The following is a 144,179-nucleotide window of genomic DNA, read 5'->3' on the forward strand; positions in this document are numbered from 1 at the left end:
GTTAGAGAAAATTATTCCCAACAAAGGAGACCGAATTTTTGCAAGGACGCAATAATAATGCGATTCATGAGATTATGATGTTAATAACAAAAGTGTTTTTGTTATTGTTATATCACTTTACTAAGCGCTGCCAGTGCTCAGAGTAGTCACCGAATTGTATCGTCTAACTCATCTAACAGTAGACCCAGGAATCGTGCTATTTCGTTGGGTTGGGTCTAGAGGGAGATAGGTGTTAGTTGAGTGGGTTTGAGAGGATTTGTGAAGTGGTTAGTATCACAAGCCGGACATATATTGAGTATGCCGGAGTCTATTCTGGATAAGTAGGAGAATAACAAAAGTGTGTTTAGATGCTTTCCATTTCAATTCAACCGGGCTATTCGAGTCATGTTCTTCGAGACACGTATTTTTTTGTTCGTCCGAAAAATTTTTTTCAAGAGTTATCGGCAATTTTGTTTTTCGGCTCAAACTCGATTTTTTTTAATTATATAAGAAACATTTTTTTTTAAATGCCCATAACTTAGTCAAAAATGAACCGAGTTTAATAATTTTGGGTTCAAAATGATCGTCATTACTTACACGAGCGATTCCATGTAGAAACAGTTGCAAAAAATTAGTTGAAAATTTTTTAGCCCGGTTGAATTGAAATGGAAAGCATCTTTATGCTTTATTTAAAATTTTTTCGTTTGCTACGTTTTGCACGTGACGTAAAAACAATCGTCGTGGCATTCAGAGACATCATAAAATTGTACGGATAGATCCATTTGTAGGACAATACGTTGAGTGATTTGTGGAACTATTTTTTTTTATCATAGGTTTTGTTTTATCATAGGTAAGACTCCCACTGCGAACATTATTGTTGGTTTGAAATAATCCGAAGAAAATTTTAAGAAAACTTTAAGCGTCTACTCACAAATTCGCGGAGATATTTAATCGAGAATTATTTAAAAGAAGAATGCACTAGAATGATTAATTTTTATAAAAAATGAAATGTTAGTGCTGCTTTTATGAAAAAAAAAATTAAAATTATAAAATATTATGAAAAAACTTTTCATATCATAATATGAAATAATCATAAATGATCTATTGTAGCATAAAAATTTCATCTACAAAAAAAAAAAACAAAAAACCACCCTAATATACATATTTATGTATGTGTGCATTCACTAATGTATATAAGTACTTGAACTGATACATGCAACTGTAATGCTGATTGTTGGGTGGGCATTGACACTGTTTCACTATACAATAATAATCACCCAGAAGCTGTCCCAAAATGGTGGCAAAGGTTGAGCACATTCTATCGAATTCATGTACTACATAAGTACTTAAAAGTATATCCATATATATGGATAGACTTACGTTTGCATGTGGGTGGGTCTCTTCGGGAAACGAGCAAAGCGAAAGCAGAGACAATTTCCGAATTGAAATAAAGTAAAACACAGACAGACATAAACAGCGACTCTATGCGCACATACACACATACACTGACTAATAAGAATTGGTACTGTATAGGAATGGTAGTGACATTTGTCCGATCATTTAAGGGTCACAATGACCCCAACGTAAGTATTTTCAATAGTAATGCGCTATTAGTTTACATATAAAAATCCGAAAGTGATATTAAGGGTGGATTAATAGAATAGTGACAGGAACAAGACACCAATTTTAGGTAGTCTCCAAAGAATTTAAGAAAAGGTGGACTATAATATATTAAAAAAGGATTAAATTAATTAATAATTAAAGGATAAATTATTCGAAAAGATTGAATTTGCTATATATTTTAAATGATCCGATTTCCCAGTTCTGAGCTAATGCTGGTGGAATGCACTATATTTTATATAGGCGATTTAGGCTAGGTAATATATTTCCATGATCGCTTTTAAGAACCTAAGTTTATATGTAATGTTTGTGTGGTTGACTGCTTAATTTTTTACTCTTGGCATAAATTTATTTACAAAAGTAAACAGAGACGACAAACACTACGATTGAATATTGATGGCGTATATTTCGCGGAGACTCAATCATTTAAGAAGAAGGGACTGCACTTGATCTGTGCCATTAGAATTGACCTTAGTGTGCTTCTGTCTTGACATAATGAAATTGATTCCGTGAAAATCCCCTCCAAAACATTTTCTTCAACATCGATTTTAACTATAAATAAGCGACGTGGCGCATATCTATGTATTTCCTTGCCGAAAGTTGTGTGAATGTTTATATGTACATATGTATGTAATCAAAAAAGTCATAATAAGGAACATAAAAGAGGGCAACAGTGCCCTATAGGAACGAAAACATCGCATAGCATGGCGTCGACGCTATAGGGAGCGAGCGAGTGAATACGCGCACCACCACCCAGTCACATTGCCATCTCATTCAGAATACAATCAAAATTGGCAAGAAAGAAATTAAAATAAATAAAACAAAAAGACAAGCAAGAGCGAGAACAATTGCACAGTGCACCAATACATATGTAGGCAGATCTACAAACGAATAAACGTAATGCCAAAGTCGGGCTGTATCGAATGGGAGGCGGTTGGGTGGCAAAAGGCGAAAGCCGACAACGATTGACAAGAGCACACCGTCTACACATACGAATGTACTTGCCAACAAAAAACGTATTATTGTTGGGGTTGTGAATGTAAATGTAATGAATAGTGAATACGAGCTGGGATTTTAATGCACAAATGTTTGAGTATCAGTATATTGTTGTTGTCAGCATAACAAAAGCTCTCCAAAAATATTCATACAAAAATAGGTACCCCAACATAATGCCAATGTAAGATGTTGTTGGTTGTGCCGAAGAGCGAGAGAGTGACTACCTATCGAAGGCTCCGCTTACTGAGCGCCACTCAAGTAACGGTGGCGCACAACAATGCATGAAGGCATTGCTTTTGCTATCACTTGCACCCGCCATTGCCATCTCGTTCGCACAAGTAATCGGAAAAGAAAAACTCAGTTTGTCATTTGCTTTTTTAATTTAAATATTAAAATGTTTTCCCAATAAATGTGAGCGACGGCGGCGGCGCCAACTGTCTGTTACTGTGCTTGCTCTGCGTGAGTGGGTGTGTGTGTGAGCATGTGTTGGAGTGAAAGTAGGGATTCTATGTGTAAGGATATGGAAGCTTGTGAACACTAAAATAGGGACACGAATTTTCTTAGTTCAATTTAATTAATATAATACGAGTATAATAAATAAATAGAACTTATTCGTATGAAAAAGAAAATTCTAAAGTTTGCTTTGAAATTCATAAACAATAATAATTAAATATATCAGAGTAGTATTTATGGAAAAAATTGGAAATTTTTGCATTTCGTTAACAACAGTGTTAATTTTTTTTTCATCTAATCTCGAACTGAGCATACATTACGTACATACTTTATTTTTTGATCTCAATCAATCATCGATTTGTTCATTTTTTTCATCAAATCTATCATAAAATATGTATATTTTCAGTAAAAATTTAATCCCAAGCAAGTTAGTTAATGATACCTAATTTAAATAAGTTATAGATATATTTTTGCATAGGGTTGCCACACATTTTTTAATATTAAAAAGTATAAATTAATCTAATTATAAAAATATAGAGTAAACTAATATAAACAGGGTTACCACATATATTTTCAGTAGGAGATAAGTAAAAATAAATGTCAAAAACTTTAGTTAATGATACCTAATCTAAATAAATTTCTTAATTTTCTGAATTCAATTAAATGTAGATTTCAAAATTTTCACAAAAATTCGAGTCAATATTTGTATGTATTTAAGTGCATGTCGAATGGCGAACTGAGGAAAGTATTTGGGATTATGGTGCCATTATCCTGAGTCTGGTTTGGTTTTATGATAATTATCATTGCAATACTTGCATACTTGCGGTAAACTTTGTGCAATGAAGGGAATTTGTTTTGAGCTAAGCTTTGTTGTTAATTGAAATTCATATTGTCTCAACTGTTGCCTGAAATACCACGAACACATTCTGTTCAGATCAACGGTTACTTCGTGTATACTGGCTAAAGATATTAAACACGTTTTTAAATTTAATAAAGAATTGTAGAAACGGTAGCAATGGTTCTGTTTGAGGTTTGCAGTTCGATCTCGTGGTCCTTAGGCCCACGTAAGCAATGGTTGGTCCGTTACTGCACACGCTACTTTATTACGCTACTGGAGCGTTTGCTTCCTGTGTATTTAGCGCTATAAGGAATTGATATTCTTTTTATCTTTAATTTCCCACAGCTCCATTTGAAACTCTTAGTTTTATAGCGCATGATTATCTTCTGCCTTTTATAAGGATGTGCTGATCTTTTATGTTAAATTTCAACTTTAAAGTTCCCTAATATAGTATAAATATACATAAGAATATACTAAGTCTTTCCTATTTTATTTCTTTCATGCTGAACTGGGGTTAAAAAGGGGCTGTATATAGTTTTTAAAGACTTTATCGTATACGTAAACGGCAGGCGTTGGTAACCCTACACTCATAGACAAAAATAAAGTACCTTCAAAGGCAACTCATTGTTACTATTGACGGAAAATTCGTAATAAACTTCATAATGATAAAAACCGCTATGCACCAATTAGTGCCAGATCTCGTACGTTGCTCCACAATATAGTTTATTGACTTCAAATTGATAGCTAGGCGCTGAGCGTCGAGATCCATACTCGGTGGAAAAATGTGTCTTTGGCGAAAATATTCGTCATTTCCAAATAACGCCTATCCCCCTTTCAAAACAATTAAATGCAGGTTTGTGTCTTCAGAATTTTTATATAAAAACTTTAAAGATTGTTTAAGGTTTAGATTTTTCTTTGCCCAATTTCGTTCAATCCAGCTGCACTGTAGCCGATGGTAATTACCACAAGTATGAGTATGGACTCCGCTCTTTGCACAGTATTCACTCTGGTAGTGAGACAGAGATTTTGAGCAGTTATTGTTGCGTTTAATGTATGAGAAATCTGATCGATCTGATTGTGTTTAGGCACTTCACCTTGGATTAAACTGTCTTCAACAGAACTGTTTTTTATAATACTTAAACGGGGGGTGCCATGAAAAAACTCTAAATAAATCCAATCTGCCGTTCGGAGGCGGCATGAAACTGTAGGTCGCTCCATTTGTGGAAAAATCTCAAGACACACATCACAAATTGAAGAAGGAGCTCGGCAAAACACCCAACAAAGGATGTAAACGCGAATTTTTAATATTATTATTAAATATGCACATAAACCTTTTTTTCTTTCCCATTCCTTCTCTACATCATTCTTATTTCCTGACAAATTATACGATCAGCCCCGTATCCCAACAATTCTGTGAATTTCCACACAATTGTCATTTCAGCCTGCAAATGTTTTCTGCAACTGGCAGCGTACGCGCTCGCACCCCAACCTCCCACAGGACAAAAACAAGAAAACAAATCGCAAACAAAAATATAAAAATAATACTAACATTCGTAAAGCAGAGAAGTAAATAAAAGCGCATGTTTATTGGCGCAGCCCACCTGCTCGCTACTTTAGCAAAAAAGAAGAAAAAAACACCGCAGGGCTTGTCGTTGCTGAGTATTGAGAGAGAGAGAGCAGAATGAGTGAAGCTCTATATGTGGTGCGCGTAAACAGCGAGTGTAAGTGAGAGCACAAGTGATGTCCCAAACTCAGCGCCAGGTGCGAATGCGATGCCAGCTACTCAGGCATACGGAACAATCCACCCATGCGAGTACAGTGAATGCGTGTGCTTGTGAGCGGTGGAAACGGAATGATATGCGAAATTATTGCCTGAAAAAATAACCCAAAGGAATTGCAAACCAATAGGAAGAGTAAGAGCAGCTGAGAGAAAAAAATAAAGAAATAAAACAAATAACAATCATATTCGAAACGGCAAATTGGAGAACAAATAGTGAGTGTATATGGTGAGCGTGTAGTGGTGAATGGTGTAGATGGCCGCAGGAGCGCTTGTAGTGGTACGCAAACCCACTTTCATTCAAATACCCACATATATTTGCGCATATTATCCACATATGTTTCATATTCATTTCGTTTCAAATGGCTTTTATTATTTGAATGCTTATTTTATTTTCAGTGAAATTTTGTCTGCAGGCGATTTGTGTTTATTTCTTTTTTTTTTTGTTGGTCCCCCTTCAACATCTTCAACATTTAAGTGTTTGACGCATTTTTTGTCTTCCTTCCACACTTGGCATACGACGACTTTCAGAAGAGAAAACGAAGATTATGCAGCGCATACTAAGTGATATGTAGAAATCATTCGTTTTCGAAGTGAATTGATGAAAGGGGAGTCAGTAGGGGTATTGGGCATAAGTTGCTGTCACTGCCTCTGCCAATGTCGCTGCTTTCGCTATTACTGCCGTTGCTGCCATTGCCTTCTCTGCTTTCCTTCGACCAGTGGCAGTTGTATTTATCATTGCCTCACAAACGTTTTTCGTTGGTCCATTCGTTGATTTGTTATGTCTTTTTTTTTACTATCAGGTATTTATTTGGTGTAGTAAACACCTCTGTCCCTTTTATTGTTAGTTTTCTTTCGTTTATTTAAATGTGTTCGTATACATAACTATGTAAGTGCATGCAGATGCAAGTACAATTATCTAGGCGAGTATGTAGTACAGTTATAGGCAATAAAATATTATATTATTTTATCTATTGGTATGATTCAATATTGCATGAAATTCATATCATTCTAATTTTAAAGAGGATGTTTTTTATATTTGCAGTTTTCTGGTATGATAGAATTGTATTCTTGAATTTGCAGTAGATTAAGATGTTTACAGCTCCATACAGCTACTTCGTGGCATCGTCAAATTCATTATTAAATTAAATATGGAATAGTCCACATACTGTGAAAAAATGCCTAGCTTAACATAAAGTTCACTTGGCGCGCTAACATTAGTGAACGTTTGTGGAATGGAATGAAAAATCGTATATCAATAGTTTCAAGTGCCAAACGTTATGTTCGACGGCTCCCATGTTCGAAATTCAAATCAGAGTAAAATTACGCAATGCCCACTTGTCAAAGTCTTTGCTATGTCTAGCAGTGTACGTAAATCTATAGCTCCACCACATTAATATCTGCCTCCCGAAAGGAATTCTGTGCAGTCTGCTCCGAATATTCGGTAGTCATCAGTAACCACCGCAGAATTAACAGGTATTGGATGTGTGATAATTGCACTATCGAACATAGACATTCCACTGCTAGAAGACCTAATTTCCAGCATTAAGAGTGTCTATCTGCATGCGCTGGAATTCACTCTAGAAATTTCTGTGCCCCAATTTCAAGAGCGTGTTTTTCCAAAGTATCGCATTTGTTTTTTTTTATTTTGAATTGACTACTTCAGCTTAAAATGACCACTTATTTTTTCCTACTTTTTCGTAATGCACGCTGCGTTGTTGAAATATTACCTCTTAATTAAGACTTGGCGGTCCCTACTGGTGGTGGTAGTAGAAAAAAGGACTTCTCTGCATTGAGGGGATTAGGAAAGGATAAGAATTGCAAAAAATATGGGGAAAAAGAAAGCAACTGACGTGCTTTGCGAAAGTCACCCAAAATAATTCAGGTGGTTATAGTATAAATCAAGACGAAAAGGTTAAGGAAGCGTGCCAAATGCATCTTCCATATATGCCGCTAAAAATGTTTTCTATAGGGATGAGAATTTACTATGAAGCCATACGGTCATCAACCACAGTGTTCTTCTCTCAATTGTTTCATGTTTGCCTGAAACTCATATTAACTAAATATATAATTGATTGCGAAAATATTTATTGGAATTTAAATTAAGTAATTTTATTATCTTCTTTAAAATTTATTTAGCTTCTTCTCGCATGTATATTAAGCACAAAACAAGAAGGCAATGTTGCTCGGCTTTTTCTGCACTGAAAGGAAGGTTCTATTTTTGGAATAACCTTTCGAATTCACAAATGCTATATTATTATTAAAGTATTTTGAATCATGCAATGTTTCGGCATAAGTTACGTAATTCTTATAATTTGTTCCCGACTGTATGTAAAGAATTTTTAATGTGCATACATCTTTAATTTCATGTCATTATATAATAAGACTTTATATAGCCAGCTTTTGACACTTTATAAACTACATTTTTCAGCTGCTGTTTGCAATATTATTGGCATTTAACATTTTATAATACGAGAGGACACACACACATGTGCACATATAACACACATACCACAAGTATAACTGCAAACATCTTTATAATCTTCTTTTCCAATATCTCCTCTGCTAGCTGTTTCATTTTTCATTTCATATATTGGTTTGCTTTTCTCGTTTGCCTTCAAGTCTTTTTTGGGGTTGAAATTTCACACAAATCCACACAATCCACATATTCTCCCCATTAATTTCGCCTGAAGTATTGTCATTATAATTGTATTGTTGTGTTGTATAAATACAATTCGTTGCTTGTGGTATTTTTTGTTGTCGTTCCGATTCCATTTCAATTGCTGTTGAACTGTTTATTTGTTGTATCATTTGCTATCTCGCACGCACACACATAGCACTCCTATTTTTTGTCACCATTCACATACACATACGGGCGCGACATTCGATTCAAACGCATACGCCCATCTGCCATGCTAACTTTCATTTCCATTCCCATTCTCATAGCAGTCTCGCATTCTCATTCGTATACTCGCATTCGTATTCGTAATTCACACATTCGTATTGAACACATTCACAGTCGTAAAGAGGATAGGGCGATACGAATCGGTCGCAACGCAATCGTAGTGTCACAACAACATCAAATGTATAAAACAAACACAACAAGTAAACAAGCAGCAGCCAACTTTTTTGTACCTGCAGCAAGTCTGCTCACCTCTCCCCAACTATACACACATAACATAATTTCCATTCCATCCGCTCTTCTGCCTGCCATGCGCTCACCTCCGCTGCTACTCAACACTTAACACTTAACTCCTCGTCCCAACCATTTTTCAACATATGTATCAATGTATATACTTCTTTTATCCCACATCAATCCCCTCTAACCACTTTAATACTTCGTTGATATTGTACCATTACAGAATGCAGAACAGCCACAACTCCAAATACATACGAATGCAAACACACAATTACAGCTACAGCTACAGCCACAGCTACACTCCGTCCATATCAAAAAATTATGCAGTTGCAGATACAATTGGGGAAATGTGTGTTGTGTTGTTGTGTTGCGCCGCTCATGCTCGCGCAACGGCAGCCAGCACACATTTCAAATCGGTTTCATTACGAATTTGTCATTCGTAAGCGAAGGTAATGCAATAAAAATTTTGCTGTGCGCGCTACTCTACAACTCGTTCTGTTCGCCGTCGCGTCGCGTTGCCGTTGCCATTGCCATTGCTGCTCGTTCGTTGTTTGTTCGTTCGTTGGCTCATAGTGCAGGCAATTTGGTTATTCGGTTCACGTTATGAATAATCACTGATAGAGATGGTTATACGGAGCAGTATTGAAGTGAGTGTGTGTGTGTGTTTATGTACCTACATGGAATTAGTACAGTGTGTTGTGTTGCATTTGCCGTCGCCAATAGGCGGCATTCGTCAAGTGAGCGGTGTCAGCAACAGCAACTGACAAATAATAATCGGTTGGTGTTAGTGCGGATTTTTGTTAAATCAATTTGCGTCAAATTAATTACAAATGCGTTTGGGTCTTTTGAAAACTTGAAATGGTGAAAACACTTGGAATTGTTACAATTCAAATCTATTCAAATGAAAAGTTAAATGTAAGAAAAATTTGCGAGAAATATGGCGTGATTTTAAAAGCGAAATAAAGATTTAATTTCTAAATAATCTATAAGTGGTCATGATATCTGTATGTACGTACGTACATATAAATAAGAAATTGATTTAAAAAAAAGTTTATCTGCGAACTGAGAGAAGGAAATCTTGAAATTCAAACTATAGCTTTCGTATTTATAAAAAACCAAGAAATCACTGAAAACTGCAAGATATCTATGAAATGTTTTCTAAAATGGCATCATACAATTTTTTCTAACATGCCAGTGCTAGCTAAGTATTTTGTTGATTATAAAACTCGCCCATGGAAGAAGCAATGTAGCTTTGCTACGTCTAAAAATTATATTCTCTTTATTTTATTTGAAATGGAATTATTTGTTCGTAGAAAACGGCACGAAAATACAGATTAAATATTATTTTGGTAATTTTTTCCAACCTGCGATCTTATTTCGTTGCAAATACGAGTATTGTTCATTGCCCTAATTGTCGGTAAAGACAGGTGGCTTAACATTTTCCGAGAGAAATTAATTCAAAGGCGAGATATCCACCACAAGCCATGCAAGGATCTCATAATTCTTGATCCATGATAATTTTTTAAGCTTTTCTGAAATAAATGGCAAAAAAACGCTAGCAAACAGAGAAGCTCTGAAATTAAAAGTGGTCGATATTCTGATTATAAGATTGGACACTATTTAAAAACCTGTTACACATACACAAATTTCGCAAAATATTGCCACTAACAAAATGCTAAAAACAAGCCTTCATGAATTTGAAATACCCCAAACGGGTTTCTGCTGCTTGAGTCGTAGGATCTTAGTCGTTTTTTCGCGTTATTAACGTTTTGCACTTCAAATTTGCACAAAACTTAATAGCCAAAATAATAACTACAGGAATGTATTGCAAAAAAAACTCATTTGTCCAATGCAGTTTCACCTTTTTGAACTACATTCTGATGACAGTAGAGCGCATACATGGTTAGCAGGTGGTTAGACTAAATTTCGCTAACTTTTCAACATATTCGTAAACGTAAAAAAATGATTTACAAAATTATTAAAATAAAGTATTAATTTATGAAAACAACTGCTCGTGCGCGTGTATTTATGATAACAAAATTAAAAATCTTCAAATATCGAATATCACTGTTAAGTCAACAAACAATCCATCCATCTTACTCACACAGCAAGCAGGGACAAATGAAAGTCTACAGAAGTGAAATAGCAAAAAAAAAAAACACGACAACAATAGCACCATTAGACAACCAATGCTGGCTGGCTACCTACCTTTTGTGGCTCCCTTAAATGTCGCCGCCAAACGCATACATCTCACGAGCTCCACAAAAGTACCCTAAAGATTGCACCCCCTTTGTACTGAAATTCGCGGCAACCTACATAAATACTACTCCAATTCCAAATGTAATTCCAACTACAAAAACAACCCTGAATTCACTACAAAACATTTTCATTACTCACATCCCCAACCCCAAGTTTGAAATTAAAAAAAAGGAAAAGAAATCAACTGCAACCGCAATTGCTTCCCCTCTTCAAACAAACAATTCGATTCAACTTCCAATACGTTTCGATCTAGCAGCGAAATCGAATCGACCCGAATTGAATGGATTCGGCAGTCGCGCAGCAATCACATTTCTCCCATTTCCGACGCAACTAGCTGAATGTCATTCGCCGCAGTCGCTGCTGCTGCTGCTGCCAGCGATGCTGTCACCACTATCATTGCTGCCGACGTTGGGTCCCAGCGTCATGCTCGTAGACGTCGCTGTCGAAGTTGCTTTTTGCAGTTGTCGTATTTCCCTCTGTGAATTTATTTGTTTTTTTTTTTCGTTTCTGTTCCTTCTGCAATTGCGAATGTATACACATGTAATGTAATTTTTGTTTGTCCCTGCTCTGTATATTTGTATGTATGCATATTTGTTTGGATGTATTTATGTGTGGATATATCCGTGCATTTCCTCCTCAATGCCATTCCATTACTGTTGTTGCTGCGTTGATGCGACTGACTGTGACTGCTTGCTGATTGTGTATTTGGGCGGCGCGCCACGCGTCTATTTACTATGTGAGTATTATATTCGTATTCGGAATCGCAATCGTATTCGTATTCACTGTGTGTTTTTGTGACTGTCTGCAATCATTTGTCCTCTCATACGCGCAGTGACACGTTAACGGTGCGGTAGTTAAATGCGCTAGTTGGCTAATTTTTTCGTAAAGAACGCGCGTTCTGGTCGTTTTGGTAGATATTCCGGAATTGAAAATCAAGAATTCTTTGTGCTTATTAGAATTGCGATTTGGAACAGTTTATGGGATTTGTATGGTTTGTGAAATTAAATAGTTGTTTGTTTTTTAGTTTCCGTGCAAAAAGAATTATGCGTGAAAAGTGAAAAACTTTGATGTGTGCAAAAATAATGATTGAATAAAATTTAATATCTAACAAAGAAATTGCATAAAAAAATATAAATTAAGAGCTGCTATTTATAAAAAAATGCCCCGGAATTACTATAAATTAAAAAATAAAAATAAAATAATATAAAGAACTGCTATTGATAAGTTTTGTAGGCACAAAAATTTACAAATAAACAATAATTTAATAAAAAAAATAAATTTTCCAAGAAAAAATACGAAATTAATATAATAAATTTTTTAAATGCGCTATTTTTCAAGCAACCACTGTCTGAAGTGTTTCAAAATGAGTAATTAAAAACAATATTATTTTAAAATGTTTTATTCAAAAATAAATAAAAATTAGTAAAAATTTCGTTGCTTCAAAAATGGTAAAAGTGCAGTTTTTTAAGTATGCAACTACTTGGGGCACCTAATTTTGTGAAACACTTTTGCATGTGAAATATTAAAATTCAGAGTCCATTAATTTTTCCAAAATTGGCCATTTAGAAAATTATCTATGTATTGGAAATGGGATAAAGAGATAGTTCTAGGGACTGCTGGTGCTTTGAGTATTTCATCCACGTCTGTTTTAGTATTAGTTTATACAAATTTTTGCTCAAATGGTTCAAAACTGTTTTATGGTCGATCTTTAACTCCTGGACGATGCTACGACTACTAAAATGCCGGTCAAATTCGAATGTTTCTGTGATTTTAACGACATTTTCTCAAAAATGCCTGAACGGGATTGACGAAACCAAAATTTCACCATTCACAATTTCCGCGGCCTGGCTTGCATTTTCGTCTTTATCAAAGAAAATCTGTAAAATGTTCCGAGTTTTCTCTTTGTTGACTGCCATTGTTAACACCCTGTAACGCACAACTGAATGGAAGAAACAAAAAACAGCAAATGTTTTTTTAGTGTGAAATGTCACCTGACAACCAGCACAAACTTTAAATTATTTGATCGCTACTTTACGAGATATCGATCACTTTAGCCACCTACCTAGAAATTAATGGACTTATTTTTCGCCAAGCTAATATTTTATGCTTAATAAAATTTAAACAAATTTTGAGAATTTCTTTAGTGCTCAAAAATCAAATTGGTTTGTTTGCTAATGTCGAAGGTGCAAAGTCAATTTCTCCATTTCGTGTTTTAAAAGCATGAACAAAAAATAAAAGTATTCTGAAAAAGTATGATAGTTATTCAGTTCTGTAAATAGTCTCTAATAGACTTGGAGTGTAAAAAAAAGTGCCAGGAAACCGGATTTATTTAAAGAAGTTGTTTTGAAAAATATGCTGGTTGAAGCTCTGGTAGCACGCATACTTGTTCCCTTCGCCTTATTCGACGATTTTTGTTGCTATAACAAGCATTGAGGTAACAGATGTGAAATAGGATTATCTAAACAAGATATTCTATATTCGAGGTAGCTTTTCCGCAAGCACGCAACACTCGTTACAAATTAGAAGTAGGTATTTATCCAAAGGTCGCTCTATTTCGGGGGAAAATGTCAGAGGCATGCGCCAAGCACTATATTGGAATTCACAAGGTGTTCACAAAGTTTGACCGTCCAAAAATATCGTGGTGGAGAACGGTCCAGAAGGAAGTTGAAATGTCAGGAAAAACTTGGAACGAAATCAAACTTCTTGCAAAAGAAGAGAGACGGAGATGTTTTGCTGAGGCGCTATGCTCCAGTGGGAGAAGCAGGAACTGATGATGCCCCACACTTAGCGCGGCTTAAATGTGTATGCGTCCCTCTACAAGCAGCATAATTTTTTTTTAGTTCCTCAGACCATATTAGAGCACTAAAGTAATATCAAAATTCGACTAGCATTTTGGACTAATATTTTGTTTTTTTTGAGATTACTTACATAATTCAAATTTGAGATTACTTACATAATTCCTCTTGGAATATTTGCGTCGCACGTCAATTATACTTGCCAATTGTGCTGCTATATACCAACACATAAGCAATGGAGTGCGTAAAGGGCAAAATAAAGATTTTCATCACTTCAAATAATTTTTTTTTATTTAGTAAAAAAGTGACTCAAAAACCAAACAAAAACTGTCTAGTAGTAGCTTGAATACTTTGCTAGTATGCAGAAAAATTATTTCCATAAAAACCGAAACGAATGAGCAGGTTTTGTTAGACAATAAAAAGTAGGGTCTACGGATCTAAAGTGTGTTGGGGCGTAGAAATAATAGCGCTTGTTCGGGAACACCTTCAATAATTCCGGTACGGAGAACCGCAATGCTTTGGTAACACATTTACACAAGTTTTCGTTTGGCCCGAGCTCATCGAGGCTCGTGCTTCGTTTCTTGGTCATACCCTTTGATGGCATCGTCGAAGGCAATTAATGGGTTAATCGACTTCGGCGAGAGTTTGATGAGCTGCTATATCAGCAAGTTATAGGCAGTTTATGTAGTTAGCGGTCCACATAATACTGGAATTAAATAAAATTTGAAAAAATCGAGCCAAGCTGCACCGAAAGATTGGTAACTCCTAACACTCGCAGGCTAAAAAAGCCCATTGTACTCAAAGCCCTCGAAAGTAAAAGAGAATATAGTCTAGGAGGAAACGAGAGAAGTAAATAAAAAAGAAAAAGATAGAACAGAATAGAGACAGAGGCAGAGATGGCTAGTCCTGTGAGAATTTTCCATATTCCTTGGCAAATCTGAAAATATCTTCCAGTTTGAGAGCACGAGTTTTACTCATTCTCATGACATCGGAACCCAAAACTCGTAGCCTTGCTCTAGCATAGGCAAGGCACTCATAGAGAAAATGCCCAGTGCTATCCGCCTCCTCTAAGTAAGGCAGACAGATCGGGTCCTCAATGATTCGACTGGTGGTCATATGCTGACCCCATGGATTGTGTTCTGTAATAATACCGACCATCAACCGTACGTATTTTCTTCTTATTTTAGCAGAAAGTTCGACAGTTTTCCGTGCGGGCTTGTCATAGTCGGCAGGGTTTTACAATTTTATGTGATCACTGATCCATCACTGATCCAATTAATGATTCCTGCAGAACAGATTCCGATTCTCGGCTCTAGTCCCTGTGGAGTCACCATTGATCCGCAGTTGACTAATTCATCGGTAATTTCATTTCCTGTTTCTGACTTCCACCTGCTGGTGTACGTGGGATGAAACTTGGTATGATAGAAAACGTTTTTCCTAATAGCAGCCGCCCACCGGTAGGTAGTGAAAAGTCACGGAGTATATTTCTGTAGTAAAAAATGCCTCATATAAATTATCCGTCGTTCGGAGGTCCTCTGCTGGTAGGATAAGGAAAAACATAGTCAAACAAATAACAAATTCTAAAAAAGTCCACCCTAAATAAAAAAGGCCAATAACCTCTGCTACCAATTACCTTGATTTTCTAATATGTTTGTCTATAATGATATTCATCATCATCATCATCATCATCGGTTTTTGGTTCTCCCATTGAAACATAGGACATCAATAAAGAACCTCCATCTGGTTTTATTTTCTTGCAAGAAGCTTAATTTTGCTTTTTCTTTTCTGTTACTGCGACTTCTATCTGTTTCGTTGTACGCCACGATATTTTTGAATGACTTGCGGGTTTCAGTTCAAGGCTTGACGACAGATTTCATTTACGTTCTTGCGAAGCGTGCGCCCAATCCACCTCCACTTTCTAAGCTCTATCAAATTTGCAATCGTTTTGAATTTTGCATATCTCGTACAAATCTTTGTTGCTGCTAGTCTTGGGCCACCAGATCTTTAATATTCTGCGCAAACAACTGTTGGCATAGCTTTGAATTTTGTTAACAATCCAATTGTTTCTGAGCCTGGCTGCCGATCCACACAAGAAAATTGATAGAACTTTCTTTCTTCTTCTTCTCCTTGATTGGAGCGATAAACGCTTACGCGACTTTAGCCGAATTTAACAAAGCACATTAGTCATTTCTCATTTCTCTCATTGTGCTAATCGGCTCTAGTTGGAAACACTAAGTGAAGCCAAGTTCTTCTCCGTCTGACCTTTCCAATGGAGTGAAGGCCTTCTCCTTACTCTGTTACCACCAGCTGGTACTGCATCGAGTACTTTCAGACCCATCGAATGCTTTTGACATTCTTCTTCTAGTTATAATGTGATCTTAGTGCTCAAGGTGTAACCAAACCAAGATTGGATAAATAAAAATGGTTTCTTACCTCTACACTCAGCTCCTTGGCTCACTACTCGCATACTCGCATGAGTATTTATGTATGCATGTAGAGGGTAATCAAATTCGTCGAGCTATTTGTGAAATGGAGAGGATAATTTGAACTAATCAAATTGTAAATCAAATTTTAAAATCGTGCTGTGTCTTTACGGTTAGAAAATGAATCGAAATATATCTGCTTCATAAATGAATCCTAGAATACCTGAATTAATACCTACTAATATACAGATTAGCGATTCCACTTCGATTTTTTCATTTAACTATGGACTTAAATTCTAGGTAAACCTGAACGTGGACACTAGAATTTTCATATAATTTAACCCAAAACCATGCAAGCTGAATTCAGCAGCATATTCAACTTACCCAACTCTTTTAACCCTTTGCCTTAAAACAAGGTGTCTCCAGCACCCAACTCCGGTGCCTAAAATGAGAACCTCGCATCAGACACGTGACGACTTTTTCTGGTCAAAAGTGAGAGCTTCATATAAAATACGAGGTTGTTTTTATGCACGCGAAAAACTTTCATTGACAGTGCCACACCCAATCGTCGCTCGATTCATAAGGCAAGGGGTTAAAATACAAAGAAAATCGTGATAAATATCATATAAATTGCCATCGAATTGCCACTATTTGAAAAACTGCAAATTTTATTTTTAATTAGGGCTAAAGAAAATCCACTAAAATAATAAGAAATCTATCAATTCTTGTTTTACAGAAAGAGGTGTGATTTATTTCTAAAAACTTCGAAAACTTGAAATTCGTCACTTCGCCTATTCGCTTACTAGTGAACTCAATAAATACTCTAAAACTATCTCGAATAAAAGTGAAGTGAAGTGCAGTTGAAACGTAGCGAAAATGAAAATTCTAGATTTCAAAATCAACTGAAAAATAAAAGAGTTTTCATACAGCAAAACAAAAAAAAAAGCAAGAAAAAAACAAAGTAAACAAGAAAAAACACAAAATAACGGTCGTCACAAAACAGTATTGCATGTGACAAAGCATGGATTCTACCGCTATTGATGCTCATTCAATCACAAGTGAACAAAGTGTCGCCTCCTCTTCCTCCTCGGCGCTGCACGCCGCCGTATTAACGGCTGTTAAGCGCGAACGCTCACCAACACCCGTTTCGATCGGCAAGGCAATGAACACCATTTCAGTGGCAACCAATCTCACAAACAATAATCACAATAACAACAACAACAACAACAATAACAATAGTCCACGTCACAACAAACTGAGTCCCAGTTATCATCACAATAATAACAATAACAACAGCATCCTGTTGGCGCACGGCATGAATCCGACAGCGCTGCTGATGCATCATCAGCAACAGCAGCAGCAGCAACAACAGCAACAACACCAGCACCAACAGCAGCAGAATGGCACACGTGATGGGAATAGCAGTCGCGGCGGTAGCGGTCCCGGTGGCAGTGGCGGTGGTTCATTAAGCGGTAGCATTGGTGATGAACGCCCCTCCAACGGACGCCTTTCGCATACCGGTCGTGGCTCCAGTTGTTCGCCAGCCAGTTCACCCACACGCCATCCCAACGCCGTCAGTCCGGTGACATCGCTCAATCATACGATGATGCAACAAATGCAACAACAGCATCACCAACTTAGTCCACCACCACATGTGACGGGCGTGCCCACGCCCAATGGACTACCCGCCGGTTTGCCTCCGCGTATGCCGCACGGCCTACCACCACATTCGCTGGGTTTGCTCAATTCACTACAAATGATGCATCACGCCTCGCCACTAGAATTGATGGCCGCTGCACATCATCATGTACCGCCGCGCTCCTACAATAGTCCGCCACCGATTTCCACCTCAGATCCCAGCGCCAACGAATGCAAGCTGGTGGAGTATCGTGGGCAGAAGGTGGCCGCTTTCATAATTAGCGGTGATACGATGCTTTGTCTGCCACAGGCGTTTGAACTTTTCCTTAAGCATTTGGTGGGCGGCTTGCATACAGTTTATACGAAGCTGAAGCGGCTCGATATTGTGCCGCTGGTATGCAACGTGGAACAGGTGCGGATATTGCGAGGACTGGGCGCCATACAGCCGGGCGTCAATCGGTGCAAGCTGCTCTCCTGCAAGGACTTTGATGTGCTGTATAGGGACTGCACGACTGCCAGGTAGGTGGAATTAGTAGTAAGCGACTAAAATGGTGCGGAATTGTGGATTGAAAGCGATGTTGTAGATTATGATTTCATTTATTCTGGTCATATTTCATGGATATCATCTAGATTTTGTACGCGTTCATACGTACGTAATTTATTCGATTTTTTTCAGTTTTCGTTCCATATTCTAAAATCATTCCGTTATAATTAATACTCCTTTATCTCGTGAACATTTTTATTACCCACTTTGCATAGGAGAAAACTGATGTGGTGAATAAAAAGTAGGTAAAAGATTTTCAGATCCCTATGCTTGTGGCAAGTCTCTGCTTCCATCCAACTTCTATGACTTAAGACAATAAGTACTTTGGACCCACCTTGCGATCCAACCCCTGAAAAATAAACTTCAGCGGGTAGGGGGGTTAGAATTTGCCGGCGGTAGCCGGTGCCCGTCCTAAGAGGCGTCTAATACCCACACATCAGCCTGCCAGTTACGCGCATTAACTCAACGGTAATAGGCTGAGGGAAACAAGTACAAAAACGGATCACATTAAGATCGATACCAGTAACATCTTAATTATGGCAAACTGGGAATCGGAGAGGAATTAAGTTTGACATGGGCTGGTTATTGTGGTATTCTTATCTTCATGAAATGGCTCCTGGGTTAATGCCACGTTAGCTTCCGTCCCGCTAAAATTTTGGCAGGCCTCAGGTAACGCTCTCTAGCCATCACCATTTACTTGGTCGTAAGCGGGCTGGTGACCAGACTGCGAAATTTTCAGGAGAGGCAAAATTTGGAGTGTGAGCAAAAATAGAGTTTATGTAAATACTTTTAAACTACTTTGGCCTCAAAAATTTAATGCTGCCGATCAAATACTGTAAAAAGTTAATTCATGACTATCGTAATCTCTTAACGCAGTTCTACAGAGCGGGGGTTCAGTGTAGAACGCTGCAGAACTGCCAAGTGACAAAACTTTGTGACAAACCCGTACTGAAGACTGTCGAATTATCTTCTAAAACTTGGAAGAAAAGATGTACGGTTGATGGTCGGTATTGTTAAAGGACACAACTCATGGGGTCAACATATGAGCACCATTGGAATCAGTGAAGACCCGAACTGCCTATCTTACTTAGAGGAGGCGGATAGCACTAAGCAATTTCTCTGTGAGTGCCCTGCCTATGCTAAAGCAGGGCTATGATTTTTGGGCACCGATGTTATGGAAATGAGTAAAATTCGTGCTCTCAAACTGGGGGACATTTTCAGATTTGCCAAGGAGTCTGAAAAACTCTCACAGGACTATCCATCTCTGCCTCTGTCTTTATTCTATCCTACCTCTTTCTTTCTGTTACATCTCTCCTTTCCTTCTTTTTAGCCTGAGTGTTTTAGTAGTAACTGGTTCATTTTGGCTCGCCTTCTTCAAATTTCAATCTCTTAACGCGTTGACTGCCAGGCAGATTTGATGAAATTCTTCACTGGAGGCCAAGCAGGTTTTTTGTATGGTATGGCTGGGCCATGACGGAACTGGAATCGTAAAAATCCTGAAAATTGCATTAAAATCTTTCGCAAATAAGTAGGTAAAAACCTATTCTAAAAATATAAAAAATCGTAAGCAACGTCGCACGAAAGTGCACCACAAGGTCGAATGGGAAACTACTTCTGTCGGAGGTAACACATGGGCTGAAAAGTTCCGGGCCTAACGAAGAAAACAAGTTTTGTTCAAAAATTGGCTTTATTCATCAACATCTCATAATTTCCATCAAGAACAACGTAATCATTCCCTTTGTGACTCGATATGGCGACTCAGTTTTAGCGATTGGCTCTTCATTCGAGCGATATTTCTTACCGGCGAGTATTTTTTTTAGGTCTGCGAACAGCTAGTAGTCGTTGAAAGCCATATTTGGCGAATACGTTGGATGTGGGAGTAACTCAAAGTGCAATTCAAGTAGTTTTGCCACTGTTTTGCCATCATCAACAAGTTCTTGTTCTTGGTCAAGAGTGAGCAAACGCGACACTCACTTTGAACAGAGCTTTTTCATAGTGAAATGGTCATGCAATATAAAGCCAAGACATTCTTTTGATATCTCTACTTTTGATATCTATGTCAGCTAACACACGCAACTGCACTTTTCGATCATTCAAAACTATTTTGTGGATTTTTTTGATGTTTTCTGATGTTATCGTCTCATTTGGACATTTGGACCCCCACTGCGTTGTGCATCATCGGTGTCTCTACGACTACGTTTGAAGTCAGAAAACCATTGTTTTATTGTTGTTTCTAATGAAACGAGTCCTCATTACACATCTCAAGCCATTGCTTCGCTTGACCGGTATTTTTCCCATCAAGAAGCAGAGTAGAATTAAAACACGAAAATCGTTTTGATCATTGCTTCGAAAAGCACAAAAGTAGCGTCACTTTTAGCATCATAACTCACGAACTAATTAATAGAATATCATGAAATTTGGCGGCTATCTTTTCAAGTTTAGTAATAACTGAAAATGAGGTGAATGCAGTAAAACAAATGGCCTGGGACTTTTCAGCCCATGTGTTATTAGTAGTCGTATAAAAGCGTGCCACATGGCCCTCAATATGTTAAGAGATTCTCCAACGGAGAGCCGCGATCTTGTATAACTGAACGAAATGTGTTACAAATATAAATTAACCCATGAAGAATTGTACAAAATCAATATAGTATGGACAATTATCGTATGCCAATATGACGTTCTTTGTGCTTGAAAACTCCGTCGTTATTTTTCAAAACAAGAAAAATCTTTTCTCTGCATTAAATAAGTAGACGAACACTAACTACCTGGAAAAGTGGGTATTGGAAAGTTTCCAACCGGAAAAACAGTTGACAGCACACGCATGCCGGTTACATGGACATGCAATAAATAAAAGCAAAAATAGCAATAATTGTTGCAAAATAGCGGTGGAAAAAATTGCTAGCAAAAATAACAATTTGAAATGCATAGAACATTTGACGAGGCCCAAGTGAAACTAGAGCAAATATACAAATGAAAATACATACATACATACATATGTACAAATGTATATGAGTTGGTAAAAATAAATGCACAAAAATATTACATTTGCCTGTAAATTTAATAGTTGCTACTTGCAAGTTGCTCTTTGTTGCATTGATTGCGCACACAAAACGGCCAAAGCGAGGAAGACTCCTATGCATGGCATGTAAATTCGTTTGCATTGCGTATTTCCGTTGAATGTCATCGCGAACGAGTGTCCAACCAAGCGATCGAAAAACTTTTGTGATTACCTGGCAAATAAGCGCACACACACACACACACACATGCACCAGCGTGCCAGCGTCTATGTTGCTATTGTTGGCTGACAAGCCGCACTTATTCTAACTCACGGTCGCATGTAAACGTCTATGTGTTTGTGTGCGAGTAAATCTAGCCTCTGCTAGGGCGTGTGTGTGTGTGCAAGGGACGTACGGTTATGGCGGCGGATTTTCGCTGGTAGGCAAAATTGCACACTTTGACATTTCGAGAATTGCAATTGGTTTGCGTTTGCTATTTGATTTGACTGCATGTGTGTGTGTGTGTGAAAAGTAAAATAACAAAAAAATGAAAACAAGATTATAATTGAAGTCATTGCTGTAGCTCTACTCTATTTACTTTGATTTGCTAGTCGCACGCAATTGTGTGAGCACCACGCCCATTTTTTTGCGATTTGCCTTAGAAGTGAATGCGAGTGTTTTTTGTGTGCGTATTTATGTGTGTGTGTGTGTGTTGTGAGCCGCTAGTATTTATTGATTCTCATTTTAATTTCTAACAAAGCGGAAACAGGAAATGAGAAAATTTTCGCATTCAGTTCACGATCGACATGCATAACTAAATCTAATATTAGTGCATTGATTTTGCTTCGCATTATCCCTACATTCGGGCGATAGAATAAATTGCGTTGTTTGCGCATTCGCTTCTTAATGGGAGCCAGTTGTGAGGAAGGGATATACTTTAATTTTTCTGGCGCAGAAGGTTATTACAAAGTGAGTATTCCAGCTAATGCGATCTGACTTGAGGACCTGCCGATCTCAAATAAAGGGTCTTGCAAAAGTGGCGCTTAGTTGTCAGGTGTGAATAATTCCTAGGCGGCACCTTTTTAACACACTTTTATTAGGACGGGTTGTATGTATGTATGTATGTATGTATGTAACGGAATCTTTGAGCTTAATTTTCACTGGCTTCTAAACATCTGATCGACTTGAAATTTTGCACACCTATCAAGGACCGATGACAATGCAATAATTTGATAAAAATTTTCCATTATTCTTATTGGGATTGCCAGGATTAATATTTTCTTTTTTACCTGTGGGCAAAAAGTAAGGGGAATTTGGTTGTAAAATGAAAAATCGTCATTTATTCTGGTAAATCAATTTCATCCCCTTCAAAATAATGCCCTCTCGATGAAATACACTTATGCCAACGAGTTTTCCAATCCCCGAAACATGCCAAATAGTCCATTTCCGGTAGTGGTCTCTTTAGTTTTGGGAATAGCCAGAAGTCGAAATAGCGAATTGGCGAAATAGTCACGAAGAACGAGTGCAGTGTGAGACATGTGAGATAAATTTTCCATTATCCTTATTAGGATTGCCAGGATTGATATTTTATTTTTTTAATACACTTTTATTAGCTCGGGTTGTATGTATGAATGACTGTAACGGAATCTTTGAGCTTAATTTTCACTGGCTTCTAAAAATCTGATCGACTCGGAACACACAACATAGATGACTAGATGGGAAACTCTTTTTCTCGTGAGAGCGCTGAAAAATGTGCATTTTTTATAACATTTGCCAATATTGCCATACCGGTAGAAACATGAATTGGGTATTTTTTTAAACAAAAATTGGGAATTTTTAGTTTCCACACCACCATTGAGGTTAGTATTTAGTGTGCGGTTGTGTAATAGTATATTACTCGTAAACACCTACATATACTAAAAATAAAAAATAGTTAAAAAAAACTAAAAAACACGCTTTTATTGCTAATCGAACTAAAAAGTAGAAAATAAAATATAGCTTAAAAAAACTAAAAAATACGCTTTTATTGCTAATCGAACTAAAAAGTAGAAATTTTAATGACAAAGGGACCTATAATGAAGTAATAGCAAATCGAACAATCAGTTATAGTCAACTACCTCAGAACAGAATTATAACAAAAATTAAGATACAAATAGAGTAATTCAAATTAGAGTTAAAAGCGTGGGATGCATTTTGCTTCACTTTCATAACCCTCTGTACATAGGTAGTTGCCAATAGAATGATTGTAATATTTACTATATCAAGCATCCCACGCTTTTAACTCTAATTTGAATTACTCTATTTGTATCTTAATTTTTGTTATAATTCTGTTCTGAGGTAGTTGACTATGACTGATCCTTCGATTTGCTATTACTTCCCTTTGTCATTAAAATTTATTTTCTACTTTTTAGTTCGATTAGCAATAAAAGCGTGTTTTTTAGTTTTTTTAAGCTATATTTTATTTTATGTAATATTTGATATTTGCCAAGTAGACAGATGACCAATTTTACACGATAGAACAATGCATTAAAAGTATTTATATTTATTATTAAAATTTTCATCTTTAAGAATAACATATCGCGAAATTCCTGATTTTTTTGGTGGAAATAATCATCCGAATGTGTCCACAATTCAAAGGTTGGTGAAAAAATGTAAATTTTCTGTCGAGGAGAAAAAAAGGCACATGATTGGCAGCCCAAAACCTGGTTGTTCTAATGAGAATATTGCTGCTGTAGCGCAAAGTGTTGCTGAGCAACCATCGACCTCAACAATTAGGCTTTCACAAATCGATTGTTTGGAGGACTTTACCTGTGGACGCACTGCTGTTGGACATTTAAATTCATTTATTTATTTGCGTGTTTAGTCTATGAAGCAATAATTTCTTACATATTAATTAACAATTATACTTAAATTATGGCATCATATTCAGAATATCAGTAAAAGTTGTTTAAGATAAAGAAAAATCAAAATCGATAGATGTTGAGATTTGCTTAAATTCGTAAATGTGATGCAATTTTTCACACATATAATTGTTAAGAGCCTCATTTTGAATCCAAATAGTGAAACCTGAACGAAGAATGTAAAATTTTACATGTTTTATTGTAAAACAACATCTAGGCACGACTTTTGAAGGACTCTTTATTTGCCTATGAAAGCGATATCTTTGTATTATATAAAAAATCAAAAAAATATCAGGAGGAGAAGAAGAAGAAAATTGCATAAAAACAGGCATTGAGGAAAAATACTTGAACTGAATGAGTTAATATTTTAAGTTTTCTAACGCCAATGTCCAACTGTAGTTCATAGGCACACTGAGATGATACAGACTTAGGTAGGTAGGTAGGTAGGGTGGCTGTCGCAACGACTCACTTAGACCTTTCGCAGGTCCATTGTGATACCACTGGAGCTTATCCTTACCCAATGCATTCTTTTTACATCCATTCGGTAGCTTTAATAAACGAGTAAAGCTTCTTCCGCTACATCAGTTAAAAATGCCGTATCAAGAGTGCGCAGCCTCCTCATAGATAAGATTTCACACTCACATAAAAGGTGTCTGAGTGTTTCCCCTTCTTTTATATTAAGACAGCTACAAAAATCGAAGTACGGCAGTCCTAACCTTCTAGCGTGGCTGCCTATTAAACAATGACCAGTTAATACCCCTATCATTTATATATATTATATATATATAAGGTTGTCAAAAAAGTATTGCGGTATTTTTATTGAATTTTCAATTGTTCATAAAATTGGTTATAATAATGCGATTTAAGTCAAATATGCGCCGTTTTGTTCGATGACAAGTTCCCAACGAGATGCCAACTTCATAATGTCCCTCTTATAGAAGCTCGCTTCCCTATTGTCAAAAAACTCGGAGAGCCAATTTTCACAAGACTCTCTTGAGGACAACTTCCGACTACCGAGCTCGTTCACCATGGACAGAAATAGGTGGTAATCACTTGGTGCGAGATCCGGACTATACGGTGGATGCAAAAGAACCTCCCATCCGAGCTCCCGGAGCTTCTGGCGCGTCACCAAAGATGTGTGTGGCCTGGCGTTGTCCTGATGGAAGACAATTCGGCCTCTGTTGATCAAAGATGGCCTCTTCTGCATGAGTGCTGCATTCAAGCGGTCCAGTTGTTGGTAGTACAGGTCCGAATTGAGCGTTTGGTCATAGGGGAGCAGCTCATAGTGGATGATTCCCTGCCAATCCCACCAAACACACAGAAGAACCTTCCTGGCCGTCAATCCAGACTTGGCCACCGTCTGGGCAGCTTCACCGCTTTTCGACCACGACCGTTTGCACTTCACGTTGTCGTAAGTGACCCACTTTTCATCGCCAGTCACCATCCGCTTCAAAAACGGGTCGATTTTGTTGCGATTCAGAAGCGATTCGCATGCATCCATACGGGCAAAAATGTTTTTTTGCGTCAAGTCGTGTGGCACTCATACATCGAGCTTCTTTTTGAATCCAAGCTTCTTCAAATGGTTTATAACGGTTTGATGACTCATGCCCACCTCTTGGCCGATGCTACGGCTGCTACTATGCCGGTCTCTTTCGATCAATTCACCGATTTTATCGCAATTTTTGACGACAGGCCTTCCGGACCGTGGCGCATCTTCGATCACCTCTGCACCAGAACGAAAACGTTGAAACCATCGTTGTGCGGTGGAAATGGAAACTGTATCGGGTCCATAAACTGCACAAATTTTATTGGCAGCATGAGATGCATTTTTGCCTTTATCGTAGTAGTACTGTAAAATATGCCGTATTTTCTCTTTATTTTGCTCCATGTTTGCGACGCTATAACTCACGAACGACTAAAAGCAAACAACAATTAATCAAACACGTGTTAGCACGTGAAAAGAGCTTTCCAAAAAGCTCTAGCGTGAACCGATGCGACGAATATAACTAGAACTACGCGCTTGCAAAGACAAGCTTGCGGAAATACCGCAAGACTTTTTGGCCAACCTTATATATATATATAGCTTCTCTGTTAAATTTTAACAAGCTTTTTGATCGACCGCTGTTCCATTTCGGCCATGTCTGTCTGCTTAGTTCGCATGTTGAGAGGTTTTGCCAACTTGTATTTACCTTATTGATGGTTACCTTATCTATAAGTAGTTTACAAGTGGCTAAAGGCATTGGTAGCAGCGTCTTATCAGTTTGAAGGTCGCGCGTTGTACCGATTCGAGCAAGTTCATTTGTCTTAGAGTTCCCTGCTTTGTTCCTGTGGCCTGGCACCCAAAGAAGGCGTACTTTGTAGCACTTAGATACGTCATTTAGAAGTTTAAAATATTTTATGCCTGTTTTTGACGAGTGCGTTTTAGATTCTAGCTCTTTTATTGCTGCTTAACTGTCCGAGTATATGAAGACTTCAATTTAATAAAATTTGATACAGACTTGAAAATAATAATATTTAGTTTGTCATTATTGATATGTGATTCTATACAGCCACCGCATGAGCCAATTATGAGATTTAGTATACTAAATTGTTACTGTCTACTGGCTATCCAGAGCTAAATACTTGATTTATTTTTTATAATCGTTCATACCCATACTCACACTCATATCTCTCATCATTATTATCAGTGTTGGCGTCACGAACCGGGATGAACCTTGGCCTCCTTCAATAGTTTCAATAACTTCGACCAAGAAACTTGATGCTTTGCAGACATCCTCCAGTTTTTCAGCCCAAATATCTTTGTGTCGTCATGAACTGCATCAATCCAAATTTTCCTTGGGCGACCACTTTTATAAAGCCTATGCAGCTTAATATTGTAGATCCCTTTTGCAATTTCGTTTAGGTCCTTCCGCAGAGCATGTTCAACTGGGCTACTTAAGACGCTAAGGCATGATGTTGTCGGCGATTTGGAAGTCGTTCAGCTCAGCTAGGCATTAATCGTTGTAACGTAGGCGATAGTTGACGTGACGTCCCAAAAATGAATTTTTCACTGAAATATCTTAAGTTTTTTTCATCTGCCTTACGCAACTCTCAGGTTTCAGAAGCATGAGCAACGCAAGGCTATACTGATATGTCTTAATAGCGATGTCAAATCACAAGCTGTTAAATTTGGCGATGTAATAACAGTAAGTCCAGCTAATTTAGGGTTTTATATCATATGAATTTATGTGACGAAATCGGCAAAAAATAATTTTTTAATAAAAAATTTTTTATAAAAAAAAGTTTTTAGGAAGAAAATTAGGCTTTGAATTCTTGATAAAAAAATGTATATTTATCAGTTAGAAAACCGTTCGATTAATTATTAAAAATGTATATACAATCTGTGTTAGAAAAAAGGAACCGCGATTATTCATGAAGTATAAAATATATATATTTACATTTTTTTTACATGAAAGTATGTACAAAACTACTTACTCAATAAGCCGTGTAGTCTCCATCATTGTCGAGTATAGCTGACATCTTCTCGGCATGCTTTGAATCACGGACTGGCCTTCCGGCAAGATGCGTTTTCATAATTTCTCAGACATTTCAATGGGGTCTGCGTCTGAGGACTGGGAAGGTCAGCCCATTACTATGATGCCATTTTCTTGTTTTGTTGTTTCTCAATGTGTTTTTCTCTTTTTAGCAAGAATTTTTCATGCTTGGGGTAGTCGCAAAGAAGGATCCCGCTTAAAATGTTGGACGATCACTTTATCCTGCGTTTTTGTTGTTAATCGCTTTAAACCACGCTCGGAAAAGTCATCAACATTTTTGTACACCTTATACGGCTGACTCCACATCACAACAAACTTTGTTGATTTTTTAATCACTTTTGCAGCGGATGCGTAAGATAATTTCGGCCCTTACGAATGCGTGCATAAAAATACCGCCTCGAAACGCTTAGAGTACTTCTCACTCATTTTTGTTTGGTTGCATTTACGGGAAAGTCTCGAACGACACTAACCTGAGTTAGCACTGGCGTCGTAGCCCTTGAGTGGGACTATTACTCAGCAAAAAGCAGAGCGAAATATATCTTGAAGTTACAAGAAAAAAACCGGTTCTTTTCTTCTGACACAGACTGTAAGTGTGGTTTTAAACTTTGCCTTAAGGAGGGAAATCTTATAGAAAATCTTCGTCGTCTTCATGAACACTTTTCCCGTTTTTCCATTTTTCTTTTCTCATTTGTTTGTTAGCCCTTTGCACTAGAGGCCGTTTCCACGCGCCCTACCCAGCAACTCGAAATGTTTCGCAGCGCTTTTGGTGAATTATTTGGGTCCGCCTTTATTTTGAGATACCTGTGGATTTGGGCCTTGCAGACATACTCTGTAGTATTTCGACACTTGAGAATGACCTTAAACAAGAGAATTTTATTATATGTATGTAAATTTACGTACATTATTAAGTGAAACATTTTAATATATTTAACATCCTTTACGAAAATTACACACTGCATGTAACCTTCTACGAAGTCAAAATTTGATTTCAAACTACTTTTTTCACTCTCATAGCATTTATAGAAAAATCCTATTATTGTGCAATCCCTTTGGCCAACCTCTTTACTTTGCTAAAAATGTTTGATAGCAGCCACTTAATTCTGGTGAGCCGCAACATTAACTCCAATACATTGCCCACAAATAGACACCCTTGTCTAAAAATGCGTTGGATAATTTCATTACAACAACTAAGCAACTAAATTGGCTTTTAGTAAAAACATAAACGAAGCAACAAAAATTGGGTTCAAAATGCAATGCAAAAGAGTGCCGCCAAGCTGAGCAGCAGTGTGGTAACAATCCAGTGCGCGCCCAATTGTAGGCTAACCAAGCAACTTGACAGGCAACACACTTCAACTGGACGTATGGCCTGTAACCGAAATCATTTTGGAGCAGGAGAAGAAGTACGGCTAATAAAGTGTAATACAAAATTTAAGAAGGAAATTTCAAAAATGCGCAAGGCACACGTTTTTGCATGCAAATGCCAGTATGCACGTTAATATACTAACATATGTGACTATTTATGTATATACAGCTGTACTTGTGCACTTGCGAGTGAGTAGTCATGTATGCAATACTACAGCGGCAGGAACGAAGGATCGAAGCGTTTTCGCAAAAAAACGGCAAAGTTGTAAGGTTATAATTACCCTTCCGTTTGGTCGGTCATACCGTTGGTTGTCGAATGGTCGTATGGTCGTTTGGTCGTCTGCTCAGTCTGCCTCGTAGCTGCGTGTAGCTATCGTGCTATTCTCGGTGGGGCGCACTGACAAAATCGCCGCCATGCACAACAACAACTTCTGTGTGTGTGTAGGAAAGCATGCCGTTTCACATGTAAATATTGTGTTTTTAATGTTGAGCAAAATAATATGGAAATTGCAAACACAAAAAAAAAAAACAAAAAAACAAATACAGTTACACATGTACTTCATAGGCATAAGTGCATCATAAATGTTTTACTGTTCACTGCTGCCCTTTTTGGCTAAGGTTTAATTCGTCCTGTCAACAGTTTACCGCCTCTGTTGTGACTGATCGAACTCGGCTGCCACTTGGAGAGTTCTCAGGTGTAGATGCAGTTTCTGTGCCATTTTATTGCACTGCAAATGTGTGAGTGTTGTTAATAATATGTTCGCAATTCGTAATATTTTCAGTTGTAAGCATATGTAAGTATGTACGTACATATGTATCTACTTATAGATATGCCAAGAGGTCGTTAAGTTCTGAGGTATGGCATGGGACAGCTGTTTTTGTTGATTAGCCGTGCAGACTTAGTACAATTTTCATTGCCTTAGCGAGCAATGACATTTATTTAAGAGAACGTCGAAGTTGAAAACTTAGAAAAGTATTAATTCCAACTTTATTTGACAATTTTGACAATTACTAATAAATATACACAATGAGGAGTAGAACCAGCCAATTTTAGAAACTTCAGCTTAAATTCATTCCCGCCTGTAAGGATGCAGCAAGTTGCGTTTTTTTATAATTTCTTTTGCTAAGCAGATCCGCTGCTTTCCTTAAAGTGAGCTGTAATAGCCTCGACAAACGGCGCGTTAAATGGGTTACTGCCCTGTGTACTAACAGCTCTGATACTAAGAAATAGTTATTTATTTGAAAAAAAATCTTAAATTGCAATTTCTCAAACTGCCCCGAAATATTGAAACAGTTAAGGCAATTTCGAACGTGTTAGTGCAAACTAACAAAAAAGTTTCAATACTCTTTGAATTTTTAAATTACAAAAATATAGATTTTTTTTGTGTTTTGGCTTAAAATTGTATTTAAGCGGTTACATACGTACAACAGCGCCAAAAATACGCTAAAAGAAAAACTGTTTTTAGAAGAGGTAACAATAGAAATAAATATAAAAAAAGTGTATTCATTGTTTATTCCTACTTAAATTTTATAAAAAAAATTATTTTAATTTTTCTTTAAAAAATTAGTATATAAAAAATCACTTGACTCTGCATCATTTCTTGAAATGTTGATAGATCTGTAAAAAGTAAAAAAAAAATCTTGTAAAATAAAGTTGTAGTTATAGTCCGCCGAGCCGGATTTTTGAATTTCGAAAAATTTTGTAATTTACAGCATTTAAAAAAGTATGAATTTTACGTCGTAAATTTCACATTTAAATTATGTTTATAAAATTTTTTAGTAAAAATAACGCTTAATTAGTCACCTTGTCGGAAGATTTATAATTTTTTCAAATGGCATCGTGCGTCAATCATATTTGACAATGCTTAATAAGACAGCAGCAACATGACAGCAGACAAGCCATGCAGCGCGTAGAGGTCAAAATAAAGATTTCCATCACTCAAGATCTTTTTTTTATTTAGCAAAAAAAGTTGTTAAAAACATAATTGTTTGATTAATTTTGCGCCACCTTGTACTTCTTCGACAGCCAACCTAAATCCCATCAATCTTCTCCATTATATCAACAACTCGGGCTGGCTGTAGATATCTGCCTGTTGGAGGTCTCACAATTGTATCAAAACGGCGCTTCAGTGCTACTTGAGGAGTGCCATACTGGCGCTTCAACCATTTCACCTACCTACCTACTCCTCTCTCAATATTAAATGTTGTCAGGCAAGGATTGCAGAAAGTCTATTGTAGCATACCTGGATAATGATTTCATCAAAGTCGTGGCTAACACTCGCACGAAATTCAAAACCTGCGAAAACAAGGATTTGGGAATTAAATTTATGTATTTAATAGATTGTATGGTGAAGATACTCGTATAGGTAGGTAGGTAGGGTGGCTGTCGCAACGACACACTTAGACCTTTCTTAGGTCCATTGTGATATCACTAGAGCTTATCCTTACGCTATGGGTTCCTTTAACTTTAACTGTGTATTTGTGTTTTTCAGAACTGACAAGCGTAGATTTATCTGCAGTTCTCCCATTATCAGATCTGTGCTCACAGCGGGTTAAGTGATGGGAGAATTTGGGCGCATCAGGCGACTCACAACTTTTTGGATATCGTTTGACTCAAATGGGTCGACTTATGTATATTTGTTTATAGGTGGTTTTATTTAATTTTTTTAAATTTTATTTCTTTATCAAACACACATAGTCTAAGTACTCACAAATGTAATGTGTATGGAATTTGGAAGAGGGACTCAGTAGGACATAAAATAAAAAGAATGATGAAATTGTGAAGGCATAAATTTCTGGTATTGTTACTAGGTGACTGTATTTCATACAAGGTAATGATAATGGTAATGGTTGTACGCAGATTGATCTATTCTGCGCCCCTTAATTATAATTATTTAGTATACCGAGGAATCGAACCAGCTCCTTAGGAGTGGGCAATTGTAGGTCTTCCTCCTCTAGTAGATACGAGCCCAGGATTCTGTGTCTCCTGTGGCCTAATGCCTCACAGTTAGTGATTAAGTATTTCATATACTCCTCTTCATCACAGCAGAACCTGTATAATCTTGTACTAGATAATCCTATTGTGTTAAAGTGTTTATTACAGGCAATGTGACGCGTAAGTGCTCCACAGAGTAATCTGGGGCCCTTTTATCTAGGGTTAAAGAAGATTTTGCACTGTTAAGGCCACATGTGCCGTTCTAGTGTTCCCTGGTTTCAGTTTGAATCCATTTTTTAATTTCCTGTTTTATATTACTTTTGTTATAACCGAAAAATGGGGTTGGCCCAATAAATAGCCTTTCTGCCCCTTTTTGGCATAAAAGTCTGCCTTCTTCTTTCCTTCGTTTCCGTTATGTCCTGGTACCCAAATCAATGAGATCTGATTATGAGTGGCCAGTATGTTGAGTGCATTGTTACACTCTATTAGGACTTTTGACTTGAATGTGAAGCTATTCAAGGCTTTGAGAACCGATTGGCTGGCCGAAAGAATTTTATTTTTTACTTTCTCGAACCCTCATTTGGATATGATTTCCACTGTTTCCATTATGGCGAAGAGCTTCGCATGGAAAATTGTGGTATCTGTACTTATTCATACAAGGGATGTTAAGAGACGATTTAGTAAATTGAAGTCGGTCCATAAGGTATTTGGTTCCCTGAAAAGTAATAACTTTTTGAGGAAGGGTTGAACATTGTACCTGTAGCAAGTCATTAAATCGTATAGAAAATATTAGCTTAGGTAAGTGCTCATGGCGTTTTATGCAATAAGTATATCTTGCAAATAGCGATGCACTGTGATTTGTTGAATTTAAGAGCAACCCATTATTGCAGACCCACTTGCTAACGTTTTCTAAGTCAGTGTTGAGGTTACTAATACATTTATTGATGGACCCAAAATCACAACTAACTTTACATTTAAACATCATCGACATAAGTATGAATACTACAATATTTTAGTATGTTGGGAAGATCATTGAGGTATAATACAAACAAAAGCGGGTAAGGAATCGAACATTGGAAACACCCCTGGTTATAGGCAAATAGCTGGATAAGCTGTGACTGGCACATACAGCTGGCGTACAATGTTGTCAACGTTAAGCCTGATATCAGCTGGAACCTTAATAAGCGCTGGTACGGGCTCACCAAGGTGTTGCGCCTCAGGAAAGAGTTTATCTGGGAAGGCATTATATGCTCGAGCAATTTTGACAAGAAAGTTATAATTGTGATAGGTCTGTAACCTCCATTGAATTTCTTAATTAGAATAACCTTCGCCACTTTCCAACAATTGGGAAAGCTAGATGTAGCAAAAATGGTATTTAATGCATAAATAGCATACGATTAAATTTTTGGTAGTATATATTTAAAGCATTTTAAATGATTGCCGTCCAGACCTATATCATAGGATTTGATACTAAATACAGATTTAACAATTTCGCAATCGTCGACATTTTATCGATCATAATCGACCAAGCCTGGGCGTTAAAGAGATGCCTCTTCTAAATCCCAATAGCCCTGCATTTCTTAAATAGCCGAACATCTTCCTTCATGCTTAACTTAAAATTTAGTTTTGATTTTTTTCGGTTGCTACCCTGATTGTCATATGTATGAAAATCTTGATGGGGAAAATGACTTTTTATTGGGTTTATTTCTGCGATTGTAATTAAAAGTATTTAAAACTTTATTATTACTCGCTTATGGCTACAAAGATGTTATTTCGATATATTATTTACTGCCTTTCGAAACTTAACATTAACTTATGTACATTCCACATTTTTTCTACTCCATTTAGGAACAACTTCAGTATTATTGTAGCAATCAACGAATTGGTAAACTGCAATGCATACATACATACACGCTTACAAATATACGAAACATATGTATATACATACATACATTGATATTTCCAATTGTATCTGTAGTTGTACTACTCACATTTAATAAACTCAAGTACTTTTTTTCTTATGAAAACTCGGTCAATACATTACTTTTTTCTCTTTTCTCTTTTTTAATTGCAGATGCTTATCGATCAAGCCACCTGAGAGGTAAAAACATAAATGTATCCCTCCCTTAAAATGAAAAAAAAACCAAAAAAAAAACAAATTATTAGCCAATGCAAAAAAGTAATTGCAATAAGTGCAACAAAATAGCGAAGTAACGAAGAAAATAAACAAAAAATAAAAAAATGTGACTGCACTTGAGCGTTTTTAGAGCGAGTAAGAAATATTAAATTACAATAAGCAACTAATTAGAAAATAACTGTAGAATATGAATGAAGAAAGACTGACTGATAAGTTCTACAACATGGCATATTTTAAAGGAAAGAGGGGAGAGAGCGAGAAAAGCGCGAAAAGGCGCATAACTGTCAAGACGATTATTTACAAAAACATAAAAAAATTGAAATTTCGAGTTTGAATTACAAAAATATTTATGTATATGAGTGCAGATAACTGTTAATTTGGAATTAAGCTAAACGTTTAAGGATTTTTTGGCCGGCCAGCTGCCGCGGAAGTACAAGGATTACCGCAGCAAATAGAGCGGAAAATGTGTGTCTGTGCGTATGAAGTCTGTGTTGGTGTTACAAAGGGCAGGCGAATGTGGTGTAAATTTGTTTGCGAATGTTGTTGTTTTTGTTTTTTTTTAAATATTTTTAATGACATGAGGAATTTTCTTCTTAATTGGCGCGATAACCGCTTACGCGATTTTGGCCGAATTCAACAAAGCGCGCCAGTCGTTTCTTTCTCGTGCTAACCGGCGCCAGTGGGATACATCAAGTGAAACCAAAAATAAGGAATAATTTTCTTAAAAACTAACTATTCCGTTTTTTTTTAGAAAATGCCTTTAATTCACATTGTTGTATATCAACTCATGCTAATGTACATACGCATACAGTGCTGTGCAAAACGAAGCAACCTTTTCTGCTCAGTTGCCACTTCTTTTTTCTAAATATGATACATAAAATATCTTGCAACACATTTTTGGTAATTTTATTTCTCAACTTCAGGCATTAAAAGCATTTTCACGCATAAAAATAAAATTCAGCGTTCTCGAGCTAGGCATATTTTTTTATAATTATTTTATTATGCCTTGTTCAATATACTTTTCAAAAATAAAAATGCTTAAAAAGTGAGTTTCATACCGTTAGTTCAGCCTGCGACCTAAGTTGTACCGACAGAATAAGAGCAGGATATCAACATCTTCATAATTTCTTTTATCTCCCCTTTGAGCATAGGACCTCATTATATATGTACATATATATATAATTGGCGCGTACACCCTTTTTGGGTGTTTGGCCGAGCTCCTCCTCCTATTTGTGGTGTGCGTCTTGATGTTTTGTTCCACAAATGGAGGGACCTACAGTTTCAAGCCGACTCCGAACGGCGGATATTTTTATGAGGAGCTTTTTCATGGCAGAAATACACTCGGAGGTTTGCCATTCCTTGCCGAGGGGCGACCGCTATTAGAAAAATGTTTTTCTTAATTTGGTCTTTCACCGAGATTCGAACCAGCGTTCTCTCTGTGAATTCCGAATGGTAGTCACGCACCAACCCATTCGGCTACGGACCTCATTATAAGCGCAAAATATGTAGATCCTCCATTTTACGTGACAATTAATTTGAAATGGAAATCGAATTTACAATTTTTTTTGAGCCAGAGAAATATTGAGCTATTTAATAGGGTGGCACAAAATTAATAACCCTATCCGAAGATATTTTTACATGTCAATCATATTTGACAGTTGGGCATCAAGCCGCTGGGCCGCAGTAGAGCACGCAATGGTCAAATTCAAAGATTTCCATCTGCCAAAATCATTTTTTTGTATACAATACAAAAAAGTTACACAAAAATAAAATTGGATGATTAATTTTGCGCCACCTTGTAGTTATGATAATAACATATAATATTTGTAGGCCATGAAATTAATTTTGATTCTAACATAAACCACGAAAATAATATACATCTGGTAGCAACTTGTTGCAAAAAAAGAAATAGCGGAAATCGAGACAAATTTAAATAAATCTACTTCTAAAAATCCGCAAAATTTGTGAACTCATGCATTGTTTCCTCATTTTTACACTCATAGCTATTTTTCATAATTTTAAATACCTTTAATAACAAAGAGTAGTTGCTTTCCTTTAAACTGCCTCAATACCTATGACTTTAGTCATGACGAAAGCACGAACTTCAGGGATTTACAGGCTGATTCTGGATAGAAGAATTTAAAATTATTTCGAATTAAATTTGGTGCATATTTTTAAGACCAATGTTAGCTGTATATTGCGAACGATAAAGTAATCCAAATATAGATTGAAACAAAAATTGCAGGTATTCTTTAGCTATAGAAAAGAGCTGCTGCGGCTGTGCACAAAACTGTGTGTGTGGGTGTATCAGATTCAGATACGAAAGCAAATAATTTGCAGTAATTTTAATGGAAAATCTTTTAAGGACTTGTTATTTAAATGGCATTGTATTTTAAATGACATTTTATTGCAATTTTTCCACTCATACTCGAATGCACATATCTTACTTACATATTCCACATCCTTTGGCTCTTACATCCTTTGTGCGGTGTTTGGCCTAGCACTTCCTACAATTTGCGGTATGTGTCTTAATATTATTCCACCAATAGACGGATCTATAGTTTTGTGCCACCTCCGTATGGCAAATGGTTTTTTATGAGAAGCTTTTTGATGGCAGAAATACACTTGGAGGTATGTCTCTGCCCGTCGAGTGCCAAAAAACAAAAAAACAATTTTAAAATTGACTTACATTTACATCAACATACATTTTTATGCAACTTTTTGTTTGTTTGCGCTTTGAATGGGTTAAGGAATGTGTCAGAGAGGCTTAGAACCCAATATCATAAGAAACGCCCTCATTTGATATTTATTTATTTCAAATTCATTTTCATGTTTCATTTGCAATATAAGTGATTAAGGGCGCTTTTCATTAAATATCACATTAAGTTTTATTCTCGAATGTTGTGATAATATTTCTGACAACCACTTTGACCCTTCATTCTCATTTAAATCTCGTAGTAGGAACCAAATTTCACTAACCTCATCATGGAAAATTTTGTAGTTTGATTCCGCGTTGCTTTCTAATTTCGTCAAAGCATAGATGGATAAAAAGATTTCTACCGAGTGATAGCCACAAAACGGCTGGACTGAAACTTAGGTATCTGCTGTCTCCTAATACTTTAATTCTTTTTTTATTAAATTAAATTTAAAAAATTTGCACTTATAATTCTCCGTGAATTCCGTGCGAATGGTTAAAAAACATTTTGCCGAAAATATCGATCTTTCTAAAGACACAGATTATCCTTTAGGTCGAAGTGTAAGCTATTGGGCGCACTACAGATATAAAATCGTTCTCTCTCCAGCTTCATTACCTCTATAACTTCGATGATTGTCAAGTGTAGCTTAACAAAGGCTGAATGCGCTCGTCTTGTGAGCACCTTAGACTTAAATTTATCTCATAATTCTTAGCTTGTATAATTTTTAATTAATATTTTTCGATTTAACACTTGAATCCTGGCGTTTATTTAAATTCGAACTCTCTTGTTTGTGCGTGGCAATACATTTTAGTTGTACGAGTATTTCGATGCCTGACAGGGTTCCAAAAAATATTGTGTGCTTTTTTTGTATGCATGAACTTTTAACAGACCAAAAACCAACTTATGTAATGATTTATTTTCTTCTCTTTAACTTCCGTTATTCAATAATAGTCAATTATAAGGACTGGTTGTCTTTAGGAACTAAACACTCTTTGATACTCACGCTAATACTCACCAAGGATAATAAATTTACCAGGTTTGCTCTTTAACTGTGGTGAAAAAGAAAATTGTGAGAGAAACTTCGGCTGCCACGAGAATTCAGGGATTCTGTCGAAGTCTGCAACATCATTTCACATGCATTCACACACTCGTCCAATCTGTACTTCTGCAGACGGCAACGAAGTGTCATTGGTTGATTTTTTTCCATATATCATCAACACAATCTCAGTTTTTTTGTAAAAACATTCCATGTGGAGTCAGCTAATCAACTGCTGCTGTCGAATTGCCTCAGAGCCGAATAACGATGTGTTAAAGAGCACACCTCTAAAAATCTTTTCTCACCATTAATACTCACCATTCATTGGCCACTCTCGAATTTGTAACTTTGCTTTGTTTAGAAAAGCCTTTGAACAAATAGAAGCTTCGTGTGGGAAATAATCGTAGGTTAGTTGTGTTTAGATAACGGAACGGGTCGAGAGCGTAGATTATCTGTGTTAGATGCTTTTTGATGTACATATTTAAGCGAGTAGGCTACAATTTATGCAAAAAAGTGTTGTACAAGGTGGCGCAAAATTAATCATCCTATCGCAAAACTTATAATTTTTGCAAATGGCGTCGTACAGTAATCAATTTTTTGACACTTGCGAACTAGACAGCTGCAGTATACAAACAATGAATGCAAGCAATGGAGCGCGTAAAGGTCAAAATAAAGAGTTCCAGCACGTAAACTATTTTTTTTATTTATTAGAAAAATTCTGCAAAAACAAAATTGTATGATTAATTTTGCGCCACCTCGTATATAACACATCAATACTTTCTAATATAAAAAAAGTACTTAATTCATTTATTTTGTAGCAAAAAACCAAAACATCCTACTCACGTTTTAGCATTTCAAAACATACATACATACATACATACATGTGTACAAACTTCCATAATCACTCTAAAACACTCTTGCGCAAGTCATTTTGTAAATACGTTGTTTATAATTTGTTACTGTGTCCTAAAACCGCCCAAATCCAAATCCAAAATAAAATACAATAAGATTTTATCAAAAATATCTTTTCCGAAACCAAATCCTTTCTCCGTTTTACCTTTCAGCAACCTCAAGTGGCTTTTGGTTAGCATTAAAAAAACAACATTTTTTTTTGCATGCACACATTTTTTATTTCCATTTCATATTTAATTTAATTTATTTTTCTGCACTCGCGTATGCCACATTTTGTCCTTTTGTACCCCCCAAAGGGCTGCCGCTTACACGTAACTGACCCAAATTAAGGTTGACAACGTACAGTAACTGTCAAATTGCTGTCAACTTTACATTGCATTACAAACGTTTGCTGTCCGCCTACGCCAGTGCTGTGAACGCGCATTTAGTTGAGCTTATACTCTCGCTTACTTATATAACATTAGGGCAGATCGATTTATGGGTTAGAAAAAGTTGCACTGAGGAATATTAAAGTTAAATTTCTATGCAGAATATTTTTTACTTTAGTAAGGCACTATTTGGTGCTTACATATTTGCAAATAGTATTTTTAGCCCATAAAACGTGCTTGTACAGGGTTTTTTTGTTCACTCCTCTCGGGAGCATAGGGCCTCGGCAAGACTCTTCCATCGTATACGGTTCTGTGCTGTTGTTTTTGCACCGTCCCATGTGATGTCGGCATCTGCTGGTTCGCGCAGCATCGACCTTCTCCAAGTGTTTTTTGGTCGACCGCGACCTTTGCGCCCTTGCGGGTTCCAGTCCAGAGCCATTCTCGTAATGCTATCTGGTGGTTTCTCAATGTATGACCTATCTATCGCCACTTTCTGCCCTTGACTTGCCTAAGTATGGGTTCCTCGTTTGTACTGTGGAGGTGCGTCGTTGATGATGATGTTTGGCATTTGTTGATGAAGGATTGTAGCCTCTGTGTGATGGTGTTAGATACCAGCCATGTTTCGCTCACAACGGACCCATTTCGTGGTCTAAGTGGCATCGTTGTCTTTATGTGCGATGCGGCTGCCAAACATACGCATGAGCCAAATATTCGTAGTTTATTGCGCCTGGAGATTTGAGAACTCCCCCATACTGTATGCATTCGCCAGAAGGGTTAAGTTCTTGGAAAATAGTTTCACTCGTAATGCAACTTTTTGAAGAGCGCATATCGGGTATTAAATTTTTTAAAAGCTTTTCTTTTAGTTTTTTACAGAAAGTTTTAATTTGTTTATCAATTTTGTGACGAATGACGAAAGTTAAAAATAGAACCGAGAACGAACATAACTGCCGAGTGGCGAGCATTCTTAAACCACAACTATATAGATAAAGCGAACTTTAAATTTTTATTCAGTAACTGGGAAAACTCTAAAAAAGTTCTATCTAAACTGTAAACTCTTTCATCTGAATTTTCAGATAATTTTTGGGTATACAGTAATATGCCTTATGAATTTGTTGCAAAAGCAGTGCAAGTTTTAAGGAACTAAAAAATGGCTTGGATTTTTAATAGAGTTTTATTTTCTGATGGCTTTTTAGAGAAATCAGTGCAAGTTTTAAGCAACGGATTTTAATTATTTTTGTTTTTTGCTTTCTTTTTGTACTTTATCTTTATATATAAAAATGAATGTTTGTCTGTATGTCCTCGATGAACTCAAAAACTACTGGACCGATTATTATAAAAATTGGTATACATATATGTATATGTATTTTTCCACAGAGAAGGTTTGTAGAATACGCTCATTGCGGCCACTCGCCACTATGTGGCGCTGTAGAGTAGCAACTTCTACCCCGTTCAACCGATTTAAAAAAAAAAAAAAACAAAATCTATAAAATGGTTTGTGTACTGATTTTTCCTTAAAGTTATTTTTCTTAAATTTATTTTAGTTGTTAGCGTTGCAACGCGTGCCGGGTCCAGCTAGTTTTATATAAAAATGAGTTTCTTGTGGAAGGAATTGTGTAAGGCTGTTTGCAAAAAAATTTAAAAAACAAACCCAAGAGCCATACAAAAAAAAGCATTTCAACGCTGTTATCGGCCGCGTAGCCGAATGGGTTGGTGCGTGATTACCATTCGGAATTCACAGAGAGGTCGTTGGTTCGAATCTCGGTGAAAGCAAAATTAATAAATACATTTTTCTAATAGCGGTCGCCCCTCGGCAGGCAATGGCAAACCTCCGAGTGTATTTCTGCCATGAAAAAGCTCCTCATAAAAATATCTGCCGTTCGGAGTCGGCTTGAAACTGTAGGTCCCTCCATTTGTGGAACAACATCAAGACGCACACCACAAATAGGAGGAGGAGCTCGGCCAAACACCTAACAGAAGTTAAATCAAACATTTTAAATTTGGATGAAATGCTATTGATTAAAGTTTGAAATATATTAAATAAAAACAAAACATTTCAAAAATTTTAGCTCAAAAATCATTGCAAAAAAAATCGCCACTGTACTTATATAAAATTTTTGAGGCGTATTTTGCATATATAAAAATATTACTAATAAACTACCTATAGTAATATGACTATTATAAGGCCTCTTCTATTCGCCGCTTCTCGGCTCGCTATCTCTCTGCTCGGCTCACTTGTGAAAAATCTACATGTGAAAACAACAACAAAGTTATCCAGTAAGATTCGCCGCTGGCGAGTATGGTTATTCCTCTTAAGCTGGTATAACTCACGAGTTTACAAATAAAATTAATTTTTGGCACCGCTGCTGAGATATGCTATTTATACCAGTTGCTTAATCTGTTCGCCACTTGCTAACGCATGGCGAAAAGAAGAGGTCCCTATTCTCTTGTGAATAAAATTCAGAAGAGATACGTAAATCTGTAGAATTTTGGCAAAACAACTTACAACTTAAATCGACTTTCACGAATCCTGATCTTTCATAGAAAAATGTAACAAATTTAATTAATTTTTATTTCAGTGAATTCTTAAGCAGTTGCTACGAATTGTTGCTAGTCGAAATATTACATTGAAACTCAGCAATCTGATGATTTACAGGTAGGAAGTGGTAAGAGGCTCTTAATTGTTTTGACAAAAGTTTACAGATTTTACGTATCTCCTCTGAATTTTTGGCACAAGAAAATTTATTAGTCAGATGATTTCCATTTTATATAAGATTCTCAAAGCGCTATAAATAACGCTTAAGACATTCAAGCAATATTATTTCATTTTATAATTTCCCAATTTTCTTCTTTTTCAAAACAATACACCAATTCAAAATTGCTCTGTGAGATTCTGGTTGATCACAAAGCCCTACGTAACACGACTTTTGGAATATTTTTTTGTCTTGCTAAAACTAAAAAATCGACCCACCCTAATAAGCAACTAAATTATTTGCCAAGCAAAATGTAATATTTCATGTAAAAGTGTGTGCGTGATTTTCGTCAATCTTCTGTGCGGCCATTTATGTCAAGCTACGACAGTTAAACCACAAAACGCGCCGCTCTCTGCTGCACTTGGCCGCTCTCCATCTCCAGCCTTTCCCTCTTCATGAATACCATACATTCAAGTTTCGATTGCATGTATGTTTGCCTTCTCGAACTTGAATATTGCAAATGAAATCTGAAATCTTAATCGATTGCACGATCTCTATGCATACTCGTCCCTCATTGTCGTATGTCCATCAGTTTTGTATTCTTATTCACTGCTCACACTGATTGTCATTGACAATTGTGGCAGCCGGCTTTCAGTGCTCTCAGTTGGCTTAGCCACAAATGATCGTAGCAGGTTGTGTGGGTTGCATTGTGCAAATGTATCAGTATGTGTTTGCATATAAATGGCAGTGGTGACGGAGGGGTAATATGGTGGAGAGGAAAACGTAACGCGGTTTATAAATGACGTTTAAATTTTTGTGGTCTCTGATCGCCGCACATTGACTTACTACAGCTTCTTGCCAGACAAAGCGGCGTTTACTCGAGTTCAAGACTGCATGGAGTCCACTGCTGGTATGTGATGGTGCTGCGAGAAGTACCGGTGACAGGAGGAAAGCCGCAGCAATACAAATCCATGCGACAAATTGTGTTAAGTGAGATAACTCAACGAGTATTGTTGATAGCATCTCACGTGAGATCAACGAAGGTGGAATTGGTTGGAGGAGAGTTGAGAAAAAAGTGTATTCCGTTTGGTTGGAGAGTGAAGGAGGGAAGTGGTTGTATGTATTTTAAATATAATATTAAGAATATGCAAATAAGAACACTCATTGACACTTATCTAAGATTTCATAAAAGTAGAGCTTCACAGATGACACAGTCCAAAAATAAAAAAAAGGGGCATCATAAAGCCATAAAACTCCAGTGGAGTAATTCAAAGGCTGACAATTTAGAATTGAAATCAAATCACAAATATGCATTTTGTTAACTTAGGAGTTGGGACGGATGCTAAAGTTAATGTTAATCTCCTTATGCTAAAGTTTATAAAGCTAGAATTGATCCTGTATTTGTAGAGTGGCAGTAGAAAGAATTCAGTGGATAATATCTTATAAGGGGTGGTTAAATTTCAAGGGCCGATGCTGAATGTGAACCACACCTAAACGTCGACGACACCGCTGGACTTCTTTCTTTGGGGTTATTTGAAAGAAAAGGTGTACGTCGATAAGCCAGCAACAATTCAAGAGCTAAAGGATGAGATAATTCGGCACATTAACGGCATATAACCTCAATTATGCCTCAGCGTCATCGAAAATTTATACCATCGGATGGAGGTGTGCCGCCGAGGCCGCGGCGGCCATTTGGCCGATATTTTTTTTCATGCGTAATTGAGCTATACCAGTATTATCATAATAGAGAGATATGACAATAATTTCCTAAAAAAATTGTATTTTATTCAAAATCAACACCGGCCCTTGAAACTTAACCACCCTTTATATATCGCCTTTTTAAGATTATGGGAATAGTATTTTTGTTTAAACTACTCAAGAGGCGGATTCCTAGTACAATTCTTTTGGCTGAAAGCAAAACGCAGCATTGCCTGCCAAAATAAAATCTAACAAAAAAATCTAGCAGCAGCGAAAAGGTGAGCTTACAGCAATTAGACACGCAAGATTTACGCAGTTAACAAGCCGGCTTTCGTCGACGTCGCTCATGCGTCCATCACGTAAACACGCTAAGAGTGATTGTTTAGCAGTCGGTGGAGGGGACTCTATATCTTTGCTTCATCGATTTCGAGAAGGAGTTCAACACTCTAAGGCAAGACGCGAGTGTTCTCGCGCGCAAAGGAGTGCCCGAAAAAATAATTTGCCTTGTAAAGGATTTGAACACGGGCGCTTGCTGTCGTGTAAAATCATAAAAACGCTTTGAGTGCCAGTATTCAAGTACAAACTGGAGCCAGTGCTTTCGCCGCTGTTATTTAATTTATTCTTGGATCAAGTTGTGCGACAAGCTTGCGCGGAGAATAGAGACATAGCCTAGGGTCTCAATGGACATCTAAAAAATCTGGACTAACCGGATGATATATGCCTGATGGCGGACAAACACTCGCGTAAATCTTCAAAGTTACAGCACAAACAGGACTAAAAGTTAACATTGCCAAAACAAAATTTAAGTGCATTAACATCAACAAAACGCAAGCTATGGAGATCGCCGGCACCACCTTAGAAGTAGTAAATGTATTCTGCGATCAAAAGAACGTTCTGCCTTTGGTATGCTGGATAAAGGCCGGAGATCGGCACACATATTCAGATGCACGAAGTTGCGGATTTTCGACGCCAACGTAAAATCGGTGGTCCTTTATGGTTGTGAGACTGCAATTGTTGCAAACGTTTTTAATAGCTGTCTAGGCAAAATCATTCGGAAATTCTGGCCTAAACTTACTTAGGGTAACACTGACTGACAAAACTAACACCCATCCTCATAGAAGTACGACGTGGCAAATGGAACTGGATCGGCCAAACACTGCCTAAAACTTTAGACGGCATCACAACAACGAGGATATCTAGTGGTAGCTAAATAACGGTTGATAATTTTTTCTGCACACGCGCCATCACTCGTTGTGAATATATGTATTCCTGCCGGACCGACTGGACTGGCTGGACAGTTTTAAGTCTGCGTCCTGGAGTGACGAAGGTACCAAATTTGCCAAGGACTGCTGGATCTGGCCATAGCCCGCTGGCTCATTTCTACTTAATTTAGAATTTTTGGCAACTACGCCGCATTCATTCTTTACCTTTAATCTCATCCTCTGCAAGTATTTCTTATTACCCCAGATTAAGTCGCGCCTCAAAGGAACTAATGTATTATCAGACGTACAGCAGGTCAAGAAGGCTGTGACCGCGTCGCTGAACGGCTTATCTTCTGGAGATTAGCCAAAATAATCACCTTTAACACAACTTTATTAAGCGGATGATTCCGCTTGCATATGAAGTACCGAATTTAGTAAAAGTTTGACCTTTGCTCCAAAGTATTAAAAAAAATTTGAGCAGTCAAAATCCCCAATTACATGCCATTATGGTTCATTCCTGGTTTAAAAATCTTTTACGGAAATCATGAAATATATTTCGATAACCGGTCGTAAAACAAAAATCCACACATTTTAAGCTTGTCTTAGTTTTATTCGGTAGAAAATCTTGTGTAGGAAATTACAGCCGTTCCCATATTTTGCAGGTCGTAGTAAATCTTGCGTCTCGTTGCATGTACTACTCGTCTATCGGCATATCAGCTGGTAGTATTGCGTCGACGCCTTCCATTCATTCTCCGGCATTATCATGGCAACTTAATTAATTTTAGCGTGATAATAACTCATTTAGTTAATATTAAAAAACAAAAATGAGTTGAAATTTTGCAGTTAAAGGAAAAAATCATAGAGGATGAGTGGCAGCAGCAAAAAGGTGAGCTTGCAACAATTAGACTGTCAATAGGCATACGAGTGCATACATGGCTGCTCACTATGTAGTGAATTTATGTATATTAGAAGTGTATAAAAATTGTGTATGTACTCATATTTGTAGGTATGTGCGAAAATAAAGTGCACAGGCGCATTAAGCCAGGTCGATCGGTGTGCAGACTCAGGCAAACAAATAATTATAATGTAATGTTGCAAGTATTTGTGCCAACATTTCCTTACGAAATTATAAACGTAGTTTCGGGAACTTGGAAAAAGAACATCATTTTGAAGAAATAAATATGAAAACAGGCGCCTTGGGCGCTTAATAGTCAGACATTGGCTGTGTTTACTGGGAGAGTGAACAGCGCACAGAGTGCAAATATAGTCCATACTACAACAAAAACCATGTAACTCAAAGTTTCAAACTTTGTATAAAATCAAAAAGATAAACAAATTTTTATCAAAATTTTAAACTTTTTAGTCGGAATTTCGAGAAAAATCCTTAGTATGCAATTTGCAGCGCTTTCGATATTGGTATAATATTGCGCTTAGCGTGGCAGAAAATTCGCGTTCATTTGTGATAATTTTTTTTTGTGGATTATTAAAGGGTGATCCATTTAGAGGTATCGGATTTTAAACTGAAATAAAGTAAGGAAAATTCTAATTGATTGGGCAATCTTTATTATTTTTGTGTAGAACCATTTATGGAATTCATTTTCTAAAGATAATCCCTTTCAAATGTTGGTCGCAACTTTGCCGTAACTCGGCCATCCCCAAACACCAATTTGGAATGACAAAATGGAGGACTTCGGTCGGTATTTTTGAATAACTTTAGTAATGTTCGCTTCCAATGCCTCAATCGAATTTATCCACAAAGCATTCAGACTTTACATGCCTTACAAATAAAAGCCCAACGGTGTGATATCACACGATCTTGGTGGCCAATCCACTGGTCCTAAATTAGAGACAAATTGCTCAACGAAATGACGTCGCAGTAAATCCGGCAATTTTGCTTATTGACGTATCCATTAAGTCAAAAATGGACTGTATCAAGAAAAAAATTCGGGTCCCAAAATGCGTTTCTTTGGCGAGTTTTCAAGAGTCCAACGACTGAAGTTATGACGCTTTGGAAGAGGGGCCGGCTTCAAATCTTAGATTGACTGTATTTTCTATACTTTCAAACCGAGATCTTCGAATAAAATCGCGCCAGTAGTGCCATAAGATAGACTAAGCTGTTGAGATCGGCGCCAAATCGATGCTTCCGGGTCTTCTCTAAAACTTTCATTTACGGCCGCAATATGCTCTTCACTTCGGGTGAATATTCTCTTCACTTTGCTGAATAGTGCGTTTGGTAGAAAGTTTATTATGGAACATAAGTTGGCCTGAGTGCGCGATGAACACTTTTCACAGAGCATCGATTTTCGTAATACAATTTTACGATTTGTAAACGTTGTTGAAGCGTAAGTCTTTTCATTAGAAAATCTCCATGAATACTGTAAAAAATTGCGTATTTATTGTAGTTTGACAGTAGTCACGCGTGATCTGTCAAGAAAAAACCTATTGAAAAAAGTTCCTCCAATCTAACCACCCTTTACATAAGTATACTTATATATATGATAGTTTGGCACAGACCCACCAGCCACGATCTAAATTTTTTGACTCTTGGTTGCAATCTAATTATTTTTAATCTCTGAGCTCGCGCTTCCGCACAAAGCGACCCACTCTAATATAAACTTTTGATGTTACAAATTCAACAAAATTGCCTGGGAATCAACTCTAGCGCTGAAAGCCTGCTAGTTGGGTGATTGGTTGAAGCACAAACAGCAGCTGTTGCTGCCACTGCTTATTACGCTGCTTTGTGTAAAAAATATAATAATTAAATTATTTTGTACTTTTTTACGAGTTCGTTTTAATTTTTTTCTGTTTGTAATTATTTTTTCTACTACCACTCTTACTAATTCCATTGTTTTTCGAATTGCATAGCTTTGCTGTTGCTGCTTAATTGTTGTTATTGTGGCAATATAATGCGATGCGTCGGATACCACACTCAATTAAATCTGATCTAAACAAGCAAACTCACACCTCAGCCTCTTTTCATACCTTTTTTTCTTTCTCTATTTTGGTTTATGAAATTTTTTTTTTGTTTTTGTAGAATTACTAAAATTGAATGCATCAGAAATGTGTAAAGTAATTTGAACGCAAAAAAATCGTGGCTAAAACAAACGGCTCTTGAATTAATTAGACTAATATTCGTGGCAGCGGAGCATTACTGTTAATGCAGTACATTGCAATGGTGCAATAATAACAATGGCTTAATACGAGTCGCGCCTGCGTAGGCGCCAGTTCGGAAGCAGCAACTCTGGTTGATTGCCTGGCACTGCCGCCTCACTTTTAGTTAATATTTTGTACAAATATACATTTAAGTCTGCATATTTATATGTACTTTCATATTTTTTACTTCTGTAACTTTTCAAATTGAAAGAGCTCCTCATAAAAATATCTGCCGTTCGGAGTCGGCTTGAAACTGTAGGCCCCTCCATTTGTGGAACAACATCATGAAGCACACCACAAATAGGAGGAGGAGCTCGGCCAAACACCCGTTTCACACATTTCAAATATTGTGCTTTAGCTCTCAATATTCAGAGATTTTTATTGCTAGAAATTCTTCATCGAACATCGCTGTTTCGAATAAGTTGAACGAAATAATAAAAAAATATATATTTTTTATTGTTTTCTGAACCGACGAGTAGATATAATACATTTATTGGTGGTAGTGCTGGTTAATAAGACTAGAATTAAATACTTTTAAAACTACTCCATGACACAAAAGATCGTTTAGGTCGAAGTGTCGGCCATTGGGCATACTACAGATACTAAATAGGTAAAAAAAGTCTATAACACGGCATTGGAAGGAGATCCGCAGATACCCAAATTTGTTTTCCTATAACCGCTCGTAGATATCAAAGCGAACAGTCTTCGAGTTCTAGCAGCTCACCTAAGTTATGCCTAGATATGAAGAAGAAGCAAACTCTCGAAGACAACTGCTAAGTTCCGCAAGCCCGTATGAGATCAGGAATAAAATCATTGTCATACCAAAAGACGACATTAGCGCCGAAGGGCAAAACACTGACCAGAAACAGTTGTGTATGAAAGCAGATAACTTGTCCAGTGATAAAATAAGGCAACTGAGAAAAACTACGTATAAGGATTTGATATCCCTTTAGTTTCATAGCAAAAATCTGTTTGCACAACTCAGGTTACTGAGTGTTTGTGGTATCCATATTAATTATTGCAGCTAAAATGAAGGTAGTTTGATAAGTCGTCTATAGAAGCTAGCTGGTGGCTCATTCAACACCACCAATGTCGTTAAAGAATTTCTATGAGACGCTTAGTGATCTACAAGTAAGTCTAGAGTCGTTTGACCCTGAGTTAACGTCGACTGAATCTTTCTTAAACTGCGTTTTAATTCTCTTCGTTTTCAAAGCTTTTGTGGTAGTTATAGTTAATTTCAGCCTGATAGACGCTAGGTCATTCGCCTATTCGCGCGGAGTTTTACCTGTTCGGACCATAGATCTCCGCAAGGACTTCAGTATTTTTTTCGAACCATATGTGAACCATTCGAGACTTCTGGGATGAGCTCAAGGTCTTCCCAAGGTCCTCCTCATACTTGTATGACCAAAGGCAGGAAGATCTTTCACAGGCAAAATTTTTTGTACTTCTGGCCACATATTTTTCGAGGAAAATATGCAGTAGGGATGGTCCTATGTGGGACAACTGTTATGGATACTGCTATGCTTTCTAATCGGACTTCCTCTCGTGATGCGGTAGCCAGGGACTAGACGTCTTCGTGAGGCGTGGTTCCCGCTAAGCGTTTTTGCGGACCTCGGTCATATGCGCAATAATTCAGAGGTCAGTTACTACTCCCGTGAGAAGTTGTGTATTAAACTTCTATGAGCTTTTATGAACTCTCCGTTCATCGAGTGAGAGGTTAAATATCTATCATTTGGAGAGAAAAATAGAGGACGTTAGGGATATACCATGGCTGGATATAATTCTAAAGCCTGGGAGCGGATAAGTTAAAGCGGCATAATAAAAAAAGTGTGTGTAGTGTAGTACACATAACAGAAGTGAAACTTTCAAGACAGACAAAGAAAGAGGGGAGACCCGAGCGAGAATGAGAGAGAGAGAGAAAAAGAATGTATCTCTGAATAAATTCACAACATTTGCAGAGAATACAAATAGACAATATTTACAAAACACGGAGAAGGGTCGACCGGTGTAGGTAATAGCCGGACACAAACCGTGGCAACAACGCGCCCTACTCCGAGCGTTTATCACCCGCACAAACGCAGCAATTCCAGGACCGTAGCAACGGCATAAATTACCGCAAGGTAATACCAATAATTCCGACGCCGGAATGGATAGTACTTTATAGTACGCACAAGCACTAGCCAGGAAACGGAAATAAGCGCCAAAGAGTATGCACCAAAAAAAAAAAACGCCAAAAAAATTGGGACCAAAAAACGCCCCAAACAGTAGGCACCAAGAAAATATAACGGCAAAAAGGAGGCACCAAAAATATAATTCTTACAAGTTTGCACCAACAAACAAGCGTCGTGTGGCAGTGTTATATCTCACTAGAAATTAGCAACGACAAGGAAAAACTCAGGAAAAATAGCCTAAAGTGTATCTAAGATATATGTATATAAGCTCTCTCTCCTTTTCTTCTACGTTATAGCTTTTTTCTCTCTCGCGGAACGAAAACGCCCAAAACGTTCCATGGCCTTGAAATTTTACTCTCTATTCTCGCTCGTGCATCGATGCCTAAAAGTTTCACTTTAAAAATATGAATCAAACTAAAACTGATCACTTTGGGCATACCGTGATTTATAACGCATCTCTTTTCATGATTATGATATTTTTGACATTTAATTTAATATATTTTCTTGAAAATTCCATCACACATTGTCGTCAGCCTTAATAATACTCGTATGACAACTTCCTTTGAATTTGTTGCTTCGAAGTTTTACTTTTCATAGGGGAGTAAATGTTTGTTTGCCGCATTGTACGCAATTAGCCGGAATGCTCCGCGAGTGCAAAAAGACACAGAAAGTAATAACTTTAGTGAAGGTATAACCTAGTATGTATATATGTATATAATACCACAAGCACTTTCAATGCTACTTTGGCTGGCGCACAAAAAATTCCCATGAATTCCCCCAGATAAATCGTAAGCAGAAAAAAGCAGTAGTTGCCACACGACGAATTACAATTAGAATTACATTAAGTATGTAAAATGCAACTTTTAAGCTGCCAATTCGTTGAAATGCTTAAGACCAAGCACAGCAAAACGCAGGAACGAAGAAGTACATACAAGAAAATTCTTTCTGCGAAGTTGACGCCAGGATGGCATACGAGGCCAAAGGAAATTTGAGCTGGGTCTTTAAAAGTTGTAGAGTTTTACGGAATTGTTAACTTGTTGGTGTGGAAAATCAGGTTGTCATGGCAGGCACTGGCACACCTCGTCCAGTTAGTTAGTCAAGCGCCGTCGCTGGTGGTCAGTAAAAGTGGTGGCAGGAATAAATGAACACCAACTGGAAGCAGTCGAAGACAATGCAAAACGAAACGGCATCAAAGTAGTTGTCGGTTACTAATCAGGTCTGCACAAAAAGCGACCTACCGCTTGAAGGGTTTAATGCAAGTAAACATGAACGTACAATATGTGTCATGCATGTATGTGTGTATGTATGCATGTATGTATGTATGTGTAATGCACTTTAAAATGTGCTTGCTACCAACTTGATTGCTTGCCGCAAAGTACAAAGCAATTGGCATTATATTGTGCGCTCGTGCCTGCTGTCAATAATAATGGATATATGGAAAAAAAAAGAAAGTATTGCAAATAAGAAAACCAGTATGGTAAAAAGTGCTTGATCAGACGTACATTCGCAGTGCGGAATATTCTGTTCCCATTTCACGTGAAATAGCTGCCAAAATCCGTGAAGAATTTTGGGCCGTGAAATATGCGTGAAATTTCACAATAGGTTCACGACAGAGTTGTACTTTGTTCAACCAGTAAAGAAGCTTGCAATCTGATGGCAACATTTGGCTATTTGAGAATATTTCTTTGGTACATATGTATGTACATACATATGAATTACATACATACATATGCATGTATAGTTCGCGGCACACTTGCGCTTTCGGAATATGTGAAAATCCAGGAAGAAATGGTATCAGTGAGGACAATGCCCTTGGGTTTATCTACATATTTAGTGCAAATGGATGGATGATATAAGAACATGAAAAGTGAAACTATATCTACTATTCATCAGAGCTATGATAACGTATTAATTGTTCAATAGAAAAAATGGTGTAAAGCTAGACGTGCCTGAAGACGCAGCTAAAATTGCAGCTACGTTGAGGATGAAAAAACTAACTATACCCATCTCCTCGCCTAATAACCCGCGCTATGCAGCATTAGGCTTCGCTATATGGCATGCGATTTTTTTGAAAATTGAAATCAAATGACGGTTAATAATTTGAATGAAGTTTGACGCTGTTTTCTCTGACCATGACTGCAAGCATGCAGATGGTAAAAAACTAGAATTAAGTGAGCTGCTAAACTGGACATCGAGAACTTTATCCAAAAATTCAGATTGAAATGCTTAGGAGCTTTACAATATGAGAAGTGAGAGTACCTCTCGGGGATAGAGCTCCAAAGTTTACTTAGATTCGCAAAAGACGCAGACGTATTACAAGATGTCTACTACAAAGAAACGTAAGGGTCTAGCTCCATCTGGTAACACTAAGGATCAATAGGTCTATGTGATGGCTGTCCGCCAGCTAGGTCAACCTAACCTAACCTACATATATATACATATATAATTGGGGCTTACATCCTTTGTTGGTTATTTTGGCCGAACTCCTCTTCCAATTTGTGGTGTGCGCCTTGATGTCTGATTAAAAAGTTGAAAATGTCGATGACAATTTTCTAAAATTTGTTATTATAATTTTTTGTGAATTTTGTACAAACTTTGAACGAGTTTGATTTTGAAAAGCTTTTGTTCTTTTATAAAAGAATTTCGAAAAAAAATTTAGCATGGCAAATATTGCGAATATTGTAAAAACTGACTTAATTATATGAGCACCAGTGTATGTATGCGCGTCGCGATCTAAGCAAATATACGGCACCAAAATATTGTTGGCATGAAAATTCCTCGTTGATAAATAAGTTAACAGCAAACCAAACGGAAGACAAATAGAAACAAATTAAATCTCAGTGTAAATATGTAGACAACAAAGCTCCTCATGCGCCATGTTTACAAAAGTCGTAAGAAAATTATTGCACAGTAGCAAACAAATACTGCAGATAAAGGCTGGACCGAATTATTAAAAAAATAATAACAAAAATCTATGTGTGTACACGTGCTTGTATGCATGTTTGCGTGTGTGTGTGTGTAAGTATGTGGCAAAACTCATAGTTTTAACTTTAGTCATAAAAGGGCTTATCTACGCATAAATATGTGCTGAGGTAAATATGTAAACATATGTGTACATATGCATGCATAAGACAACATAAGCGTAAACATATTTGTAAAATTTATTAATTTATGCGAACGAATGTATTTATGAGGAGCACACCAGAGAACTGCAAGCGGTGGTATTTTTCTGACTTGCGATCCACTCACAAAAAAAGCGGTATCAATATGTACGACCAACGCAAACTAAGCGGTGTCTGCGCTGAGCAGAACCGCAACAGAGCAGTAAATGTTCTATGTATATCGTTTGTACATCCGAGTCCTTTGTTCAGTCTTTGCTTCGTTTATAACTACCGCTTGTGCGATCACTTCGGCTATGCGGTGCTGCATATGACCGCTACCGAATGACAAAAATACTGAAAACACCGCCTGCACAAATAGATCATAACACACAAGCAAAAGAGTACCGCAAAAAAATATCTATGCCATCGCGCGTTCACTCAATACATAAATGATTAGCACGAGTTAACGACGTTGCCACATACACTACACTACACACATACACTGCAAACATACATTATTATTGTTTCCAAACTACTACTACAGTCGTGTAAGAAACTTGTGAGATATTTTAAGAAAGCAAATTTGCAGCACAAGTTACCAAGTTCCTTAAAAAATGATTGTCCTACTCGGTGGAATTCCAATTATACGATGCATTTTCATTAGCGGGTAACATTATAACCGAAAAGCGAAATAGAATTGGGCCCAAAACAGTTGACAATTTGTTATTTTTGCATTCAATGCATAAAAACTTCAATAAGTTGCAAATGTAAATATTATATTTTCTTTATATCTTTATATATAAGTATCTTTAGAAGTAAGTTAAAAGAAAAATTATTATTTGTTTTTGTACGATAAGTAATTTGTAAAAGAATGAATTTGGTTTTCAATTTTTATTTTGAAGTTCATTTTATTTTCTGTCATAATTAATAGTAATATACAATAATATAATAAAATAATATCACTGCTTCAATAAAGAAAAAACTTTTCATTTAAAAATACTGCTACATATGTATTTATAAAAATCCTTTTTTTCCGTGCGCTGCTATCTCACTATTTGCAAGGGATGACGACGCGGTGTTTGCGGTGTTTTCCTCATTTGACAGAGTTCACACGTCACACCGCTTAGCCGAAGTTGAATATACGATTGCTTTCAAATCTAACACCCGAGTATACGAGATATTCATACACTCAGCAATCGCGGTAATAGCGGTATTGATCAGCACACACACCGCTCTTTTGCTTTCCGCTCAAATGCGTGAAGCAGAGTATTGAAGCGGTGGGCAAGCAGTAGCAGTACACCGCTGCAGTTCTCTGGAGCACACATATATTATATATGCACATACACATTTATATGTGCATATAATTAATTCATGTGTAGGTATGTAAGTTTAGTGGCAATTAAAAATGCGAAGAAGCGGAGTTCAAAATATTGTAATAATAGAAGATGAAATAAAAATAAAAAGTATGGAAAATAACATAAAATTTTAAAATAACAAATATTAGGTTGGCAACTAAGTAATTGCGGATTTTTTTTTAGAAAATCAAAGACAATTTTTTCATGTAACTCCCATATATACCTATGAAATGAGACTTTTTTTCAGTTTCAAAGGTTTATTAACCAAAAATGGTTACAATTTTATATTCAAAATAATAGCCATCGCTAGCGACACATTTTTCCCATCTCTCAGGCAATTTGTGGATGCCGCGCCATAAAATTTGGCCGTCTTTGCCCGCAAACCAATCATCGAACCATTTTTTGGTTTCTTCGTGAGAATTGAAACGCTACTCGGAAAGTGCGTGGCTCATCGATGAAAACAAATGATAATCGGAAGGCGCCAATTCTGATGAGTAAGCCGCATGCACCAGCGGTTCCCAATCGTACGTCTCCACCAATTTCCGGGTCGCTCTTGTTCGATGTGGCGGTGCATTGTCATCAAGAAAAAATACTTTGTGATGCCGATCGGCATATTCAAATCGGCTAATTGTCGTTGGTGGCGTGCACCGTCAACTGTTTCACCTGGTTTTAATAGTTCGTACCAAATCATATTACGCTGATCCCAGAAAACACACAGCATTGCCTTGCGGCCGAATCGATTTGGTTTGGCCGTTGTTTTTGGCTTGTGGGCGGGCGGACCATGAATTTGAATTGAATTTGAAAAGGTCGCGCCAAGGAGCACCAGGAGATTTGGTGGCTCCTAAAACACTCAGGCTAAAAAGCCCATTGTATTTAAAGCTCTGGAAAGCGGGTAGATAGTCAAGGAGGCACGGAGAAAAGTATCAGAGAAAGAGATAGGAAAGAATAGAGACAGAGATAGAGATAGTTAGTCCTGTGAGAATTTTCCAGATTCTTTGGCAAATCTGTAAATATCCTCCAGTTTTAGAGAACGAATATTACTCATTCTCATGACATCGGAACCCAATACTCGTAGTCCCGCTCTAGCAAAGCCAGGACACTCACAGAGAAAGTGCTCAGTGCTATCCGCCTCCTCCAAGCACGACAGACAAACCGGGTCCTCGATGATTCCAGCGGTGGTCATATGCTGACCCCATGGGTTGTGTCCTGTAATGATGCCGACCATCAACCGAATGTCTTTCCTTCTAAGTTTTAGTAGAAAGTTTGACAGTTTTTTGTTCGGACTTGTCACAAAACACTTTGCGTTCTAGACCGGACCATCGCTCTTTATGTAGATTGCCTACATAATCGTTGATCTAATTCTTGATTCCTGCCCAATTCGTCGGCAATTTCGTTTCCTTGAACACCGGAGTGTCCCGGAACCCATATAAGTACAAGCCTGTTTTGTCTTGCGACAGAATTAAGCTTCTTCTTATATTCTTGAACAATCTTTGAGGTTTGCTTCGCGTTCTCCAGGGCCTTCAATGCAGCCTGACAGTCACTGAAGACTCCAATCTGTTTCCCGCTCCATCTCCTCTCGATTATCCATTCGGCTACTTTTAGGATGGCAAAAACTTCTGTTTGGAAAACAGTAGCCATTCCCCCCATAGCATAGTGATACTTATTACTATCGTTTAAGTACCATCCGGCTCCAGACCCTATTTCAGTCTTGGACCCATCGGTAAAGAAAATATTCGTCAAACCTCCCTGCATGCATTCTGGACTGCTCCATTGCTCACGCAGTGGAAATCTGACATCAAATCTCCTTCCAAATGAAACTGTGGGTATCAGGTCATCTTTAGGTGCCAAAAACAGTGGATACTGCTCCGACAGCAACTTAAAGATTTCTCTGTGTCCCGAAGTTACATCTTTGTGCCAAAAACCATATTTATGGAGTCTACACATTGCTTTTATTGCTTCCTGCTTCCACGATCTTTTCCGCTTGATATTGTTGTAAGAAACTCATTTTTCATTGCCAGTTCTTTAGCAAATCGCAGCTGTTAAGGGCGAACGTCACTGTGAAAACTCAAAAAAATTGATTTTTTTGTTTTTGCATAAATTGTTAGTATAACTACTTAAGAAAATGCGGTAAAATTTTAAAGCGAGATTCGCTTTATTCCCGATTCTATGTGCACTTAAGTGAGCGCCCGTCGGTTCGGCCCCGTAGCGCTTACGGTACGATGCTTTATTTCAAACCATGCATCGAGTTGTTGAACATAGCCAAGTTGTTTTAAGTGATTTTCAAGGCACGTGTTGTACTTTGACGATCCTAATCGATGATTGCTTTGATTAGGGCGTCATCAACTTCAACTGGACGACCAGAGCGTTTTTCATCATTGAGTGAAAAATAAGCAGAATGAAATTTGGCAAACCAATTTTGACACTGCCGTTCTTTTAAGGCTTCGTCACCATAAACAGCACATGACTTTTTATGAGCTTGCGATGCGGTTTTCCCTTTGCGGAAATAAAAAGCAAAATATGACGCAACTGTTCCTTTTGATTTTCCATTTTTCAACGAACGCCAAACGAAAACTACGCAACCGATCAGTAAACTTTTTTTACTGATTGACAGCTGAGTTGCCAACTATCAAATAACAAAATGTGTTTTACATTTGTACTACGTCTGCAAACTTAAAATTTCAACTGAAGCCATTTGTGAGTGAAATCCGCAATTACTTAGTTGCCAACCCAATACATACAAATTTTGGTACGTATACGTAGCTACGTATTTAATGCGCTGAAAATTAAAAAAAATTCTTTCGGCAACCTCGGTAGCCCTTTAGCTGACTCATATCCTCAAATAAAAATATTTTTTCTGCGACAACTTCTTCAGCTTCAAAACAATTGACTCATTTGTTTGTCATTAAATCAGTTCCATTGGCTTGGAAAAGTACTCTTCACTCGAATGAAACATTTCAGGGCTGGTTTCCTTTAGCAGAAATACTTTTGTGTGTTTTAAGAATTGCATTGTAAATTTCTTGCACTCCCTGTCACGCGTGTCATAGTCATAACGGATTTATGATATTTTTGATATTTTATGTCACAGACATGTGATTTTAATGCAACAACTGCCAAACAAGGTTGAAAGCTCTTTGAAAGCTGAATTTTTGAAACTTATTTATTCTTGCAATTAAACTTTTTTAATTTTTCTTTTTTATTTTTAATAGCTGTTCTCAGTTGTCTTGCATACATATGTATGTATGTGTGTGTGCACACACATTCACGGTCATATTTCAAATTATACAGGTCGTGTAAATATTTATGATTGCTTGTATTTGGATGCTCTTCGGTTTTTATTTTAATTAAATTTGCGTTCAAATTTGTGTATGAATGTGGGCATGTGTGTGGTACGTGCAGACAGGTGCTTTGATTTGCAACAAATATTAGTTTATATGCTCCAATGCATACATATGTACTTGTATATGTATGTATGTGTTTGTGTCTATGCGCGTGTGTGGGAAACAGAATATGATTGTGTCATCTTTTGTTTTGGCCAAATATTGGTACGGTAGATTTTGAAATATTTATTATATTTTCGGATAAGATTAAAAGAAGAAGGGGAAAACCTTAAACAAATAGACAAAATGTTGATAGAAAAAAATGGGGCTGGAAGGAAATTTATGACAAAAAAAAATAAGGCTTCATTCTTAAGTTTTGTTTTTTGTTAAAATCCAAATTTTATTTACTTGTTCTGAATTCAATAAACAATTCGTCCCCTTAGTATAACAATAGCCTATGAGCACATATATTTTTTTATTGAATTTTTGGATTCTCCATTGTCGATTTTATATGTGGTCAAAATTTTGTTAAATTCTAGTTCCACAAAGTGGGTCAAAACGTCAGTCAAAAAATAATAAATATTTACAGACATAACGAGATTTGAGTGAGAGCTACTTTTGACAAAAAGTTTAAAATTCATTTTCTCAAAACATCAAAAAATGTATAGGCTATTTTAATACTAAGGGGACGAATTGTTCTTACAGACTACATACTGTACTACACGCGGGCAAAGGCATTTTTCAGCGCCTCGAGGCTGGTGAATCTTTTAGTTCGAACTTTGCTCTCCAAAATGGTCCAAAGAGAGTATCCATCGGATTCGCGTCTGTTGAATTTGAGAGTCGTTGTGTAGACGTTATGAAGATTGGGAAGTTGTTTTTTACACACTCTTAGTTCACTCGAGGCTTGTCCTGAGTTCTGTTGAAACGTCCATGGTCTGTCACCGAAATATTTGTCGGCCCTCGGCTTCAAAGCAACCTCCAGAATACTTTCCCGATAATATTTCGCATTTACCTTGACGCCAGGCTCGATGAAAGCGATTAGAGAGCGTCCATCTGCGGTTACAGCGGCCCACACCATTACCTGTGGCGGATGCTGTCTCCCAGTGGACTCAAATTCTCGTATGAATGGTCGGTAAAATAAACTCTATCGTTTTAGGAGTTTACGAATTGCTCAATTTGAAAAATTTTCTCATCCGAAAACACAATGTTCGGAAATTTTTTGCTTTCGGCCAAGCGCAGCAACCCCTTCGCTCTCTCAAGTCTGAATTGTTACTGCTTCGGTGAGAGATCATGCGTCTTTCGGATCTTGTAAGGCTGGACTTTGAGATCATTTTTCAGTATGCGGCGGATCCTACGGTGAGATATTTTCAGTTCTTTCCCCATTTAATTTGCACTTCGTCGGGGATTTCGCTCAAGTCACTTCTTCACTTTTTGAACCATTTCACGTGACGTTGCAGTCTTTTGATGACCACCTCCGTGACGTTTCGCGATGCTACCAGTATCATTGTAACGCGTAATGGTGCGATGAACAAAAAATTTATTTATTTTAAGGGGCTCGAGCTCACGAATAATCGCTGATTGTGATTTTCCAGCCAAATATAATGCAATCGAGCTATTAAGTTAGAAATCCATTACTGATTTTCTGTTTTTGCGTTTACTCTCAGCAAAATGCTTCCTCGCGGTAGTAAACAATACTCTGGACTGTCATTTAGCCAATTAACAGACAGCTGATATCTGTGCATCAGCTGTGCGAGCGGTCTGAAGTTAGTTACACTTCGAGTGCCGGATCCTGTTCGTTTGCTCCTACTAACTACTTTACATATTACAAAAATATCGTCATCAAAAAGCTAAATTACAATAAATGGATTAACTGTGGAGAAAAACTTAGCTAAGATAAAGTAAAATCAAATTCAATAGAATTCGAGATCTCATTGAATTCTTTAAGAAAGCGAGTATAAGGAGCGTTGCAGGCTTAATTTGTTCTGCACCTATTTAAATGGAATGGATATTTAATACAAATAAAGGCCTGGTAGGACCGAAAAGTTGACCATTTCTAGAAGAGAGGAACAGTCAAAATCATTTATTATCTCTCCTGTTTACCACCTAACACCTGTTATTGGAAAACCCTTTATTATACAGAAAAAATAGCGACAAAATCGATGTTCCACTTTCTAGCTGCTTGAGATCACTTAGAAGTAGGCGAGCATCAGAGAAAGTGAGGGCATATATAAGAGCAATTTTTTGAACTCGTTCCACTCTGTCGATTGAGAATTGCTGGTAAGACATCCAATAAAACGATTTTTAATATTAAGCGATAATCGAGAGACTTCAATTAACGAAACCGTTTACATCAGCTTCAAGTGTATGTACATCCGCCGAAATAATATAATATATTTTTAAATGATCCGTATACAGAAAGAAGTGGGCAAAAGAAACACGATTATTTATATCATTGATAGGTTAGATTAGGTTAAAGCGGTTGCCCACTGTGGGACATACTCAAGTTCATGTCCCATTGGGATGTCGCGTGGGGAACTAGCCCTTATAATATATCTCCTAAAACCGAAAAATGACAGGGTCGAGATCTTCCAATTCATTAAAGGATTGTCTACCCAAAAGGGCGAGTCTACATCTGGATATCATCAAGATATCTTTGATAAATAAAACAAAGAGCAAGGGGCCCAATATACGTCCTTGAACTACACCAGAGCTCACAGAAAAAGAGGCAGACAAGGCACCATCAATAGAAACGACACAATGTCTATTACATAAGCCAATCGCAGTCAATCTATGAAAACTGAGTGAAAGTCCAGATATATCAGTTTATCCAATAAAATTGTTTTTGATACTTTATCGAACGCTTTTGAAAAGACAGTATAGGGGACCAGTTGCTCTGCTGAGAAAGCTGCAATACAGTATTCGTCAAACGCGACTTAATTAGAAACTGTGGATCTACGTGTCACAAAACCGCGCTGGTATGGTGATATAATAGTTTGAACTGCAAAATCCATTCTTTCTTTGACAATATTCTCAAATAGTATAGAGACTGACGAGAGCTTCCGAGTGGGTATGTATTTTTTTTACTATCATACTTTTAAAAATTGGAGCAATTGGAGTCATTTTCCATTCATCGATTAAGATACCAGAGACTATCGATTTATTGAAAATTAATTTGAGGGCAGGGCAAGAGAAAAGCAATGTGTCAGCAGAACAACTGTCCATTTTACTGTCCATTTTGTACGGAAGTCCAAGCTTCTCCGCATGAGTACCGATCACCCAGTGACCAGTGAACACCGCAATGAGTTTGCAAATTGAATGGTGGCGAATTCCCATCACCTTGAGCGTTCTGTTTCTATCGTATTGAGGCCATAGTGTTTTTGAAATAGCACACGATGAGACAGACCTTCATCTGTCTTGCGCTTTTTTGAGAAAGAAATTGTGCAGCTTCCCTTTAACAACGGTCAAGTGGACACCGATGTCTGAGAAGGGGACAATTGAAACCAGTTCTGTCGACCCCTTCCATGCAAGCTCATCGGCAATTTCATTTCCCTCTATATTCCTGTGCGCAGGAACTCAGATAAGGGAAACATTTCCTGCAAGCTCAAGACGTTAACCAGAAGAGAACTGCAATACGGCGACGACAAGGCTTTGATCGCAGCTTGACTATCGGAAAAAAAATTAATGTCTCCCGCGCAACAGCGATCCCTAAGCATTTTGCATGCTTGTAGGATCGCGAAGACCTCTGCTTGAAAAACGCTGCTCGTTTTCGGAAGTTTAAAGGAGACTGAAATATTGGCTGATTTAGAGAAAACCCCCACTCCCACTCCAAGATTTCATCTTGGATCCGTCAGTGAAAACAGAGGTACCTATATCCGTGCCGACTCTCCCCTCCTTCCAATATTGCTTGCTCGGAAAGATAACTCTAGCACAACCCTTTAAACCCAGCTTACGGATGGAGAGATCAGTACGAAGTACAGAGAAGGCCTCCTTTCCTGGCCTCCTTTCCTTCTCTGTACTTCCCTTCAAGATGCTATTATGTCCTACAGGAAGTTGCCTTCAGAGGCCAATCTACTTCAACCTAATAGAGCTCTAAGCAGCAATGGATTATAATAAAAAGAAAACCCAATCCAACAAGATTTCAGGTCTTGTATTATCATTTTAATTGATGAAGCTCTTAAAAAAACACCCGATATATATTTGCCTTAACTACAATATATTTGAGAGCAAAATTATTGTTCTGTTCTTCTGTACGCTAGAAGAAATACATAATTTCAGTATGGCTTATGCGACTTTATTTAGGTTAAAAAAATGTTGTTCAATATTTCCAAAAACAAAAACACCTTGCTTCCCTGTTCCATAATGGCTCGTGATTTCAAGATATTTTTATTGCGACCTAGAAGAACGATAAATTAAAGCTTTTTCAAAATTGTTAAAGGGTTTTCAGTTCAGATGATCTCACAAGCAAGTCGGAATTGAGAAAGTAAACGGCTCTTTTTTCTTTTATTGTATTTTCAGAAATTAAATTTTGCCAACATACTTCATTTTAAGAACAAAAAGAAATTAATGCTTTTAATCTGCTTTAAAAACTATATTAATATAATCAAAGAAAATATTCGAATATATAAAAAATATACTGTATAAATCAATCACCTTTTTGGGTGTTTTGCCGAGCTCCTCCTTTTATTCTTGGTGTGCACCGTGAAGTTGTTCTGCAAATAGCGGAATCTACAGCTTTGTGCCGCCTGCGATAGTTTTTATGAGAAGCTTTTTCATAGCAGAAATACACTCAGAGACTTACCATTGCTTGCTGAGGAGCGACCGACTGTTACATTGGCGACAGCCTCGTCTTTGAAGAAATCGGGGTCGATGATTCCTTCAGCCCATAGGTCACACCAAACGGCTAGTTTCAATGGGTGTAATAGCTGTGTTTGAATGGCTTCGGCTTACTCTTCAGCCCAAATATCAAAATTTTGCTTTTAACGTAGCCAATAAGTCAAAAATGGGCTTCATCGCTGAACACCATAAGTTGGCTTCACTTCAACGCGCGATGAAAACTTTTCACAGAGCGTCGATTTTCGCAATATTTACAATTGCACGATTTGTAAACGTTGTTGAGACGAAAGTATTTCCATGATGAAATGTCAGTGAATAGTGAAGAAGATTATGTAGTTAGTTTGACAGTAGTCACGTGTGATCTGTCAAAAAAGCTCTATTGGAAAAATACCTCCAATCTAATTACCTTTTGCAAGTAAATAAAATCATACAATTCAAATATTTGCCTATAAAAATGAATGTCCTGTTGCATTTGTGTAGATTAGAGGGCTAATGGTACATAATATACGGAAGTGAATGGTAATAAAAATTAATTGTTCGAATTTTTATATATTAATTTTATTAATTTGTGTAGTTAAAAATATTTTTTTAAAGAAAGTTTTCTTTTCTCTAAATTTCAAGCCATATTCAATTTGTCTCGGAATTAAATTTTTAATATTTTTTAACAAATTTTCACATTTTAAATTTCTTTTTGAATTTTTTTAAATTTTTGTAACGGATGTCAAAAATTATTTAATTTTTTTTATTTCACATTTCTTTACTTCTTTTCGCTTGATCAAAAACATGTTTCTTCACACAATTTAAAAACTTTAAATGCATTAAATTTCAAATTTGAACTAATTTATTTTCCAAGTAAAATTAAATGCAAATGCACTAAAAGTGCCTACCCACCTGCCTACCCACCTGCCTACCCTCCATTGCTTTGTTTTTACTGCTGTTCAAATAAGTGCATATGACTTCATTTATATTTACATTTCTAATCTTTTACGCGCACAGTAAAAAGCTTTTATTGCCTTACCTTCAACGAAGTGGATGAAAATACAAAAAAAAATTTAGTCAGATTTAAATAAAATCCATGTATTCGAAGAGCAATGCAGAGAAAATAAATGTTAGTAATGAATTTCACTTTCCTTATATTTATGAATAATTAAATATTTGACTTGGTAAATAGCGCAATTGCAGGCTAATAAATAAATAACGGAAAATATTTACCAAGAATTTAAAACACAAATAAGTAGTATGCAAATCATTGAAAGAAGATGCGACTGAATGCCACGAGAACAAAATGTTGTTGACAGTTATGCGCTTTACAGTGAATGAATGAAAGAAAAATAGATTTTGCAAATATACTTAATTAAACATAAGTGTAGTAAATATTCAAAACTTCCAAATCAAAATTTTGTTGGTATATTTTTGGATCATATATTAAATTGATACCGTTGACTTTTCACCGCTATATCATACCTCTGCACTTAAATAACATTGGGAAGTATTAAAAACTTGACTCAAAGCTCAAATTATGGTTTATTGAAAAGTAGTTTTGAATGACGCTTATTTTATTATTCCATTCTATATTAGCAAATAATTGAAATTGTAAAGAGTGGCTGTTTATAGCGGAGCTTGGAATGGGCCTCTATTGGCTTAGTTTTCTTTGAAAATTCCACTGGCAGTGGCTTTTAGGTTACAGAGCCGCCATGATTACCGACTTTCTACGGACTGAAATTGAAGACATGAAATTTTCTAGAAGTTCAAAGGAATAATCCTATTTGCTTCAATTGCTAAATTTTTTTTATTTGTTTCAAAAGTGTTATCCTTGAATCATTGGATATTAGATATAGATCGTACCTAAAATATTAGATAAGATAGTATCCATTTATACTTTCTTTTTAGACATCAAACCTTTTGAGGCTGCATGCTCTTGATGCCTTCTGGTAGGTTTTGTTATTTACCTAATTTATGAACCATTTCGTTTTTGCGATCCGCACTAACAAAATATTTGATATCCACCAATATTCTACAAGAAACATGCTGTATTCTGGGGAATCGTAATGGAAAAGTGGGCCTGAGACCTCCCAAATAAACTGAAATTTCTAAGTCGCATTTTTCTGGAATCACAAAAGTTAAGGTAATGAAATTTGTCTTAGGGTGAAAAGTGGTAGGTACACCACCTCCCAAATAAACTGAGATTTCTAAATTGCTGTTCTCCGGAACTATAAAAGCTAAGATAATAAAATTTTATACAGTCCCGCAAATTGCTCATACCTGTTGGTGAAAAATGGTAGTTGGAAAAGGGTAATTTCTCCCATACAAATTGTTACCTTCATATTATATATTATATTATATATAGCTTTGCTTTGCTCTGGAACCGAATATGTGAAGGCACTGAAATTTCATACAGCTACATAGATTATGAGAGAACAAAGGATATTCTTAGTCTCTTAAGAGATAATATCTCGAGGGTCGTAGCCTGTTTAACCGGTCATTGGCTATTTGGCAGGCATTCCTCGATACTAGGAGTTTTCTCCTATGAATATTGCAGAAGTTGCAGACATGAGGAAGAGGAAGAAACAATTGAGCACTTCCTTTGCAATTGCCCAGCCTTAGCTAAAATCAGAGCAGGTTGTCGAGGTAAATACTTTTTCAATTCTCTTACAGAGCTATCTGGCGTGGGGTTGGGATCAATTCTACGTTTCATAGGAGTCATAAAATGGTTCCACGAAGGAAGGTAAATAGGGTTCCCGTGCAGAACAGTGGTATCACAACGGACCTGTAAGGTCTAAGTGAGTTGGTCGTGCAGACCGACTACCACCATAACCTAACCTACATAGATTATGATTGCTATACTTAAGCTGAAAAGTAGTAGGTATTGCAAAAGAGGGTGTGGCACCTCCCATACATACTTTAATCTCATATCGGGTGTATAAAATAAATGAATCAGTGAAAATTTCAAAATCTTAAAACAATTTTTACAGACTACTACTACGGTTTGAAAAAAATGTACATATTTTAGCATAGGAAATTAAAACAAAAAAAAAAGAATTTTGAGCTCAGAAATATCAAACAAAATCTGACCTATATTTGCATTGCATTGCATAAAATCTACCAGTTACAGTGAAAATTGTTATTGAACGGGCATTACTAGTAACTTAAAATACTTCAATTCCAATTCCACCAACTCATTTTAAATATTATGTAACTATCTATATACGTGGCTATATATATGTATGTAACTTCTCACTAATTATATTTATTTTTGTTTTTATTAAAATGTTTTTTTTTATGGAGACACAACCACGCTGCTGTTTTCCGCATAACAAACAAAAAATTCTTACTGTGGTTTGTGCTACTGACACTTGGCATTATTTTAACCCAACAGTAACTCTCTGCAATTCCGCAGTTCCAGACCGGGTCGACCGCCGAAACGTGGCCCCGTCGGTTTATCGCTGCCTCCCTCACATTTGTCACAACATCCGCAATTGAAGAAGCATCGTTTGGATAATGGTGACTACGCTTACGAGAACGGTCATATTGGTGGTGAGTAGAAGAAGAATTTCATTTTTTATTTAATAGTTTTTAGGCATACAAAAATTAATTAATAATTAAAAATAAAATTAAACGTATGCAAAAAATCTGTTTAGGTCTAAGAACAAAATCACATCCCTGAAGTCTTTTATATACACTTACCTAACCACTATAAATTCGTATCCCTACGATTTCGTCTCATAAATAATACGTTGCGAAATTATTGATACCACAATTTTATATCAAAAAGACTCACAGATCTAGAACGGATAAGGGCAGAATCAATCCTTAACCAAAGCAGAAAGGACATAAAACTTTACACTGAACTATTAACAGGTAAATTTAATTATCACATGAAAAAGATAGGTGCGATAAAAAACGATTCCTGTACACTGTGCAAAGAGGCACAGGAAACAGCAGAACATATTCTATGCGATTGCCCAGCAGTGGCACGACGCAGACTAAATTACCTGGGAAATGGGGCTATATATCCGAACATTCTGGTAGAAATTAAGCCTACAGCAGTTCTAGGATTTATTAACAGCCTAAAATTGTTTGCTGTGCCACATGGCTGCACAGTAGATCTCTTCAGGTCGCAGGTCACAAACAGCCAATCAATAATCATAATAAAAAGCATTTTTTTATAAAAATATAATACTTAGGTACACATCTATAATAAAGTATAGGGTTTTTCAATAGGTGCGCTTCAACTTTTTTCCGATAGGGAGGGGGAACGACGCAATATTTTTTATTTTTCGCTTATCATTTGTAAACTTCATTAGTATACATATCATCGACGATTTGTGAGCTCAGAGCCAATATTGAACGCGAAATTGCTCGAATTTCGGCCAAAGAGTGGTCGAAAATTGGGTTCAACGATTGGACTTCGTAAAACGTGCACGCGGTGGTCATGCAAAAGAAATCGAATTTCATACTTAAATGTATATGTTCAAACTCGATAATAAAAAAAATTAGTTAAAAAAGTCAAACCGTTTGTGTTTTATTCAAAAAAGTTCAAAAGTTGAAGCGCTCTTACTGAAAAACCCTATATAAAGCGCAAAGCTTAAAATTTATACAAAAATCTTCAAGTTATTTATTTTTAATTTTTCAAAATTCCATCAAAGCTTTCAACTTTTTAATCAGAATTTGTTAGAATTTTTCTGGCTTTATGTTTTATAGCCCATTGAATTTTAGCAGTCACAAAGTGCAAATTTCAAGTAAGTAAGTAAGTTGATTTTTGGGAATTTTTTTTGTTAACGGTACAAGGCTTCTTCTTCTGGTTGGTTGGTTGGTTTAAGTGGTAATTCTTCCAAAATCCAACTAGCGCTTCCGCACCATTTTGTTGCCATATCCTCGTTACCAACTTGTTTAAGGTTATTTACAGCATGACTATATCCAGTCTGTGCGGTTCAGGAACCTTATCAGGTTGTAGACATCTAAGCTAGACAGCTGTTCAAGACTCTCGAACAGCGGTTTGCCCAGGGTTAACATTCTGTCCTTCCATAGGGCTGGGCATTCGCAGAGGAAATGGAAGATTGCTTCCTTTTTCTCCGATTGTTTACAACTGTGGCAGTAAGTGTTGTGAGGGATGCCCATTTTGGCTGCTTGTTCTCCGACAGACCAAAAGCCAGTTATGATTGCCGTTAGTCTACAGGCGTCCCGTCGTTTCATGTTTATCAGTGCTTGAGGTTGTAGGAGGGCCATAACATCCTGCTGATTTTGCATTTCGTCTGATCTCTCCATCTACAATCTGCGATTCGAAGGTATTTTAGGGAAATTGCATTCTTGACCGCACCTAATGGTGTGAATACTGGTACTGCAAGAACGCTATTCATGGCAGATCCCCTTCTTGCCCGTTCATCTGCTTTTTCATTACCTGAGGCTATTCCTACATTGATCCACCACTTTAGAGGTTGTAGTAGCCGAACCCAGTGCCTGAATTGCAGCTTGGCTATCAGAAAGAATAGCAATATTGCCCTTAAAGAGGCTTCTTCTTCTATGTAAAAAGAAAAGAAAAGCCGAAACACCTCACCAAAAAAAATTGTTAAAACTCAACGGTATTTTGTAGTTACTTCAAACTCGCACTTTGTTATACTAAAATTCAATGGGCTATGAAACAGCACATCCGAAAAATGTCTGAAGATTTTGGTTAGGTTAAGATAAATAACTGTCCATGCAAGAGCCCACTTACATAAATAATAAAATTCGTTAATTGCGATACCATACAGAGAGGGGGGTGAAGAACCGAGCAAGGGGGCAAAGCGAGGAAGATTCTGGTTGAAAACTTAAAAGTGTTGATGAAATGTTGAAGAATTTTGTGCAAAGTTTAAACCTTTGTGTTACATGATGCTTGTTGTAGTATGAAGTGGGGTGCCTATAATTTTGCAACGGGGTATCGTTGGGGTGCGAATTTAATAGTGATTGGGGCAAGTAGATTCAGTTTTCTTCACGTGAATTGACATTAAGTGAGTTTTTGAAAATATTTCGGATGTTTTTTTAAGAGCTTGAGAACATGAAATGATAATACAAAACAGAAATATTGTTGGAATTAATTTTTTAATGGATTAAATGAATTAATTTTTTTATTTAATTTCATGGCAATTATTTTTTGAATATAATATCCAGCATATGCCTGCTTTGGCTTCGATTTACATTGTCCATTCAATCAGTCCAATTTTTTACTACTTCTTTCAATAAATCTGGCTGTAGGGTGTTAATGGTGGCTTGAGTATTGCAAAAACCTATTGTGAAGTGCGCTGTATGGCAAGTTGCGCCGTCTTCTTGGAACTAAAGGTCGTTGATGTTGACGTTGATCGTTCATTAATTTTTGGAAAGAAAAATTCAGTCATCATGGCTCAACAGCGCTCTTCATTCACCATAAGGGCAGCTCCTTCCTCATTTCAAATTAAATAAAAGCCGATGGTGCCGCCAGTGCTCTATGAATTGCGAGAACAGATTTATTTATTTTTTTCAAAGTAAATTTCCACTATTTGGAATCGTTGTTGTGGCGTGAAACGATTCATGATGACTTGCCAATCCTCACTGAACAGAAATGTCAACGCAGTTTGCCATTCTCAGCCGTCAAACCATAGTTATCGGTGTCGATAGTTTTCATGCAGCTAAAAATCACCCGATATAAATGTATTTATTGACCCAGAAGAATGAACTTTGCATAGAAAAAGCCCTCAAAAGCATAAAACTAACTCAACAATAATTTGACTTCTCCAAACAAATTTTTTTGGTATTTTGGTTCATCTGGCGCCTACCAGACTTCACTTTGGCGCTTGATTTCTGGATCAATTTAAAGCCTCCACATTTTATTCTCACTCACATTGGAATCTGTGCTTCGAATACCTCTTTCTGCTTTCTGCTAAAATTTCTAGTCGATCTGTATTAAAAACTATTTAGATTTTTAAATTACGAATTCATATCTACATTTTTTCCTAAGCCACCGAATAGTTTCATTACTTTGCAATTTTTCTAAGACTTCTGGTATGATAAAACTACAAAAGGCATTCCATGCTATTTCTTCGATTATAAATGGAGCTGTTACCTGAGTTTTCAGTTAGCAGCTGAAAAGCTTTCCCCAAATATTTTATTTTGTCAATAAATACAAATTTCATTGCTTTTCGCGGTTGCGCGCATTTCTCACACATTTCTCCAAGCGAATTTTCCATTCGAAACCCAAGAAGAGGAAATTGGAAACTCCACAAATCAATCAAAACTCATCGCCAGCAGCCGTTGAAAATACACAAACAACAAGCAAGTCACAATGAGCACCTACGGCAAGCTATCATCAATGCCAAACCGACAATAGCAAAACCGCACAAACAACAGCAATAGTAATAAAGGCAATAACAAAGCCTCACAAAAAGCAATAACAAAACATCTTGCAACAAAATCAAACCTCAATTGCAAACAATAAACAACAATAAGTAATTGCAGCGACGAATGCAACAAAACTGTTAATAATCCGCGTGTGCAGAAAAAGGAAATAATCACAAAAAAGGAGAAAAGGAAAACGAAAAAAGGAAATAATCGTCAGTGAAACGAAAAGGAAGTGACTAAAGAAATTAAAAAAAGAAAATGATAAAGCCCAAAACAGTTGAAAAGTAGCTGGGAATGCAAAGAAAAGTATCAGTTCCAGGTTTTAGCTGAAAAATCACTGTAATTCCACAGAAACATAATTCATGGCTGGCTGACTGGTCCGCTCGTTGGTTGGTTATATAGTTGGCTACGATGATGGCTGGACTTATGTTGCCTGCCATTATTATTGCGCCAAACCACGAATATATGTGGCATTTATTTTTCCAGTTATACATTCGCTCATCTACTTATCTGTGTTCTGATAGCAGCGTAGCGCAATTGCATCCGAAATGGAATCGAAAGAAATTTAATGCCATGGAATCAAATCATTTTAAGCCTCGCAGAAATGATCGTGCAGTGGGAATTGTAAGGCTTATTTATTTGTAAATTGTTTTGTGGGATTTATTTTGTGTGAGTTGCGCAACAGTGGGATAAAATGCATATGCAAATACCGAACAGACTCGTTGGATGTTGATAACATAATTTTGGTTTTAGGAAAAAAATGACATCTGGTTCGGGATACCCATATAATTGGCATGATTTTATAGTTAATTTCACTTTTAAAAATTTCGTAATATTCGGGAAGAAAGGCAGGCTTTTGGCATAACATCAACTTTTTTGTTTTGTTTTTGGTAGGGTTCAAAATGCGTTTACGGCTTTGAGTGGTGTGAGCACTAAAACAATCCCTCCTCCTCTTCTGGGGAGACTCCCTTCCCGGTACTACTTTCTGCATTACTTCGAGAGGGCCCAGAACGGCGTCAATGAAGTGGACCAGTTTTATTCACCCACGTCTGGGTCCACCATATTTGCAGCCAGCTTCCTGCTATAGGTTTGTGTTTTTAGGTCTCTATCTGTGCCGTGTTTGCGTTTATTGACCACAATTGGTTCCTGTGTCCAGGCGTCCAGGATTCATCGGAAGAATGCTATATCAAATTTTTTAGTACCGTTTTGTTCCCACTTTTAGTTCCGGCTATCGCATCTAGACACTCTCTCTACCTTCAGCATGTACTCAAACTTATTGTGACATGACAAAAAGCTTCGCAGAATCAGTTGTAATAGATGTAGAGGCTCTGGACTAACAAGCTTATAAAAGTTGTTATTAGACCTGCTTTACGGATTTATTTCTTTATCTTAGAAAAATTATCTCTCAATAGGTTCTATGCTTCAAGCTAGTCCGAACAGTCCTAACCTACGTCTTTCGTTTAACCCGTACGGGGCACAAGCACACCCGCATACCCCGGCCGCCAATGATAATTTTATAAATAAAAAATAAATAACTAAATTCCAAAACATTGCACTGTGATCAAACCATCGCAGAGATTCAGTCCTCTTGGCGATTACGATTGTGTTGCATATACCCATTTGATTTGCGACTTCGCTGCCATTGCCAAAGCAAATCATCATAAAACTCACTCATTGCTAAGTGCACAGAATAAATGGTTGACTGGTCGATTGACTGACTGGCTGACCGCAGCAAAGGAAATCTTAGGAGATAAACACTGCAGTATTTTTACGAATTGAAAAGAGAAATCGGCTTAAATTTATTGTTGCAGGCGCAGCAGCCGGAATACAAAATGACTGCGTGAGCAACAGAGTTTTAGAAGGAATGGAGCATGCATTTTTGCCCTGCTTAGTGCAGTTTAAGATTTGGAGTGTTGAATATTACAGATGAAATTTTTTATTGCAACTTAACTGTATTGCATAGCTAAAATTGGTAGATGTAAAGCGGAAACTCTATATTCTCTGGAATAAAACATTTACATTTTTCTGTTCAATGGCAAGTATTCCACTCTTTACAGAAGGTTTCAAGACCGGGGCAATTTCCTATGAGAACAAAGGCGGCGATCTGGTGACTGTTATCCAGAGGGTACTTAAATTGTGGTGGGGACACTTCTCAAACCTGCTAAACAGTGACAGCTGCGCATGCCACAGAGAAGGTGAAGATCCCGATACCCCATTTGTTGACAACGGGACTGTTGTGCCGCTACCCGACCCTGACTAGGTGGGAATAGCGCTAACGCGGCTGAAGAACAACAAAGCGGCTAAAGAACAACAAAGCGGCGGAAGCCGACGGACTGGCGGCGAGGAGCTGGTAAGGTGCATGCATCAGCTCCTATGCAGAATATGGTCGGATGAAAGCATGCCTGCCAATTGGTATTTAAGTGGGTTCTGCCCAATCCACTAGAAGGGTGATACTGCAAAATGTGCCAATTACCGCGCGATTAGTCTTCTAAATATCGCCTATAAGGTTCTAGCGAGCGTATTGTGTGAAAGGCTGAAGCCCACCATCAACCAACTGATCGGACCTTATCGGTGTGGCTTTAGAGCTGGAAAATCCACCATCGACCAGATACTCATAATACGCCAAATCTTGGAAAAAACCCATGAAAGGGGAATAATCGATAATCGTGATCTTTTCGCCGATTTCAAAATTTCATTCGACAGCACGAAAAGAAGTTGTCTATATGCCACGATGTCTCAATATGGTATCTCCGCAAAACTCTATATCAGCAACGCCGTCAGATGTGAGAAGGGCCTCTCCGAGCCGTTTGATACCACACGAGGTTTCAGATAGGGTGACTTGTTTAACCTGATGTTGGAGAGGATCGTACGAGCCGCAGAACTTAATCGCTCAGGCACGAAGCAAAGCGAATTGGTCAGGTGGTGAATGAGGGCAAAACGAAGTACCTCCTGTCATCGAGCAAACAGTCGGCGCACTCGCGCATCGGCACCTACGTCACTGTTGACAGTTATGATTTCGAGGTTGTAAAAAACTTCGTGTACTTAGGAACCAGCATTAACACCCATAACAATGTCAGCCTTGAAATCCAACGTAGTATCTCTCTTGCCAACAACTGCTACTTTGGGCTAAGTAGTGAATTGAGTAGTAAAGTCCTCTCTCGACGAACAAAACTAACACTCTACAAGGGTCTCATCATGCCCGTCCTAACGTATGGTGCACAAGCTTGGACGATGACAATATCGGATCAGACGTCTCTTGGAGTGCTTGAGAGAATGATTCTGCGAACGATTTTTGGACCTTTGTACTTTGGTGATGGCGACTGTATGCGACATATATATATATATACACATAATTGGCGCGCACACCCGTTTTGGGTGCTTGGCCGAGCTCCTTCTCCTATTTGTGGTGTGTGTCTTGATGTTGTTCCACAAATGGAGGGATCTATAGTTTTAAGCCGACTCCGAACGGCAGATATTTTTTTATGAAGAGCTTTTTCATGGCAGAAATACACTCGGAGGTTTGCCATTGCCTGCCGAGGGGCGACCGCTATTAGAAAAATGTTTTCTTTTTTCTTAATTTTTGGTGTTTCACCGAGATTCGAACCGACGTTCTTTCTGTGAATTCCGAATGGTAATCACGCACCAACCCATTCGGCTACGGCGGTGGCTGTATGCGACATAGTGCAGCTAATAAAGATCCAGCGGCCCTGCTGGTTAGGCTATGCCATTGAATATATGCAAACGCTCCGGCTCTTAAAGTATTCTATGCGGTACAAGCTTATGGTAGAGGAAGGTGTCCTCTGCTATGAAAAGCTTAGATGAAGAAGGACTTGACTTAACTTTGTGTTTCCAATTCGTGGTGGTTAGCACGAGAAAGAAACAACTGGCGCGCTTTTTTAAACTCGGCCAAAATAGCTTAAGTGGTTAAATTTTTTTTAAATCTGAAATGAACGCATTTTAAACAGTAAAGTTAGGACTGATTTTTTTGTGTGTGTGATTAAGGAGTAATGAATGGTAATTTTGGTAACTACTTTATCAACATCTTCAACTCATTTTCTAGCACTTCTGCAATTTCCTTCAGTTGGAGTAGTTTTCTCTTCATTCATTTTTGTTTGTATGATTTTTCTTTATTGTATGTTTTTTCTTTTCATTTTGCTTTCTTTAAGTTACCACAGTAAAACACAAAAAAGATCTTTTCTTCACATGTCTGCATTCACATTTTTTCCAAATAACTCTGGTCTTTTAATTGATTTCTTTACAATGCGAGTCGATATGTTCATATGTATTCGCACACACACATACGCATGTATGTATGTATGCAATTACACGCACTTACTTGGATTCGTTCATTCTTCTTTAATTTCAAATTCAATTTTTGACATTTAACACGCCCCCAACTTCGATTAGGACTACAACAATAACAATCAAATAAATAATTGTACATACCCAAGTTTCTCAGCGCAAATGCGTTCATGATTTGTCGAAAATCTCGCTTCAATCTTTGATTCGAATATTCAATTTACTGAAATCGGCAAATACTCGTACGAGTAGTTATAAGATTTCTTTAGAAGTCCAAAGACTGACTGGCTGTCTTACTGTCTTACTCTTAATGCGTTGAGTGCATCTCTCATTGCTACCTTTTATTTGTGTTTTTAATTTTTTATTATTTCTTTTTTTTTTGAAGTTTTTTCTGCCTTCGCCAAATTTGCCTTGTCATCATTGCGGCGTTTCTTTTACATATGCGCATTTTACATTTACTGTTGTTGTATTGATTTGTATTAAATCCTATTTTTTGATGTTTGTTATGGAAGCCGCGCTTTGCAAATGCTCAGTTGAGTGAGTGAGTTATGGGCGTTGATTTTTGGGTGATATGCAGTTTTTTTTGAAGCACCAAGCAGTTTTAGGTGGCTTTCGAACTCTATAGCCTGATAAAAGACACCGTTAAAAGAACTGAAGAATGAGCAGATTTTGCAATGTTATTTGTACTTCTGGAGAAATGTACGAGTAGCATGTATGGTAGATACCTATGAAATGAGACTTTTTTTGAATTTCAAACTTTTATTAACAAAAAATTGTTACACATTTGATCTTCAAAATAATAGCCATCGTTAGCGACACATTTTCCCATCTCTCAGGCAATTTGTGGATGCCGCGCCAAAAAAATTGGCCGTCTTTGACCGCAAACCAACATCGAGCCATTTTTTGGCTTCTTCGTGAGAATTGAAGCGCTGCTCGGAAAGTGCGTGGCCCATCGATGCAAACAAATGATAATCGGAAGGCGCCAAGTCTGGTGAGTAAGCCGCATGCACCAGCGGTTCCCAATCGTACGTCTCCACCAATTCTCGGGACGCTCTTGTTTGATGTGGCGGTGCATTGTCATCAAGAAAAATTACTTTGAGACGCCGATCGGCATATTCTGGTCGTTTTCGGTGTATAGTGCTGTTCAAATCGCCCAATTGCCATTGGTAGCGTGCACCGTCAACTGTTACACCTGGTTTTAATAGTTCGTACCAAATCATATTACGCTGAATCGATTTGGTTTGGCCGTTGTTTTTGGCTTGTGGCCGGGCGGACTATACGATCGTTTACGCTTGGAATTGGAGAAATACCCTCATTTTTCATCACCCGTAACGATTCGTTGCAAAAAAGACTTCCTTTTGAACCGGGAGAGCAGCATTTCACAAATGGTTTTTTCGTTTCTCTTGCTGCCTGCCAGTCAGTTCATGCGGCCCCCATGTCTTTAAGCCCATGTCTTTCAAACGTTTGGCAATGCTTTTTTGGGTCATTCCCAACTGCTCTGCCATCATTTCTTGCGTTTGACCATCATCTTCAACCAACAATGCTTGCAATTCGGCGTCCTAAAACTTTTTCAGTGGCCGGCCACGGTCCTCGTTCTCCACGCTAAAATCACCACTTCGAAATTTTTCAATCCACCTGAAGCACTGTGTTCTACTTAGAGCATGTCCACCATAAGCTTCTATAAGCATTTGATGAGCTTGAGAAGCGTTTTTCCTCAATTGATAACAGAAAATCAACGATGTCCGCAAATCGTTGTTTGAAGGCATGAAGTTCTAAATTTTTAAGAGCGACAAAAATGCATTGTTGTATGAAACGTAACAAACAAAGAACTGAATATTGTTGACAAATGACAGACGAAAAAAAACAAGGCATTTGGGAAGGTTCAAAAATACTGCCAGCGACATCTAAGGACTAATAGCTGAAAGGCTCATTTCATAGGTATCTATCTCTTTTTGCATTTGATAGTCTTGATAAATCTCTCCTCGTAAGCAAGCACTGGAAAAAAAAAATTGTGGAACAGCACTCAGCGTATTCTGCTAGAGATCTGAAACTATCGAAAGAACTGTCGTGACTACTGATGGCCTCTGACTATCCGATAACATCAATACATAATTTTCAATACTAGGTCTGTTTATGTCAAAATTATCCGATCTCAAAAAAAAAAAAAATTGCAAGTTCTACGAACAACTGTTTGAATTGTTGGCGAGGAAAATCACAAAAATGAAAAACATACTGAGTTGGGCTACCTCGTGTTAAATTTTTAAAAATAAATAAAGCACAAAAAATGCCAAATAAAGAGCTTAAGCATTACATATATACATTCAATTAGTAATGCGGCCTAATGAAGCTATTGGTATCGGTTTAAAGGTGCAATACGATCATTCTAATTTTAAATACTTCCGAGATTTTTGTCCCTGACAATTTTACTCTTAACAGACAAAACTGTCGCATTTGGGGATCGGAAAACCCGCACGTGATCGTTGGATCGTCCAATGCTCCCCTCAGAGGGTGATGCGGTGCCGCCATAACTCATATTTCAGTAAAACTTCTGCTGGCAACGCTATTTCGGTCAATGGTGAACACTATAGAGGCACGATAAATGATTTTTTGAGACCGGAAATTGAAGACATAGACTTAGACGATCTTTGGCTTGAACAGATTAACGCGCCATACCACATAGGTCATGCTACGATCGATCTTTTGCGCGCAAAGTTCAGTTATCGGAGCTAAGATTTGACGCCATTAGACTTTTCTTGCCGGTTGTAGTGAATGACACTGCGTTCCATGAGAATGGGAATTTTTTCCCTTTCAAAAAAACCTATAATTCACTTTAATTAATTAATTTTTTGTTCATATTTTTCAAATTTTAAAAAGGAACAACGATATAGACTTTGTAAGCAATTTAACTAATGCTTTCCTCATCAAATGTGCAAATTACTTTCGCACTGAGAAGCAGCGAGGCTTCAAAATATAAGCTTTTAGACGTACCTAGTATATTTGCAAAAAAGTTGCATGCAAAGACGTCGCACATAGCTGATTTAAGGAGATGTAGAGAATACTCAATTGCAGGCGCACTATATACAATACATATATAACGGAAAATCATCTGGTGCTGATTTTTTCGATACTCGTATAACAATTTTTTATCCACAGAACTTTCTTGTTTAAAGTCGCTCTAGTAATTAAGGGTCTCTTAAAACATTATCTAGTCAAAAGTACATCACATCTATCCAACGTCTGCAAAACAAATTCCTTCGAAGCGTAGTAAACGCGCCATGATTATAATGAAAAGCGGCCTTAATCGTTATTTTGGCATATCAACTGAACTGACTGAAGTAGCGAAGCAGTTTGCTGTAGCTCACAAACAGAGCAACGTATGTGAAGTTTCATTTCAACCGGTCAATTCATTCTTTGTTTACGAGTACAAGCTATTTAGTATGGACGCGTTACAGTATTTTCTGCAATTGAAAAAACCTAGTTTCGTGCAATGATTGAAATTTCTAGTTTTGGAAGGCTTAAAACCAGAGGAAATTAATGAACGGATGTTGAAAGTGTATAAGGACTTTTCGCCATCAATCAGTACAGTAGAAACATGAGATGCTGAATTCAAATGTGGCCGTACAAGCGTTGAAGGTGGATCGTCAAGGACGTCCAAGAAGAGCAACAACTCCAGAAATCATAGAAAAATAGAGGATATCGAATAGGAAAATCGTTGGCAATATTTTGTCTTAACTATTGAGTTTCAGTAGGCTGTGTGCACAATGGGTGCAGCATTCGCTAACAGTGCAACAAAAACACATTCGAATGCGACGTTCACAGCAACATTTAGAGCGTTTTCGAAAAGATAAAGTGGATTTTGTGCATCGATTCATCACTATGGACTTGGGTCTATTACCATGATCCGAAATCAAAACAACAGGCTAAAGAGTGGTGTGAACCAGATTCTTCGGCTCCGGAATGTGTTTCTGTCCAGAAATCGGCCAAGACGTTGTTAGCATAAGTTTTTTAGGATGCGAAAGGAATTTTGTTTTTGGAGTACTTGCAAACTGGTGAAACAATAAATTCTAAATGTTATTGTAATCTTTGAGACCAGCTGTAGAAGAAAATTTGTGAAAAAAGACCCAGTTTGCAAATAGAAAAAAATTGTTTTTCAGCAGAACATTGAACCGTGGCACAAAAGCATTTTGAAAATGGCTAAAATCCTTGAATTAAAATTCGAATAGTTGGAGCATTCATCGAGTTCAACAGATTTGGCCCCTAGCGACTTCCATCTGTTTCCAGCCCTAAAAAAATTCATGCGTGCGAAGCATTTTTCGTCAAATGATGGGGTCATAACAAATGTGGGAGCGTATTTTACAGCCCTTCCAGATGCTCACTTCATTGATGGATTTCATAAATTTGAATCTCATTGGGTCAAGTGTATTGATGTTCAGGGAAACTCTACTGAATAATAAAGTGTTTTTTTATCGAACCGCAAAACGTATGAACAACCTTAAATTATCTTTCAAATAAATCAATGCTCAAGCAATTTTATATATTCTTGCTACCAATTTAAAACGTATTTTGCTTTCAAAAGTAAAATCGAGCAACTTAATGCAACTTACTTCTACATTATAAAACTCAATTAATTGTATTTGCATTTTTCGATACTATCGATTACAAAGTTGCCAATCAGTGGTTAGATATTCACACACATACATCTACATACATATGTATTTGTGAATTAGTTTTGTTTTATATTTTTTGTAAGCAATTAAGTAAATGTGACTTGAATAATTTTATTGACTTAAATCGTTCATGCCAATACACTTCTATGGACATAAATGCGCCTGCAATATTTACGCTTGTGCGCATATACGAGTATATTCACATACTTACATGCATATTATATATTGTACATGGACATATGAATACAAAATATTTTGTGACATATGCGAACGAATAATTTACCTACATATGTTGGCCTGCATGGGCACAGGTGTGACCAACGCTTAAAAAAAAAATTATTCGCAGCCATTAAAAAGTTCATATTTTAGTGCTTTGTAGTTTCATATTTACATATTACCTAGCATTGTATGTATGTATTATACGTATATGCCATTTAATCCTTGTGTACGCATTTTTTATGCCAAATAAGTTACAGAGCTAAGCCTTTCAAATCGCTTGTTTTAGTTGCTTACATTTTTTCACAGCTGGTGATATTTTAATACGTTTTAATTCGCATTGAAAGGAGTTTATGTAGTTAGATGACAAGAGTCAACAAAATATGTATGCATGTATATACATATGTATAAACTTTATGTGTCTCAAAGTTTCAAGAAGGAGCTACGGCACATTTTTCTTGTTGACGGTAGATGTAATTAGAAGAACTTACGTTGGATAGATTAATGGCTGGTTTACCGCATAGGATTCTGATGTCGAAGATGTCAGCTAATCTTCCAGGTACTTGATATAGACAGTATCAGTATTTCCGCATTTACACATTTTAGATGGAATCTAATAGGCCTAAGCAGGAGTTGGCAAAATAAGTTTATTGAATATTGGTTAGTGCTTGACTATCATTCGGAAGTGCCCGTGCTCGAGTTTCCGGATATTAAACACCAAATGATAGATAACGTCCGGTCGCCCCTCGGCAGATAATGGCAAACTTTCGAGAGTATTTCTGTCCTGAAAATGCTTTTCATAAACCTATCTGCCATTCGGAGCCGGCTTAAAACTATAGGTCCCTCCATTTGTGGAACAACATTAAGACGCACAATACAAATAGGAGGAGAAGCTCAGCAAAAAAAAAACGAGTGTAAGCACTAATTATATATGTATATATATATTTTGTGTTTTGCAAATTTATTTCACAGAATGCATTTTGAAAATTCATACGTGAATTTGTGCGCCCGTGAGTTGGCGTTGACAATACAAAAGTATATGACAATTTAACAAAATTGCGACTAACACTAATTTCAAATGTTTTTCCCCGGTAGTTTACCAAATGCCAGCAAAAAGTTGTGCTTACGAACAAATACAAATTTATATACGCACGTACATATGTACACCGGCGTTGAAAATAATAGGATTAATTCAATTAAATTAGGATTAGGATAAATAATTCATAAATATAATAAAAATTTAAAAATGTTAATAATTAAAATTAACAAGATCTAACCTTCTTTTTAGTTTATCTTTGTAATAGTTTTTATAAATTTCTACAACCAAAATCATTTTAAAAATTTTTGCAAAAAAAAAAAATAAACCGAAATTTCTAACTTTTTATTCAGAATTTATAGAAAAATTTTGGAAAATTAAAAAAGTAGAAAAAAAATTCAAAATTTCCAACTTTTTATTTAGAATACATATATAGAAATGTTGGGAAAATTGAATAAATTAAAAAAATTATCAAAAATTTCAAATTTTTATTCAGAATTTAGAGAAAAATTTTAGAAAAAAAATATGGAAAAATAGATCAAAATTTCCAATTTTTTTTTTTTCAAAATTTATAAAAAAAGTTTGGAAAAATAAAAAAAATTATAAAAAATAAACCAAAATTTTTTACTTTAAAAAAAATATTAAATAAAAAATAAATCAACATTTTTTAACTTTTTATTCAAAACTTATAGAAAAATTTAAAAAATAACCCCAACTTTCCAATTTTTATTCAGAATTTATAGACAAATTTCGGAAAATTAAAAACAAAAATTATGGAAAAATAAATCAAAATTTCCAATTTTTTTTCAGAATTTATAGAAAAATTTTGGAAAACTAAAAAACATTAAAAGAAAATAAACCAAACTTTCAAACTTTTATTCAAAAAATAAACAAATTTATAGAAAATAAACCAAAATGTTTCACTTTTCATTCAGAATTTATAGAAAAAGTTTGGAAAAATAAACAAATTTATAGAAAATAAACTAAAATGTTTAACTTTTTATTCAGAATTTATAGAATAAGTTTGGAAAAATAAAAAAAATTATAAAAAATAATTCAAAATTTTTAACTTTTTATTCAAAATTTATAGAATAATCTTATTATATCAATAATCTAATTATAAAAGAAAAAATTTGGAAAAATAAAAATAATAAGGCAGAACTTTTATTCAGAATTTAAAGAAAAATTTTGGAAAAAGTAAAAAAAAAGAAACCAACATTTTATTCAGAATTTATAGAAAAATTTTGGAAAATTAAAAAAAAAAATTATGGAAAAATAAATCAAAATTTCCAATTTTTTTTTAGAATTTATAGAAAAATTTTGGAAAACTAAAAAACATTAAAAAAAAACCAAAATTTGAAACTTTATTCAAAATTCATAGAAAAATTTTGGAAAATTAAGAAAATTTATAAAACGGAAACCGTAATTTCCAACTTTTTATTCAAAACTTATAGAAAAATTTTGGAAAATTAAAAAAAAGTATAAAAAAATAAAAAATGTATACAAACATGAAACAAAATTTCTAACTTTATAGAAAATTTTGGGAAATATAAAAATGTATAAAGAAAATAAAGCAAAATTTCAAACTTTTTATTCAGAATAGTTTTATAGCCCCTTCAATACTAGTAAAATGTTGCAAGTGTAAGTTTCAAGTGGCTTAAAATTACAGTGCATTTTTGAAAATTCTTTTTTCGATGCGGTTTTGAGCATTTGTTTGTTATATAAAAGACTCTGTGATTGGTAAATACATAGGAATTGTAACGTCCGCTTTTTCGGTAAAAAAATCATTAATTATTTGAAAACTTGGGTTGTTGCAAAGCAAATCTGGAAAGGGGGACAATAAATAAATATAAAATATAAGTATTTGAAATAGATGGGCAGAGATTATCGCGATTATTCATAACATTCACTATTGTGCCAAAAAAAAGCTCGATTTTGCCAATTAAAATCCATTTTTAAAATTAGCAAAAATCGAAAACACGTGCAGAGCTACATTAACTCAAGACGGCGGAACTTTTACAAGTGTCAACTAATGATACAAAAATTTTGGTATTTCATAAAAATGTATAAAATTAACCCTCCGTTGGGAAGCCTCCAGGAAGCTTCCTACAATTTAATTTTCTATCGATTTGTGGATATAACCTTTCTTAAAGGATCCTCGAACTGGACGAAAAGAGGTCAGGTCCGGGAGCCCTGCCGAAGGTTTTAAAAAAGGTGTCCAACAGAGGGTTAAACAACACACAATGAAACAAATTGTTACAACTGGGTAATTCGTCGCGCTGCTATTATTTGGTATGTACATTTGTTCGGTCTCCATATTTATATACACCATGCCAGCCAAATAATAACGAATGCTTAGCTGCATTTCAGCCATTCGACCAAATGAACACACCAACCAGGCAACCAACCAAGTAGCCAAGCGATTAGATAGCCGGCGAACGCTCGGCCTAACAATCTGGTCAGCGTGTTTACATACACGCCCCGGCCAAAGTTTAGTCTGCGTACAAATACATTCACATATAAATAAATGTACTTAAATGTGTGTATGTGAAGTCAATGCCAGGCCAGACTAGAGCGAACCAGACAGTATTATTTTCGTATACACAGGTGGGCCTTTATTATCACTGCCATGCAGACAAAAAACGAAAATTTACATACATACGCAGCCATGCCTACAAACACCCTTCAGGCAATCAAACACATACATCTGCACTACATTTTGCATGGATGTATGTGTGTTGGTGTGCACTTTAATTTTTTAATAGAGTCTCAATGATTGTCTGTCCGCCTATTTGTCTCACGCAACTGTCTGTTTGGCTGCATATGCGCGTACATACATACATACGCACGTATAAATATGTCTGCATTAGACTATAAAACAATATTGAATACTAATATTTTTAATGGATTTGCACAAGTATTAGTTTCGCCTTTATGTAAGCGCATATGTCTATATTAACTATCGCTTATTTGTATGTACATGTACATACACATACATATGTATATGTATATGCGTGTGAAAGTTTTCATAAAGGTGCATGTATATGCGCGCGACGACCTGATATGTTAATGGCGCGAACATTATGGCTGGCTATGGGTTATTATTTCACTACCCTTGGGAATAAATTATGTAGCAATTTTGACAGAGTTGCCAAATGAATTGCAAAATTCAATGAATCCTTTTGAACGAACAAATGAATGAATGAAAATGAGGTTTGCATCTCAACTTCATGGCCTTCTCTGTCTTCCACTCATCACAGTCGCTCTTTCAAACCCAGTTACTTTAATAAACTTAAGACTGGTGACAGAAACGACAGTAGCCGGTGGACCTTATCGAAAGCCTAACGTCTCGTAACCATAGTTCTTGATGGTGCATTGCCCCATAGCAAGGAAAGGTTCGGGTTCTATTAATAACGAGCCTGCAGCCTCTCTCCAATACATTCGCTACTTCGTTCCCAGTTATACCCCCATGTCCTAGAACCGCTCAACTCGAAGGTTTCTGTCTAAGTTGCTCTCTGCCCATAGATAGTTGGCATACTGCATACTCTAAATTTTTCCAAAAATTCTGATTAAAACGTTTGAAAGAAGTCGCCAATTTTTTATAAATTTTGTACATAGCTTGAAACTTTGCGTTAACTATGGTTTTATAAAAAAATAATTCAAATTGAAAAATAAATAGTCAAAATTTGTCTATATATAGCTTATACTTTTTTTGACGCTGACTGTATATTTGATTGGATACACTACGCTCCACCCCCCACCAATGCCCTCTAGGTTAGGATAGGCTACCCAGGTTGATAGTCTAAGATTCAGTTTTGGTCTAAGCGATTTGGAGATCTTTCAGTTAGTAGTGAGAAACCACCTTCTATAGGTTTCCGCGATTGCGCTCAGGACAATCGCTGTGTATAACTCGTTTAGAGGAATGCTGAGGTCCGCTACCACTCGCTGAAGGTCCGATCTTTCCTTGCACACTCATCCGCTCTTTCATTTCGTTCCACTCCAGATTGGCCGCGTACTCAACAAAGAGTGGTGTTTTGTTGTTGGATAAGCGACCTCCTGCATTCTTTAACACATTTGGAATTGATGCCTGCTGAGGCAAGTGCCCTGAACGCCGCTTGACTATCAACAAAAATGGTAAGGTTTGCCAGAGGTAAATCTATTGGTCTTATCGTTCGCCCTCTTTATTTGTAAGAGGAAATTTGGCAAAAAATGGTACCTGAAACCGTATATCAACCACTGACCACCGTACAATAGGACCATCAACCCATTTTGACTTATGGAGCTTTCGTGTGGTGGGGCACAATTCTACCTAAAGATTACATAGAAGTCCAAAGATTAGTTTGTGTAGGAATAACGGGTGCGCTCCGATCGACGCCTCAGGGGGCGCTGAAAGTGATCCTACATATTCCACCCATTGATATGGATGTAAAAGGGGTAGCGGCCAAATCTGCTTCTTGAATTACAGTAGCATCAGCATCAGTTCTATTATCAACTATCAGCCAGATTGTAATTAAATTCCTACGACACTATCTATTGAATGCAGTAGCTCGTGAAACAAACTGGCTACGCAGTTGATGCTGATGTAAATTTTTATAGTTTGCTCTCCTTATTGATGCATACAATTGGGATCGTTACGAGGGTCCACAAACGCAATAAGGTTTTCAAGTCGCAAGATGTTATCTTTGGAGTAAAGATAAAGAAACGTTGCTGTCAAAATATAGCACTCAGGACAGCGAGGGAATATCGGTCTTCTATCCAAGATTTTCACATTGAGGCTTATAAGGAACATAGCGGCATGTTGGGCATGCAATTCGTGTTAGCTTACTACCGTAGGAATTACCTCAACAACATGGCTGAGCCATCTCCTCCGACAGTAAGAATCTCCATCGATGGACTGAAGAGATCCGCTTGAGCCTTACAGTATACTCGTATATGCAAGCTATCAGCGAACTTCATCGACAATTCTTCACTACTTTTATGAACTCTCGTTTTCCAAATACTATTTTTGGAGTCCAACCATCAACCATAGGAGACGAAGGGCTTCAGCTACCTCGTGTGGCTCGCATTATCCTGGCACAATCACGTCCTGGATATTGTAGCAGGTTAAACTCATACTCATTCAGACATACTTAACTTATGCTCGTAATGTGAAGTTCCCATGCATCACACAAATTGCTTCTCCACATGTTAAATCTACTCGTTTAACGCATCGTTTCCCTCTGGTACTACCCTGTCGAAATAGGCAGTTTCCTGGGCCTACCGTTGGATGAAGCACGTGACGATCCCATAGAACTTCTCTGCGCTAGGTAGAGCTTTGTAAATGAAATATTGTTTTCGAACGTAAAGCAATGAGCCCAGCGGCATGGCTGTCGGAGGGAGATATTTGCCTCCCTTACAGTAATTGCAGAAGTACGCAACCAAACACTGCTACTTTAAGGGGTCCCGATGGTCTAGAGCTCGAAAATTTATGGTATTTCCAGGAATGCTGTAAATGATCAGCAAAAAAAGGAACCTATTAGCAGAAAGTCCATAACGTGAACGTTCTCTATCTGCTTTAAAACTCCGGCTCGGATTGGCTTTTGTTGAAGAGAAAAAAATCAGTTGGGCTAAAAAGCCTACAGATCTGGCCAAAGGCATACTTAGTAATAAAAGGATATCTCGGATATTAATAAATATTTCTGTGAATGTTTAGCATCATCCAGTTAATGGTCATTCGAAATGCTTTAGTTACAATATGTGGGGAGCTAAAGCGCGGAGTTGAAACTCCACTCATGGAGCTTCTCAAATTACCTTTTGTTATAGTTGTGCCTTTCTGGTTTCCATAGAAAGCGCCAGCTACTGAAAGCTGGTAGGATTATGTTTTTAAATATAGATAATTTAATTAAGGAACATTTTGGGACACCTATATACAAATAAGCTAAACGCCGTTGTTTTGTATTTAGTGTAGCAATGAACTCAACCATCAATTATGTGAGTTTTCTAACTGGATAACCCTAACTAAGGGTAAATTTACAATTTTCATTGATTGCATTATTTTATCTTCATTACAAACGAGTTTCTTATAAAAAACTAAAATATGAGTAAATGTATCGGCCAAAATTTACCCCTTAGAGAGATAAAGTTTTCCTTGAATGGATTTCGACGAACATTGGCAACTCCCTTTATAGTTGCTATATTAGAGTTTACAGTGGCTATATTAAAGCTTTCTTTATTATTAAAATATAATATTTTCAATAGCACATTTCTTTAAACAAATATTGTTAATTTGAACGCACAGAATTTAAAATTTTAATTTTGTGAAAAATTAATCAACATAAATGTAATAAATTTAAAAAAAAATTTTTTTTAATAAATTTTTTTTATTAAATTAAGTGTAAATAGTTTTAATCCAGGTTTATGATAACTTAATTTTAGTTAGATTTATTTATTAAATATATAAAATTCGAAACATTTAATTGCATTTACACTATTTTTTTAATTCCTTCTTTCAGACCTTAATCGCTTGGAAAAATCGCCACTTCTTGCCAACGGCTACAATCCCCCGCCCATCAATCACATGGCATTCATGCAAATGAATCACCATCCTGGCACAGCGTTGATGTCCCCCGGCATGCCGCCGCACGGCCTGCACGCTCGACCCGACAGCCAAATGTTGAAAGCTGCCGCACAGGGTGGTATGTCCGCGGCGAATATGGATGCGTTGGCGCGATCCGGTATTTGGGAGAATTGTCGTGCGGCCTATGAGGACATAGTGAAGCACTTGGAACGGTAAGAACATTTGTTATTTCACTATTTATTTCGTAAGTTATAATAAGTTGGAAAAATGTTTAAATGGCGGATGATCGGATGTAAAAATCGAGATTATTTGAGTTTGATTTTGCTAAACATGAGACCTCTTTGCAAAGTTTTCTTCCTAAACAACACAAATAGCACTTCATTTTAGAATTTCCGTGTGTTTTCTTTTTTTCAGCCTTCGCGAGGAACGCACCGATGAACGTCAGCAAATGAATAGCGGCGGTGGCAGTGAGCCAAAGATACGCGATTTAAGTTCACGAAATTGTAAGTCCTTGGGCACAACGGAGCGATACTTAACTTTTGCTAAAAGAAACACTAGTTAACATCAAATAACTTTCATTATTGTATTTCTCCCTCCTTTCTGCTTAGCTGGCTCCCCGAACCGCCAAAGCCCCGTACTGAATCTCTCCAAGTCCGGCGGCAATACGGATCAAGGCAGCAATTGTGATGACCGCAGTGAACGTAGCGAAATGCATTCGCCGGTACACTCGGTGCGCGAGGGCAGCGTCGGAGGTGGCAGTCAGGGTGTGATTGGCGTGGAGGACGACGATGACGAAAATCTGAGTGATGATAATGCGTCAGAAGTCGATGAACGCTGCGCCAAAGATGACGAAGGTGAGTGCACTTTGTGTTTGATCAATAAAACACTGAACGCGAGGGGTGTATGGGGTTTGGGGTGTGAAATCAGAAAGACATGCATTCATTAAAACAACTACAACATACAATAACAAGAGAAATAGCAACAACACAAAAGCTGATTGCAACACACTGACTAATGTTTTTTCAACGCATTCTTTCACTGCTTCTTCTTCTTTGTCTTTATTTGTTTGCTTTTGTTTGTCCAGACTTGAGTGATACTGAGCGTGATAATATAACGTCGACGGCGTCGTCACAACGTCATCCACTTCATCATCACCACCACCACCACCACCAGCTGCATCATGGCGCCAGCAATGCAGTAGGCATAGGCGAACGTGGCGTACCAGGCGGGCCAGGTGGCGGTGTTGGTGTCGGCGGCCTTGGTGTTACCGCTGCCGCTGTCGCTGCCGTCGGTCTTAACGAACGCGACGTTGTTAACTCGCATGCGACACTACAACAGTCTCCCGTTTCCACACATAATGCTGCTGCCGTCGCAGCGCTGCAACATCATCATCAACGCGCACTCAACTATTCACAGCTAGCTGCGGCGGCTGCCGTCGCTGGCGGTGCGGCTGGTGGGCCAGGTGCGAATGCTGCGCTCACTAACGGCCCTGGATCGGGTGGTGCACTCGCCGGCACTGAAGCTTTGCTGGCTGCCAACGATGCCACCGCAGCTGCAGCATTGGCTGGCGGATTGGCGCTTGGGCCACTTGCCATGGATCCGCATGGTGCACCCTCTTCCACGGAGACGCTGCTGCGCAATATACAAAGTTTACTGAAGGTGGCTGCGGACAATGCGCGTCAACAGGAACGACAAATCAGCTACGAAAAAGGTGAGAAACATTTGAATGACTGTAGTGAAAGCAAAAAATAGAGTAGAGGCTTGTCGTTTGTGTCAGTAGACGGACAGCAGCCTATTAGGCAGGTTACTTAGAGAAAACGCGTTTAACCCTTTCTTTTAATTTTTATTTTTTGGCAGCAACATTACTTTCGCGCTGCTACTTTGATCTTTGCGCTTTGTTCATAAATCTCTAATCAACTTTCTTTGACTTTGTTTTTCGTTTTCTTTTCATGCCTTTTTTCTCTGCAGCGGAGCTTAAGATGGACGTTTTGCGCGAACGCGAAGTCAAAGATTCATTAGATCGGCAATTAGCTGATGAACGGAAACTCAGAGGTGAGCTACAACAATTACAACAATTATTTTTTAGCAAATGCGTTTTAAGCTGGAAAAGAGTTATTTCTGTTTAAACGCAGCTGCAGTTGCATGCCTCAAATGCTTTTAAACAACAAATATATGGATGTAGATATGTAGTTGAGAGTCTGTAATGTCAGATCGGTTACACTGACAACATTTTGTGTGGCAACTAATTTCCATTTTATGCTAATTTGAGGTTAAATGAAGTCATTTCAAGATTGTGGGCGCGCTTTAAAAAAAGGCACTTCCGTAGAGGAACAGGCAAATAATTGTAATGGCATGGATAATAAAAAGAGTATAAAATAACTAAGTTCGATATAAACACAACAGTAGAGCTTTTTAAATATATGCATGTGTGTATGTGTGTATGTATGCATGTATTTACAAAGTGCGTTCCAAAGTAATCATGACTTTCTAAAATGGGGTCTTTAGTATTATCGTTTATTGGAAAAGAAGATCACTTACGAGGGTCCTTTGAAATGTCGTATACTAAAAACTATTTCATAGTTTAGGACAAACCTTTTTTAATTTTTCGACATAGTCTCTCTTTAGGCTTATACACAGATTATCCAACTCTGTTCTAGTTTGCTGAATCCTTTCGAATAATTAGGTTTGTCTGAAAAGTAGCCATTGGTTTCTGAAATTACCTCCTCGCTTGAATGAAATCGTTTTCGGGCCAGTCATTTTTTCGGATTGAGAATCAAATAGTAATCCGGGGGACCTGGAGGAGAAAAGTCTGAAGAATAGAGAGGACGAGAAACGAGTTGACACACTATTTCCGTTATTTTGCGACCACAAGCGTTGAAGCGTGAAAGAGGTAGTATAGAATAGAGGCATACCCAGAGATGCCTAGTCCTGTGAGAATTTTCCAGATTCTTTGGAAAATCTGAAAATATTCTCCAGTTTGGGAGAACGAATATTACTTATTCTCACGACATTGGAACCCAAAATCCGTAGCAAATCGGGTGCTCTATGAATACAATAGTGGGCATATGCTGATCTCAGAGATTATATATAATATATATATATTATATATATAATTGGCCTACAAGGAACCTACAGTTTTAAGTCGACTTCGAATGGCAGATATTTTTTATGAGGAGCTTTTTAATGGCAGCATTACACCCGGAGGTTTGACATTGCCTGCCGAGGGGCGGCCGCTATTAGAAAAAACTTGATTTTGGCATTCATATAAGTACAAGCTTACTCCATATTGCAACGTATTTAAACTTCATATTAAATTCTGAAATAATCCTTGAGGTTTGCTTTGCGTACTCCAGGGCCTTCAGTGTAGCCTGACTGCCACTAAAGGCTCCAATCTGTTTCCCACTTCATCTTCTCCTAATTATCAAATCTGTAATGATACTTATTACTATCGTTTAATCACCTTTCGGTTCCAGAACCTATTCCATTCTTGGACCCACTGGTAAAGAAAACATCCGTAAAATTTTCTTGGAATACTTTCTTGACATCAAATATCCTTCCAAATAAAACTATGAGCATAAGATCGTCCTTAAGTACTAAACACAGTGGGCATTGCTCAGATAGCATCTTAAAGATGTCTCTGTGTTCTGAAGATCCGCCTTCGTGCCAGAAACCATATTTATGGAGTCTACACATGGCTTTTATTGCATCCTGCTGTATTTTAAGATCCAAGGGAAGTTAAGCATAGCATTTAGGGTATCGGAGGTTGTACTCATGGCACCCGTAATGCATAAACGTACACTTCTTTGCAGTTTGTATAGTTCCTGACTTGTGGACTTAACCATGCTCCGTCGCCACCAGACCACAGAAGCGTAAGTGATGATTGGTCTGATAAGTGTTGTGTATATCCGGAGTACCATATCAGGTTTTAGAACCCAGGTTTTGGCAAAGGCTCTACGTCATTATTGAAAAATATTTAATGTGTCACACCTTTCAGTGCTGAAAGACTAAGTCTATCCAATATCCGTTTTCTCGTGAACAAGACTAAGGTAGTTTTGTTTGACGGAAAGACCTTGTCTCGTGCATCACTCACAGATTTTATCTAGAACTATCTGCACTTTCATGTTAAACCTCCATAAATAATGGGGAAGTTTACTCTTTCGAATAAACGAATAAGACCATATATTGGAAAAGTGAATTTCTTTTTTTGTTTTTAACAAGAAATCACCATATAGAACATCCTTTAATGCTAAACCTTCATTACATTTGAACGAATTGATGCGTAGTTATTTTGTTTTAGGATTTTTTCCTCACTCTTATTCTGCTTTATTATCAGTTGGAGCCGAGATCAAAAACCTTCGGCGGTTATCTCTATCCTTTGAAAAGTTACTCACAGTTTAAAGAAGACATTCGACTAGAATTTACTGAAGATTCGATAAAATCAACTAATGAATTGACGTAGTTTTTTTGCTTACATTTTTTTTTTATTTAGAAGGTCGTTTCTTCCTTCTTTTACTTTCTTTGTCATCTTACATATACTCGGATAGCCAAGTTACTAAGGACCGGACACTTTCGAAGTTGTAGCTGCCAACAGTGAGGTGTGTCCTGAAACTTGCACGAAGAGACCCCGCGTGGCATTTTTGCTGTTATCACCAAACTTGGTCGAGCGGTGGGACATATACGAGCATATTTCTACTGATTCTATGTTCAAGAAAGCCCGTAATGACACCATTTAATAGTATTGAATAAACTTTCCATGCTTATCTCAAATATGCCGGTTACTTATTAATCAGCCCTTGTATGAAAATATGTAAATATTTTTCTCTTTGATTGAACCCCTTCGAACAGCTTCTTATAGAGGCCCCGGTAAGTAGTTGTCACAATTAGTTAATACATTTTGCAGCATTGAATTGCAAACAATTATCTGCTGTAAAACAACTACAAAAACGCTCGTCAACGTTTCCCAACATAATCACATGCAAAAATACCCTGCAGGGAAAATGTAAGTTAGTGAAAGCAGTAGTAGCAAAAGCTATTGTTCTTGAGTTTCTTGTTGTCTTTGTCCAGCCATTAACGAAATATTTTAAATCATGTCGCGATTAATGATATTCGCCTTCAGAATTTGATAGTGCGCTTGTTTGTAAGATAGTAAGTTATACCAGTTTTATGAGTTACTCACTACCATACTCGCTAGCGGTGAATCTTGCTTGATAACTTTGTTGGTACTTTCACATAAAAATTTTCTGAGCAGAAAAGTGGCGAATAGAAGAGGCCTTAATTAATTATATAACCTTTGAATTCTGACCAAGCCTTTAAGTGATCTGGTAATGTCAAAGGTCATATGACATTGCGAAATCATAATAAGGATGAAGATTCCGTGCAAGCATTTATTAAAAACTACTACCGAAATTCTCAATCGTTGGTCGCAAATTTATAAGGTGTTGCTCCGTTCACAGGCCGTTAAAGGAATTGCGTAAAGGTTGTGTCGAATGTTACATAAAGATCTTGAAGGGAAGCCATTTGAATCTTTGAAGCGAAGCTTGGTTAGTGGAGCTCAGGAGCAATACCGAACGCGAATCTGAAGTTGTTCCAAAATGTGTGTAAGAAGGGTGGAATATTGGCTCCAGAGCGTGCAATCTTGGCTAGAATAAAAAATATCTTAGAATTAGCGCGAGAAAGGCCAAACCCATCTTTATATCTAGCCGAAAAAAAGCCAGAGGAGGTCACTTTTGAAATTGGTGACTCCAATATGTCAACGGTTCCCATAATTAAATATCTTAGAATCAGGCTGTCTTTCAAATCACATCTCGAGTACGCCTACTGAAAACCACCACTGTTGTAGCGCTGTCAAGGCTGATGCTAAACGTACAAGGGCAAAATCGCCGTCTGTTCCTGGCTATTGTAGTGAAAAGCCAAATTTTGTAGGGTGCACCTATTTGGGAGAACAAAACGCATGATGTATCATACTTTCCATTACTACTATCTACCTACCGGTTGTGTGCACGTATGTAGCGCATTCAAAATGGCATCCAACGATGAAACCTTAGTAATATCTGGTAGCTACGCGCTAGACGTGCTAGCAATGGCGAGAATACAGAGGCCTATTAGCTCATCTTCTCTTGCGGGGTTACGAGAAAACTGCAATGAGGTGTGGCAAACGATTTTTGATAACTCCAGAAAAGAGCGTTGTATTCATAAATCCATTCCCAGTCTGAAGCTTTGGCTAACGAGACCACATGGGGAAGTGGCCTTGCACCTGACCTAGTTCTTAGTGAGTCATGGCTGCTTCAAAGCATCAACCACGACGACAATCCCTATTGCGACTACTGCGACAGAAAGATGTTCACCACACATTCTTCACATGCTTGCGCTTCCGTTGTGCAAAGGAAAAACTTCATAGAGCCTTTGGAGAGCTTCCTTCGTCGGAAATATTCATGCAACACATGAGGCGCTCAAAAGAAAAGTTGAATGCGGCATGCGACGTAGCGGCCGAGACTATGAAAGAGATGAGTCGTCAAGAAAGACCAAAGCAGAGCAGGGGCGGTTAATCGCCTTTCCTTTCCGGAATGCAATACTTCAGGGTAGTCCATGAAATCTCTTTTAGTATAATAATAATAAAAACTTGTAATAGAGTAGAGAGCACTGGGGCTTGTTTGTCGAATTTAGTACACTATTTGAGCGTCGATGTTTAAAATTCAACGGATGTTTACAAGGCAGACTTTAATTCCGCAGACATGCACAGTATTTCACTGTCTGTTAGAGATACGAAGCGATTTCACCACATTGGGAACTAGAGCGAGGGCTTGAGCCGTAAGAGCATAAGACGGCCCATTTACACCCTCATGAAGAGTGCCAACAACTTAAACTTAACTAACCTACATGAAAAAGAGGCTTGCGAACTGGTCATAGTTCCAAATTCGCTAGAAACCCACCATTTCGGCACTTGTATATTTTCCTATTGGGTACATATGACAGTAGGTATGTAAATACTTACAAATACTGCTATGTACGGGTATGCAAATATTGATGACGCTTCAACTGATTAATATTAAATTCCTTCCATGGTCACTACAAGGAGACAAATCAGCGCAAATCAAGCGAATCTTAATTTGAATTGACTTAAATAGCGATGACACCTGATATGATTAAGTAGATGGACAAACAAAAGGCGGTCATAAAAAGAATAAAAATGAAATATGAAAACAAATTAAAAATAAAATTAAAGTCAGTTTGGACAGCGCGTCAGGGCGACTTCACTGCACAGACGCACGAAGTAACAAATCCAGACTAAATGCCAGAGATGCAGAGCGCAGCGGAAGAAACAGTCCAGTTGAAATGTGCGTGAATTGTGCCTTTGCTGAATATTTCTTTGAATTGTTATTGTTGTTGTTGTTTTCTTTTTCTTTCTACAGAAATCACAATCCGAATGAATTTAATATCATTTCATTAGTCAATTACAGTTGAATGAATTTTTACGATTCGCGCAAGGAGTTTCAATTCGCGAATTCGTGTTGGAGAGGAAGTGAATATGGAAAAAATTGTTTGGAGTTATTTTGAATTTTTATGGCATTCGGTCGCAATTGATTTTAGCTTTGCAACCATTTCTTTCAATTTGTGTGCATTTATTTGCCGCCGCAAATGTCTCCTTATATCCCCTTCTACATTTATTGAATTTCTGCATAACATTTGCGCTGGTCCCCAATTCTTTTCGCCCATCCTTTGGGGATCTCTTTAGCGTCGTTCTTATCATTAAATCTGCCGCAAATAGCTAAAAGCCGGCAAAGCAAAAAGAAAACAAAAAAAATTGTACATAAGTAGCAAGCATATGCAACATATGTTGTGGTTTTCGTATAATTATTCTACATCCACACATACACACACATGAGTATGTGATGTGCCTTGGAGCGAGGTGTAGCGGACGCGGCGGGCTCCTTCAAATTGGGTCCAAACAATTCGCCGCTGACAAGTAAACATACAAATTGCATGCAACAAAACATCTAATTGCAGCTAATAATAACAACTTCAGCAATGCAACTGAGTAGGCAACCAAAACCAACCAGCTAGACGAGCAGAGTTTTTCATCTTTTGCCATTGCATGCCATGCGTCCATTCATTCTTTGAGAAATTCAATAGCAATGGCAATGCACAAGAAGCATAGAAAAAAGCAGAAAAAAAGAGAAAAAACAGGAAAGTTCAAAATTATTAAAGCTCTGGGGCGAGCAGTTTGAGGAGTGAGCAAATGTCAAAGGGTGCTTTAAAATGGACTCAACAATTTGCTGATGTGACACAAGCCGAAACGCGATTCATGGTCCATTGAAGGTTACATTTGTTTCGAAATGAAGTTGGAGAAGGAGAAACGTTTAAAAATTATTTCAAACTGCTGAAGAAATTTTAAGCCAGTGGTTGCAACCTTAAAACCGCTTACTCCAACCTTTCGTCCTAATAATCGTGGCTGTGTTTGCTATAATAAAATATAAAAATAAATTAATAACTGACGCGTACACTTCTGTTGGGTGTTTGGCCAAGCTCCTTTCACAAATTAAGTCACTTTATGGCATTATTTTTCATGCCAAACTTTTTTCGTTAATTTTTTATAAAAAATATAAATATCTTTAATACGAAAATCTTATAAATCAAGGTTTCAGAGCTTCACAAAAATTAAAAAAGTTAAAAAAAATGTCATAAAAATTAAAAACTTCTCAAACAAATTCTTAAACAGAACCTTTAAAAACTTGTTGGTGACGCAGTTCTTTAGTTTCAGTTGAATAAAATACAATTTTTTTAGGAAATTATTGTCATTTATAGTTCAATTACGTATGGATCAAAATATCGGCCAAATGGCCGCCGCGGCCTCGTCGGCACACCTCCATCCGATGGTCCAAATTTTCGATGACGCTGAGGCATAATTGAGGTTCTATGCCGTTAATGTGCCGAATTATCTTATCCTTTAGCTCTTAAATTGTTGCTGGTTTATCGACGTACACCTTTTCTTTCAAATAACCCCAAAGAAAGAAGTCCAACGGTGTCAAATCACATGGTCTTGGCGTCCAATTGACATCGCCGCGACGTGAGATTATTCGGTCATCAAATTTTTAGCGCAAAAGAACCATTGTTTCGTTTGCTGTGTGACAAGTGGCACCGTCCTGTTGAAAGAACATATTTTCCACATTCATATCTTCCAATTCGGGCCATAAAAAGTTCGTTATCATCTCACGATAGCGAACACTATTCACAGTAACTGCCTGACCGGCCTCATTTTGGAAAAAAATACGACCCAATGATGCCGTCGGCCCATAAACCGCACCAAACAGTCACTCTTTGTGGGTGCATTGGTTTTTCGGCAATCACTCTTGGATTATCATTCGCCCAAATGCGGCAATTCTGCTTTTTGACGAATCCACTGAGGTGAAAATGGACGAAAAAATCACGAAGTGCGCGATATGCATTTTGATTTGAACGCCCGTTTTCATAATAAGCCTGAATAACTTTAACGCTTTGCTCGATTTTGTGTTTTCCTATGGTTCAAGTTGAATTAATCTGAAATTTAAAAATGTTAAATGAAATGCAGAAAAAAACTTGATGCTTAGGTGTGGTTCAACTTCAACATCGGCCCTTAAAATTTAACCAGCTTTAGCACAATAAGGAGTCGAGATTGAAATCATTCAAAAAACTCGTAGATTTTTGACAATTTTCTTGCATACGAAGTTGAGAATTTTTTTACACCCTTTTTAAACTCTATTTTCGTAAATTTTATAAAAACCTTGAGACTTTGATGTGTATGGTTTTTGTTATACAATGAACTATATTTTTTTAAAAAATTAGCAAAAAAAATTAACATAGAAAATATTGCATACAATTTTCTTTTCATTTTTTTATCGGGACAACTTGCAAGTACAGCACTCAGGCAACATTAAGTCCATTGTACTGCTCTCCGGTTGCCTTTTTAATTTTCTTTAAATCTGCCCGACCTCCAAAGAAATCTGGGTAGATTTTGTGTTGCCTAAGAGCCAAAGTGGTCGCTTCTTAACACATCAGTGCCAAAGACCTCAGCCTGATTTGAGCAAAGGCCGAGCAGACGTATAGAAAGTGGTCCGTCGTCTCATTTTCCTCCCCACATGCTGGGCAGACTACACTGTCTGAGATGCCTACCTTTTCCACGTGCTTCGCCATAGAAAGTCGCCCATCATCAGTCCAACTAACTGCCTACACTCCCTTCAGCTTAATGACAAGAATATCTGCGGCAGTCGATCGGTCATGGCAGGTAACATCAGTGTAAAAAGAACAGCAGACTTATTGATGTGAGCACAAGTGTTCGTATGTATGGAAAAGTTATTAATACCTCAATTGAAAGTGCATCCTGCACGGCAATTCAGAAGCTCTTGCATCATATCACAAGTGCCGATTATTATTTCATTGTTAGGTCCCTATTGGAACCCCCTTTATTTATATGAGTTCACGTATAATTGAAGTTCATTGTGTAATTTTCATACCCAATACATAACCACTTAACGGTTTTACAGCTTAGCCCATGTCGGTGTGTTTTAAAAGGTAGCAAGGCAGATAGGCATCTTCAAAAAATATATATTTCGTCCTTCGATGACAATTCGACTGCCAGTATAGGCTAATGTGCTTCAAAGCCGTCTATGGATATAAAATAACTTAATAATGAGTTACTTGGCATACATTATGGCCAACCTCTAAGCGCTGTAAAAAATCAGGGGCTCCCATTTGTGGCAAAAATTGAAGATCCACCACATTGAATTTGCTACGCATCCTATTCGAACGAACATGTGGAGTGGTAGAATCTGAGCAACTTCCTGAACTTAACTGTATCACTAAGTTCCGTAACAGCGAATATCCGTCCCCCTCTGTGGATTGCAGAATATCCGCGTTGTAATGGGTTTAAGGTTTTTGGGACTCTGAGCTTTGCCGCATGTCTCTCCATAATGCAATAATGATGTGATCCTTTTCTAGCTCCATGGCTATAGAAAACTATTTTCTGTTTATAGTGATAAGCTCTCTTAAATTATTTCTGTTCCATTCTGGCCTCTTAAATTTGGTTTTGTTGCAGAACTATCCGAAATTGTATGTGCCTCCACTAGAAGTGTTCAAAAATCTAGTGAAGATGATGAATTATATGCATCCTTATTACGAAAATGGAAATACAGTCGCGTTTACTTTACTCGCTCTATGCAGAACCTCAGTTCATGTTTCACAAACTATTCACATCACTGAATAGGTGGTTCCATGGCCAATGGATCTAGGGGCCGTAAAGTGAAGAGAAAGTAGAGAAAGTAAAGGACTGCCAGTCTATGTTCCCATCATTTGATTGGCATAGTTCTCTATATCGCTCAGCATTGACCGTGACAGATGCGGCACAATTATGCCTCGGGTAACAAAACGCATTAAATAGTGAATTTCCGTTTCATGCCGGTTCATCTTCGACAATTTTGCTTATGTAGAAAATAACTCAGCTTCACCATTATGTAGACATAATTTGAGGGTAAAAAAGTTGATAAGAGTTCATAATTGATTTATTCGGGTGATTTATCAAATAAAGTGCCCAGATTTGTTCGCTATTGGTAAAAGGCCTGAAAAACATACTGCATTTCTCGAAAGAGCCACTTACTATTGTGTCAGCACCCCTCTCAAGTTCATGTTCTTGCAACAGTCGGCTGTATTTTAGCAGAATGCTTCGGGTTTATTTTTGCTCAGATACTATGACTGCTCCAATACCAAACCGGGTCTGTTTCAGTGGTCTCCATGAAATCTTTACAGTATACTTTCCTTCATCTATGGAAAAGTGGTGCAATTTAAAGAGTTCTCTATGATATTTTAAATCGAAATTTTAAAAAATTAAATTAAATTTTTCCTACCGTGGAATCTAGGCTTATACTCCTTATGCTCACCTCTGAATCAACAATTCTAAACCGATATTTCGATTGACGACCTCGCAATCTCATGTAGGTCGCCGTTCCTGAATGGGTATGTGCGTTACTACCTACCATATTGTGGACATGAAAAGCCAAATGATAGAAAATATTTTTGTTTGAAACGAAAACGTTCTTCTTGAAAAGCTATCTACTATTCGGAGGCGGTAAACATCTTTAGGCTCCTGCAATTCTGGAACAATATAATTAAATTAATACAGTTTTTGACGTCAACTTGGATTTGCTTCGGAACCATATCAATAACGTTAGAGAACTGGGCAACTGCGCATATTAGAAACTCATTCTCTGCGGCCCAACCGACATCGTTATTGGAGATGTCTGCTTTCCCAAAACCAGCTTTCCTGAAACAATTTTTCACTGCCTGTGTGCTTACTTGCTCTCAGGCTTTGCGTATGAATTGAACTACATTCACAAATTTATTGATTTTGACAACTCCAAGTCTGACTTTGAAAGCCGTGCGCTTACAAGGGAACTAAAATGCTTTTGGTGTGGAAATAAAAACTGATTAAAAGAAAACTTGTACCCAAGCCTTTGTAACTACATATTTCACTCTTCGTAGAAGACAGCGAACACCATTAACATGTATACGTTGGGTATAAAAAATTCAGTCTCTACCAACTTAGAATTTTTTCTTCCTTTACTTTAATTTGTGTTTTTTGTTTAGCTTCGGAAATACTTTTACCTTGTTAAATATATTCTTGCTATTTTTATTATTGTAATTAGCAATTTTTTTCTTTCACATATTACAAATTTTTATTCTGCCCTACAAACTACCTCTTAGGCCCTTGGCCCCACAAACTGCACTTAATACCAACTTATACGAGTACGCTGTATATTTTTACTTATTAATATTTCTGAGTGGGCTGTCATCACTCGCCTTTTGCCTTCAACTAGCATTCGCAGTTAGTTAGGTGTGTCAGTGCGAATTAATTTGTTGTCTGCTTGGTGGAACGGAAATGGAGACATCGAAGGGATTTGCTTATTTTTGTTTTGTTTACGTGCGTACTACCTACGTATTGAATTTGTCGTGGGAGATGATCGCAAGCACTGAAAAGTTGACAATACGAGTATTATTGAAGTAGTAAAACTGAAAAGAAATATAGTACAGATAAAGAAGAAAGGGACATGAAAATGTATTTAATTTACAAAAGTATACAAAACAGAAGAAATTATAAGATTTGATATTTAAGTTGGACATCTTTTTCTAACCAAAATAATTTTTTTTTTAGTTTTTTTTAACCCTTTATTATTGTTTCTATTTCAACTTAAAATATTTACAATTTTTCTTTCTTTTTGGGTTTCAACAGTACGAGTATTTAGAAGCCAATACCACTATATACATTTATTTAAAAAAAAAATTAACTCGTTATTTAATTATATATTTATTCATAAAATTGTGACACCATTTACATCTGCAGGTCAGTTGGTCGTTTGCGCTTAAGCCTCCTGGTTTCGGTTTCCTCTTTTAATGGAAGTTGCCGAATTTCCCTGTTAGAATGTTCTAGTAGTCGGTTTGTGTGTCTTAAGCTGTTGTTGCGTATTTCTGCATGGACTGTTTTTACTTTAAGTTCTCGATGCATATTATCATTCAGTATATACCACTCTGCTTTTGATATTATACGGAGCATCTTATTTTACGTTTGTTGTATAATTTTTATATTTGTACTGCTCGCAGTTCCCCAAAGCTCTGAGCCATATTACAATGTTGGTGTTATAATTACTTTGTATATTAGTATCTTAATTTCTAGTGAGAGCGTTCAATTTTTTCCCAAAAGCCAATGAAGTTGTTTAAACCTAGTCTTGATTTCGCGACGTTTTTGTCCAATGTGTAACTTCCCGTTAAGTTTAATCTCTATAATCATACCCCAGTATTTTGCCCTTGTGTCGTGGTGATTGTTTATTCTTTATGAATATTGGATTGTTTTTGTTTTGTTTTTTTCTCTTGTTAGTGTATGTGACGTGGGCGGTTTTATCTTCGTTTATTTTGATTCCCCATTTCTCGAACCATTGAGTGGGGTTGTCAAGTAATTCCTGAAGTTTATAAGCAGCCGTTCTTGGATCTTTGTCTGATGCTAGCAAGACAGTGTCGTCTGCAAGTGTTGCTATTAGAGAATTCCTAGTTGCCGGTGTAGGGATTTCAGCTGTGTAAAGAAGGTAAAGAAGCGGCCCAAGGACACTACCTTGCGGTACACCTGCTTCCATTGTTAGTATATCAGAATACTTATCTTCGAATTTTACATAAAATTGTCTTCCAGTTATATAACTTTTCATTAATTCGTAGTAGTCTGTTGGTAAATAAGTCAAGAGTTTTTGTAGAAGTCCTGCGTGCCATACTGTGTCAAAAGCTTTGGCTACGTCGAGATATACTGCTTCACACGTTCGTTTTTTATCGATGTCTTCACAAATTTTGTTTGTAACTCTGTGAACTTGTTGGATGGTGGAATGTTTTTGCCTGAATCCGAATTGGTAGCAAGGTATTATTTTGTCCTTTTGTATAATGGGATCGATTCTGTCAAAAAGTAACTATTCAAAAATGTTTGATAATACTGGTAGTAGACTTATAGGTCTGTACGAAGTTACTTTCGTAGGATCTTTACATGGTTTTGGTATTGCGATAATTTGAGCAATTTTCCATACTTTTGGGAAATATTTCAAGTTCAAGATTTGATTGAACAAGTTCCTTTTATAGATAAGCCCCTTCTCTGGGAGTTCTCTTAAAATTTTTCCAGTTATTAAATCGTATCTTGGCGACATCTTAGGATCAGTTCTCTTACATATGCATTGTTTTATTTCTTCTAATGTATTATAACATTTTTTGGTTTGCATGGATCTTTTTTTGCGTGGGTCGGGAAAAGGTTTATATTAGGCGTATTGTTCGTAAAAGTACTTTTGAAGTGTTTTGCGAGAACTTCAGCCTTGTCAAGATTTGTTCTAGTCCAGCTGCCATCAAATTTTCTGATAGGAGGGTTGTATAAAATTTTATTTTCGATTTTATTTGTAGCTTTCCTTAGTGTATAGTTTGTCGTTATACCAGGTCCAAGTTTTACGATACGTCTCTTAAGTTTCATATTTTTATGGTCGAATAGCATTTGCTTGATTTAGTTTTATACATTTTTGATACCTTATGCATCTTAGAGAGAGACAAAGAAAACCTATTGCCATGCTAAGTTCAAACAATGAAAGTAAGTCATACTTTTTCCAACTACCCAAGAGAGAGTTGAATAATTTCCATTTCCCTATACCAATGGAATGCCTATAGGAAATGGGCTTATGATCCCATCTGACTTTACTCCATGAAAATTTCCTTACAACGTCAATTGTAGCTGACTTCAACCAAATCCAGGAAGAAAATGCACTTAGGATTAATAAGTCTATTGTAGCACGGTTCCTGAGGTTTATTTGCTCTTGTCTTCCCGTTTACCTAAAAATAAAACCAAGTAGTTTGTTTATCATCATCATCATGGCAATTACAGCGCAGTGTGAGCCAGTGCTTCCTTTACAATCTCGATACGTCTCGATTCATTGTTTCGATCCTTCTAGCGTTAATGCGTTTTATTGTAAGCCTTCAATCCATCTTTGGGATTTGTATAGATTCAATGACCGCTGAACTTAGGTCCGCTGCTTAAACAAAACGTGTTGCTGAAAGGTGAGTAAGAAGTGTTCGACGCTTTAAATTTTAGGAAGCCGCTAGACGCGTTCCCATTATGTAGTGATACTAGTAGTAAAGGCATTCCAAATAAGCGAGAGGGTTAGGTCTTATATTGAATTTTTCCAGCAAGTAGGTTCTACAAAATCTTTACCTAACACTTTATTAATGCTTAATCATGAACATCGTATTGTATGACCCAAAAGCTTAGACGATGGCGACATACGATGAGACTTTCCTCGGAGTATACGAGAGAAAGATTTGGTGGATTACGTTAGCTATCACGAATATTGCAGATAATTGGATAGTGATAGTATATATGAGCTTTATGGATAGACGTAGTGAATTGAATAAAGATACAGCCATTCCGCTGGCTAGATCATGTCCTCCGAATGGATGCAAAAACTCCAGCTACACCTCTTTTTTCTTTCACCAGCTCCTTTGCGTTGGAAAGATCAGGTAGAGGAGCACGCGTTATCATGAGACTAAATTAATGATGGCGCGACTTGTTAAGCTCAGCTATTGCGTTTAGGCGGTCTTCGCCCCATCAAGAAGAAAAGAAGATGCTGGAGAATATATTATCTATACCTGTTGGAAGATGTTTGGTTCTAAGCAATCGATGACGTTCATATTGCTTAGTTCTGTCACAAGTTAAGTCCGTTATAGGTGTGATATTCTAATACTTTCTTCATTGAAGTTAGTTTTATTCAATAATTTAAATACTAAATTAAATTTAATTTGCATTCGAAATGGCTTGCTTTTATATATATAACCCTTCAAACGATTAGGCCTTTCAGCTATTGCAGCATGCACGGTTTCCATGGATATTGACGCTGCCGCCACTAACTAATAGTTACAGTCCCAATATTTACCTTCATGGATTCTAATGCCTTACTGCTGCCTATTAGTCGCAAAACTGATGCAATGTAGTCCTCAATAGCTTTGCCGTTTCTAAACCTCAGTTTACGGTCCGTAAAATAGCTCTCAATTATTCTGGTTATATAACTAGGCGCTCCTACTTTTACGAGAGTTTCAAGTATTCACGTTTTTAACGTCCAGAGTTACCACAGCTCATTATTATTTTTTCCTGCCTCGCCAGCTCTTGCCTTCTATGACTTTTGCTGTTAAGTCTACCGCACATTGAACAGCATCCACTGTTCAGCGGGGTTTTCTAAGGTCAAAATGGTATGAGGATAAAATACCTTCATCTTCTGTGAAAGATGATGGCCGGTCGCAAATAGTTCTCCCGAGAATTTTTCCCATTGTGTCGCGTAAGCATATCGGTCGGTAAGACGCGAGTCCACCAGGCTTTTGGTTGCCCTTAGCTAAAAGCACAAGGGTTTGCAGTTTCCACCTCTTTGTGAAAGTGTCTTCATTAAGGCAGAAGACCGCTAAAAATATGTCTGGGCGTTCAGAAATTGCTACTTTCTGAGCTCTATTCGTATCCGAATGTCTGACAAATTTTCGTAGAATAAGTTTCAGCCCGATAACTCAATTGTTGTGTGATTTATTTAAATACAAAATGTTAAACAACAAAACCTAGTACTCGTATATATTTCAGTTTCCCCTTAAGAACAACTTCCTACCAACTTATGCACGCCCGCCTATTGGCTTTTCAATTGTCCATCACATTAATCCTCTGTGACTTGAATATCTGTCAGGGTTCGTCTGTGAATTGCCTTAAAATGAATTGACGACAATATTGCATTGCGCGTAATTGAATTACATGAGTGAAGCCCACACGCAAAACGGATTCGCAGTTGATTGCGTCGAAAAACGTCGATCGCCAAAGAGCCGGCGAGCGTGCGACCGATCGTTTGATCGAATGAATGATCATATGAACGAACGGCCGGTGGCAATCAATGGCAAATCAGCAGCGAATACAAATATTCTCTCGATTCATATTCTGAATAAATAGCGCAACAAAAACAATAGTTGCTGTGTCCAATGATCTGCCGCCATGCCGCCCGCTCACGCATCATATGCGCATAGACTCCGATTGAATGGATCGATGGTTGGATGATTGGATCGTTGGCTGCAGGCGCGCTGCAGTTGCATATTGAATTACAATTTCATGTTTTTTCCTTCATTTTCTACTTAGATAGCTTTCGTTCTTGTTTTTTTTAACAAATTAGATTTTTCATTGTATTTCTCTGCTTGGCTTTTCGTTGCAGTTTTGTATCAGAAGCGCTACCGTCGTGAACGTAAAATGCGCATTCGCTACCAACAGCAGCTGGACAGTGGCAAACGAAAATTGACACACCCATCAAATGCGGGTAGTAGTAGTGGTAGCAACGGCAGTAGCGGCGGTGGCGGTTGCAGTGCGGCTGGGCCAAATGCCAACGAAGAGGGCCGCAGCAGTGTTGGCAGAGAATGCAAGAGCAATAGCGGCGAAACAACAGCGCGTAAAACTGAACCAGGTTGGTTAGCACACTTTTATACTTCACACACACACATTCATATAATTGTATACGTATCTGTAAGATAGTCAAAAAACAAAAAACAAAGATAAATTCATACATATTAACCCTCCAAAATTTCAATTGAAACTACGATTAACCGCTCCTCCTTTAACAAACAGCCTCTTCCTGTGCTCTCAATCTCGCCCCTTAGATAATGTTTGCAAATCGAGCGAAAAGTCTGAGAAATCGTTGAATTCCAATGATGGCTGCTCGCTATCACAACCATCCCAAAATACCCAGCAGCAACAGCAGCAGCAGCAGCAGCAACAGCAACCACAACAGCCACTGCAACAACAACAACATCATCAATCACAATCTCAATCATTGTCACTACATCATCAGCAACAACATCAACATCACTTGCGGCAACGTTCGGAAAGTCCCAGTTTCAAGCGTGAACCCCACTCGGATCGTGATAGCCCGCTTGGTCGCCGCAGTGCCGATCGTTTGGAACGCTGTGATCGTGAACACACCGAACGTGAGTCGCGTGAGCATTGCGAGCGCTCAGAACGTGATTGTAGCGACGCATCTGCCATGGAACGTTCATTGAGTATGCCACCTACTTCGCAGGGCGAAGGCAATCTGGCAGCGGCGGCAGCTGCAGCTGCTGCAGCGGCTGCGGCTAGCGGTGGAAAGGTACCATGGAACTATCCGGGCATCGATTTGATGGCCACTGGCGCTTTTTGGCAGAACTATTCTGGTGAGTTGAATGGAAATAATAAATTTTTGAAAAATAAAATGTTGATACGAAATCCCAATGAGAACGAGCTTAAGTTACAGTTATTGAATTTGAATTTTGAAATGAATTTGAAGTTATATACGAGTACATATATCTAAGCTATATTATACAGTTACGTTCTAGTTAGTGCCTTAGCTGGGCTTCGTGTGATGCAAAAGTTTTCGACTTGATAATATAACCAGCATATTTAATCTTATCCCTTTGCTGCATTATTTAATAAAGCGTTGAAAAGAATTGTTTCATGGTGGAAATTCAAATTATCAATAAGTCATAAGAAAGTTTTAAAAAAGTTGTATATCACATTTTCGGGTTTTTTACGGAATCATAAAGTTGCAATGTATAGAAGACTGTTAAAGAGCGGAAAAATTATTATGCTACGAGAAAGATGAGTAATCAACTCCATGAAAGCATATTTTTTTGTAACTTTGCTTCGCCCATGGAAAACGGCCATCATCAGTCCAAACAGCTACCTACAGCCCTTTTTGCTTATTGACAGGAGGGTCTGCGACAGGACATCACATTACCTGTCAGGCATGACATTATCAGTTTTGTCCATCTGCAACCTCTCTCTGCATGCCAGGCTCACTTATAAGTTAAAGTAACCTGTTTGCTAACCGTGGCTTTGATGGCCGCAGAATGGAGTGACAGAACGGGCTCCGAGCCAAAGAAGTTGGTCTAACTAAAGAGTCAGAGATCTTGTTACCCGCGACATCCACGTGTCCCGTAACCCATGTTAGCATCAGAATATTATGTGAACCTGGATTTACAATACTCAACTACTTTTAAAGTGGTTGGGGGGCTGTCTAAGACCATCAACGCAGCTTTGCAGTCGCTGCAGAAACATACAGATCTGCCTCTCCATTTATTTTCCACAACAAAGTTCATCGCTTCTTGAACAGCATACACCTCCGCTTGAAACACAGATGTGTGCATTCCAAGAGCAAAGAGAAGTTTCGTTCCGCTGGATTCCACGTAGACACCAGCGCCGGAACTGTGCTCGGTGCTGGAGCCATCGGTCAAAACGCGAAAACAGTATTTGCCAGGCTCATTATCAGAGTGTGACCACAATTGAGCCTCTGGCAGCACTAGACTGTGTCTATTTTCAGGTTCGACTGTTAATGGCATGGAGTCGAGGGGCATGGCGAGGATCGTTGGATCGAAGTCCATGCCTTCTCTGTTGTCCAATGTAAGAATTACTTACGTTTTAATCTGTTATCATTTTTTGAAAATGAATCTTTCGCACTTTAATTCTGCTTTTTTACCCACTTGCACAAAAGTGAGGTTATTTCGAAGTAGAACAGTTTTTTGCGTTGTACAATATTATTGCTAAATCTACGTTTAATGAATTAAAATAGTGTGAATTACTTTATCGTACCTAATTTGGAAATAAAATTTAATTAAAACTGTAGTACCATATATGGGCTCACATGTGGTAAAGGGTTAATTTCACGCGATAATTAGGTAAGGCGTTAGAGGTCTTCTTTTGAGTGCGTTTTTAATCGGAAACACAAATTCATTAAGTTGTCTTCAGGGTTAAATATCCTTAATAGGCATGCATTTTTCAAGCGTTATAGGTATAGGTATAGACGGTTTTTGTACGACAAAAGCCGGAACTTTATGGGTGCAATCAAAGAATTTGATTACTTCTTCGAAAACTAGTTCAAGCGATGATGACTATATACTTTTTTCAGCTAGAAGTTGGCACATTTCTGTCTTCATACGCTCTTTATTATAACTTTCTGCACATAACTGTTGTTCCTAGGGGAATCGAGATAGATATCGACATACTGCCAGCGTCGAAAGAAATTGTAAGCCACATATTGATAAGTTTGAACAATTAGTTTTTTTTATAAACATATAATTCATACAACAAAAAGACCTATATAAATCAAAGTTTCTGTATAAAATTTGTCAAAATTCGGTAAATTTTCATCAAAATTTCATACGTTTTTATTTTTTTTTTCTATTTTTTGTAGAAAAATTTTGGGTACTCAGTTTCATAGATCATTGAATTTTGGTGTAATAAAGTGCAAGTTTCAAATGATTCAGAAATCGCGTTGACTTTTGACAATTTTTTCTGCTGACGGTGTCGGGTGTTTTCTTCCATATAAAAAAAAAGGTTGTAGAAGGCGTTAAATGGAGAAAACGCACAAAACTCAGCATGATTTTTGACCTACTTGGAACTTTCACTTTACCATAATATTTAACAAATTTAATGAGTTATAAAATTGCATACTTGAAATCTTTTTAAAAAATGCTGAGTAAAAAGTTTGAAATTTTGATGGCAATTTACTGAATTCTTACAAATTCAATATATGGGGTAAACTTTCTTTTGGCATGGGCTGTTTATATAATATGTAATACATATTATGTCTACATCTAAATGTAATTCTGAAGTTCTTAAAATAATTACAAAAATTGAGTTAGTCGTCTTTCTGTGTGCATCTGTACTGCGAATAAATCGAAAAATTAGTTTTACTAGACTTGCAGCGCGTCTAAGTTTCTATATGCAAGTAAATATCTGGAATTTTTGTTTTTTGTTTTGTCGGACTGTGCTGGTAGTCAAAAGGTTAAGCCGTCAACAGTCAGTTTTACAACATGCGAAATTTCACATTAAGCTGTTGGCCACCCCATCGTATAGTATTAGTTTTCTACGATTACTGAGATTTTAGGCGCGTTTGAGAAATTTCTTTCGAACCATACATAGTTTTATTAGAGAAAAAATTTCAATTTTCTACAAAATGCTAAATTCATTAAGTATTTTTATCATTTTACTGTCTTTGTTGTTGTAACAGTTTACAAAGGCCTGTTAAGCTCAGTGAAATCATCGGTGTTCCTCGTCAAACTAATCTAACGATAGGCACAAGAAGCTTACGGTGCTGACGGCTGGTGGGGTTAAAGGGTGCAAGGGGTTGAAGGAGGGAATTTAAGGGGGCATGTGAATAGGTGGCTAATGAAGTGCAGGGTACGTTCACAAACCGGGTGTATGATTAGTTTGTCAGGATCGATTCTGCATAAGTAGAAATTCAATTTGCTAGAATTACCGGAACGCAATCGTGAGAGATTAACGCGGGTCTGGTGAGCAATTGGTGGTGGTTAGACTCCGACACAATCAGAAACAATCGGGAAGTGAGAGTTCATAGAACTGGTAGGCAAGTACCAGTGAATCTGTTTCAGCTTACTTACTACTCTTTATGCCGTTGTGAGCTGGAATAAAGTGGCACAAGATGGAGTATTACTGAATTAGATATTTAGTCTGTCCTTGCACTCTAGGCCATATGTATCGATCCTTAATTTCTTATAATTGTTTTTCGTTAGTGTTAAAGAACGCAGGAGATCGCTCCACTCTCAAGTAGAGGGAAATGAGAGAGTGGATGAGAGTGCGAGGAAGGGCAGCTTGATCTTCAGCGAGTGGCAGATCATATAAGCATTCTTCTAAACTATCTAAGCACTGTGATTGACTTGAGCGTAATCGCGGAAACCAATAGAAGGCGGTCTCTGGCTACTAACTGCAGGGTCTGCAATGCGCTTTGGCCAAAAATGCATCTTAAAAGGACAAATTTCTGCTTGGATTCAATTGATCAACTGCGCTAGCGTCTTCACAGGTGTTATAACGGGTCACTGCACTATTGGCCCGCTAACCAATGGGTGTACCTCACAATGAATTCTGCAGGAGTTGTGAAAATGAAGAAAAAATTGAGTCGATACAATACCTCTTCTGTGAATGCCTTGCACTTCAAAGAAACCGTGCTGAATATCTCGACGATTATCTCTTTAAAGTCCTGGGAAAATAGTAAAATGTTTCACTGGAAGGACTACTACAGTTACCTTCTTCAAAAAGATATAAGTGGTTCCAGCAACTTAGTTAGGAGTTGGAGGTCAAATACAGTACAATCATACAATGGGCCTTAGAGGCATCGAGTATCTTGTCTTAGACAAGCAATCTGGCTGAGCGAGCATAATCTACATTTTTCGTTGCGCGAAGCCCCACTTCGACAGCACTATCTGCTTTTAGTTGTTGAGCTTTTTTATATGCTACATTTGATAGTTGTTTCTTTAGATACATAAATCTTCGATTACTATGCAACAAATTTATAATTTTTTTCATTTCCTCTCTTCTCATCTGTTTACAGAGTCTTTGGCGCAAGAAATTGAATTGGAGCGCAAGTCGCGCGCCGCCAATGCCGAACGCGATGTAAAGAGTCCACTCACTGATCGTCCGCCAGCATACTACAAGAATTCGGTGCTATTCGGCAGCGCCAATTAAACAGCATAACAAAGTGAGTACTCCATGAGACGCATGGCGAAGTAGTTGTTCTACCGACGGCAACATATTTTTCTTTTATCAAATGAAAATCAAATGAAACAAGAATTTCGGTAAAAAGAAAGCGAAAAAATGGAAATTGAGAAAGTTTAAAAAGATTAAACAATTTCTTAGCAATGATCTCAAAGTGCAATCACTGAAAAAGTGAAAAATGAATAAAGGGCGAAATAGCGGGTGAGAAGAAAATTATAACTGGAAAAATTGTTAAAAATAAAAAAAGGTGGCAGCTGCTTCAAAAATCGCATAGCAGCACTCAGTATACGAAATGAGGGTGGCAGAAGTGCTTACAAACGTACATAAATAAATATGAGAGAATAAAAATATTAGGAATTTTTAACAGCATTTACGAGCAAACAAAAAAGGAGTAGCAATTAAAAGTACTTACTAAACTAGTTACCAGTGCATTGCTTGCGCAAGTAGTGCATGTGTATATAGTCAAAGCCAATGCCGAGGAGCGTTTTTAATATGTAGGTATTTATTTTTAGTTTTTGCGAAAATAAAAGCTTAGCGAATTTTTTCTTCGGTTTAAAAAAAAAAATACATCTACTAAAATATGGATTAAATTAGAAACTACCTACAAGTACTAGTAACTGTAAATGTGTAAGCACATAGAAATGTGTTAAAAAATAAGTATGCAAGTATTTAGTGCGTAAACAATATTTGTTCAGTCGTTTTTGAAAAGCGCTTTACGTAAAAACGGAAGGAAATTTAAAATGGTCATACACCTAAATTGTACTTATTACTAGGTAATTAGTTTCCTAAGCCAGTAAGAACAGCTTTTTTGTAGTAAGTAGGGTAGGTTACCTTTTAACTATCGTTAAGATTGCAGGTGCATAGAATTGCTGATGAGTTGGATTTTAGTAGCATACTTCTAGGGTGCTTGGAAATGTGCTACTCGTATTTAGCTTCCTTGATACTGAATGGCTTGTATGTATGACTGCTAGTTGAGTAAGTGCGTTAGAAATACAAAGACACACATACATACATACATATATTCAGGCATGCAATAGGCATCGCAATTGGTTAACACTTCAATGCTGCTTCACAACCAAAACATTGTAGATACGCGCATACACACATACATAGCTAACTTTACACTTATGTGCATACATGGGTACGATTTTTCGAGCGAAAGTTATTATTACGTGATCCCAGAACTTTTGTAACGACCAGGTGTGAAGAGATGCAGTTACATACCATTAAAAAGTGAAAAAAAGAAAAAAAATCATTAACCAGTTAAGCGTAATAATGGCGTGCAAAAGCTACCATATAACACAAAATAGAATGAAATTTAAAAATAAAAATTAAAAACCAAAAAGTTCACAAAATAATTCAATTGATTGAAGAAATAATTAAAAACTAATACACACAAAAAAAATAATAATCATAATTAAAGAATTTATACCTAACGAATTTCCTTGATTTATTTAAATTTTTTTTTTTCAATCCGTTTATGAAATCTATTCTGACGCGGATGTTAGAAGAGATTTCAATAAAAAATTTTAAAATTTTCAAAACAAAAAAATTATGCCAGTGATTTCTGGCACCTAGCAATTGAAAAAAATCTTTTTGTAAACAAATTTAATTAAATTTCTTTTTTTTTGTAGTTCAAATTAAGCTTTAAACTCAACTCACTTTAGAATAAATTAAAAAAAATGGTAATAGATGACACACAAGGTGGCACAAGTTAATCCCCCTATCGGAAGATTTATAATTCTTGAATATTTGACATTTGTGAACTATCCACTTCACAAACAAACAGACAAGCAATGGAGCGTGGCATAATTGTGCTTATTTTTTGGTCCAATAATCGGTTGGTGGTCGCAGCGTGAATGTCAAATGCGATATTCTAATCGTGACGCGCCAACTGGGAAAACATTTCGGCGTTTAGGGACCCGATTCGAATAGACTTGAACCAAACGTTCCCTTGCAGGACATGACCGCCACCACGAACCGAGCATATCGCGGTCGGCCGAGCATATCGCGGCTATGGCTGTGCATGTCGCTGAGAACGAAGAAATATCAACCAAACGACGGGCCATTCGATTGGGTATAGATAAGATTAGATTAGATTTGTGGGGGGTTGGACAAGTCCAAGCACTCAGTCAGGAGACCGTTGTACTACACCCGTATAGATTTCAGTAGAAAGAATAGAGATAGGAAAGATAAGAAGTAAAAGGTGGTAAGACAAACAAATTAGTTTCAGGTCGCTCTTCCACAAATCTCTTGGATTCATTGATGGACTTTAAGAGATCCGGAAGAGGAAGAGTATGAACTTTATCCATACTCAGTATATCGCAACCCAATATCCTAAGTCTGATTCTGGAAAATGCCGGACAGTTACAGCGAAAATGCTCCGCAGTGACAGTATAGGCATATCGGGCTGTCTACGACCCCCATGACAGCCATGTGCTGACTTTGTACCCTGTGATTACACCCACCAGCACTTTCAGGTTCTTTCTGCTGAGTTTTAGGAGAAAGGTTGCTATGATCCTGTTTGGTTCTTTCACAAAGCACTTGGCTACTCTGCACGAGTCCAACTCAGATCAACGTCTTCTATGGGTAGACCTCATGAAGTCGTCAATCCACAGTTGAATCGATGCGGAATTGACACCTCATAAGGGTTCAGGGCCTAGTGGCATACTTGCAAAGCCTTCAGTACGCCTGCTGACCGTCAGTCGCGCGTGAATTTCTGTGAAGCCATCCACAATAAAAAAAAAAACGAAAAGGGAGTTTTTGTGTTGAAAGCCATCATGAGCTACTAGAGACATTTTCGCTTAAGCGGTCACGTCTTTTTTTGAGCACTGAAAATCCGCGTGCGATGCACAAAGAGCCATTACATTCACTCAAAGCCTCTGTGTGGTGCAGCGTTCGTTTATCACCCAGGTGATTGTGCCGGACTTTTTTGAGGACGGCATCGGTAATACCGGCACTGTTACTGTCGAACGCTACATACAGGGCCATGATAAACAACTTCTTACTGCCGGAGCTGGATGAGAGGGACTTGGTGAACAGGTGGTTTCAACAAGACAATGCAAAAGCACACACACACAGCTCGGGCCGAAATGGATATTGTGAAGGCAGCATTTCCTGGTTGCGTAATCTCGCGTTTTGGCAATTTGGCATGGTCAGTAAGATCGTTCGATTTAACCATCACAAACTTCTTTCGTTGGGGCTACTCAAAGTGGCGGATTTATGCCAAACAGGCTGCAGCTCGCACAATCACAGCCCATAAGGAAAATATTCGACAGGAATGTGAACAGTTATGATTGGAAATCTTGCGGAAAGTCATGGAAAAATGGCAAATGCAATAAAACGGTCACAAAAGTGTATCAATGCTGGTGGCAGCCAGTTAGCGGCTATCATCTTTTCCACTCAACATAAAAAATGTTAAAGATTGAAACAAAGAAAGTTGGCCATCAGTCAAAAATATGTTTTCCATTTAGGAAAAAAGTCAATCAAAAACAAAAATGGATGATTAATTTTGTGGCACTTAGTATTAGCAAATAGTAGGGTGGCTATTTATAGTTCCGGCCTAACAAGGACTTATTTTCTTTTTACTTCGCGAATAGATTTATTTACAATATTTATTTTTATTTTTTCATTTTTTCAAAGTAAAGGCATTGTTCTGGCCTCAAACGATTTGTGATGACTTGCCAAACATTACTGTACAGAAATGTCAACACAGTTTGTCATTATCAGCTGTCAAACTATCGATGTCATGGATAACGGTAGTTCTCATGCAGCTAAAAAAACACTCGATACCTACATATCATGCTTAATGAATGGAAATTGGGTTGTCTAACTACGAAATGACAATTGTCATAAGGCAGCGATGGAAAAACTTCGGTAAGACAGACATGTTTTAAAAGTGAAATTCGTTGCCTTTCCGAAATTATTTCCTTTCGAAATTATCTGGGCTCAACTGCCCAATTTTTATCACCAATGTACATGAGTCATCCTATGAACGCCCTATGCTTCACTAGGAGTTAAAATTAATATGAATCAAGGATGATAGAATACCAGGTTGCGCCTTCCGAATGCGCTGAATGAATAAACGAACAAAAGGAAGGAGAATTGCATGTTTGGGAAGAGGAAGAGTAGGCGAAAGCAATGGAAACAAACAAACACAAGAAATTGTACACGCAAATACTCTCTTGCCACGGCGTCATCCGCCTAAAAACGCAAAAAACTGCATTTAAAGGCATTCTTATAAATTGTGCTTTCAAAATTTGGCAAGCTGCACTTCATTTCCATTAGTTTGTTTCATTGAAATCTCACGAAGCACAATATTACCAAGCCGTTCACTGATTTTTCAAAAGCATGTAAATTTGTCCTCTTTTTGGTGGTTTTGTATAGGAAAGGCACCTGACGTCAAATTTGGGCTGAAGAGGTAGTCCGCAAACTACCTGAGCGGTCGTCACTCGTCAGTGATTACTCGAGACCAAATAACAAAGCAGAGGAAGATTAAGCAAGGTGTACCGCAGGGTGGTGTCCTTTCTCCCTTGCTGTTCAACTTCTAAATTATCGAGGCTCTCCCAACCACCAGAGGGAGTCTCCCTGGTTTCATACGCTGACGACTGCTGGTATGTGCTCCAAAGTGAACAGCCACCTCACCGAACTTTTTCGCTTTTTCCCTGCAAGGAATCTCCAACTTTCCCCCGCTAAATTCACGGCGACCCGCTTTACCACCTAGACAAAGGAGGTCAAATTGTCCCTCAGGGTAAAAGTCGATGACACACCAATTCCGACGGTAAACAACCCCAAAATTTTGGGTGTGACCTTTGACAATTTGCTCTCCTTCTCAGCGCAAACCACCGTAATTGCCACTAAGGTCCAAAATGGCAACAAGGTCCTCAAGTCGCTTGCCGGCAGCACTTGGGGCAAAGACAAAGAACTGTTGCTATCGACATTTAAGGCAATTGGTCGGCCGGTTCTAAACTATGCTGCGCCTGTCTGGTCGCCTGAAACTAGTGACACGCAGTGGATAAAGCTACAGGCTTGCCAAAATACTGCCATTCGGACAGCGACCGGTTGCTCCCTGATGTGCCCTATTTAACACCTTCACAAGTAAACACGATCGTTTGGAGTGCTTATGAACTGCTCAATCGGGAAATTTGTTTCATCAGAAAACACAATGTTAGGAAATTCGCCACGTTCGTGCAAGCGCAACAACTCCTTTGCTCTTTCGCACCGAACTTTTTTTGCTGCGGTGAAAGATCGTGTGCTTTTTGGAACTTGTAAGCCTTGACCTTGAGCTCAATTTCAATATACGTCGAATGCTGTCTTGCGATATTTTGAGTTCTTTGGCCGTTTTTCTTCCACTTCGGCGTGGATTTCGTTCAAGTCGAGCCTTCACTTTCCGAACCATTTCTGGCGTTGTTGCGGTTTTGTTTGGTTCACCTCCATAGCGTTTTGCAATGCTACCAGTATCATTGTAACGTTTTATAGTGCGATCCACAAACATTTTGTTCACTTTGAGGGACTGAGCTCACGAACACGTTTGAATTCTATCACAGAAAAAAAATTCAACAAACCTGAGATGCAAATGCTTTTGATGGCTTATAAAAAATATATTGAACTGTCATTAGAACAATTTTCACGTTGGTGTCATGAGCTGTTTTACAGATACAAGCAGTATGAAGTTCATATCATCATATCTTCATATCGTTCACCCTGTAAATCAAGTGAGGAAAAATTTCAAAATATAAAAGAAAATAATACTAAAAATTGCATACTTCAGCCTCTGTGCATTGTTTTTTTTCCAACAAAGTGAATTTTATTGCCATTTATTGTTTTGTAATGGGAATTATTGCACGCGCATTCTGGTAAAAGCTAAAACCTGGTTATGGAATTTTAAAACTTTTGTTTACTCTTAGAAATTATATTAATTTAAGCAAATCAAAAGGTCTTCTGAAACATAGTAAAATAACCAAAATACTCCATCAATCAACAATCAAAAGCGTTTGCTTATTTTTTTGCTTGAAGAAATCTGGAAATTTTATATTTTGTTCTTGGCCGTCAAGTTGTAAATATTCTCAACACTAAGTTGGGGCTTTGCGCTCAACTCAACCTTAATAAAATGTCGACATGTAAAAATATTTATATTAATAAATCGAAGTTTGCTACGCCGCAGAAAGTGGATTATAAATTGATTTTGATTGATTTCCTTCACAGTTTCTAAGATAAATAAATTGCAAAAGCGAGAGTCTCATTCAAATAAATTGCTTGCAAATGTGTTATAAAATTTAAATATACGAGTATACATACATACATATATCTATATTCATATAAAATGATGTAGGTTAAAAAACCATAAGTGACAGTATTTAATGAAAATTATACATAAATTTATACTAAAAAAAGTATGTAAAAAATAACCTTAAAATCATTTTGAAAATTATATTTCCAATAAATATTAAATTAAACACGATAAGCGCATTAAATAATTGAAGAAAAAAACAGAAAAGTATTTAATAATTACATTATAAAAATATGTACTTAGTAAGCCATTATGTAAAATAAATTAAAAAAAACACTAAAAACAATGATTGCATTAACACTAATTAAATACAATTAGACATAATAAATGAATGCATCTGTAGTTATATTAAAAAATGTAAGTCACGTACACACACATGCATACAAACAGACCATATTATTACTATAAATGAATACCAACAAACATTCAATAACTTACATAGCATACTTACATACAAACATAGTTACCCATTTGATTGCTTCGCATTGAAATGCAAAATGAAAACGCAAAAAACGAACACAAAAACAGAAAAAAATCAACTATTATTGAACAATGCTACAGTAAAAATAAATTATTATTACTATTATTAAAATAAAAAAAAAAAAATAAAATAAAAAAAAACTGTTTTTTCCAATTGCATTTCGGATATTCATACCTGTATATGCATACAGATGCACAATAGGATAAGGCAAGTATTCTCATTGGTAAGTAAAATGAAAGAAAATCTAGTCATATATATAAAAATATACATATAATAAAGTATAAAAACGACATCAGTTGGTGATTCCCTAGCGCTTTTGTGCTACATCCAGTGCACCGCCCACTGACAGACGAAAAAGATAATAAAATAAAAATCCACTCAAATTCCACAGAGTCGTAGAAATCAAATTTCAGGAGTAGTAGCCCAACCTATATAACTAAAGGGTGATTTTTTAAGAGCTTTAGGAAAGTTAAAAAAAAACACATGTAAAATTCAGAAAAATGCATGAAATTATTATTCAAATCGATAGTACAGTCCATATAATTTAATGTTTGAAGATTATTTCATATAAATGTTGACCGCGACTGCGCTTCAAATGGTCTAACCGCTTAGTCCAATTTCGGCATACTCTTTCCAATGTTTCGGCCGGTATCTCACATATAAATGCTTTAATGTTGCCTTCCAATGTGTTAATTGAAGCAGGCTAAAATAGGTCTAAATAGACATGAGCTTTAACATAGCCCCACAAAAAATAATCTAAAGGCGTTATATCGCACGATCTGGGTGGCCAATTGATAGGTCCCGAACGTGAAATAAAATGTTCACCGAACTCACCTCTCAACAAGTCCATTGCTACGCGTGCTGTGTGGCATGTGGTACCGTCTTGCTGAAACCACATGTCATGCAAGCCAAACTCTTGCACTTTGGGCAAAAAAAAGTTGGATATCATTTCTCGGTAGCGCTCACCATTCACAGTTACGTTACCATTCGCAGCATCTTTGAAGAAGTACGGTCCAACTATACCTCCAGCCCATAACCCGCTCCACCTGTGACCTTTTGTGGATACATTGGTAACTCTTGCACTTCTTCTGGCTGATCTTCACCCCAAAATCGACAATTCTGCTTATTTACGTACCCATTTTCGATAAAAAAGTGGATCTTAAACTTTCTTCACAGAACACGCATTTTTATAATAAAATTCAATGATTTGCATGCGTTGTTCGTTTGTAAGACGATTCATGGTTAAATTATAGACCAAACTGAAGATGTTTGACAGTGAAACAAAACACGAAACGTGCGTCAGCTGTTTAAACCAACTGTTTAAAAAGATAATAGCTAAAAAATCACTCGTTATTTACTAGGTGTGTTCAAAAAATAAGGCGAATTTTCAAATTTCGCTGGCTACGTACATTCGACTTTCAATTATTATTGTTTTTCTTATGTTGGTACATCGTCTGGAAGAAAGGTTCACTGTTTCAGCAATAAAGGATGTTTAGTTTGTTTGTGAGAGGCATAAATAAGACAAGTGTTTTGCGTGTTCGGCGATTTTCTGCTATCGAAAATAAGAGATCAAAGAAGTTGTACCATTTTTTTTTAATGAAACTAAGCGCTCAAACACACTTGAGGTGTTGACAGTGGTATTCGTTGAGATTACTTTGAGTCAAAAAAATTTATACAAGTGGTATAAGCTTTTCGCAGAAGGTCGAGAAGATGTGAATGATGACGCTCGCTCTGGACGCCCCAGCACCTCAACAGCCAATGAAAATGTGGAGAAAGTGCAGAAACTTGTTATGGAGAATCGTCAAATCACAATTGGAAAAGTTGCTGGGGATGTTGGCTCATGCCATGCAATCTTTTTGGAAATTTTGGACATGAAGCGTGTGACAGCGAATCGCTGAGAGAACTCTAGGACATACCAAAAAGTGCATATCAGAACAGCTTCGAGGATTGGGGAAAAAAACGCGGGCGCAAGTGTATTATGTGTGAGGGAGACTACTTTGACAGAGATAACATAGAAATTGATGAATAAATAAATATTTTTTGAAAAAAAATGAAAATTCACCTTACTTTTTGAACACACCTCGTATATACCAAGCTTACTTGCGCCACCTGGATCAACTACAGCTGTTAGGATCGAGAGTAATTATTTATTTATTTAATCAATGGTTCAATCCTAGCACAGGAAGAATAAATCATAAATTTATTAGTGCTAGTCACAATAGGCTACACTTTCCATGGTAAAATTCACAAAGATATTTTAAGTTATAAAGAAAAGCAAATCAAGTTAACATTGCTTATGACTAAAATTGAAATTATCTCTCTTATTGCTAATATATCTCTGAAGTTTGCGTCTAAATGTGTTCATGCAACTTATGGATATTAAATTTTGGGGAAGATAATTCCAAAGCCATACATGCCATACATATACCAAGAACTGCCTTTCCGATGTCCGTGTTTTGTATCTAGCAGCGAAAAGTTTTGAGTTTCTCACTGGCATCGTGGCAATTATTCTGAGGGCGAGGTATTCAGGTACTTTCTAGTAGTAAATTTTGTGCAAAAGTAAAAGGTACCTGAACTGAAGAGCCTTATCCAAGGATACGGAGTAGATTGTGTCAGAAAGATGAGAAACGTGGTATCTTGCATTGATGTCGAACACATAACGAGTAGTATTGTTAAACATTACATTAAGCTTTATTATGCTTTACACGGATAACCACAATTTACCAAGATTTCACAACCATATAATAACGATGGCATAACATATGTTTTAACAATTAAAATGCGAATGCGTAGGGGAGTAAAGTGTTGCGTAGTCCAAAGCCCGCGAAGCATTCCGTTCAACTTATCTACGACTAAATTTACGTGAACATGGCCAGTTAATCTTTGATTGAAAATGATTCCAAAATTTTTAGCCGTAAGCATATATGTAAGTAAAATTTTTGAAAAAGTTGAAGTGTCAAGGGGCGCACTCGAGACTTTTTAGGATTGAGAGTTTGCGCATTGTCGGATGCGCATTTGTTAATGCGGCCTAAATTTGGGTTGATTTTAAGTACGCAGTCATTAAGTTTGCCACAATTTGATTAAGTTTGCCAGATCGATAAATCTGGACTTGTATGCAGTTGATACACTTGAAAATGCATTTCGGTAAGGATGGCTGGTAGGTCGTTGATGTACAAAGAAACGAGAAGAGGACCTACAATAGATCCTTCCGGAGCTCCCCTTTGCAATTCTAAGACAGATGATATCAGTGGCCCACTACAGACAGCTTGTGACCTATTTTTTTAGAAAAGAGTATTATGAGATATTTGACGTGCGGCTGTACCCTTTCTGTTGATTTATAGTTTGATACCTGAGAAAAGTTTGGCCAAAAATTTACAAATTGCTACACGGTTTCCATTTCGTGTAATGGGTATTTCGAAAGTGACGCCAAGATGTCAATAGTGAATAACTCCTATACGATACCTTTTTTTATGCCATCTTTGACATTTGCCGAAACTTGTCATGAACCTTCCACTTCTTGAAAACGAAGGCAATATTGGAATCCCTATGGCAACTTGCAAATTAAGGATAAAAAAAAATATTCTCCAGGGGGTCATTGCATAGCCTGACCTAGTCTATTATGAAGATGCTCGACCTTTAAGATCAAAATATCGCGAAATTCGTAATTTTTTGTTGGAAATAATCATTCGAATGAGTCGACATTTCAAAGGTTGGTGAAAAATTTTCAAGCAACTGGTTCTGTCGAGGACAGGAAAAGAACTGGTGGATCAAAAACGGAAATAGGGTATCGGAAATAGGGTATCGGTGCTGTAGCGCAAAATGCAGATGATCAACCTTCAACATTGATATTTCGACGTTCTCAACAATTAGGTATTCATGAATAGACTGTTTGAATAGACTGAATTTCACGGTAGGCGGACATTCCTATGATGTAATTTTTCCATTATTTGATAAGAGCCCTAGTGTGAATGTTTTTTCCCTCCTGTTCACTCCTCTCGGGAGTATAGGGCGTCGACAAGACTTGTCTTGTGTTGGTTTTGTAAATCTATTTGATTTCTGACTTTTTAAGAATTTTTTGTGCCGCGGTTGACTTCGCGTCACCTGGTACTTCAAGAAAATTTGCCACAAAGGGAAGAAATTGCTTCTTTCGCAGTTCACTGCTCCATGAATTCTATGCTTAGAATTTATTCGGGGACCTGGAAGGATAGAATGCCAGGAGTGTGTACCTCAAGCGAAGGTCGGCTAGTTGCTAATATCTCTCCCACTCTCTCTCTCTCTCTCTTAGCTTCACAGTCTGTGGTGGACCATAGCTCCACCAACAATCCTCTTCCAATTCAGTCTCTCTTTTGCCTCATTTCTCCAATCACGAACGTTCATCGCTTTTAAGTCTGCTTCGACGTCATCAAGCCACCTCTTTCTTGGTCGGCCTCTCTTTCTTCCTTCAATTGGACACAAAGTAAACACCCTTTTTTGAATTTTTCGATGGGTATTCTTATAATGTGCGGGCGGCCGCCGTAGCCGAATGGGTTGGTGCGCGACTACCATTCGGAACTCACAGAGAGGACGTTAGTTCGAATCTCGGTGAAACTCCAAAATTAAGAAAAACATTTTTCTAATAGCGGTCGCCCCTCGGCAGTCAATGGCAAACCTCCGAGTCTATTTCTGCCATGAAAAAGCTCCTCATTCTTATAATGTGGCCAATCCATCTAATCCGCTGCGCGGATTGTTTTATTTACATTTTCCGGCTTCTAATATCTATGTAAATCAGCAAATCAGTTCAGTTCTAAGAGTGAATTGAAATATTTTGTATTTTTTACCGTTTGTCTATCTTCGGGTTAGTTTTTCTTCACATTTGAATTTAGTCGCTAGTAAATGTACAGAAAATGTGCGAGCCCTGTTTTGGCGTGGTAATTTTGACAACACAGACGCAAGAGATAAAGTTCAAAGACGAAGGCTTGAGGAAACAATTCTGCTAAAAGTACTACTAAATGGAAGAAAACCTTGAAATGTGTTGGAGCTGTACAAGTAGTATTTTCCAAGCATCTGAAAGCATTGCAATTCGTACAACAGCAAGTAAACTGGGTAGCATCGAAAGGCGCCTTCGAGTTGACGAAATCATTCTTGGATCCCACAAAACAGTAACTTCTTCGTTTAGTAACTGACAACAAAAATTAAATTACAAGCGTAGTCATTTGCGAAAGTCGGCCAATTCAACATTCATTGTGAGCGAAGGTGATGTTGGGTTGTTGGTGAGATTAGAAGTGTGTGGGACAATTATCACGGGGGCTATGGAATATAATGGAATGGGATTGTTGATGACCTGAAATTTTTTTCCAAGCACTTAGCCAATATTGCCCATTGCGCTAAAGACCAATAGATATGATTTAAAGGATATTAAGAAACATTTCGGTTTAGCATTAATTACTGCTAAACAAACTTTTGGGATTTTTTTATGAGTCTCAGCAGTTTGTCGAAGACCCAGTTGACATCCGACCTAAAAATATACAATCAAAATCTGTGGCAAGCCGTACTGCGGCAGAGTAATGCTCTGAACTATCTTTACCCCCCAAAACAAGATGTGCACAGTGAATCATGGATGATGCCTATGGCGACCAAATGTCGTCCTGTAATTTGCCCTATCAACGCACGTAGCTCGCTCCTCCTCTATGCGAGAAAGAATTTTGCACCACCATGTGGGTGCCATTTCAGGAAATAAGCCAGACCTAGCCTCCTCTGATTTTCAGTTGTTTCGTGGTGAGCAGATTTACTATATGTTTCAGGACTGCGATAAACTTCTGCTGAAGGCATTGGTGTTGAAGCGATTGGTCTCAAAAGATGACGTGTATTTTTAGTAGAGAATTTATAAATCACCAGGAAAATGAAAAAATATTTAAATAAAAAAAAAAAATGTTGCTCATTACAATTTGAAGGGAATATTTATATAAAAATGTGCAAGCTTAAATTCCCAATAAATGAGAAAAGAACGCTAAAGAGACATGCTAACTACATTTTTTTGTGTCATCCAGTGCGCTTAACAAGCGCTGTATTGCAATATTCAAGCCATCATTGACGATATACAGGCAGAATTATTGGAAAAATAGTCAAAAATTGGTCTCTTCGAATGGAAAGCAACTCATTAGCCGCGGTGGTCATATGTCGGATGCTATATTCAAAAAATGAATGACATGAAATTATCTTCAAGATTATTCTACAAAAATTTGTTCCAACAATATTTCTGTCTTGTGTAATCGTTCTAAGTTTTCAAGCTATTAAAGAAACACCCGATATATGAATGTCCAGCCGCCGTAGTCAACTGCGTTTGGAGGGACCTACAGTTGTAAGTCGACTCCGAGCGGCAGATGATTTTTTATGAGGAGCTTTTTCATGGCAAAAATACACTCGGAAGTGTGCCATTTCCTGCCGAGCGGCGATCGCTATTAGAAAATACTTTTTCTATTACTTGATGTTCCTGCACGTAGATTCACACCTACGCACTCACGAATGGTAGTCACGCATCAACCGATTTGGCTACGACGGCCACCTCAAAGTTAAAAATAGCTTAGTTTGAAATGTCGTGAGCTCGAAACCAACATTAGAGCTATGCTCTAGTGGACTTCTTTTCTTAGAATTTAAGTAGAAATCGAATCTGCTAGAAATCGTGTGTATGTAAAAAAATTGGCCCGCCCTAATTTATGTAGAGACAAGGTGAAGTCCAAAATAAGCAAGACTAAGCTAAAATAGAAACGACAGGAGCTTTGTTCTGATATTTTTTTTATTTTTTTGAGAATGGTAACACAAATGACATGTCAAATGTGTTCATAATTTACTTAAAGGCTTGACATTTACGAAATGGGACGATTTACGCTTGAACAAAATTGGGAAATATTGAAAACCTATTTCCAAAATAGTGAGTCTTCTTCTTCTTCCGCGGTTACAGTAAATGGCGAGCGTTACCGTGACATGCTCAATGAGTTTTTGTTTCCAAAAATTGAAGAGGATGACATGAACGACATTTGGTCTCAATAGGACGGTGCAACTTGTCACACTGCCAAAGTTACACTCGAACTTTTGGCTACCGTTTTTGAATTCCGATATCAATTGGCCGCCTCGGAGCTGTGAATTAAGCCCGTTGAACTATTTTTTGTGGGGAGCCGTTAAGGACAAATGCTATGCGAACCATCCAGAGACGATTGATGCTTTAAAACACGAAATCGAAGTTGCCATTCATGAAATTGGAGCCCAAGCAATCGAAAATGTGCTTAAAATTGGATTGATCGAATGGCCTGCTGTAAAACCAGTCGTGGCAGACATTTGAACGATATTATTTTTCATTCATAAATGACAATGTTCAATCTTCAAAATAACAAAAAAGTTTGCAAAAATATTGATTAGTTTTTTTTTATAGCCGATTCAAAAAGCAAAAGCAAAAGAGTTTCAGCTCATTGACCGGAATGTCCTTCAGGATGTCGGTACAAGCCTTTGGGATGGCCTCTATGGATGCAAAACGTTTTCCTCTCATGACCAAATGCAATTATCCGAATCGGTAGAAGCCACAGGGAGCCATACCAGGCGAATACGGTGAGTGATAGATGGTTCAGACTCGATTTCTAGTCAAAAAATCAGTTGCAAGAGTGGATCATTGAGATGGTGCATTATCATGCAATAAGCACCAGCTTTCTCCTTCACGGTATTAAGGGCGAATTCGACGAATGCGATGCAGCAAACGCTTCAAAACACCAAGATAGCAAATTGCATTGTCGATTTGGCCCGTTGGCATGAACACCTTGTAGAAAATTCCCTTGGAATCGAAAAAACAAATGAGCATCGACTTTATTTTTGACTTCTCCAAATGCGTTTTTTTGCATTGTGGCTTGTCTGGGACCTTCCATTCGGCTCTTTGACGCAAAGTTTCAGGTTCATGTTGCGAAAACCACGTTTCATCACGAGTTACAATATTGTGAAGGAAGTTCTCGCCTTTTCTCGCCTTTTTAATGAGGTCTTCCGAATGTTGAATTCTGAGAAATTTTCGGTCCTCAGTTAACTTGTGCGGAATGAAACGTGCACAGACCTTTCGTAAAGCAAAATGATCGGTTAAAATGCGATAAATTGATGTTTTGGAGATATTGGACTCCGATTCCATGAGTTTTAACAATGATTTCGGTTCATTTTTGATAAATTTACGAACAATTTCGATTGCGTTTTCGGTAACTACTGATTTTGGGCGGCCCGTATCTTCATTGTCATTTATGTCCTCACAACCAGCTCTGAAACGTGTAAACCTCTCATGAACTCTGGCACGAGATAGACAATCATAGCCATAATTTTTTTCATCAATTCAAATGTTTCGTTAAACGTTTTACCGGTTTTCAAACAAAATTTGATATTAGCTCTTTGTTCGAAACTCATTTATGTACCGATGGCACAAACATACTGACACTTTAGACGCAATAAATTCGCTTGCACTGAACCGAGTGTCACCAAGCTTTCACTGGAAGTCAGCTAAAGATGTAACTTCCATTCCATTTCATGTAACTTCCATTTCCACTAACTCATTAAAAAGATGGCGCCATCAAAAACGATGTCTTGTTTATTTTGGACTTCACCTTTGTGTGAATCTCCCGCAAGCAAGCCTAGTCTTCTAACACCATTAATCGTTGTCTGGTTCCCATCAACTTGATAATCCACCAACAGCAACTAAAAATTAGACAAAATAATTCAGTTGATGCAAATCCATCAAAACAATAAAGTTTTAGAGTAAAGTAAAGCGGAGCAACATCTTCAGTTTGATTGGGTTGAGTGATTTATGCGTCGACCGTCTGGTGAAGTAGGCACGAAAAATCGTAGCGGCATGAGACGAGTACACACATCATTAAAAAGTGTACTAAAAAAATAACCAAATACTACTACGATGGGATATCTGTGTATGTGTGAGCATAAATATTCAATTTGGTTAAACGAAAGCTTCGCGCAAGACAAATTTAAGCACAGACGTGTTTTTGGCAATGAAACGTTTTTCGAAAATATTGTGATTATGATTATTGGAAAATTGCATTTAATTCACAGTTAAACGAACACGTACGAAGCAAAGATCAATCGATATGAACACAGCAACATATTTATGCACATACAAACAAACCTACCATGGCACACATATACACACTCGCATGCACACAGGTAGACACAAAACTTTTACTGTCTCATATTCAGTTATTCGCATGTGAATTAAGTGAAAAAGAAAAGAAAAATACAACGGGACAAAACGGCACTTAGACACCGTATAAACTTAAACTTGAGGAATTAAAATAACAAAAGTATAAGGAATCGCAATCTTAAAGGTTTGAAAGCTGCAGCTTCGCTTATTGAGGCTCCTCAGCGCGGTTTAGGCGGCCCAAGCGCTTGTCATGCGGCAACGCACGAAAATGACCTCAATTATCGATTTAACTTTATTATTGGTTTTGAAATGTGGCGTTCGTTAGTTTGCTACAAAAATCGTATGCACCTTTATCCCGCTGTCTCTTATACATATCTTTATACCTACTCGCATGATCAACATATTCCACTGAATAAGGAAAATATTTTTATTTGTCCCTCACCGAATGGCTCGCCTTTCACACAAATGAAATATTTTCATGCATAAACACAAAACATCCTCCTAGCAGTAAATCGAGCTAAGTCTTTTCATATGAAGTTCTCTTTTTCTTTGTAGTATTTTTGCAGCAAACTAGGAAGGATTTGAAGACGACTTGCAACGTTAGAAAGTATAGATAGGTAGATGGTAGGACACGGAGTGACATACTTACTTGAGAGACTCTACATTTATGAGCTCCTGGATTCCCGATATACTGTGCACGAACGTTGATGTGAACTGCTCAAAACAAAAAGAGTCAACATTTCCAAAAGTATTCGTTTCAAGTAATATAATTTACGCAATTAAATTCACATTTTATTGTTATATGATATGAAATGTAAATTTGAAAGAACTTTTTAATTAAAAAAATTAGTCATCGCTTTTTGTGTCTTTTGGTTTTCTAGTAGTTGAAACACAGCTATCTCCCTTGGATGTCTCAATACATTCATATCATTTTGATCGACGCTTTCTTAGTTACCATGGTGGACTGCGACAAGAAAACTGGCATACTTAATGCCACTAGAAAGGATTCAACGACTCGCTGCGTTGGGCATAACAGGAGCGATGAAAACCACTCCAACGGCAGCGCAGGAAATGATACTCAGCATGCCACCTATTGACCTTATGGCGGAAAACCTGACAGCGAAATCCGCGAGGAGGCTAGTGGTTGCGGGAGTATTCCCCTGTAGAATCTTCGGACACAGCTCAATAGGAAAGTGGAGCTCAGGTTGCACAGACTACATGACTCCGTACTTTAATTGAAGAGGAGGGATGGCACAAAGGCATGAAGCCTGGCCATAGGACTTTTCACATCTATACAGACGGCTCTAAATCTTTAAACGGAGTGGGAGCGAGCATTTACTGCTCAAATCTAGAAATAAGGCACACACCAGTATTTTCAAAGCGGAAGTTTTTGCTATGGGGAAAGCTCCTGAGCTAGCCTTCACAAGAGCAAGAAATAACTCAACAATTAATATATATATACGTGGACAGTCAAGCAGCAATAAAAGCAATAAGGGCATATTGTATTAAGTCCAAAAATGTTCGACGGAGTAGGGAGGCCACAGAAAGGCTAGCCGCAAACAGTAGGCTGCTTATCTACTGCAAGGACCATTAAACTGTTTCTTTCTAGAAGAGCTGGGCAGTAAATTTTGCCATTAACGAGATTAAAGATAAGTGATACTGCCTCAAGAGTACCTTTGCCAATTAAAGGGAAAATACTAGTCAATCGACAGCGTAATTCGTATGATGATTTCGGGTCTGAGAAATTGGGTGAATGTAGTGCGAAATGCACAATCATTTTTTGCACCCTTTCCACTCGATTTATATGGATTTATATGAACTACATGATAAAAATATTGCGGTTCGGAGTCGGCTTGAAAATGTAGGTCCCTCCATTTGTGGAACAACATCAAGACGCACACCACAAATAGGAGGAGGAGCTCGGCCAAACACCCAAAACGGGTGTATGCGCCAGTTATATACATATATACATGATAAGAGTCCATATAAATCGAGTGGAGTCTCCAAATATCATAATTTAATTATCTGCGGTGCCTCAGAGATGCAGCCATCGTTGTTTGATTCGTCCTCCTGATCAATACCATTGTCTATGAGGGTATTTCGCAAGTTCAGAATTATTTAAGCTAAATGCAAACGACTTGCATATTTTGAAACGCTTATTGCTATTGGATTTCAGGTTTTAGAGTGTTCACGTTGTCGAGCGTGTGCTATATGCATAAGTACATCGCAGAAACTTTTCAGAAAACTATAAAATCTAATTTCACTTGGCTTAATTCTACATTAAAAATGTGCTGCGGGGTCTCAAGATGTGATTTATGCTTTCACGAGAGATAGGCGAAGAGAAAAGAATTTAGATGATGGGTCTCAACTGTGCTGTGTGTCCTGATATTTTCCCACAAGTAGAGCGACCTCAGAATGTTAGAAGGCTTTTTATGAGAAGCTTTTTCATGGCAGAAATACACTCAGAGGCTTGCCCTTGCCTACTGAGGAGTGACTGCTTTAAGAAACAAAAACTTTTTCTATCATTTGTTGTTTCGTGACCGGAATAGTCACGCACCAACCCAACCGGCTACTGCAGTTACCTTTTAACTGCACGAACACCAGCTCAACATGCCAAAAATCATAACTCACTTACTCTTGCTGCTAAGTTCTCAGAATTGGCTAATCTTGACGAGTAGTCAGTTATATCCTTCTCTTCTCTCTTGTTCTTTAACGTCTCCATAAGATCTCCTTTCTATTAGTCGCGATCACGTGGCTTTCACGAAGTCCTATCTTGAACATTTCAATTACCAAGGCAGCTTTGAATTGACGATATGAGGAAAACAACCGCTTGTGTACTTGCCCGCCTTAATAATGTTAGGTAAGACGGTTTAAACTAGAAAGAGACTGAGAGGAAAGGAATGAGGCTTTGAAATATGTGGGGTAGACATCTACGTGAATCAGAGGGATATTAAGCAGAGCAGAATATTCATGTTGACAGTTATGATTTAGAGGTTGTGAGGAGAAGTGTGTACTGTTTTGGACTGAATAGGCAACTGGGTTGTGAAGTTCCCTCTCGACGAACGAAACTAACACTCTATAAGACTTTCATTACACCCGTCTTAACGTATGGCGCAGAAGCTTGGACGATGACATTATACAATGAGGCCTTCTTTGGAGTATTTTAGAGAAAGATTCTGTGAAAGATTTTTGTATCTTTGCTCGTTGGTGATGGCTGGTATCGTAGCCGAAAGACAAAGCGCTGTACGAGCTTTATGATGACATAGACATAGTGTAGCGCATATAGATCCGGCGGGTACGTTGGCTTTGTCATGTCGTCCGAATGGATACGAACTCTCCGGCTCTGAAAGTATTCGATGCGGTACCAGCTGGTGGTAGCAGAGAAAGAGGACGGCCTCCTCCGTGTTGTAAAGATCAGATGGAGAAGGACTTGGCTTTACTGAGTGTTTCCAACAGGCGCCGGTTAGCATGCGAAAGATACGACTGACGCGCTTTGGTAAACTCGGCCGAATTCGTAATTAATATAACTGAAAATATTTATTCTCATTCAGGTCGGCTCATACGATAGCGTAAAATATTCACACGATTTACTGAAACTTCTTCTGAAACTAAGCAAATAATATTGACAAAAAAATAATAATACCAAAGTCAAACTTGCAGTTTTTGTCGAGACGTCAATTCGCAAATGTATTATACGTATTTATTCTGTACTAGTTTATAACCCGTCCCGCAGTAGCCTCCACGGAACTAGTCCTTTACATGACGCCTACTCAGCATTTATCAAAGGGTTCTTCCGCAATCGTCAAATTGTCCGCTTATACTTAACCAGTATTTTTTGCACCGAAATTAAAAGGAATGCTTATGATTACAGGTTGATGTTGGCTGATTCATGTCTTTGTTGTTATTGGTGTGGGGGTCCACACTTTTTGAAAATTTTTACAACAAACGGCATTAGATTATGGGTTACTGCAGTCAATCGTATTTAATTCTAGTTAATTTCTGTGCGAATTGTTCCGAAACGTTTAACTGATTGAAGGGTACCACTTTAATGGCTCAAATGGGAAATGCACGCACATACGAGTATGTTTGGAAAATAACTGTTGTTAAAATATAAATCAAACAATTATATATCTGCAAAAACTACCGTAATTTAGTTGAATACGAGAATTTCATAGAATATGGGTCACTAAGTATTGGCAAGCAATTTTAAGTGCGATTTGTTTCATCGCTAAGGTGGTTGAGGGCATCTGGCAGAACCTTCGAAGACTGGAATATTTACTTGTGCACTATTAGCGAATTTAAAAGCAATATAAATGGCAGTTATTCATGAGTATACATACATACATGAATACGTACTGCACTAATAAATTAATGGGGCCGTTAGGCAGGCACTTCAGGATTCGGGAAAGGCTAGGCATTATGTGGGGTAAGTGGGAAATAAAATACCATTCGCGGACCAAAATAGACACTTACTTGGAGGTGCGGATAGTTCAACTATCACCCAGCTAGAGTATGAGAGCTAGCAACCAAGAAACCAAAACTCAGAAGCGTCTGCCTCAGATTGAGCGGCTTCCTGGTCAACGTCTGACCTCCATGTAAGGAGCGGCCTAAATATTTGCATATTATGAAAAAGCTGGGGCTATGAGCCTCTGTTACCAGAGTATGCGGAGTGGAATCTTGCAAAAATGGCTTTCAGAAGGGTTCATGGCCTCTTCCGCCCCGTTAACACCTGGCAGGTCTCACAAAGCGCTCAAAGCGCGTAGTCTTAAATGACCACGTCGGTTGGGTTGAGATTACTCCCCACTAATTGCGGCTTGAAGTCTGGCCATGAATACTGGACCCCAGAAGGGCCAGTGTCACCCCTCGCATGACCTGTTTACAAAGATAACCATGGGACTTACGGTAACTACGTACACGCGCTGAGATAGCGGCTGTGAGTTGGGGCCCATACAGCATAGATAACACAAATATAAATAAAAACAAAAGCAACGATATAAACAGTACTACCAAGATGGTAACAGAAGAAGCTGGAGGCTTTCCGGAGGAGCTCGGTGATTGCAAAGACCCCTCCACAAACAGCAGCAACAACAGGCAACACAACGGAGAGCAGCTTGCCAACAACGACTACCCAGCGGCGAACATGTGTATCAACGCTGGAGATGAAAGGCCGAGATGGCGCGACCGGGACGCCGACAACCCATCACATCAAAAAAGTCACTGACATTCCTAAGCCGCAGCAAAACCCGACTTTCTACAGCACTGATACAAAAGAAAGCAGACAATTTGAATTGATTGACATACTTGGAAAAGAAATTTATGAACTTATCCAACATAAGAAGAATGTGAAGTGCCATCAAAAGAGCTAACACAGATGTTCTCATTGAAACGGGTTCAATGGAACGTTGCATAAGACAATTGTCTACCGCTAAACAGTTGCAAATTGTGTCGACAGCAGGGAAAAACACCCCTCCGTCGGCTAAGAGAACTCGAGCCAAAGAAAGCCTAAGAGTTGCAGCCCAGATTGCAACAAAGTCTCCAGTTGCTAAAAAGAGGAAAAGCGACTCTGATTGCCCTCGGCCACAAACTGTAACTTAACCCATGCAGAGGAAAGAGTGGAAAAAGATAGAGTAGAAAAAGAAATAGCTGAAAAATAGAAAAGACACCATCAGGCCCATTTCGGACGCCATTACTATCGAGAAAAGAGCGGACGGTACATCATATGCGGACATGTTGCGAGCTGTAAAGCACAGCGTAGAACTAAAGGACCTTAGCGAAAAAGTTAAGACGATGCGACCTACAAAAAAGGAGGCCTCCTTATAAAATTTAAAAGGAGCAAGGATGTTGAGGCCAATAGTTACCAAATGGCTATTGAAAAAGCGCTGGACGGTGTAGCATCGGGAAACCTGAAGACGCAACCAGTCACAATCCAATGTAAAGGTCTTATCACTGACCTGAACACGGAGCAGGAGCTACATGAAGCGATTACAAGCATGCATAGGTGAAAAACCTACAGAAGTCGGCGATACGAAGCACACGCGCCATTCCAGGAGCTACACAGTCAATGCATCCATCGCTGCGTGCAAAAAGATGCTGGGCATCTCAAAGTAGGATGGGTAAGACGTCGAGTAACAGAATTTACATCACCGAGACGGTGCTACAGATGCTAGGCATACGATCACGTAGCAACCGCGTGTAAAGAACCCGATCGCACCAAACTGTGCAGAAGATGTGGCAAAGAAGGCCACTAAGCAGCAAGCTGCAAAAACGATGAAAAATGTGTGCTGTGTACCGGAGCACATGTAGCTAGCAGCGCAATGCATCTTAGAAAAACATGAAAGTTCTTCAACTTAAAGCAAACCATTACCAATCAGCTCAGGACCTGCTATGGCAGACTGTAGCGGAACAAAGCATTATTGATTTTTTAGCTATTATCTTTTTAAACAGCTGACGCACGTTTTGTGTTTTGTTTCACTGTCAAACATCTTCAATTTGGTCTATGATTTAACCATGAATCGTCTTACAAACGAACAACGCTTGCAAATTATTGAATTTTATTATAAAAATGCGTGTTTTGTTAAGAAATTTTATCGTGCGCTTCTTCCATTTTATGGTCAGTTTAATCGACCCACTGAAGCGGCTATTCGAGCTATTGTGACTAAATTTAGAACCAAATTTACATTATTGGACATCAAACCACCGACAAGCTTACTTAGAGTGCGAACTGAAGAAAATATCGCAGCTGTATCGGCCAGTGTTAATAATGACCATCAATTATCGATTCATCGGCGTTCGCAGTTACTCGACAACGTGGAAAATTTTACGAAAGGATTTAGGTGTGAAGCCTTTCAAAATACAACCGAACGACCTATCGCAACAAAGAATTTTTGGTGAATGGGCTCTTGGAAATTTGGCCGAAGATCTACTTTTTTTTATCGAAAAATTGTGTTTAGCGACGAAGCTCATTTTTGGATCAATGGGTACGTAAATAAGCAGAATTGTCGATTTTGGAGTGAAGATCAGCCAGAAGAATTGCAAGAGCTACCAATGTATCTAGAAAAGGTCACAGTTTGGCGCGGTTTATGGGCTGGAGGTATCATTGGACGGGAGTTTTTCAAAGATTCTGCGAATCGTAACGTAACTGTGAATGGGGAGCGCTACCGTGAAATGAAATCCAACTTTTTTTTGCCCAAAATACAAGAGCTTGACTTGCATGACATGTGGTTTCAACAGGATGGTGCCACATGCCACACAGCACGCGTAACAATGGACTTGTTGAGAGGTGAGTTCGGTGAACATTTTATTTCACGTTCGGGACCTGTCAATTGGCCACCCAGATCGTGCGATATAATGCCTTTAAACTATTTTTTGTCGCAACATTGGAAAGAGTATGCCAAAATTGGACTAAGCGGATGGACCATTTGAAGCGCAGTCGCGGTCAACATTTATATGAAATAATCTTCAAGCATTAAATTATATGGACTGTACTATCGATTTAAATAAAAATGCCATGCATTTTTCTGAATTTTACGTATGTTTTTTTGAAAAACTTTCCTATAGCTCTTAAAAAATCACCCTTAGCTCTACTTTCAGAACCATTTGAAGTATTGACACCAACAATTCGATTGCTGATAGCCATTGCTTCCCTTGAACGGTTTACTTTCCCATCAAGAAGCAGTGTAAAATTAAAATACGAAATTCTGTTTGAATGCAATAAAACGAATGCCATCTATGTGTTAGGCCCGGGACTTTTCAGCCCATGTGTTATATAAAGTAATGGGATCGGTGAAGCTCAAAGATTTGAGTGCAAATCGAAGGAATTTCTTTTTGTATGCGTTCAAGCCTATTGATGTGACACGGATGATACGGCCTCCAAATAAAGACAGCATACTCCAGCTTGGGTCGTACAAGTGAAGTAAATAGTGACTACGAATTGTAAGGATTCGTAAAAGCGGAAGCAGAACGCCGAAGAAGGCAAGTGTAAAATACGATTTGGCGATGACAAAAATCAAATGACTAAGAAACTGAAAAGTGGAGTCAAATATTACTCTCATCAGTCATTTTATTAAGAGTACAATTTAGACGCAAGTTCTTTATATTGTGAAATATGATTTAGAGATTAAATGCTTTGACTTAGAAAATGAGACATGAGAGCATTGCCTAATATTTAATTGAAGTAGATTCCTATCACACTACGCTACAACGTTTAAAATGCAGTTTAAAAAATTCAAAAAATCCTTATTTTATAGTGCCGGTTATTCAACACTGCGTAGTTATTTTTATTTGTATTTTTTGGTATAATGTCAATAGCGGTAAATTCGTGGTGCTTTGTAAAACGAAGAAAACTTCCTACACTTCCTATCGATAGATGAATGCGCATGCGTAGATCTGCTGCGCCAATAAAACATTAATTACTCATGGCTGTCTGCGTGTAATAGCGACATTACGTACAGTGCCAACGTCCCTTTCGCCACCCAAATGCGATAAATCATCGAAAGCTGTTGACATGTTGCTGTCATCAACACCGCCACAATGTAATTCTGGTACTCTGTAGGTACTCATACTCGTACTCCACATCTAACTACATACAAGTATCATACAACTAACTGCTCACCCTAGCAACAACAAATTGTACAAAAACGGCGCAAAGCGAATAATGAAATTTAAGCTTAGAAAAGAACGACAAGAAGTAAAAACAAGTCCAACAGTGAGCTAACAAGAAATTTTACAAATAAGCCGACAATTCGTGGCAATCCTAGCATGCGCCTAAGAGAAGAGAAGATTACAGTCACACATACATACAGGTATGTACATGTGACTATCGGAGGCGAGTATTGTTGGCGCATCTACTGTGAGCTTAGTGTGTAAACAGCCACAATAATAACAACAAAATGCGCACAAAAAACGCAAAGCAAGCATTTGGCGTTGCTGGGCGATAAATCAGCAGCGGCTTTTAAATAATAAATGTAATTGAGTCGCACGCGCATGCGCGCAACGCTCTAAGCCAATGTATAGGTCGCAATACACAAAAATACTGTACTGCCCATACTATACACCCTATACACACACATGCACCCAGCTAAGCCGTGCGCATATCTCACAGATAGTTTTGCTGCACATTTGTATCTTTGGCTAGTTAACTGGCCTAGTAGGCTGATCGCGTGTGGGAATGCAGCGTCGCTCTGCGATGCTATAGTTGGCCGCGGAGAGAATGAGTTTTGGTTAAAAAGATTGCATTATTATTTTTTTTGTAGTGATTCTTATTGTTATTGATACTTAGTATACACACAAACACATATGTGGTACAACTCTTTAGTAGCTTGTGGTAAGTGCTCAAGTACTTGAAGCGACTGGCATAGGGCGCGCATGCGCCTTATGCACTGGGAAGCTGTCAGCAACAGCAGCTTAGCGGACGAACGATCGGCCAATCGGCGGGGCATAGCACTTAGCCGGCTGTCGCCACTTCAGTTGCTGAGAGTTTTTCTGCTTTTTACTTTGCTTTGATTTCATACATTTTTTTTTTCAGTTCTCGACATGAATTGCATTTAATGTGGTGAGAAGTTAAAGTCTTGTAAGTACATAGGATATTAAGGCAGTCATGTTTTCAGTGAAGTGAATTTTTTATAAACACCTTCGCGTTAAATGCCTTATTTTATTGGTTGTCAGCGTAAAGCAATTGAAGTGGATTTAACCATTGCTTAATTAGAACTCGTTTTGAAAGCACTCGCTTTTGTCATTCGCGCTTAAAGTACTTGAGAGGATATAAATGCGATCCACCATTCTGTAGTTTTGTAAATGGAATCCCTAGCTCAGACAACTTCTTTGTTACAGATATCTTATAACGCCAGCTCAGCTTAAATAGATGTAAAATGCATCAATTCACTTAGGCGTGGAACTCGCGTATGATTAGCACTCTACTGGTCCGTTACTCAATGCCTAGTTAATATTGCTTTTTACCAACGGTTGGTTAATCGCCTGATAGCTAGACTTGACACTTTCGCCTTTCCTAGGTCAGATTGGCTTATCTCCGATTAAGTCTATCATTCCGAATAATTTAGCAAAGAGTTCAGAAAAGATGCATTGTGGATAGGCCAGAACTGACTACACAGCTAATTTCTATAATATATGGCTTTGTTCTGTTTTGGTTTTTTATTTTGATAATTCGTTGCTCTTAATTTTAACCACATTGATGAAACAATCAAAACAAGCAAAAAAAAAACCGAAAGATCTTAAAATCAAATAAAGAAAAACCAAAACAACGTTGGCAGATAAAATTTACGGTGATTAAATTTCTAAAAATTCCATAATAAAGGTGCTAGCGAAGGTAGGTAGCCACAATTAAAGATGCAGTGTATTGGTTGCTTACCTCTGCAATTAATGGAAGGGAAGTAAATATCTACTCCGACAGTCAAGCGACAATTCGAGCTCTGGGCTCGTTGTTTGTGTGTTCGAAATTAGTCGAGAAATGCCTGATTTCTCCCTCGACTGCATCTGAGTACTTCGATGTTAGACTCATTTCTGTTACCAGTGACATGGGTATAGCGGGAAACAGTTTGGTTGATGAGTTGACTATACAGGGGACTCGCGAGACGGTTACCCTGCGAAATGAGAGGATTGGAGTTTTCTTGAGAACCTGTGTTCTATTCATTGGAAAGATAGGCCTCGCGTCACCTCAGCGAGCGGCGAGTTAGTGCGGAAACATGCAAAGTCGCGATATCGTTAAGGCGCTGGGTGGGATGCTGTCTGAGAGTTCGTTATTGTAGAGCACTCTGCACTTGAAATCCGTTCTGATTTTATGCTCTGATCAAAGCTGTCAGCTTCTTAAGAACACCTCAAGATCTGAGTGCTTACCAAATACTTTCGCGGTGTAAGCTTTCAAACGTCGTGCTGTAATCAACGAAAACAAGTCAAAGGGTTGACTGTTATTCCTTCATTAGCTGAACTATAATGCGTAGGGTGTTAATCCGATCACTACATGAGCTGCTTGTTACGAAACCCTGCTGGCTGCTTTCTTAGCGATTGGACAAGTTTTGATTTAATGTCGCTAAAACTATACTGGAAAGTAGCTTGGACGTAATGAGGAGAATGCATAGATGTGTTTATAATTGGCGCGTAAATCCTTGCGCGGAATTCCATGTCGGGTTGACCGAGCTCGTGCTCCAATCTGTGTTGAACCTCTTGGATTTGTTTCCACTAATTGAGGGACTTTAAATTGTATTTAGCCACGAGAAGGCGGCTTTTTATGATGAGCCGTGCCGAATGGGTTGGTGTGTGACTACCATTTGGAATTCAAAGAGGACGTAGGTTTGAATATCGGTGAAGCACCAAAATTAAGAAAACGATTTTTCTAATAGCGGTTGCCCCTCGGCAGGCAATGGCAAACCAATGTATTTCTGCCATGAAAAAGCTCCTCATAAAAAATATCTGCCGTTCGGAGTCGACTTCAAACTGTAGGTCCCTGCATTTGTGGAACAATATCAAGACGCACATCACAAATAGGAGGAGGAGCTCGACCAAACTCCCAAAAAGGGTGTACGCGCCAATTATATATATATAAATATATTTTGTTTAGAAGCTCCGCTCAAATTCGTTTTTTACAATACAATTTTTAGGAGAATATCTGACTAGTTACTCGCACTCAATAGCTGCAATATTCTGTAATAGCGATTTGAGCACTGATAAAAAAATTAACTTCACCAGCTTTAACAGCATCTGTACATGAGAACGGATGTCTATCTGTGCCTGAGCCTCCCTGTGAATCCACTTTCGCAGGACGAAAATGCATATAAATAAAATTCTGTCAGTTATTTCCCTCTTCCTTTTTCACAACGTTTCCATGGCGTGCGATTCTTAGATCCCCGTTCATTCGCAACAATCGTTTGTTCTAATTTGCCACAAATCTAAAACATTATTGTGCGGTAAATTCTTTTTCAATTGCAATTCTTTTATTGCCCGATTTTCTTTATATAATTCCTTACTCACCGCTAATCCTCATTTCATATTTTGCATTATTACGCCGCAATGTTGCATTTGTGCAAGTGTGTTGGCCTGCACATACACATGCACACCAATGTAAGTGTGTGTATGTGTATTTACGGTTTCTGCAGCATATGAGCACTTGATCGTTTTTTAATATTATCCTTCATGATCCCCTCGCGTGACTATGGCTTCGTGCAACATGCCCTTTCAAGCATTTTTTGTTGTTATTTTATTATTTTGGTTTTTTTTTTCGCAGAGTTTTTCTAATGCATTCACTCACCCAGAAGACATTGAAATGTGCGGCAACCGCGCCCGTTTAGGCCTTTTGTTTCACTTTCAATAGCATTCAAAATTCGTTCGCTTAAGTGCTTCAGTTAGTGTTGCAATATGTTGCCGGCCGTTGTTTGTTGTTCTGTTGTTTTTTGCAACAATACTGCAACAACATATGCGGATTATTACCGCAATCTGTTGTTACTATTGTCGGTGGTGATGATGGTGGTGCAGCCGCTGATGTGTGCCGTCTCAAATACTTCTTCATATTATTTGCGGTGAGTGGAAATGGCATCGAAAGGATTTTTACTTTTTTGCACTCAAAGAGTTTTTACTCATTTAATGCGGTTTGTTATTGGTGGCTTAGTATGGAATTGACAATTTGTATTATAGATTAAATGTGATATCCTTTTGCCCGTGGTGGGTATTGAGGCGCGCGACAGCTGCAGGCCTTGATTGCACTTTGATTGTGATTCAAGTATTTCTATTTAAGAATTATGAAAGTTCGTTGAGACGGCTGCTGTCAGGTAGTTTATTTGAGCGTGACATACAGTTAGCTGATTCTAGGTGCGATCCCCATTGGTGACATTAAGCCACAATAAGTGGTCGTCCCTTGGCTTATATATGTATATATAATTGGCGCGTACACACTTTTTGGGTGTTTGGCCGAGCTCCTCCTCCTATTTATGGTGTTCGTCTTGATGTTGTTCCACAAATTGAAGACCTACAGTTTCAAGCCGATTCCGAACGGCAGATATTTTTATGAGGAGCTTTTTTCCTTGGCTTACAATGGCAAATTTTCGAGTGTAAGTCTACCATGAGCAAACTTTTATTGAAAACTCATAGCTTAACATTTTAGATTCATTCACTTGTGGAAGAAAATCAAGTTGCTCATCATAAAATGAAGGAGAAGCTTTGCATAAATAACCTTCAAGGAAGTACGCGCTGACATATTTTTTACCTAATTTTTTAGGTATTTGAATGAGTGAACAAAACACTAATCTTGTTAATTTGTGTACTGTATACTTTTCACAAAATTCTTTAGATATACCCCATCTTCAGCGAATTTCAATTTAAGGTTAGCCTTTGGTAACCCGACCAGATTTTCATGAAATATTGCCATTGGCTCACTTCGTTGCTGAATTAAGGGGTTATATACCTTGTGGTCCGGTGAAATTAGCGAAAGTTGGGTTTTTTTTAAAGATATGTAGCAATAATTTTATTGTATAAAAGTTTTTATTATTGGATATTACAATGTTTAAAGAAAAAAAAAAGGCTTTGTTTGTGTAAAAATATTTAAAAATGGCGGAGTTATGGCGTTTTCCCCCAAGACCCTTTTTTTGGAAGAGGCTTGCGGTGGACGCGATTCAAGTCCACCAAGTCAACTGAAATCAAAAAATCGAAAAGATTTCATTAGTATAGGGTTATATCTTCTTAGTGAACGATCAATATATTAAATATTTTGATTTTTGTGAAAATAGGAACATGTTTTTAAAAAACTCCACTTCTACAGTCCTAAAATTGGCATTAAAAAATTCATATCTGCAAAATAAAAATTTATACATAAAAAGTTGATCGTTCACTAAGAGGCGACATCAATTACGAACAATTTAAAAAAAAAATATAAAAATCGGTTGAATACTTTTTTTGCAATCGCGTCCACCGCAAAAGCATTTTTGGAAAAACACGTTTTTGAGATAATCGCGTTTAAAGTTTCAAGCGCCGCATGAGGCCGTACGCTCAGGACGTGACGACGCACAATTTAAAACGCTGTAACTTTCGATCTATTGCTCAGATCTCTACGAAATTTTTGGAAAATGTTCTCAAGGGATTGTACTTTACGATAAAGAAATAAAATTTATTTTGATTTTTTTGAAAAACACAAGGTATATAACCCCTTAAAAACAAACCAGCTGACGTTGCAATTTAGTAGACTTTGACTTCGAGTCAAAATGGACGAAATTCACAAAAGAATATGTTTATACAAACATGGTTTATTTTTTTATATGTAAACAAAATGCTTAGTTAAAACTTTCTTATCATTTTTATATATTTGGGTAATTTGACACAAAATGATTTTAGAATTTTCGTTATGTTTTGCGCCTTTGCAGCACTGCGTGTGATGAGCTGTAATTGAATATTTTTAATGAAAAGTTTAGTATTTCTTAGCATAAATTTACATAAAATGTTTTCATTTACGATTTTTTTTTTCTTCTTTGTTTAGTGAGTTCAAAACCCATCTCGTTTGGCCGTCCAAAAGCGATAGGTGTGTCAGAATTACTTTGACTTTTCCCTCTCCATTTTCGCATTGTTGTATACGATACACCACATCATTTAACCTTTTTAATATACCACCTTGTCTGGTACTTTCCAGAACGCTTTCAGTTTACATAAAGACATAAAGGGTCCTGTCTTTGCGTATTGTGAAGAAGTACCGAAATATTTCTTCGCTACTTCCTTTAGAGTTCAAAGCTCGCTCAAAGCGATCCTTCATCATGTTACCCTTCAGCTGGGTATGTTGCCTCACATGATGGTGTAATGCATCCTTGTCATTCTGCAGTATTTCCCAATGACTACCTTCATCTATTGCAAGAGCGACACCTCCTCGGAATGCTGAATCACCTGGATACGTTAAATCGCTTCCAAAGATAGTCCGTGCGGGTGATAACGTAAAATTGTGATGTGACAAATAGTGAGACAGAAGCATCCTAGGGCATTAGTGAGATCAGCATACATTCAATACTGAATGCATATTTGGTCGTCAAGAAGATTTGGTCTTGTTGCATAACACATATTTGAAAATTTACCTAAATATGACTCGTGTCGGTGGTTCAAAGCACGTCTATGACATGACGAATCTTGAATCTATGCATAAGAGCCGGGAACAAAACAACAAAGGTCGATCCAAGACAGTTTCAAGAAGCTCACCTCAATCAAAAAAAGAAATAAAGAACCTCAAGAACCAAAAGAAAACCCTCAAAGTAAATGGCCGCCTGTGTTTTCGGAAAATCGGGTCGGGTCGCAATTGTACCACTAGAAAAGCTTAAAAGAAACAATTCCGAGGGTACTTAACCAAAATTTGTTTGCCAGAAGTTTTCGAAGAATTAAGGAAAACCAGCCGCCGAAGAGGAATCATGCTTCACCAAGAAAAGCGAGCTCTCACGAGAGTTTTTGAACACTCAAGAGATCGAATTAATGGGTCATACTTATCAGCTTTACAGCCCTGATTTAGTAGTTGATGTTTACCTTCTATTCTCGAATACCAAAAATAAAATGTGAGGCAAAAGTTTTTCAACGCCTAAAACAGCTGTTGAAACCTCTAAACAGCTCGTTTTGGAGGTATCCACTTCTGAGAAGCGAAACTGATTTGAACATTGCCTCAAGTGAATGCAGAAGGGTATTGACTCCCAAAGATAATATTTGAAAAACAAGAAAGCCACTTTTCATTATTATTTTAAAGGTCATCGTCATTGACCACCGTTCCTGGTCAACTGCTCTTCAACTGCTCAGTGATAAAAGTAGAATTGGGATACCTATGTCCGCGAGCGAACTAATAATCAAGAAAAACATTATCCAAAACAATAATAGGCCTTGGAGAGATGAAGGCACATGCGCAACAGCTAGGCTACTATGGTCGCTCGCAAATAAAGAAGAATAAGAGAAATGAACTGCTTAGCCTCACAAAAGAGGATATCTCGAAAGTCGTGGCTTGTGTCACAGGCCATTGGCTGATAGGTAGGCAATCTTCTAGGCTAGGAGTACTTTTTCATGAATGCTGCGAAGCTGTAGAGATGTGGAAGAAACAGTTGAGCACTTCGTGTGCAATTGTCCAACCTTAGCTAAAATCAGAGCAGGTTGTCTAGGTAAATACTTTTTCCATTCTCTTACAGAACTGTCTGGCGTGGCTATGGGACCAATCCTGCGCTTCATGAGGTTCTCGTGTAGCAAAGTAGTATCACAACGGACTTGTTAGGTCTAAGTGAGTTGGTCGTACAGACCGACTACCACCATAACCTAACCTAAACTTTCATTATTGGGTGCAAAATTTAAAAGGCAACCCTCGTATCAAGTCTGATTAGCAAAGGACATCAACGAGCCGTTTGAATTTTTGTGATTTTTTAATTTAATTCCGATTGGACGGTGCAAACTATAGACCTAAAATAACCGAGCACTGTATTTTATAAAGGCGAGAAAAATTTTGTGAACTCATGCGAGTGCAGCAGAGTTTCGCAGATGAAAATTTTATACGATGATTTTTTCACTGTTTGTTCAGATTTAGTCTAATTTTCCACTGTTTATTCTCATCGATAATCTCTCTATACACATATTTTCTAATTATTCAAAACTTTTTAACGATAGACGTTTAATATCCTGACACCATATTACAAGAAATTTCAAGCTTAAGGTCAAGTATAAGAATTTTCCTAATCAACTAAAAAAGTATAAAATTTCTAAATAGCTTAAGAAGTCCTGGTGGTCTAGAGGTAAAAAAAAATGAAAAAAAGACATTAAATTTTTTAGTTTAAAAATGAAAAAATTTTTTTTTTAATAATTTACAAAATGGCGCTGAAGTTAACCCTCCCGAAAAATTGGGTCTGGACGGTGTTGTCCATTTTAGCTCTTCTGTTTAACTGAAACACAAAACCCCCAAAAATTATTAGATAAGAATAAAAAAAAATTGACAAATTGGAGCGGTTTTGAGTTTGACACTCTTAAAATCGGGTTTTTTTCAGTTTATTAATAAATAAAAATACGAAATAATCGAAATAATAATATGATTATAGTAACGACGATAGCCATTGATGTTGTGAACAACATATTAAAATTTCAGACGATTCGATTGAATAGATTTTTGTTTTTTGAAAACAACAGGCCGAAAAAGTCGTTTCGTAAATGAGTTTAAAGTTTGAGGTACAGGAGCGCGCTGACCGCTCTCTACCTAGTTAATGGGCTGTAGAAGCTGTAATATTTGTAATTCACACACGTTAAGAATCTTTTGAAATATCGAAGAAAAAAAGTTTTTTTTTAATTTCTAGACCACCGTGTCCCCTTAAGGCAAGTGGAAAAAATTATGTTCTACACTCAAAATAATACTTCGTAGTCTATTGCTTTTCCTCTATGCTGATCCCATTTTGATTTCGTGTACCATTATCTGTTTTTTTATTTGCAATTTTGGTAAATGCCCCAGCTACGCTCAAAGGTTATTGCCTACGAGTCGCATGTGACTTCACCAATGGTGGCAGCAAACGAATTGCAGATCAAAGATCTTTTCACTTTTGACCACAGCTACACCTACTACAGCCAACGCAACTGATTTTTCTTGAAAACACAAAATCGACAATGAATAAAAATCGTCTCTTTGGCAATCACCTGCCTTTACACGCCGAATTTCTGCTGCAGCAACAACATTTCCGCCTGCTGCCGCAACTATTACATCATGAAAAATAATCAGCCATAAATATCCAAGGTATGTGCCGCCAATTCTGGCACAAAAACGCAGAAAAAACTTAATTAAAGCTGCGTTCCATAATTTAGAATCAGCCTTCCATTGTGCGAGTGTGTGTGTGTGTGTGTGTGTGAGGAAGCCAATAATCGCACAATCGCATCTTCCTGTTGTGTAACTATTAAAAATACGATACTTTTTTCCACAACTCATTCCTTCTCTGATTGCACAGAACGCCCAATAGGCGGTGACGGACTTAGACTCTGGGTCGACAGCAATTTCTATTCGTTGTGCGATCGGCTGCCGCACTGATTTGGTATCTTTACCTTACAATCGCTACTCATTTGAAATAAAATCGATGTTTGTTCTTTTGTTGTGCGATTTTCCAACTAATCGAATTGCAAATAAAATGCCAACCGTAATCAGTCAGTTAGTAGTAAACAAACATGCCATGTGGCACACATGCAACATTCCAGCCACTCGGCCAATATGGCAAC

General features: G+C 37.6%; 1 protein-coding gene across 1 annotated transcript; it reads left to right on the forward strand.

The window, feature by feature from the left end:
* Nucleotides 1-17,300: 17,300 nt before the first annotated feature.
* Nucleotides 17,301-110,915, forward strand: LOC129247631 (uncharacterized). Its single transcript, XM_054886831.1, has 11 exons — nucleotides 17,301-18,436; nucleotides 34,262-34,288; nucleotides 66,233-66,390; nucleotides 86,916-87,192; nucleotides 87,395-87,483; nucleotides 87,589-87,834; nucleotides 88,065-88,691; nucleotides 88,949-89,032; nucleotides 104,749-104,994; nucleotides 105,188-105,736; nucleotides 109,909-110,915. Exons 1-11 carry the CDS (start codon nucleotides 17,301-17,303, stop codon nucleotides 110,040-110,042), a joined length of 3,573 nt encoding a protein of 1,190 aa, XP_054742806.1. The 3' UTR covers nucleotides 110,043-110,915.
* The last annotated feature ends 33,264 nt before the right edge of the window (nucleotides 110,916-144,179 follow it).

The sequence above is a fragment of the Anastrepha obliqua genome, chromosome 5, assembly GCF_027943255.1.
Source record: "Anastrepha obliqua isolate idAnaObli1 chromosome 5, idAnaObli1_1.0, whole genome shotgun sequence".
NCBI lineage: Eukaryota > Metazoa > Arthropoda > Insecta > Diptera > Tephritidae > Anastrepha > Anastrepha obliqua.

Excerpts from the sequence above, each read along its gene's own strand:
- LOC129247631 (XM_054886831.1), top strand. The coding sequence starts at position 17,301 with ATGGATTCTACCGCTATTGATGCTCATTCAATCACAAGTGAACAAAGT. Across the intron at positions 34,289-66,232 it reads TCGATCAAGCCACCTGAGAG|TAACTCTCTGCAATTCCGCA; the intron begins GTAAAAACATAA and ends TTAACCCAACAG. Across the intron at positions 87,484-87,588 it reads CGATTTAAGTTCACGAAATT|CTGGCTCCCCGAACCGCCAA; the intron begins GTAAGTCCTTGG and ends CTTTCTGCTTAG.